The sequence below is a fragment of the Eurytemora carolleeae genome, unplaced genomic scaffold, assembly GCF_000591075.1.
Source record: "Eurytemora carolleeae unplaced genomic scaffold, Eaff_2.0 scaffold848, whole genome shotgun sequence".
Taxonomy (NCBI): domain Eukaryota; kingdom Metazoa; phylum Arthropoda; class Copepoda; order Calanoida; family Temoridae; genus Eurytemora; species Eurytemora carolleeae.
In genome coordinates this window covers 1-114,561 of record NW_019396738.1, presented here as the reverse complement: position 1 = coordinate 114,561, position 114,561 = coordinate 1, and the positions used below count along the sequence as shown (strand labels likewise).

At 32.5% G+C, this 114,561-nt stretch overlaps 9 protein-coding genes and 1 long non-coding RNA gene across 14 annotated transcripts in view; 7 read left to right on the top strand and 3 right to left on the bottom strand.

Annotated features, from left to right (window-relative positions):
• LOC111707970 (uncharacterized) overlaps positions 1-26,906 on the top strand; it is a 28,858-nt gene extending 1,952 nt beyond the window's left edge. The window contains exons 2-20 of the mRNA XM_023481168.1: positions 4,883-4,957; positions 5,816-5,867; positions 8,454-8,603; positions 9,542-9,623; positions 11,450-11,517; positions 12,102-12,135; positions 12,951-12,986; positions 13,993-14,014; positions 14,743-14,826; positions 15,739-15,764; positions 15,863-15,958; positions 16,460-16,535; positions 18,615-18,683; positions 21,466-21,530; positions 22,386-22,447; positions 23,799-23,847; positions 24,827-24,908; positions 26,288-26,376; positions 26,671-26,906. Of these exons, the coding sequence (XP_023336936.1) occupies positions 5,825-5,867; positions 8,454-8,603; positions 9,542-9,623; positions 11,450-11,517; positions 12,102-12,135; positions 12,951-12,986; positions 13,993-14,014; positions 14,743-14,826; positions 15,739-15,764; positions 15,863-15,958; positions 16,460-16,535; positions 18,615-18,683; positions 21,466-21,530; positions 22,386-22,447; positions 23,799-23,847; positions 24,827-24,908; positions 26,288-26,376; positions 26,671-26,797 (1,260 nt within the window). The 5' untranslated portion in view covers positions 4,883-4,957; positions 5,816-5,824 and the 3' untranslated portion in view covers positions 26,798-26,906. The remainder of the gene's footprint in view (positions 1-4,882; positions 4,958-5,815; positions 5,868-8,453; positions 8,604-9,541; positions 9,624-11,449; positions 11,518-12,101; positions 12,136-12,950; positions 12,987-13,992; positions 14,015-14,742; positions 14,827-15,738; positions 15,765-15,862; positions 15,959-16,459; positions 16,536-18,614; positions 18,684-21,465; positions 21,531-22,385; positions 22,448-23,798; positions 23,848-24,826; positions 24,909-26,287; positions 26,377-26,670) is intronic.
• Positions 26,907-30,284: 3,378 nt separating this feature from the next.
• Positions 30,285-39,451, top strand: LOC111707969 (protein crumbs). Of its 2 annotated transcripts, XM_023481167.1 has the most exons (10): positions 30,285-30,523; positions 31,225-31,301; positions 34,313-34,344; positions 34,535-34,595; positions 35,172-35,240; positions 35,682-35,765; positions 36,150-36,234; positions 36,294-36,340; positions 38,543-38,662; positions 38,704-39,451. In XM_023481167.1, exons 4-9 carry the CDS (start codon positions 34,541-34,543, stop codon positions 38,620-38,622), a joined length of 420 nt encoding a protein of 139 aa, XP_023336935.1. In that variant the 5' UTR covers positions 30,285-30,523; positions 31,225-31,301; positions 34,313-34,344; positions 34,535-34,540; the 3' UTR covers positions 38,623-38,662; positions 38,704-39,451. The 2 variants fall into 2 exon arrangements, with proteins under 2 accessions (XP_023336935.1, XP_023336933.1); XM_023481165.1 differs by having other exon boundaries at positions 30,287-30,523; positions 34,540-34,595; positions 38,543-39,451.
• A 5,011-nt stretch (positions 39,452-44,462) lies between these two features.
• LOC111707978 (probable WRKY transcription factor protein 1) lies at positions 44,463-57,025 on the top strand. The gene is made up of 17 exons (XM_023481177.1): positions 44,463-44,896; positions 44,990-45,196; positions 45,249-45,564; positions 45,946-46,014; positions 46,516-46,709; positions 47,091-47,373; positions 47,587-47,692; positions 47,799-48,438; positions 49,654-49,896; positions 50,094-51,579; positions 51,707-51,759; positions 51,815-51,868; positions 54,363-54,518; positions 54,597-54,664; positions 54,964-55,336; positions 55,426-55,474; positions 56,958-57,025. The coding sequence occupies exons 1-17, from the start codon at positions 44,857-44,859 to the stop codon at positions 57,016-57,018; spliced, it is 4,398 nt and encodes a 1,465-aa protein (XP_023336945.1). The 5' UTR covers positions 44,463-44,856; the 3' UTR covers positions 57,019-57,025.
• Positions 57,026-57,393: 368 nt separating this feature from the next.
• On the top strand, positions 57,394-60,309 carry LOC111707965 (uncharacterized). Its single transcript, XM_023481162.1, has 7 exons — positions 57,394-57,402; positions 57,507-57,560; positions 57,625-57,693; positions 59,533-59,603; positions 59,927-59,990; positions 60,077-60,111; positions 60,179-60,309. Exons 1-7 carry the CDS (start codon positions 57,394-57,396, stop codon positions 60,228-60,230), a joined length of 354 nt encoding a protein of 117 aa, XP_023336930.1. The 3' UTR covers positions 60,231-60,309.
• A 1,566-nt stretch (positions 60,310-61,875) lies between these two features.
• LOC111707977 (ruvB-like helicase 1) lies at positions 61,876-70,762 on the bottom strand (the record flags this gene model as incomplete). Its single annotated transcript, XM_023481176.1, has 16 exons — positions 70,672-70,762; positions 69,863-69,897; positions 69,167-69,235; positions 68,752-68,850; positions 68,582-68,687; positions 67,888-67,989; positions 67,400-67,479; positions 67,147-67,197; positions 66,770-66,835; positions 66,351-66,421; positions 64,622-64,718; positions 64,464-64,529; positions 63,588-63,704; positions 63,341-63,427; positions 62,670-62,780; positions 61,876-62,049 (listed from the first exon to the last, which is right to left on the bottom strand). Coding segments are annotated over exons 1-16 (1,413 nt in total), but the record flags the coding sequence as incomplete, so codon positions are not given.
• A 2,879-nt stretch (positions 70,763-73,641) lies between these two features.
• Positions 73,642-94,756, top strand: LOC111707975 (F-box/WD repeat-containing protein 7-like). Its single transcript, XM_023481175.1, is given in 29 exon segments — positions 73,642-73,712; positions 74,701-74,743; positions 74,852-74,931; positions 75,159-75,224; positions 76,009-76,071; positions 76,686-76,750; positions 76,955-77,009; positions 78,287-78,395; positions 78,949-79,051; positions 79,314-79,405; positions 79,694-79,746; positions 80,086-80,551; positions 81,362-81,461; positions 81,779-81,961; positions 82,136-82,175; positions 82,242-82,468; positions 82,982-83,063; positions 84,856-84,953; positions 85,343-85,447; positions 85,923-86,031; positions 86,322-86,411; positions 87,646-87,875; positions 88,130-88,247; positions 89,878-89,949; positions 90,767-90,878; positions 91,001-91,099; positions 92,927-93,031; positions 93,166-93,251; positions 94,366-94,756. Coding segments are annotated over 29 exon segments (3,180 nt in total). The 5' UTR covers positions 73,642-73,661; the 3' UTR covers positions 94,444-94,756.
• A 404-nt stretch (positions 94,757-95,160) lies between these two features.
• Positions 95,161-110,837, top strand: LOC111707973 (probable actin-related protein 2/3 complex subunit 2). 3 transcript variants are annotated; one of them, XM_023481172.1, is made up of 14 exons: positions 95,161-95,604; positions 96,087-96,290; positions 96,497-96,560; positions 97,670-97,742; positions 98,025-98,096; positions 98,685-98,740; positions 99,020-99,043; positions 100,432-100,506; positions 101,909-101,947; positions 102,579-102,617; positions 103,384-103,443; positions 103,848-103,939; positions 104,605-104,697; positions 110,517-110,837. In XM_023481172.1, exons 2-14 carry the CDS (start codon positions 96,160-96,162, stop codon positions 110,620-110,622), a joined length of 924 nt encoding a protein of 307 aa, XP_023336940.1. In that variant the 5' UTR covers positions 95,161-95,604; positions 96,087-96,159; the 3' UTR covers positions 110,623-110,837. The 3 variants fall into 3 exon arrangements, with proteins under 3 accessions (XP_023336940.1, XP_023336942.1, XP_023336941.1); XM_023481174.1 differs by lacking the exon at positions 99,020-99,043 and having other exon boundaries at positions 95,417-95,604; XM_023481173.1 differs by lacking the exon at positions 95,161-95,604 and having other exon boundaries at positions 96,059-96,290.
• Positions 104,307-104,653, bottom strand: LOC111707976 (uncharacterized). Its single transcript, XR_002766563.1, has 2 exons — positions 104,570-104,653; positions 104,307-104,380 (listed from the first exon to the last, which is right to left on the bottom strand). It is a non-coding gene; the product is annotated as an uncharacterized LOC111707976 (long non-coding RNA).
• On the bottom strand, positions 105,415-110,495 carry LOC111707972 (very-long-chain (3R)-3-hydroxyacyl-CoA dehydratase). 2 transcript variants are annotated; one of them, XM_023481170.1, is made up of 15 exons: positions 110,043-110,495; positions 109,210-109,269; positions 109,051-109,110; positions 108,262-108,366; positions 108,109-108,197; positions 107,283-107,396; positions 107,052-107,198; positions 106,911-106,964; positions 106,789-106,845; positions 106,637-106,726; positions 106,408-106,478; positions 106,265-106,303; positions 105,813-105,929; positions 105,649-105,750; positions 105,415-105,569 (listed from the first exon to the last, which is right to left on the bottom strand). In XM_023481170.1, exons 2-15 carry the CDS (start codon positions 109,250-109,252, stop codon positions 105,509-105,511), a joined length of 1,149 nt encoding a protein of 382 aa, XP_023336938.1. In that variant the 5' UTR covers positions 109,253-109,269; positions 110,043-110,495; the 3' UTR covers positions 105,415-105,508. The 2 variants fall into 2 exon arrangements, with proteins under 2 accessions (XP_023336938.1, XP_023336939.1); XM_023481171.1 differs by having other exon boundaries at positions 110,111-110,495.
• A 99-nt stretch (positions 110,838-110,936) lies between the features above and the next one.
• LOC111707971 (mothers against decapentaplegic homolog 4) lies at positions 110,937-114,193 on the top strand (the record flags this gene model as incomplete). Its single annotated transcript, XM_023481169.1, is given in 4 exon segments — positions 110,937-111,072; positions 112,290-112,353; positions 113,423-113,468; positions 114,135-114,193. Coding segments are annotated over 4 exon segments (237 nt in total), but the record flags the coding sequence as incomplete, so codon positions are not given.
• Between the last annotated feature and the right edge of the window lie 368 nt (positions 114,194-114,561).

The following is a 114,561-nucleotide window of genomic DNA, read 5'->3' as shown; positions in this document are numbered from 1 at the left end:
CCCCACCTTTCTTGACACCCATATCCTACCTATAAACATCCACACACCATATGCTATCCTATATACTCGTCTCTATCACATCTTCTTGGTTTTCTAACGTTATATTTGAATATATATTCATCATTTATATTTGTCTAACGCAAAATCATATTAAACAATAGAAAAGATAACAATTTTAATACTAATACTCTTTTCTTTTGATATCACATTTTATGATTGACAGGTTTTGTTTCAAATTCACTCTTGATGTAATCAAACGCATCACTAAGTTTACCAGTTATAGGAAATAGAAGTTTGCCAAGGAATATCTGCTCTTCTTAAAATATATTTGGAATTACAGTTTCACCAATAGTAAAGTTTATTCTGCTAGGTATACCTGATCTGATGGAAAATGATCTACATTTTGCTGGTTTTAATCTCATTCCCATACTTTCAATCTTGGTGTTGAATCAAACTTCAAACTAGAAATCCATTATCAAGCCTATATGCTATTCTATTCACTTCTCTATACCAATCTAGATCACATCTTGGGTGTCTTATTTTATATTTAAATCATACTTCAAACTAAAATCCATTATCAAGCCTATGTGCTATTCTATACACTTCTCTATACCATTCTAGATCACTTCCTGGGTGTCTTATTTCATATCTGAGTCAAACTTCAAACTAGAATCCATTATCAAGACTATATCCTATTCTATACACTTCTCTATACCATTCTAGATCACTTCCTGGGTGTCTTATTTCATATCTGAGTCATACTTCAAACTAGAATCCATTATCAAGAACGAGCGTACTTTGCTTTACTTTTTTTCTCTTAGAAAAAAAATAATGCAGTTTCATAAAAGCAAACTTTAAAAGAATACAGTTTTTAAATGTTTGAAGTTGTATTACAAGTTTTTAAAAACCGAACCAAAACGATGACGAACCCTACATGTAGGATTTCTTAAACTTTTTCGCGAAGTTTTGCATCTTGTCGCGAAAATTAATTTTGCTAAAATAGGAGAAAAAGATGCGAAATTTCGTAACAAAAAACATGCGACACTTTCGTGAAAATTTACTAAATTTTCTCAATACAAAAATAGGAAATTTTCCACACGAAAAAAAAACGAAATTTTTGCATTTCTTGTTTTTTTTCGCAAAAAATTTCGTGGAACAATTTTCCCATTTCGCTGGAAACTATATGTTAGTTTATTTCACTGCTCCCTTAATCTAACGTGTGCTATCTAATTGAGACCTAGAGCTCGTGAGATGAAGTATAAACAGAAGATGATTATCTATATCCTTGGGTTAGAGTTCTTCTAAACAGGATATGGAGATCATAGAGTTTATTTCAACTGTGGAGGGGAGTCCAGAAACACCCCCGCCCCCTCCCCCTCCCCATTCTCCTGATGCAAAATAATGGACTGTTCCAGTATTTCCATTTTATGTAATACTAGCTAAAGGGCCCGGCATTGCCCGTGGAAATTTTTTTTTTAATTTTGAAAAAAAATCGATTTTTTAGCCTATAACTCCACCGGCCACCCATGAGTGTCCACAAAATTCAGCTCAATCGGTCCAGCCGTTTTGCCGGCTATACGCAATCAAGTTATAGTATGTAGTGTAAAAACTTTCTGCAATAAATGATTTCACAATTTTTATTTGTATGTGAAAACGTTAGGTTTAAAACCATTTCAAACATAATTTTAAGAACAGAGGAAATTATCTTTTTCTTCTTTTATTAAGTTAACAATTTTCATCAACATATCTAAGAGCTAAAAATAATAAAATATAGTGACGAATTGAAATTAAAGATATAATTTGCTGTTTTATATAAAATTCGAATTTTAGAAAACTTAATATGCTTTATGTCGAGTTTTTACAGGCATTTGCATCCTTTTTGATGCTATTTTCATTGTACTGAAGATAATATTCGGCTATTTTTTCAAGTTTTTTTCTGTAATATACATTCATTCATTCATTTATGGTTTCTAGCCTTTCATTCAAAGCATTTACCACAAAGAAAATATTGAAAGTCAATTTGTTGTTATTATGCAAATACATAATATTTCTTTGATAGCTTGTAAAAAGAATGTTTTAAAGCAAACAAAATATCTATTTAAAATAAGATGAAGTATCATATGACGTTAAAAATCAGGTCTTAATGGGTCTGTAAACGAGAAATGAAATGAGGTATAGGTTGAAACCAAAGTATCTAGTATCTAGCTATACGCAACATATATATGAATGTCTTGTTTTATTATATAGATTTGTCTAAACATAGTTTAAACCTTTAAACCAAAGTAAAATATTAAAATGAAAATGTCAAGAAAAGGGTTCGTGACAATAATACAATCATAAGTATTTTCACATTTTTAGTTTATATTAATGGCTTCACGAGTTTAACAAACAACTAAATAGAAAAATAACTTATTATTTTCTACAGTGGGACTCATAATACTTCAGAATAGGAAGACATAAATAAAGCAAGCTTTTTGTATTTGGTGATAAATTAAACAACGAGTTTCATATTTAGTCTGAAAGTCAGCACTCAGTAGTCTGAAAGTCAACACTCAGTAGTCTGAAAATCAACACTCAGTAGTCTGAAAGTCAACACTCAGTAGTCTGAAAGTCAACAGTCAGAACTCTGAAAGTCAAAACTTACTAAATCGATGAACGAAAGTAATATCGTTTGTTATACATTTGTTTTTCTTCTAAAGATATGGCTGTGAAAAACAGAAAATATCACCACAGAAGGAAAATAATTATTAAATTAAGAATAAACGAGGGCCGGGGGGCGGGGAGCTAAAAAATATACACCTTTATTCATTCGTTCTACCGTCATACGAATGTAAGATTTAAATGTATGTTTTATGTGTTAAAATTTGATCGATTTTTTAACAACCCCTAGTGAGTGCGCGCTGTGTTCAAGATTGAATACATACACTATTATATCATATATGTATTGTTATAACTCTGCAATAGATAAGAATATATTTGAATGTTTACTTAGTTACTTAAACCTTCTATAGTTTACTTCAGTTGAAGTAGTGACATGTTGACTGTAACTGCAGTCTAAGAGATTGTTCGCCGGACAACATATTGTTCAATCTATAAAATAATAATTAAGCTATTATTAATTTAAAAGAAATTAAGGTTGAGAATAATGTGGTTATTTCTGTCAAATTGTTCGGGTTTTCTTGGAAATTTATTAATACTTTCCGTTTGTAATATTTAGTTAGAATAAAAATTATAACTTCTACATCCTATTCTTTTTTAATCATATGATACAGGGAATTATGCGAGAATTAATTAGGTTTTAAGTGTAATTCAAATTGGAACAATCTCTCTAAGAAATGTAAATTCTCGTGGTCCCTTAAAGGGAGTGACCGGCAATGTATGGTGTTGAACTGAGAATGTAGTATTGTGGAGAAATTTTTTAGGATTCAATTGAGACATATAAAACGTTTTAATGATGAATGATTACTGAGTTTGAACGTAAAGTCGACGTTCAAAATCATCCATTTGTTTGGTTACCGGGGGTATGATAGTTCTGTACCTGTGTGCTCAGTTAGCTGTACTGTATAACAATAACTAATAACTACAACTGTTTAACAATATTGATATAGTATAGGTTAGGCCAGAATCAACTTATAATAAACAAATATGCAGTACGCTATCGGTATAGTTTATAGCCTATAAAAGTAGTAAAGGATTAGCGTACATCATCACTCTTTACACTATAACCTCGTTGGTGGTTACGTTTTGAGAATCGATATTTTTAAATGATTAAATAACGACGACAAAAATGTAAAAAAAAATTCTACAGTAAACTAATTTCATATTTAATATTTTTTATTCAACTACAAAGCACGAGATAATACAAATAAAAAATCACAATTTACTATGTAGTTTGGACCCGCCTAACCAGAGTAGGTTGTTTTAATTGGTTCGCCCACTATAAACGAATGAGAATTGCAGATAAAAACAATGTACATTGTACATTTTAAACATAAGAGCGATGATAAATCAGGAAAATGGTAAGGAGGAGGTGAGGGAGTATAAGGGAAAGGGAGGATACTCTGCGTAAGGGTTGGAACAAAGGGTAACATAAGTTATTAAAATCATGTTTATGAAATACAGGGTGATGAAGATAGTAAAAACTAAGCTTATCCACATGATACACAGTTTGTTTTTTTACAGATATAATTTGCATAACTATCTAGATAGATCTTGGCGACTTTTCTTTTAAACGATTTTGCAGATTTAGTTTCTTTTAGCTCTAATTCAATCGAGTTCCATATTTTTGGAAATATAGCAGAGGGAAAACATTCTAGAGTTTTAAAGAGAACCCGTTCAAGTTTAATAAATTGTTTAGGAACAGGTTGAGAAAATAATGATTAATTCTTAGAATTTAAATTAAGTAATCTTATTCAGTTACTAGTTTCTGTAATCTCTTATTTTTCACAAACATTTTCTGTAGATTTTCTTGAATTTTTAATGAAAAGGCGACATTTGAAGAATTTGTAGAAATTTGCGAACAAATTCGTAAAGTATAAGAAATTCAATATATAATGATGAAAAAGAAAAAAATGATTCTAAAATTAATTAATTGACAAATTTCTATTGAGGAATATGTTCCTAAACATCTAATTAGTTTACTGTAGAATTGTTAATACATTTTTCATAGTCGTTGTTAAATATTTTTTTTAATCAATTCTCGAAACGTAACCACCCAAATGGCTGATTTTAAAAGTCGACTTTGATTTCAAAATCACTAGTTATACATCATTAAAACGTTTTATGTGTCTCAAATGAACCCTAAAAATGTCCCCACAAGACTACATTCTCAGTTCAACTACCAAACATTGCCGGTCACTCCCCTTAAAAAAAATAATTTTAGAAGAAAAGACGACATTACAATGGATGTATTCGTCTAATTTGTTTTATTGCAAATAAACAAGGAGCACAGTCTCAGGTATTGCAGTACAATTTCGAACAGTGCAGTACTATTGTTGTTAATCGTTTGATTTGAGAAAACTTACGACATTTCAAAACAGCGTTCATTTTTGCATTGTTTTTGGATTTTTTGGGGTCGTTTCTTCGCATTTAGTTTAAGAAAAGCAATTGTTTAAAATAAACTGAAAAACATTTTTTTCTTTTCTTACACTATGTTAAATTTTGACCATGAAAGGCAAAACATAACCCAGAAACGAACCAACTGAAAGCAAATCATGAAGTGCTGTAAAATACAGTGCAGATTCAGCAAACCAAGTTTTTAAAGATTTTAAGTGGTTGAAGTTTCTTTTAATTATGTTTTAAATCTATTTCAGAATGCTTCAAAACCTTTTAAATCTACAGTTGATAGATTGTCCCATAGTTTGTGTTTAAAATCCGAAAAAAATACTATATTGAAAGTATTATAAATCCTCCTCGTTTGAGGTAGAGAATTTCTCCAAACAATTTTTTTTCATTTTGCCTTGCCATAAACCCACAACATGGTTTATACTATTTTCTAAGTTTAAACTCTGTAAATCTGACTCTAGCTATGGTGAAAGAAACCCCGAAATTGGCAGCAATTTTGTATTCAACAAACGATATTTGCAAACAATATTTAATATTCCATGACGTTTTAATTTTTCTGGTCTCGTCCTTTTTATAGACCAATTTCACAGCGGGTGGAGTGGGGGGGGGGTGGGTAACGTTAAATAGAGATATTTAGCAAATATTTAGAAAATCAGATATTGGATACTTTTATAATCAGATTTTTAGTTTTATCTTTCAATCAAACATTTTGTGATTTCGTTCTTTTTATTCAAACAAATTGTAATTCTAGGATTTAAGGATGGTTTCAACAACAAGAGTTTTTAAAAACAAAAAATGTGCAGGTAATAAGATTATAGTAAAATCAGTGAAATTAAAAAAATTAAATAACAAAATTGATAATAATAATTTTAATAATAATAATACTAATAATAATAATTAAGGAGTAACTATAAACTATGTTCACCTTTTTTTTGGTTCTCGTATTAACATGACTAGACTGAGCAACATAAACCGAATTCAAACCATTATCCGCATCATCATCATCCCAAGCATAATCTATCTTATCATCCAAATCATCTTCTGTTTCTTGTTTTTCATCTATTTCGATCAAAAGATCGGAGATCGAATCATTTGATAATTCATCTTCTCCTCTGTGTATATTTCTCCCTTCTCTAATTTTATGAATGTTTAAATCAATATCATAAGCATCTGCCATTCTTTCGGCTTCCATTGAATCTTCTCTAATTTCCTCATTCAGAATATTGGTCTTCTGCTGATTCTCTGAGGTTCCTTTTTCTTCCAATGCCTTAAAAGTTAAAGAATTGTTCACTTTATTTCACATGACTCAGTGACCGGAAAAGTTAAGTTGCGAGAATGTTATTAATGGATTTAAGTTTTGCCTTGTTTCCTCAGACACCTTCTTGCTGGGCACTCCTTGTAGGAGTGCAATACCATTTTAGAATGTTTCTGAGACACTTTCCAAAGTAAAATGGGACAAATCTCGGCTGAGCTTTATAAATACAAAAATCTCTTTCTAGAAAACCACTGTTTTAAAAGTTAGGAACTTGGATCTACCGAAATGTCGACTAAAAAATTGAGTCTTTGCCACAAACTCTGATTTTCTAATTTCAGCGTTTTTGAAACTCGATGTCATAAACTGTTGATATTTCAAATTTTGAATTCTGTGGCATCAAATAATTTAAGTTTGAAATATCAAAGGTTTACACCATTAGGTTACAAAGATAAAGGAATGAGAAAATCAGAGTTTGTGGCAACAACTTAATTCTTTTGACAATCTCTTTGAAGAATTAATATAAATAAATATTAAATATTAGTTGAAGGGTAAATTCTTCAAAGATGCAGTGAAACACAGAAAACTGTTGAAAAGGAAGACGACTATTATGCACTCGTTTTGATTCTAACTAGTCCATGAAGATCATAAACACAACAATTGTTAAGTGTGATCTATAATTAATAATAATGAAAATAATAATTGTATATATATAGTTGTCCATGAAATCTGTATATATTGTTGTCCTTGAAATCTGTATATACAGTTGTCCATGAAATCTGTATATATGTTGTCCTTGAAATCTGTATATATATATAGTTGTCCTTGAAATCTGTATATATAGTTGTCCTTGAAATCTGTACATATAGTTGTCCATGAAATTTGTATATATGTTGTCCTTGAAATCTGTATATACAGTTGTCCATGAAATCTGTATTAATGTTGTCCTTGAAATCTGTATATACAGTTGTCCATAAAATCTGTATATTTAGTTGTCCATGAAATCTGTATATATAGTTGTCCTTGAAATCTGTATATATAGTTGTCCATGAAATCTGTATATATAGTTGTCCATGAAATCTGTATATATGTTGTCCATGAAATCTTGTATATATGTTGTCCATGAAATCTTGTATATAGTTGTCCATGAAATATGTATATATAGTTGTCCATGAAATCTGTATATATGTTGTCCATGAAATCTGTATATATAGTTGTCCATGAAATCTTGTATATAGTTCTCCATGAATTCGTATTTATTTTATCTGCCAAAAGAATTATAATATAAAGATAGTTATTTCCAAAGACTTTGCTAATTATAAAGAGGAGGTGTTGGAACTTTATCCGACTATTGTGTACACCTGTACAGCTGTATTTTGACGTCATTGGTTATTTTGGTTGTTTCAGAGTCTAACGATCGACATTAAAACCTTAGATATTTAACACAATTGTGAATGTTTTGTGCTAAAAGTTAACTAAAATTAACGATATTAATTTGTATTCTAAAATTTATTTAATCATTTGTTAGATATGAGACACAAGACGGATGAAAGGAAAGTTAATTGCAGTTGCGTGTATACTCTGCGTACATATTAAAAACCAGTTCTCTCTGGGCGGAATTTGTAAACAAGTATAGATGTATCAGTGTTCGTTTTGTATCCGAGGAGGTTAAAGCATTCAATTTTGAAAATTTTGATAATTCACATAATATTTTCCTATGACTAGAATATTTCATAAATTTTTTATTTGAAAGATGTATCCCATGTCAGGCTGTGACATCCGTCTTGTGTTTACATTACCGCCCAGAGACAGCTCGATGCAGTACAAAAGATGTGTAAACCTCTGAAATAACTTTCCTTGCATTATAACCTTGGATGTCACAGCCTGACATGGGATCCATTTTCGCATAAAAAATCAATGAAATTATCTGGTCATAGGAAACAATTACGTGAATTATCAAAATTATCAAAATTAAATGCTTTTATCCTCTTCGCAGATACTAGAAGAACACTGATGCATATATTCTTGTTTACAAACACCGCCCAGAGAGAACTGGTTTCAATATGTACGCAAAGAATGCGCAACAACAATTAACTTTCCCTGCCTTATTACCTTGTGAATTATGATATTTGTTTAGGTCTGTTGTTGTTTATTTTTGTTCTGTTAACGTCCAGCAGAATATGGTATTCTGTACTGCATGAGTCCAAAAATCCATGTACTGCGTGTACTGCACCGTGTACACTTGAATACATAAACTCAATAGAAGATCTGGAACAATATACACAAGGTAATTTCAACCCCTAATAATTAAGGCAGACGCTGAACTCCAACCTTCGTGTGTGCGAGGTGGGGAAGACTTCACTGCAGATTTTACTTTTGTACATGACCACTTTTTCAACAATTTTCAATTAAATTAGTATTTATTTAGGGTTAGGTTAGGTTAAGACAATTTCTGGGCCGAGCACTGCGGCTAGGACAAGCTAGGGGGCCCAGCGCTGCGGCCACGAATTAGGTTAAGTTATGACACTTTCTTTTATTTAGGGTTAGGTTAGGTTAAGACACTTTCTGGGCCGAGCGCTGCGGCCACGGGTTAGGTTAAGTTATGAAACTTTCTGGACCGAGCGCTGCGGCTAGGATTCATTCTCGATCTACAAATGGCATCCCCCCTTAACCATGCTTAATCATGCGGCAGTGAAGTCTTCCCCACCTCGCACACTCGAAGGTTGGAGTTCAGCGTCAGCCTAATAAGTATGCCAAGAACTTTAATAGCTCCGTTTACAAACTACTATCTATAATATTTTTATTTTGGTTCTCAGTGTCATAAAGTTTTCGAACATAACTATCTCTTTCTCTTTCTGATTTCTTTATATTTCAGAGTTAGATATTTGTGGATCAGAGGATTCGGTTCATCTTTTAATATTTCAGATTTAGATATTTGTGGATCAGAGGATTCGGTTCATCTTTTAATATTTCAGAACTAGATATTTGTGGATCAGAGGATTCGGTTCATCTTTTAATATTTCAGAGTTAGATATTTGTGGATCAGAGGATTCGGTTCATCTTTTAATATTTCAGAGTTAGATATTTGTGGATCAGAGGATTCGGTTCATCTTTTAATATTTCAGATTGAGATATTTGTGGATCAGAGGATTCGGTTCATCTTTTAATATTTCAGAGTTAGATATTTGTGGATCAGAGGATTCGGTTCATCTTTTAATATTTCAGAGTTAGATATTTGTGGATCAGAGGATTCGGTTAATCTTTTAAAAAGAATTTATAAAGTAAATGTTCTAGGCTCTCCAATCAGGTGATAAATATATAAATGCTTCTTTTACCCAGAACCGGTGCTACTTAAATACAGCTGTTCTTTTATCTATTGTTCCATGCATGTTTCTTTATACATGAATCATGTAATTAAGGTTACTTTATACAGGTTCCTTTATAGATAGTTCCTCTTTTATTGTTTATTTACCCATGGTTCCTTTATAGATAGTTCCTCTTTTATTGTTTATTTACCCATGGTTCCTTTATACAAGTTATTTTTTACATGGTTCATGGTTCATGGTTCATTACATGGTTCCTTTACTCACAGTTTATTAAGTTCCATGGTTCCCATATACATGTTTCTTTTTACTTGGTTTCTCTTTTTAAGTTCCTTTAAGAATGGTTTCTTTCTACAGGTTTCCATTATTCAATATTTTCTTTTATACACACGTTCCTTTATACAATATCACATTGTTTATTTTATCCATCGTTCCTGTTCTCAGTCTTGATTACGGGTTCTTCTAGCCATGGTTCCTTAATATAGGTTCCTTTATTCCTAGTTCCTTATTACAGGTTCCTTAATATGTGCTATACAGGTTCCTTTATTCATAGTTCCTTATTACAAGTTTCTTTATCCATGGTTCCTTTATCCATAGTTCCCTATTACAGGTTCATTTATCCATGGTTCCTTACTGTAGGTTCCTTTATCCATAGTTCCTTATTACAGATTCCTTTATCCATAGTTCCCTATTGTAGGTTCCTTTATCCATAGTTCCCTATTACATGTTTATTTATCCATAGTTCCTTATTGTAGGTTCCTTTATCCATAGTTCCTTATTTTAGGTTACTTTATCCATAGTTCCTTTTGCAGTATGCAGGTTCCTTTATCCATGGTTCCGTTATTCATGTCCCTTTTTGAATACATAGTTTGTTTATACAGGTTCCTTTAACCAGGGTTCCATGAATTATTCTCCCCTCTCTGTTCAATATTTTCAAATCTTATTATTCCATTCCATTTAACTCTAAAAATAAAGCTTTTAAACCTGGTCTATTCAATAAAGAAACTATAAGAGGAAATACTGAAAACTTTTACTGTTGTTCAATTATTGATAATATTATAAGCTCAAATTCCAACTAAAACGTAATTTCCCCGACCCTTTCTTCCTCCACCCCTGCAGGTAACTTAGTCCTTCTTTAACTTGTAGCATCATGTTTCTATTTGTTAGTTTTTTTTTCCTTAAAAAAAAATATACCAAAAATAAAATTCAGGGTATAGCATTAAAACCAGCTATGCTAGCTAATGTCAGATATCTATATATAAATTTGGCTTGTCTGTTTGTTTGTTTGTCTGTTTGTTTGTTTGTATCCAATAAACGTCAAAACGGCTGAACCGATCGGGCCCAAATTTTTTGTGGGACATCTAGGGAGCCCAGGGAAGGTTTATGAATCATCAAAATTTCAAATATTTGTCTCAATCAAAATTCGATCGTCATTAAATTTTTTTTAATTTTGAAAATCCGCGAAATTTTTTGTGAAAATCCGCGAATTATGTTTGTTTTGTTTTACGATGTACACAAAGAGAACATGTTCACAATTAATTTAGAAGATGGGCGCGAAGCGCCCTCTAAGGCTAGAAAGAAGGGCGCGAAGCGCCTTGAATTTCTAGTATTGTATATATGTATATGACGATTATTTAGCTAGCTACCTTTACCCATTCGACACTGGACACATATATGTACATACAAAAAATTTTTAGCAATGAATATATAAATTTAATTTAATTGAATTGATTGTTATTACTAGCTAGTAGTTATACTATTTTTGTTATTATTATTATTGTTTGTATTAATATTATTATTATTATTTTAGTATTCCTAAACCACTAAAAAACAAGTTGAATCAATGGTTACTAGGTGATATCAATCTCATTTCAAAGGGTCGTTTCTCTCCTTCTTTTATTTAATACAAAGTACAATTTATTATCTCTTTTTTTCATGGACAATTTTCAAAACCATGTCAGGTTGATATAGTGAAAACCTCTTTAAATGACATAATTTTAATAAGATATTAAAATATAGCTAAACACGAGGCCGAATTAATCCCAGAACAGTACAAGTATAGGGTCGGACCAGTACAAGGATAGGGTCAGACCAGTACAAGGATAGGGTCAGACCAGTACAAGGATAGGGTCGGACCAGTACAAGGATAGGGTCAGACCAGTACAAGGATAGGGTTAGACCAGTACAAGGATAGGGTCAGACCAGAACAAGGATAGGGTCGGACCAGTACAAGGATAGGGTCGGACCAGTACAAGGATAGGGTCGGACCAGTACAAGGATAGGGTCAGACCAGTACAAGGATAGGGTCGGACCAGTACAAGTATAGGGTCGGACCAGTACAAGTATAGGGTCGGACCAGAACAAGGATAGGGTCAGGCCAGTACGGATTTAGTTTTCACTTTCCCTGAAAATCTGAGATGGCAGTGAAAATATAAAAAAAGAGAAACGAATAAATGTGTAGGCTAACAGACAAAAAGTTGTACAAATTCGGAACAGGTCAGATTTAGTTCAAAAAATAACATTTTTAAATCCACATTTCGTTTGTTGAATCGAACTTAACGAAATGACACGAATATTTTGTTCAAAATTTCGATTATCCTGTTAACCTACAGGGTGTCCCACGGAATATGACAGTTGAAAAATAGTTTTGAATGTCGTCTTACATACACTGTATTACACTGGTATTAAAGGCTTTTTGTAGTTTATTTCGTTAGAAAAATCTTTTGCTCATATATATTTTACTTTGAAATCAATTTTACCATAACTAAGCTTTGAGGGCGCTTCGCGCCCATCTTTTATTTAAATTGTGAATATGTTCTTTTTGTTTACATTTTAAAACAAAGAAGAAAAGAATTTTGCGGATTTAAAAAAAAAATTTGCGGATTTTCAAAAATTTAATTTTTTTTACAAAATTAAAAACCTTAAAAACACATTTTTTTAAATTAAGACATTCTAACCTATTCACCAACTGTAATATTTCGTGGGACACCCTGTACGAAAATCCTATAGCATTCTGTTCCTAATTTAAACTCCAAAATCACGAATGTAATATAATGTAAATATTTTTTTAATATTGCAGAAAGTTTTTAAAAATCATATAATTGATTTCCAAATATTTATCAAAATTCCAAACACCGCAAAGCTCATATTTTTAGATTTAGTTTTTAAGTAGTAATTGGCAAAGTACTCATATATTTGTGGGTGAGAGCTTGCAGCTTTTGGATGTATAATAAGTCCGTCTCATACTCTGTGGGAAAAACTGTATAATTTTTTTATTTGGAATAATTTACCTTTTAAAGATTATTCTTCAGGTTTACAAAGGAGAGTTCTCATTACAATCCCATGAGGAACTTATTTTCAATATTTTAAAATCAAGAAAAACCCAGAAAATTAAAAACGTAGATTTTCTATTTAAAATATAGACAAAATGCATGCTCACTTGGTTTTCATTTGTCAAAAAATATTGACTTAAAATATTTTTATTACAATATGATGCCGATGCTAATCAGCTTAGTCGCAATTTATTAAACTACATGCGGGTAGAAAGTGACAGTTCTCTTCTCATAGCTGAGGAGAGATTTTGGAAATTTTGAAATTAAAAACTGGCGGACACAGGCTTCTAAAGTAAGACTAAAATAATCAACTATTTTTTATGCAAATGTCCAAGCAAATACATTCAATTCACAGACACAGAGATTCTTGCAGCTATGCATTTTGCATTAGTTTTTTAGCAATAGCAAAATTTTAATCTTCGGCTTTAGAATACCTTTTTTTATAGACTTAGAATAAAAAACTCTGATTATTCTTTCTTCTTTTTCTCCAGAACATAAGCTGCCCCAAGCCCTTAAGAGTTGTTTTTCCATTCTCCATTCCCGCTGCTTTTTGTTTGGTACAGGGTTTCCCACGAAACATTACACTTGGAAGACGACTTGAAGGTCGTCTTGATTTTTGATATAATTTGCTGCGTTTATATGCTAGCCTGATTTTATATGTAAAAGTTGTTAAATAATAATCACAAGATAGTCCTGGCATTTACAAAATGTGGTCTGCCTTTTTTTGTGCTTTCAAGCTGATTTCGACAATTTTGGTTTTATTTGATAAAATGGAGATCTGAACTTTATTTCTAATATCTCTGGTAAAACTGAAAGCAAAAAAAAGGCAGACCACATTATGCGAGGGCTAGGATGATAATGTGGTAATTGTTTCAAGAATCATACAAGTTAAAGGAGGTTGACGACTGAATGTCAAAAATAAATTCAAATTCTTGCAAATGTCATGTTTCGTGGGATACCCTTTATCTTAGCATTGATTCAAACAAACCATAATATTTGGATAAATTTGAAAATGAAAAAGAGCTATGCGGCCAAATGTCCAGGTTAGTAGACATATGCACTATGTAGTGTTGATGAATGATGTTAGGTACATTCCCAAAGGATTTTTCCCAAGTGGCAACTTCCCAATGGTATTTTCCCGAGTGGCAACTTACCAAATGTTAAATATCCCAAACAGCAACTTCCCAAGTCTGTCCTAGCCGCAGCGCTCGGCCCTCAACCTGTTTTAGTCGCGGCATTCGGCCCCCTAGCCCATACTAGCCGCAGCGCTCGGCACCATTGCAGCCTGAGGCGCCTCAGAGGGCCAAACCTAATCTTTGGGAAGTTGCCGCCTGGGAAATTGCACATTTGAAAAGTTGTCACTTGGGAAATTGTCACTTGGGAAGTCGCACTTGGGAAAATGCCTTTGGGAAATCAATAAAACTTTAGAGACGAGCGTTTGGACTATATGTAGTCCTTTTTATTACATTGATGGTTCCCTTAAGCTTTAAACCTTTTGCTTTTGTGTATAATACAGTGGTAGACGTTTATATCAATGCAAAGAAGACAACTTTCGTTTTCAATAGATTGAAATAAAGCTTTTAAACAGCATGGATACACATTAACATGAAAACAAAGAGAAGATGTCGATTGAAAAAGCTTCTCTTTGATTTCTTGTAAACTTTTAATTCGAAAAATATCTTGTTAACAATTAAAAAATCGTCTTCATTGAATTGATATAATAGCCTATTATCTGTAGTTTAGTGCACAAATTAACCTTATTATATTTCAGGGTTCTAATTCCTCTGAATATGTTAGAAATCTAATTATGAAAGCAGAAAAATCTTGTGATTTCTGCAAACCTTTACTCTTGACGGTAAGATATTTCGAGGCAAGAAGAATGTACCAATGATTGGAGGCACTATTATTGGTACACTGTTCTTGCCTTGTATATATATATGCGAGTAAATGTATGTATATATATACATAATAGCTGACCAAACGGTTAAACCAAATTGGTGGAAATTCTTCGTGGGACCCCGTGGCCGTTGGTAACCATAGAGAATAGAATATATAGAGAGGAATTTAATGTGAAAAAGTGTAAAACGGCCATTTTGTTGTACTGTTTCCATACTGCAGGTGTACTTCACATATTTATGCTATATAACCTGTTGGGCCCTGGAATAATATTATATAGAAAATCTAAAATTATTGTTAAAAGAAAACCAAATTATGAAATAGGCTGGTTTCATAATTGACCAATGATCATTTCACATAGACTCTATGCCTTCCACTTTACAAACGATGATTTTCCGTTATAACTATAAATCAAATGATGTTTTTATTCACCTAATTCATTATAAAGTTTATTTAACAGTTTAAAAAATTCGAAATTGAAATGGATAGTCTAGGGAACATACTGTATTAATGTACTCTACTGCATATAATTTGTGAACATTTACATGATTTGTACACTTTGAACTCCCTTTCAGGCTGAAAGGGACTGAAAAACTTCATACCGAGAGATTCTTTTAATTCCTCTCTATATATTCTATTCTCTATGTTGGTAACATAAACTAAACGAATTTTTGAAATTTCACGGGCAATGCCGGGCACTCTAGTCAGTATTAATTAAAAATACAATGACATTTGATTTCAAGAACGAACTGCAAAATTTTCAAAGCAATTAAAATTTTTGCAAAAAAGAAAATTTATATTAACAATTAAATATGTGTATGAAAAAAAATTGCGTTTCTACCGAATATAAAATATATTTTTGTTTATTTAGGCTGAGGAAACATGGGGAAGAATTAGGTGATTTTAAATATTTGCATTTTCTTCTTAAAAATCAGTAATTCGATAAAAAAATCTATTTAAAACTTCTTATAATTGATTATTTATTGAAAAATCAGAACGAAGACGTCATTATCTGGTGCTAATGTTTTCCGTTTGGTTGGGCCTAACAACGCTATCATACTTGCTGACAGACATAATGTTCTGGAATTAAGGTATTTTCAAACTATTATGGTTTTTAATTTTTCCAAATATTGTGTTCTANTAAAGTAAACATATTAAGGTGGCAGCATCACTCAGGACCAAAAATAAAGCTTATGTATGAAATGGCCACTTTTTCTTTTTCTTGTTTGATAATTTTTGTATACAATTTTTTTCATGCGTGCTGTGTATACTGTATATTGTATATTCTGGTAACAAATATTTAGAGAATATAGATTTTGGGAAAATTTGCTTTAATTCATAAAAAGTTTATATTGGTTGTTATTAAAATGCACTGATTTGTAGATATAAAGAATATATTATTTTTATTCCCACAAATACTCAATAAAAATTTAAGGCCGTAAAAAGATTTTTTTTAATTATTGGCTTTTTAGGCAATAAGCTGAGGTGTTTTTCGACTGATTTTAATTTTTGCACTTTGCACTTAATACTTGATACTTTACACTTTACGCTTTACACTTTACACTTTACACTTTACAGTTTACACTTTACAGTGCTGAGGAGCTGGCAGATATGTTTGACTGTGCTGAGCAATGGTTCAAGAAAGTCAATTCTCTAAACAAAGACCTGGTAAACTAATAACTATGCAGGCTGTCCCAAAAAAAATGGGATAAAAATGGGACACAGACATATATTCAAAATCGTGTTCAAAGAGTCCAAGTTTAAGCTTGGATTGACAATTGACAATACTAATTTATATTTTAATTTTTGCAAATTAAAAATGTTGGTAAATATTGTCTTGTTCAATATGTACGATCAACTTACATTATAATTAGTCATGTCTTGTTTTGATTTAATTGTGTTTCCTTCATATTCACATATAAAATGTAAGATTTTTATTGAAACCATTACATTTTTTGCATTCTCTAGCCTTTGTCAAAAGCTTCAGAAGGACAGAGATTTGTCATTTTTTAAATGGAAATCTGAAATTTGACAATTGTTAGATCAGAGCCGGCGATTTAAAAAATTCAAGAAAATACGACTCGGGTCTAAGTTTTTAAATCGCGGGCTCAGTAATTGAAAGGAGGCCTGCTTACGCTTATTTTGTTTTTTGTGATACACCCTGTATTTTATATCCTTTATATCCTTATATCCTTTATCTGATCAAAACTGTACGCATGCTCTTCAATTTACAGATAGAGGATCATATCCTTATATCTTTTATCTGATCAAAACTGTATGAATGCTCTTCAATTTACAGATAGAGGATCATATCCTTATATCATCTGATCAAAACTGTACGCATAGTCCTTAATTTACAGATAGAGGATCATATCCTTATATACTTCATCTGATCAAAACTGTACGCATAGTCCTTAATTTACAGATAGAGGATCATATCCTTATATACTTCATCTGATCAAAACTGTACGCATAGTCCTTAATTTACAGATAGAGGATCATATCCTTTTATCCTTTATCTGATCAAAACTGTACGCATGGTCCTTAATTTACAGATAGAGGATCATATCCTTTTATCCTTTATCTGATCAAACGTACGCATGCTCTTCAATTTACAGATAGAGGATCATATCCTTATATCCTTATCTGATCAAACTGTACGCATAGTCCTTAATTTACAGATAGAGGATCATATCCTTATATCCTTTATCTGATCAAAACTGTACGCATGCTCTTCAATTTACAGATAGAGGATCATATCCTTATATCCTTATCTGATCAAACTGTACGCATAGTCCTTAATTTACAGATAGAGGATCATATCCTTATATCCTTTATCTCATCAAAACTGTAGATAATATCGTCGTTTTGCTAGTTTGTTTATTTTTTTATAATTTCCCTCCAATGCTTATGTACAATCAATCCAAAAGTCACTTTTATAGAGAATCCATACTTGGAAATAATTAAAACAGGGATATTTCATTCCTTCTTAATAACTCAAAGCATTTACTCGAAATACTCTGACGGGTTCAGTAACATTATGCCAAGTTCGCAAATTTCCGCGTTCGTGAATGCCTAGTTCATAAATGCCTAGGTCATAAATGCCTAGACAACATTATGCCTTCATTTCTGGTTACCTAGCTAACAATATGCGTAGATTTCTGAATGCCTAGATAACATAATGCATAGAGAACACAATGCATAGATTCGTGAATGCCTAGATAACATCAGAGTGCATTGATCTATACCTATACAATATATTTTAACGAGATAGAAACATATTAAAGAGAGAAATAAAACATACAATCCGGGAAAATTTTTATATTTTTATTTTAGTTGTTGCATTTGACAGCATGCCAAGAGCTGATTATCTTTCAACTTTGGACCATGAGAGGCAAAAAATTGACTGTAATAAAATGTTTGCCAAAATAAAATATTTAATAAATCATTATTCATTTGCCTTCTAGTATCATTTCTTTCTTGCTTAACTATGTCTTATGTTATTGGGTCATTAGGCATTATGAAATATAGGCATAATGTTATCTAGGTATTCATGAATATAGGCATAGTGTTGTCTAGGCATTATGAACTAGGCATTATGTGATCTAGGCATAGTGGACTAGGCATTCACATACTAGGCATTCGCGAACTAGGCATAATGTTACTAAGCCGTCTGTAGCTGCTTTAAAGTTCATAATAATTTTGATAATATATCGATAAGTACAACGATTGATTTCTATTATTAAGATTTTCCCAATGCTGGTTTGGGACTTTTTCCCAAAAGCTGGAGCAAGTCAAATTCACCCTCACTTTCAGGTAAATATCTACCTACCTACCTACTTATCTTCCTATCTACCTACATACCTACCTACCTACTTATCTTCCTATCTACCTACCTATCTACCTACCTACTCATCTACCTATCTACCTACATACCTACCTACCCAACCACCTCCCTTTCTACCTCCCTACCTACCTACCTACCTACTTACCTGCCTATCAACCTACCTACCTACCTACCTACCTACCTACCTACCTACCTACCTACCTACCTACCTACCTACCTACCTACCTACCTACCTACCTACCTACCTACCTACCTACCTACCTACCTACCTACCTACCTACCTACCTACCTACGTACCTACCTACCTACCTACCTACCTACATACCTACCTACATACCTACCTACATACATCCTTACCTACCTACCTACCTATATACCTCCCTAGTCCCTACCTCCCTACCTACCTACCAATCTACATACCTAATTTCCAAACACACCTACTTTTTTGTCTACCTTACTAACTTCCATGCCTTCTTATCCTACAAAGTTTCTACTTACCTACTTTTCCCCGTACCTACCTTTTTGTCTACCCATCTACCTACCTACCTTCCTTCCTACCCACCTGACTGCCTACATTAACCTACCTTCCTTCCTTTCTACCTAACTAACCGTACCTAATCTTCCAGCAGACTATATTCGACAGTTTTCAAAAAATAGTAAAGCGGAGGAATCGGAGAATAGATCTTTTAGCTAAAAAGACAAAGACGCGACAATGGAGGGGAAGCTAGGGGGGGGGGGAGAGACGAAGGTTGCATTACGTTACATTCTCAAAGGAGGGGGAGGCGCGCGTACCATTCTAGAGATTGAAAAAAACACGCTTATTTAACGGGAAACTAATGTTAAAATTGACTTAATACTTATCACACATTTTACAAAGAAAAATTGATGTCGGTGCAATAATACAAATCTGCCCATTCTCAACAGTTTATACATGATTTTTACAGATGTGCCTGACCTCCCCCCCCCCTTAAAATACTACAATGACGCCTCTGATAGACTCTGATAGTATAGAGAAAGTTTATGAGGACTAAACTGTGACGTTGCAATTAAAAAAATTGTATTAACGACTTTTTAACGGTGGTGTATTTTTCGACCTACGCATATCCGCTATACTCCACTTCTGACTAGGGTTTCCATTCGCAAAACTTTTGCGCAATTTTTGCGGAACGAAACGCAATATTTTTCTTTCTTTGCGCATCAATTTTGCGCGAAAAAACAACAATTTGCGCAATCATTCGCAAAAGTCATTTCGCGCAAAATTGCCCTATTCCGCTTTTGCGAAACTCAAGTTTTGCGCAATTCCGCAACAAGAGTTTTGCGCAAATCCGCAATTCCGGTGACGGTGTGTGTTTCTTAGAATTCAATTCTGGAAAAATCTTGTTTTGGAATGTCTTCCTATTGGTCGCTTTTACATAATTGACCAATGACAGTTAAGAAGAGTTCAAATCTCACAATTTTCTCGACAATTTTAGTTTTGGACATGCATATTTTCTTAAAAGTGGATTCTTCAGGCATTGGCTACTTTCTTGCATTATTTTATATGAGATTAAAAAGATTTCAGAAATTTGATTTAAAAAAATTTAAGAATACAATTCATACTCATGATTAAACAAAGCTTTTAAGGCCGAGTCACTTGAAATTATTTAATAGGATTAAAATATTGCCAAGTTTAACACTCTCTAATTTCTATTTTATTAATTTTGGTTCCTTAATTTAAACTTTTTGTAACTGGAAGTAACCAATTGAGTGTAGTATAATCGTTATCATACTCATATGTTAATATTTTTTTTGTATATGGAATAAATCTTCAGTTGTTCAATTCTAAGCTTAGAATATCAATTTTTGACAATGTGCCTAAAAAGTTATATTTTGCGTAAAACTTGCGGTTTTGCGCAAATTGCGCAAAAAAATTTGCGCAAAACTAAAGTTTCGTTTCATGCGCAACTTTCGCAAATAATATTTCCGGTTTTGCGCAAATTGCGCAAAATAAATAGCGCAAAACCGCGCAAAACTCATTGCGTTTCATGCGCAAAAATAGCGCAAAAGTTCGCAAAAATAAAATTTGCGCGAAAATAGCGCAAATTTTGCGCAAAAGATTTAGCCATTTCGTGGAAACCCTACTTCTGACCTACTAGCACGTGGTTTTACAGCTGCTATATGGAATAGTGGCCGCAGCGCCTGGCCCCTTAGCCTGTCCTAGCCGCGGCGCTCGGCCCAGAAATTTTCTTAACCTAACCTAACCCTCAAATAATACAAAAATAAACAGCTAGCGTAGGTCTGATATTGCAGTCGTTCGGAAAGTTAGTAGGTCGGAAGTTCGGAAGGGGGGATGTTGCGTATAGACGATGTAACATTACCCTTTTAAACGTATAAGAAACCAATGCAACTAAAAAATTTAATTGACGTGAATAAACTTTGTTATTGACATAAAAAGAATAAATTACGAATTATACAAACATTCTAAAAAGTGGCAATATAACTGCGTACAATATTTCGGTCAATTGAAAAAATAGTACTTTATTGACAATTCTAATTCTTTGAATTTTACTATCTCCAAATGCAAGCCTATTTTCTTTCTATGTTTTTCATTTTAAAATAATCAATAAAGTAAAGTAAAATAAAGTAGATATGGGGGGGGGGTGTTATGCCCCCCCCTTACAAGTTTAGGGTTGGACATTGCACCCTTGCCAAAACCTTCTGTATGCGCCTTTGCCTACCCGTATTACCACTACCTGTCCCCATATACTGCAGGTTTGGTTAGATAAAGAATATTCCGGCCAATTTTTGACGCATTTTCAAGCTGCACAACTTTACAGGTTAGTTTATGTAAACAAGATTTACCATTCATTCAACTTTTTAAAATATTTTCTAACGTTAAAGGAATTGTTGATAGTTCAAATATTTAGAAACTTGGTGCCAGGAATCTTAAAGCATAAATTTTTTTCAGAGATTGGAACTTTTATGTGAATATTGTTAATATTAAACGTTAATTGATCTCAATATCCAATACGGGCACTTTTGATTAAATTTGAGGATAAATGCTGGATCCGCCAATTAAAGTTATTCTTGAAGGGTATGGGCCCTAAGGGATATTGACAAGGGATTGAATTATAATCCGTAAGTAATGTCAGATCAGCAAGAATTTCTTCTCTTTTAGTTTTTCTAGATATATTGTCTGTTCAGTTCCGAATACTAAATTTAATAAAACGCAATTGTGTAATTTATATTTTCACTAATTTCTAAAATAATTATTTATTCTCTAAAAGTTTCTTTATCATGTATTTGGATAAAATTACTATTTTCCATTATTTTTCCTTAGTCCGAATTTAATGTATTTAAGCCGCGGCTCAAATTATGTACATTCTGCCTTTGGTTCAGCAGAAGTTTTGTTTTAATTTTTAAAGAGGCTGTCGAAGTAACCCGATTCACAATGGTACCCTTTAAACCTTTATCTGAGCAACCATGGGATTGTTTGTTAGGTTCTGAGAATATCCTTATATCATTTCCTGCTTAAATCCGCAAATATATTTAACAGACAAACCAATTTTTAAATTAAAAACAAAGATAGATTTGACAAAGGTTTATAGGTTACCGTTAAATATCCGGTATTATTATCTCTTTTAAAATGGAGGGTTGCACTTCAAATTACATAAACACTCCCTTTAATAAAGGATTGAATATGGTGAAGATTACTGGACAGATCTAATCTCCCTCCACCTGAACCTTGGACTAGGAAACAGATAAAATAAGATTATTAAAAATACTGGGCAAAATTTTGTATTGATGCAAAATACACTGCAGTACAGTACAGAGGACAAAAAAGTGTAGTACAGTATAATTCAGTTCAATGCAGTATAGTACTGTTACCATAAAAAAATGGTATGAAATAATGAAAATCTAAAGCCTTAAAACTGATGTAAGTAAACCTACAGAGTATAGGAAAAAATATATTTACAAGTAAAAAATGAACAAATAAAATAATACTAATGAATCATGGAAAGCAGGAGCTCTCTGATGGACTCTCCGCCTTGCATTCGCCTCGTACGACAAGTTAATATTCCGTCTTCAAACTCTTCGTGAATACTGACTCTATTTCGGTTTTAGCCCAGACTGATCCTATTTTCTCCCTCTAAGCCATGGTTCACGCTCATTGGCTTGAATTAAACCAGGATCTGGGACAATGGTGGCTTCGGTTTTCCACGCATTCAAACATGCATTCAAAGAATGTTTTCTGGGTTGGCATTTTCTATCGACACATATTTCTCTACGTCGGTGACTTATCATTCGCCCACTTTCTGTCCAACCTAGAGCTATATACAAAAGAGCTAATACATTGTCTTGTTTATAGGCCAGACTACTTGCAATCTGAGCTAAGCTCCGTATCCGTAGAAGGACTGAAGGAGTTACATCAATAGAACTATCCAATCCAAGTTTAGCTCCGGGTTCATATGAGAACTGAGAGGGTTGCATCAATGAAACTATCCCTATTTCGAGCTATTGAGTTTACAAGGGTTACATACAGTACAATACAGCATGCTAATTACACTACACTATTGTACACAACACTACAGTGCAATACTATCATTTAATTAAATTCTGTATAAATAATCATTTATCATGAGTAAAACTCAAAACCTAATATTCTAGCTAGTTAGTTGTAAAATTCTACTTTAAGTTAATATTATCATCAAAACTTGTATCTTTTATCCAAATTTGAATTAAGGCCCTTTTTATATGGATAATGTTTTTGTAAAACATCCATTTTTTCCTTATTTATTTCCTTTTTTTAATTTCATCATAAACCATTATATTCAAAACAAATGTTTGAAATAGAATAAAAATGACTAGAATTTACAGAGTATACATTTTATACAATGTAGACACGTATCACATGTTTGAAAACGACAATTTTCAGAAATATTAAAACTACAATTCATGATTTGGAATTAATCTAAAAAACTTTAATCATTCCCTTTTTTAAATTTCATCATTTCTTGCCAATTTTCAGTTCTAATTGGCTTTTTTATGCTATCTAATATTTTTTAATGAAAGTTTTCATTTTTAACTTTTATCTGTTTTTGAAGGATTTAAATCAGGAGAAACGGTGGTTTTTACACCGCTAGACAGCCACAGGTCAATATTTGGCTTCAAAATGCATTTTTATGGAAATTTATCTTTCTGCAACACTAACTATTTATAACACTGTTATTTTGGTTATCAGTGCTATAAAGTTGTTGGACAGAAATTTTCTCTTTATCGAGAAGGTTCAAGCCTTTTTAATTTTAGGCGAGAACCTTCGAGATATAGAGAAAATTAAAGTCCAAAAACTTTAAAGCACGTCGTGCCGAATAATAGTGTTATAGGTAATTTTATTACTATTTCTAGATCAAATAAGCTTTGAAACAAAGGAAGTCAAAATGTAAAGTTGATTTCAATTTTATTTTCATTTCAATTGAAAAAAATATTTTGGAAATATCCTTAATATTTTGGAGAAAATCCGGGAACCAATCAAAAATTTAAATAGCACACGTGTTATAATGTACAGCTAATTTAAATTTATAGCACGATGATTATGAATAGTTTCATAAAAATATCTGTAAATTAAATCTAAAAGGGCATAAACCTTCTCGATAAAGAGAAAATTTCTGTCCAAAAACACTGCGAACCACACCTAAATGTATACAAAATAAACCAACCTAAAACAATGACTTTAACACACTTGTCCACTCTGTGTTTCTTTTCTGCCTTTACGTACATACGTGTTTCTGGAAAATATTTGAATTTCTTTCGATTGTCTATATATTTGCAACCTGGTAGTGTGAACCTTTGATATTTGATCTAGCAGAATTTACAGTTTGAAATATCAAAGTTCTACGACAAGGTTCAAGATATTGGGATTAGAAAATCTGAGTTTGTGGCAAAAACTCAATTCCTTTACGTATGATTAAATTACGTAGATTGTTTTAAGTTTTAAAACAAAAACATTCAATTTTTATTAAGCACAGCCATGCCACTCTTTCAACAGAGGGTCATTTAATACATTCTACCCTCCTACAGTCCCAGTAAGAAAATTATCAGTAATTATCCTGTCAATGTATAAATCTCCTATTAGAGATAGAGAGGTAATGGTTGTTGGAGATAGGGTTGATGCAACATTTATAAAATTATTCTACGCAGCTATAAAATTGCATCAGGTAAAAGTTTTTTTTGTGATGGAAAATTCTATTTTTATCTTGTATTACAGAGGTTTATTCTTAACATTAAATTTGCAATTCATTTAACCTGAAATGTACAAGGATGCCCAAGGATGAGATTTCAGAGACGATTCTTCTGAATTTAATTAAACTGTAAAGCTGTAAAAATCAAATATTCGTCTCTTTAAAGTCTAATACTTTGTGGGTAACCCTGTATAAAAGCAACGTAGCATGAAGTTTTAAATGATTATATATTATAAATGTCGTCTTCGTAAAAGTGAGAGTTTTCCCAGGGTTAAAAAACATGTTTGAAGGATAGATTCTTTAATTGAAATATATATATATTACGGTGGTAGGCGATTATATCAATATAATGAAGACGACTTTCGATTTCAATTTTGAATCATATCAAGCTTTTAAACAGCATGGATAAACATGGAAACAAAGAGAAGCTGTCAATTTAAAAAGCTTCTTTTATTTACTTGTAAACTTGTAATTCTAAAAAAGCTTGCTAACAATAAAAACTCAAATAAAAAGTCGTCTTCATTATAATGTAATCGACCAGCACCGTATTAAATTATAAAAAAATCATTCAAGAATCATGGTAACATTCTCCCTTTCAAAATGTTCGGTGTTCTCCTACAGGGTGTCCCAATAAACATGGGAATTCAGTGACGAATTCGATATCGTCTTTTTAAATAATTCTTTGATTTAGTATTGTGATACCTACTGAGAAAGCTGTAATCTGTAAGAGTTTCGTCTGCCATGTTCACATTTTGTTTGTTTATGTTTTGACTGCATACGGTTGTACTTAGTAAAACAAGAAAATTAAAGTATACAAACAGAGTAAACTTGTCCGTCTTCACTTTTCATCTTGCGGAGACATTATAGGATACATCTTAATATTATGGCTTTTGAAATAATGTATTACAATGCTAATTCATAACAAAGACGATATCCAATTCTTCTCTGAATTCCCATGTTTTTTGGGACACCCTGTATATTTATGATTTATGATTTAGGTCTATTATTTTATATTTGGGATGAAAAAAATGCTTCATACAGGGTTACCCACAAAGGATGAGACTTCATAGACGACTGTTCGAACTTTATACCGTCCATGGTTCCTTATATTCACGGATCTCTGACATTGTAAACTTGTTTTATTTCTTTGCTTAATTATTAAGTAAGCCATTAAAAGCCATTCATGACAGAATACTTAATTTAGCCTTAGGATTGTCAAATAAAATTGGTTTAAGGTCGTCTTTTTAGTCTCATCTTTTGTGGGTAAACCTGTATCTTATATGCTAAAGGTTACCCAGAAGGGTTAAAACTTTATAGGCATATTTTGTTATTATATTATTTTTCAACTTTCTCAGGCTCAAGGTAATTTTTGTCTGAGTGTTGGCATGTCCTGGCCATCTTTACTTGGTTCCTCCTACCCTGCAGTTGCTAGAATAGGATACAGGTAGAAAATGATGAAAATAATAAGTTAAGATAAGAAACTGCATAGCACACTTTTATGTATGAAAAGACTAGATCTAACATTCAATTCGGCATATCTAAAGGGTTTCAGGTCGTATTTAAATTTCATATTTTAGCTGATAAACCTGTATCTATGGAAAAGAAATGACATCCAATTTCTTCCTTATTATATATACACTGTGCAGGGTGTCCTACAAAATATGACAGTTCAGAGACGACTATTACAGAACTAAACTTATGTTTAGCGAGACAACCTGTACTTTATTTACTTGTTTAGGGGAGATTGTACAGTACAGTACAGTGATATGTCTAGTGTTGACGTGTATGCATTCTACTCCATCAACTCTAATCCAACACACTTCATACATCAGCTCAAGAACTTTACTATGTCTGCTCAATTATGATATTGATTTGTACAATGTTTACTTTACTTTATTCATCGTTAAATTTCATTTTATCTTTTCATTTTTTCGTGTCTGCATACGTTAAACCCAATATATTTAATACATTGAAGAATTTATCCAATGTTGTATGCTTCGCGTTCTGATAATGGAATGTTGCAGATATTTAGTTTTTTTATTAAATGATTATATGGAGCTCTTTAAAACTGTTCCCGCATATTCATGGGTATTTATTTATTTTCGCAAATACTGAGATTTCCGTAAAATAGTATAAAACCCATTGAAAATTTGTCAGGACGACGTTTCTTTCGATTTATTTAATATTTAGGGTTTAACTGTATAGGGTTCTCACTAATTACTTTATTAGAAAATGTCAAGAAAGGAGATTAAAAAGGTGAGACTGTTTAGAGATTGTTTACATTCTGGTGTGCAGTGTTGGTTTAGGACAGCTTTACGTAGAACTAGTTTACATTCTGGTGTGCAGTGCTGGTTTAGGTCAGCTCTACGTAGAACTAGTTTACATTCCGGTGTGCAGTGTTGGTTTAGGACAGCTTTACGTAGAACTAGTTTACATTCTGGTGTGCAGTGTTGGTTTAGGACAGCTTTACGTAGAACTAGTTTACATTCTGGTGTGCAGTGTTGGTTTAGGACAGCTCTACGTAGAACTAGTTTACATTCTGGTGTGCAGTGCTGGTTTAGGACAGCTCTACGTAGAACTAGTTTACATTCTGGTGTGCAGTGTTGGTTTAGGACAGCTCTACGTAGAACTAGTTTAATTGTGTCGTAAATAAACAACATAAATTCAATAAACAGTAATTGCTCAGGCGCCCTTAATAAAGCCTTTGTTAACAATCTTTATTTTCTGCAAAAACTCAGTGGTAGGCGATTATATCAATACAAAATGAAGAAGACTTATTTGTAAACTTGTAATTAGAAAAAAGCTTGTAAATAATCAAAACTTAAATAAAAAGTCGTCTTCGTTGGATTTATATAGTCCGAGTCGCTTACCACTGTATTTCCAGATCTATCTCAATACGTCACACTAATATGTAAACAAACTCATTCTCCTTAGGTCCGCAGAGTCCGCACTCATTTGCGAGAATCATTCTATTATCGATCATAATCTCACAACATTGATCTTGTTTCTGTTTTGTTTTGTTCATTTTTCATTGCATGTATAATTATAATCTGGTTTTTTTCTTCATTCAGAACATTAAGCAATGATTATTGTAAATACTTAGCCAAAATATCTGAAAAACAATGATTAGTAATTGAACCAACTTTAGAAAACGGTTGCAGCAATCATATCTTTATTGTCGTCTCTCAATTTTCATCTTTTCTTCAGAAACCGTTTAATGTTGAAATTCAGAATTCATATATGTTTGAAATATTAATGGTCTACGACTTCGGGTTGCAAAGACTGAAAAATCAGAGTGTATGGCAAGAATTCAGTTTCTTTTTATTTAACCGTGTAATATTTTTCGTCATTTTCTATAGTACTGATGAGGTTACAAAAATATATTGAAATTAATTTCCAAACAAGATTGTTTCTTTCTACTAGAGTGAAAACCTTTTTTTGGCAACAAGGACACCTTACAATTAATAATTCAATTACGTGTTAATAATGATAACTTTTTATTGTGTTTACGTCATATACAGGGTTACTCACAAAGGATGAGACTTCAGAGACGACTGTACGGAATTTATACTGTCAGTTTCCTTATATTCACTATTCCCTGCAACTGTAAACTTGGTTGTTTCTTTGCCATATCATTAAATAAGCCATTAGATTACCATATCTAAGGCAGAAGACTAAATTTAACCTTGGTATAGTCACATTTTAAGAGTTTCCGGTCGTCTTTACAGTCTCATCCTTTGTGGGTAACCCTGAATGATTTAAAACTTAAAACCACTAAAATAAATATTTTAAAAGACTTTTTTTTTACTTTTTCTTCGAGAAAGGACAATAATCTTTTTTTATGAATTGGTATAAATACTGGAAAGGTATACAGAAAGCCTATATTTTATTACCATGGAGGCCCATGCCCTGTCTATCCTTTTATCTATCTATCCATCTAGCTATCTATCTATCGCTCTTGTCTATTTCTAAAGCCATGAGAACCCTGAGTTTTGCAGGGGAAATCCTTTCTCAAGACTAGATATAACTTTACCTGAAACCAATTTTCCAGAACAATTTAATTTGAATATTTAAGTTTGACATTAGATTTTAGAGAATAGGGGTGGAGAGTGGGGGGTGGTACCGATGGGAACTTTAGAAAGGTGAAACAGAATGCAGTGTAGTTGACTGGTAACCTTAGAAGAGGAAACAACATTCTCATTTTCAATTCTTAATAATCAAGTTTCTTAATAGTCTAAAATTCATTTGTCATGGGATTTGAAATCAAGCACGTTTCAAATATAATGGTGAGCACGTTACAAGCATAATATTGAGCACGTTCTAAACATAAAAGTGAGCACGTTCTAAACATAGTAGTTAGCACGTTCTAAACTTAGTAGTTAAAACGTTCTAAATGTAGAAGTTAGCACGTTATAAACATAATATTTAGCATGTTCTAAACAAATTAGTGAGCACATTCTTAACATAATAGTCAGCACGTTCCAAATATAGTATTCAGGACTTTCTAAACATAGCAGTTAAAACGTTCTAAGCATGACAGTGAGCACCTTCTAGGAATAATAGTGAGCACTTTTTAAACATAGTATTTAACACGTTCTGAACAAAATAGTGAGCTAGTTCTAATTATAGTAGTTAGCATGTTCTAATAATAGTATTTAGAACGTTATAAACATAATAGTGAGTACGTTTTAAACATAGTATTTAGCACGTTCTAAGCATAAGAGTAAACATGTTCTAAACATATAGCACATTATCTTTTTGGTAACCAAGTTTGAAATATAATGGTTAGCATGTTCTTTTCAGTATTTTTCAACCAAATAAGTTAGAAGTCCTAAATATTAAGACCGTTTAGACATAATAGTTAGTTATTATTTAGGCATATTATTCAAATAAACAACGTTTGTAAGCTTTAAACATGAAAAACGCAATGTCAAACATTTAGTTAGGCCGTTCTAAAAGTAAAAATTAGAATGTTTTAAACATAAAAGTTAGCTCTTGTCAAATCAAACAGATTTAAGTAAATCAGTCAGTGCGTTTTAAACACATTATTTGCCACGTTTTTAAACATATTAGAAAGCAAGTTTTAATCACATTATTTTTTACGTTTTAACATATTAGATAGCAAGTTTTAATCACATTATTTTTTACACTTCAAACATATTAGACAGCAAGTTTTAATCACATTATTTTCTACACTTGAAACATATTAGATAGTAAGTTGTAATAACATTATTTTCTACACTTCAAACATATTAGATAGCAAGTTTTAATCACATTATTTCTACACTTCAAACATATTAGATAGCAAGTTTTAATCACATTATTTTCTACACTTCAAACATATTAGATAGCAAGTTTTAATAATATCAAACTTTATTAAAACAGTTAATAATTAAACTATTACGTTTATTAAAAATCTAAACATATATGTTTTTCCGTCATCAAGGTTTCCTAGAATGTGACGTGGCTAGCAAGTAGCATCAAGGTTTCCTAGAATGTGACGTGGCTAGCAAGTAGCATCAAGGTTTCCTAGAATGTGACGTGGCTAGCAAGTAGCATCAAGGTTTCCTAGAATGTGACGTGGCTAGCAAGTAGCATCAAGGTTTCCTAGAATGTGACGTGGCTAGCAGGTAGCATCAAATGTCGATTCTAAATAAGAACTCTTTATACTAATTAAACCTAAATATGATAAAAAATATCCATTAAAATTGTTTTCATAAAATATATTAAAAACAATTACTTTTAAGTTTCCATCCTCATCGGCTAAATCTAGACGTAATAAAAAGTAAATATTATGCGATATTTCTTGGACGACTTTGTGACTTCGTAGCTTCGCTTGTTTTGATCTGGCGCCATGCAAAGTGTGAAAAAGGCAATTTATTTGATTGCCAAATCAAACTTTTCAACTTTCCTTTTCAAAGACGCAGCAACGTTATGTTGTTAATTTTATAAATTGAATTCGCATTTTTTCCAGGATCAATTTTCTGGATTGACATGGACTAAAGGTTTATAACCAACATGATAGGACATAAATAATTTCCTATAAAACAGCATGGTTTAATGCACTGAACTTTTCTTTTTTGAAAGATAAACTTATGAAAGATAAACTTATGAAAGATAAACTTCTGAAGATAAACTTATGAAAGATAAACTTATGAAAGACAAAATCTTGAAAGTACAAACTCTTGTAAAAAAAAACTCCTGAAGTTTAATAAAACCCTGGGAAGGAATACAAAAACAAAACGATCGTTTTATGATAGCATAGAATTTAATTTTCCGTTCAATATTTCAGATACTTAGTTCTCACATGCTGCGTGCGAGACTGGTAAAAAATATGTTTGCTCTCAACTTTAATCTATAAAAAGTCAGGTAGATATACAAACAAAACTTTCAGATCAAATATTTTCTGACAAAGAGCCATGTTAAAATTATTTGTTGCAAAAACATTTAAACTTATTTCTAGACATTGCTACTCACAATGCACGCAGATTTTAAAATGGCACTTGCTAATAATTAAAGCTATGGCTGGGCATGTGCTCTGAATAAAGAAATGTTAATTTGCTGAGCAAATCATTGATAAAATACAATAAATTTTATTGGAAACCGATGGATGGAGAAGGAGAAAAGGAAAACAATACATTCAGCAGAATATATATAGAAAATAAGTGTGACGCATGATATTTAAAAATTTTAACAAAATTAAGACATCTCTGTTTTTGTTTAATTGATAAATAGTTTCTATCTATATAATAAAACAAGACATTCGTATATATATATGTTGCGGCTGGACCGATTGGGCTGAACCTTTTTGTGGACACTCAGAGGTTATTGGCTAAAAAATCAAATTTGTTTTTACATTTTTTTTCACGGGCAACGCCGGGCCCTTCAGCTAGTCTTATATAAATCAAATTATGTTTCATATATTATATAACTGAATCCTACTATTTTCTATATCCGTCTTTTTATATTGCATAGATGGAGGAGATAAAGAATGAAAAACTAAGATCTAATGGAAAGATCTTAATTAGAAAAGTTAAATTAACTTCAAATCTTTATAAATTAAGGAGATAGAAGTTAGGGGATGGAAGGGGGTGATTCTATTTCAAATCTTACAATACCTATAACGAAAATAAATGCAAAATCTACGTTAGAGCTTCCATAGTGTAATCAGATGTCAAAACTTTTGTGCAGTTGGGAATCTTGGGATCAACCTTTGATTGATCCATCTTTCCAGCAGACAAACAGATCAATTTCATTCCTCAACGTGGTCACGTGATGTTCATGCTCTTCAGGGATAGCTTTAGTTAAGAGATCAAGCATTGATTGATCAATCTTTTCCAGCAGACATGCAGATCAATTTCATTCCTAAACGATGTCAAGTGATGGTCATGCTCTGCAGGGATAGCTTTAGCTAAGGGATCAAGCATTGATCTTCAAATTTAAAAGTGTCCGCATTTGATATCGAGATCAAGTATTCAGAAGTTGGAAGTTTTGTGCTGTTAATCTCGGGATCAAGCATATGCAGATATACGAATTAATTCCCCTTCGATATCCTGTGGTGGTTAAACCCTCAAGGGATGTAATGAATTATGCTACCATGATTAGTACGATCTTTATTATCTATGTTTCGTTATCTATTTTATCTATGTTCATGTTGACCCTGACCGGCCATTCCGGTCAGTTCTCATTTTTTAAAAGAAATTTCCATTTTGAAAAAGTATATATCAGCGAAGAACTTTATTATAAAGATAAGAGATCTGAGCCGAAAACTTTAGAATTGTGGATATCGAGATCAAAGCTTGATCTCCTCTCTAAAAATCTTAAGATTAATTTAGTCTATAGATTGTATCCGGAAAGTGTATAAAATTCAACCAATCAGAGTGTTAATTGTAGAAGTCGAACAGCCAATTAGAAGAGCAAGTTTTTTTTAATTTTTGCTTGCGCAACTCTCATTGGTTGCAATTTAGCAGGAAAATCCTAAAAAGATGATTAAGCAAAAGATCAAAAGTGTCGAAAGTAATCACGATTAAGGGTATCCAATACAAGAGTTTTCAACTCTACTGGATTTAGATATCTTAGTGCTATAATTATTTTACGACCTATAAATATCTCAGCATAAATGTGACTTCTTTCAGGTTTGGTCACCCTGAAAAGTGTCGGTAGTAGTCTTGTCTTGAAGCTTTGCTTCAATTTTGCTTCTAAATCTAACGTTTGCGTGAACAGGAAGATTACTATTGAAAATTAGTTTATTGGGTTTATTTTATTTTTTGAATTCTTCTATTTACCGAATATTTAAGCGATAGAAAATCTGTTTTTTTTTGCTATTTTTCTGTTGAATATCATTTGTTTACATTACTACAAGAAACTGCAGTACCCTTTTTTCGTAATCAAAAACATTGGTTTCATGTTATAACTTATATGATAGAGAAAAGTTATTCTGCCAAAACTATATATTCTGTATATTTTCTATCCAACAAAAGCATATATTCTGTATATTTTCTATCCAACAAAATTATATATTCTGTATATTTTCTATCCAACAAAAGTATATATTCTGTATATTTTCTATCCAACAAAAATATATATTCTGTATATTTTCTATAATATGATAAGTTTTGAATAATAAAAGAAAATAATCTATATATTAATTTGGCTTGTCTGTTTGTCTGTTTGTCTGTTTGTATCCAATAAACGTCAAAACGGCTGAACCGATCGGGCCCAATTTTTTTGTGGGACATCTAGGGACTCCAGGGAAGGTTTATGAATCATCAAAATTTCAAATATTTGTCTCCATCAAAATTCGATCGTCATTAAATTTTTTGAAATTTTGAAAATCCGCGAATTTTTTTGTGAAAATCCGCGAATTATTTTTGTTTGGTTTTACGATGTACACAAAGAGAACATGTTCACAATTAATTTAGGAGATGGGCGCGAAGCGCCCTCTAAGGCTAGAAAGAAGGGCGCGAAGCGCCTTGAATTTCTAGTTTTTCTATATTTTGAAATGTTTGCATAGATGAGTTGTGAAAAAAAATTTTTTTGATGAATTTTATTTGCAAAAGAGATAGCTAAATGAAAAACATTATATAGCTGAAGGTATCTATATATAAAATATTATATAGCTGAAGGTATCTATATATAAAACATTATATAGCTGAAGGTATCTATATATAAAACATTATATAGCTGAAGGTATCTATATATAAAACATTATATAGCTGAAGGTATCTATATATAAAATAAAAAAAATTGTCTGAAAATAATTTGATTTCTTCTCTCTCATATCTGTTTCCGAGAATTGACAATTGACTAACTATTTATTTATTTACTGTTTACTGGCTGCAAAGAGAATAAAAGGGAAACTAATTTAACGTGTTTTTCAGCCAGAAGTTCTGCCAAGAGGTGAGCTAAAAAGGTGAGAAACATTAAATGTTTAAGTTTTAAACAAATATTTTATTTGATATTTGATACGCTTATTGTAGTATTTTTCCCGTTTTGTGAGGGCTTTTGGTAATATAGTGATTTTATCTCTATTTTTATTTCTAATTTTCAATTTTTATTACTTTATTTTTAATTTATTTTTCTAAAAATTTTATATTTTTCAGTTTAGGATGGGTCAGGAGCTTAGAACAATTTTCACTTTCATCTGTCTACTTACCATAATAAGTAAACCAATAATAATATATTTTTCAAATCTAGTTCAATTCAGAAATAAGTTTAACTTGACTTTGTTTGTCTCGGTTCAAAATTGTTAAGACTTTTTATCTACAAATGATCGGAATCATGTTTTAATCGCTATATTTTAGCAACCCAATGTCGTGGATCTTAGATATTTCAAACTCTGCTTTCTGTTAGATCAAATAATCTAATTTTGAAATATCAAAGATGTTCACCATTTTGATATCAATTGTCTTTCAACGACCTTTTTAAGTTTAATAAATTTAAATAATTTAATGAACAACGACCAAATTCTTTTTTATTTAAATTTTAAAGTTGATGAGTTTTAAAGATTCAATAGAGTCTCCTGTTTAATGAAACAAAAATCCAGTCTCAACCGGTTTAAAGCAAATTTATTTTTTGATTTGGTATTTGTCACGGTTAGGACTTCAGAAATTAAACTTTGCTTTCCCTTTTTATGACTGTAAACAGGTTGTTTTCAGTTGATGTTCAACAAATTTACTTGGTAAAAAATTATATTTTTTTTTTTTTTTGAGAAAAATGTTAAAATTCTACAATATTTAGATGATTTTAGCAATTGCTGCCAGGATTCAGTTAAATCCGAAGGATGCAGGATAGTAGCTGCTGGAACAGGTAAAAATTTACGATAAACTAATTAGAGCTAAGCATGTGCTGAGGAATGCTGAATAGTGATAGCTGCTGGAACAGGTAACAATTCACGCTAAACTAACTAGAGCTAAGTATGTCCCGAGGGGTGCTGGATAGTAGCTGGAGGAACATGTAACCATTCACTCTATACTAACTAGAGCTAAGTATCTCCCCAGGGGTGCTGGATAGTATAGCTGCAGGAAAAGGTAACAATTCACGCTAAGCTAACTAGAGCTAAGTATGTCCCAAGAAATGCTGGATAGTATAGCTGCAGGAACGCTAAACTTATCAGAGCTAAGTATTTCTCAAGGGATGCAGGATAGTATAGCTGCAGGAACGGGTATTCAATCACGTTAAACTAATTGTAGTTAAATATGCTCGCGAGTTATCAGGAATAGATTTTAAAGTAATATTGTAATGGTATAGGACAGCTTGAGTGCCTGTGTGGAATGGGTTGCAAGAAGGAATTTCCATTCCATTCGAAGCAAGAGTGTGAGAAACAGCTGACAGGTGAGGAGCTTAGGTTCAGGTCAAACTTAAAGTTAAGGTCAAGGTTTTACTTATTGTCATGGTTAGAGTTAAGGTCAAGTTCAGAGTTTAGGTCAAGTTCAGAGTTAAGGTCAAGTTCAGAGTTTAGGTCAAGTGCAGAGTTAAGGTCAAGTGCAGAGTTAAGGTCAAGTTCAGAGTTAAGGTCAAGTTCAGAGTTAAGGTCAAGTTCAGAGTTAAGGTCAAGTTCAGAGTTAAGGTCAAGTTCAAAGTTAAAGTCAAGTTCAGGGTTAAGGTCAAGGTTAGAGTTACGGCCAACACCATATTTTTTAATGCAAAGGTAGGGTTAAGGTTTTTGATCTTTTTATAATTTATAATTTATAATTTTGAAGTTCATTATTTGTTCAGCCGAGGCTGGAAGTGGAGATATGTGTTTGAGAAAGCCATGTAAAAACAATGGCGTCTGCGTTCAGCTGAAATATGGCGGATACAGGTGGTTTTTATTTTTAAACAATATTTTTAAAAACCCCTTTATAAATATATCTTTTTCAGGTGTGAGTGCACAGGAACTAAATTCTTTGGTAGAACATGTGAATTGGGTAAAAAGACAATTATTTATAGAAGGACCCTGTTAAAAATAGGAATATAACTTGGAACAAAATCAAACAAACACACAAACCACCATTTCACAAGGAACAGAAGTTCATTTTATTTCAGTCTAAAAACTTGCATTTTTCTGATTAAATAAAGCTGATGGGGTGGTTGCAAGGTTGCAAAGTCGTACCGCTGATTCCAAACAGAACTTGCTTCTTCATAACGTTGAAAATTAGAGTGAATTATATTGATCTATCATTGTCCCATTCATATTGAAAGAAGTGTATCTGCCAAGTTTTAAAGTAGTAGATAATTTTATAAATGAATAAAATAAAGATAATAACAAAAATTTAATGAAGAAAGCAGAATTAGATCTAAACTTCTATAATTGATGGATCCTTTGTAGTAAAAGCTCATTTTCAATCGCTTGGTGGGTGTAAGTGCTTTAAAAGCCTATGCACCATTTTTCGAGAAAAGAATTTTGGAAACTTTGATACTTATTACATTTTTCTAAATTGGAATTAGAATTAATAATTAGTTTATTTGGGAGACATTTTTAATTCAATTGGTGCATTAAGGTTTCTCTTGAATTTATCAAAAAAAAATTTTGAAAATTGAAAATTGAAAATTCAAATGTTCCCAGAAGAACCGAAAAAAGCAAAAATTAACCCGACATGGTAAAAAAGACATGATTAACTTTGCAAAAAAAATTGTTCTAAAAGGGACTGTACACGTTCTTTCAAGTGAACCTCCATTGATATAGTGTCATATTCGATTCACAACAGCACCAAGTCTAATAAAGTGTAAATTATATATCATGCATGTGTTTGTTATCAAAACTGTTTATTTTCATTTGATAAAATTATCAGAAACTATTGATATAATTATTTGAAACTATTGATATAATTATTTGAAACTATTAATATAATTTTCAGAAACACTAGATAAAATTATCAGAAACTATGATAAAATTATCAGAAACTCTGATAAAATTATCAGAAACTGTAGATAAAATTATCAGAAACTATAGATATAATTATCAGAAACTATGATAAAATTATCAGAAACTATAGATATAATTATCAGAAACTATGATAAAATTATCAGAAACTATTGATAAAATTATCAGAAACTATTGATATAATTATCAGAAACTATAGATAAAATTATCAGAAACTATAGATATAATTATCAGAAACTATGATAAAATTATCAGAAACTATTGATAAAATTATCAGAAACTATAGATATAATTATCAGAAACTATAGATAAAATTATCAGAAACTATGATAAAATTATCAGAAGTTATTGATATAATTATCAGAAACTATAGATAAAATTATCAGAAACTATTGATAGCATTTTCAGAATCTATTGATAAAATTATCAGAAACTGTAGATAAAATTATCAGAAACTATTGATAAAATTATCAGAAACTATAAATGATAAAATTATCAGAAACTACAGATAAAATTATCAGAAACTATAGATAAAATTATCAGAAACTATAAATGATAAAATTATCAGAAACTACAGATAAAATTATCAGAAACTATAGATAAAATTATCAGAAACTATAAATAAAATTATCAGAAACTATAAATGATAAATTATCAGAAACTATAAATAAAATTTTCAGAAACTATAAATGATAAATTATCAGAAACACTTTATCGACTTTATCTTCCTCAATATTGTTCCGACTAACGTGTACTGTTGTAAATCGTGCATGTCCCTCTTAAAATGGAGGGTCGATTAAGATAACGACGACTTCCCTTTAAAGAGCGTGTTGACAAAAATTAAATGGGGTAAAATTTTAAACCTAATGATAAAAGTTGGATTGTATGGGGAATCTGTAAAATAAGACGTTTTCCTTGTGACCAAAAAAACCTTAAATCAAATAAGATTAAATTAAAACTTGACCCATAAAACTGTTGAAAACGATTTTTGAAGGCTCAAATGTTGATTTTAAATACTCCAACAAGCATAAATCGAAACTATTGTGGATTTCTATAAGATTGCATAAATGTCGTCTTCCTATACCACAGTTTTATGGATCCGTAGTGTAATTATTTTATTAAGATAATGAACTATTTAAATATAGAGTGGTTCCGATCAAGGTTTCCAACAAAAATCCTCTTACTTTTTGTCAACTTTTCTTCTAGGATATTTTTTTCCCATAAATCTAATGTTTGTTTATTTCAGATTGTCCAGAAAGATTGGGTAAAAACGCCCTGATAGACTTGAAGGAAGAAAACTATCCATTGGAGTGTCTAATGATATAGATGGAGCCACACCTCCTGAGAAACTACCCCGCCCACATAAATATTTACCACACCTCCTGAGAAACTACCCCGCCCCCATAAATATTTACCACACCTCCTGAGAAACTACCCCCCCCCACATAAATATTTACAATTTATGCTTTGACCTCTGCAACCCAACGTATACCCTATAAACTGCACTGTTAGCCTTTCGTTGAATCTTAGTGCGCCTCCCTCAAACGATGCAGTTAAATTAAAAGTTGTTTTTATATTTAAATGTTAGAAGATTGTTCATAAAAAGTGGAATAAGATAATATTGAAAACGATTAGTCCCCTTGGGAAACGTTTCATATCAGCTTCTCTTCCAAAAATCAGAAAAAATAAAAAATAACTGATCGGTTGCGAATTTGATTTTTACTCATCCTGGGCTACCTGGACACTTTTAAACAAAAGTTGAAAGACTGTAAAAAAATATTTATTTGTAAAAAATATCGTCCGCGAAATAAAAATAAAGGAGAATGTAAAGGGACACGGTTCAGCCCTTGCATGAATGGGGGAGGGGGTCAGATCCAAGAAAAAGTAAAGAGGCATTGTGAGGTTTAAACCCACCAAAAAATTCACGAGAAATTACTAATTGATAAAAAAAAACTTTGCTCAACTTGAAATTTTTACTTTTAAATTGAAAAAATTCTGAGTTTGTAAATCCTTTTAGCTGCAATGTAAATCACTTTCTGGTCTATCAATTCAGTAAATAGATGTATAGTAATAAATAATAGATTCTTAAAAAATTGTTTTTTGTACTTTGTGTTTAGTGTTTTTACTTTTTAATAAATATGTTAATTACGTTAAATCTTTGATTTCATTTTTCAGAAATAAAGAATTCTTTTTATTGTTTTACAAGCTATTGGCCAAGGTGCCAGATATTTGCAACTGATTTTTGATTTAGTTTTGAAATACTAATAGTTTCTTGCTGAGTCCTTATCATCAAAACCCGATCACTTCTGTCCGAAATTTTAATATTCTATAAAATCTCCGAACTTCATGGGGAGACATAAAACAAGATTAAATTAAAAGAATTAAAAGATTTTTTTTAAAAAGTGTCTTGCCTATAACTGGATTATGAAAATGCTAGTAAAAGATAAAAATGTATTTTGACCTAAATTAAATTATGTGCCTAAATTCAATTCAATAATAATTTATCGGCAAAACTCCTTTTAAGTGATGGTCACTATTAGGCCCCCTCCCCAGCCTTCTTTTAACATCTCCCCCTGCACTCCCCACCCATCTCTTCACTACCGATCCTTGCGATCAGGGGCGTATACAGCGGGGGGGGGGTTCTCCTTCCTCCGGCCCCTTGTATTTGCCCCCCTGCTTGCCATTTAACATTTAAAAATGATTTCTATAAAATCGCCGAGGATAAAATTTCCTATGAACGCGCACAGTTGTAATATTAGTTGAGTGCTGTAAACACCGTTGCAACGTGCGTTTATCTATCTATCAATATGCTAACATCTGTTGTGTGCACGGAGGGGGTGAAATCAGAGAGAAAACGAAAATATTAGATATGACGAGAGGAATAATGAAAGTAAAAGTTCTAAGCATATCCGAATTTAGAAAACTCAGTGCCACCTCTGAAAAATACAAAAACATTAGATAAAACCTTAACATTTATAATTCCTTCTATTTCAGACGAACTTTATTTGTGAAGTAAAGATACTAGAATATAAACGAACCATAATAGTTACATACTTTTATTAGTGATTAGTGGCCACTGTAAGTGCACAGTATGTATATTTTTGGCGCATCTTAGCTCATTTAGTTTTTGGCAAATAGATTCTAGTACAATAGATGGCAACGTAGAATTTGTACACTCTCAGTACAGCTGTACTCTGACGTCACAAGTGTCAATTCAGTTTTTGTGTCCGACAAAATCATCAATAATAGTGTTAATTTTAGAATAAAGTGCTTTTCTTACAATAAAATAAGTGCAATTTTATGTGTTCTTTAGTTTCTGTTTTTACACTATTTTATTTAATCTTGGAAAACATGTCAACTAATGTGAGAAAATTTCGCTTTCCTTGTTATATTTGACACTTGTGACGTCGTGTATAATTGTTTAATTTCTCTGTTGCCACCTATTGTACTTGATAATCTATTTGGTTTTTGGGATATTTCATAGAAAGACTACCTACATTAGACATTAAACATGTCAAGTATATAGAACATTTCATAGTTGACAGGACGTTTCATAGTTGGCAAGCCATTTCATAGTTGACAGTACATTTCATAGTTGGCAGGACATTTCATAGTTGACAGGACATTTCATAGTTGACAGGATATTCCATAGTTGACAGGACATTTCATAGTTGACAGGACATTTCATAGTTGACAGGACATTTCATAGTTGACAGGACATTTCATAGTCGACAGGATATTTCATAAATGGGACATTTCAAAACAGGAAATTTCACAGATAGGAAATTTCATGGATGGGACTTTTCATAAATGTAGGACGTTCCATAGAAAGGACATTTAATAGAGATTGTTCTAAATATAAAGATTACTCTCTATGAAAGGCAAAAAAAATCTATTTTCCAATTTTGTGGTTCAATAGGACCAATAGAACCAATAGGGCCAATAGGACCAATAGGACCAATAGGACCAATATAACCAATAGGACCAATAGGACCAATAGGACGTTATTTCACATCAAGCTTTTTCATAAAATGTCGTTTACTAAGTTCTTCTTGGAATCATTTTGTTTGTTGTTTTATTTCCTTTTTCTCCAGAAAAACAAGGATTTAAACTTAAAATTCAGAGTGTCTATATTGAAATCTGGAAAAAGTTAAGAGTACAGAGCTGAAAACTTTAGAATGGTGGATATCGGGATTAAGGCTTAATCCACTCTTTTTCTTAATCTCGAGATTAAATATTGCTTGTTCTCCACTCATTTTTAATCTCCAGATTAATTATCCGATCAGGATTAAGGATATCCCATTCTAAAGTTTTCAGCTCTGTGTAAAGTACTTTATTTCTTTTTATTTGAATTTGAATAGTACACTTAGAATTCAGAGTGTCATTCATATCTGGAAAAAGATAACGAGTAAAGTGTCAAGTACTTTATTTCTTCTTCTTTGAATTTGAATAGTTCACTTAGAATTCAGAGTGTCTATATTGATATCTGGAACAAGATAAGAGTACAGTGTAAAGTACTTTATTTCTTTTTCTTTGAATTTGAATAGTACACATAGAATTCAGAGTGTGGAAAAAGTTAAGAGTAAAGTGTAAAGTACTTTATTTCTTTTTCTTTGAATTTGAATAGTTCACTTAGAATTCAGAGTGTCATTAATATCTGGAACAAGTTAAGAGTGTAAAGTTAAATTACCCAAAAAGAGACTATTGTACGGAATTTGTACTGCCTGTTTCACTGCAATTGTGAGCTTGTTTCTATGCCAAATAAAAAAAGCCAATAGATTACTAATTTTATAGGAGAATACTTAAATTAACCTTGGGATTATGATATTGTTTAAAATAACCGTAGACAGCTTCTTTTAGGATATTTATTTTAATCAAATCAATTCTTATTCTCAGTTCTGAAGAAAAAAATTAAAAATGAACAAAAAACCGGCTTTATGACATTAGACTGCTCCCGTTCTTAGATAAAAGATAAGAAACTATTAAACTGTGAAAAAGGCATCTTATCAAGTCATCAATGCTGCAAGAGCATCCCATTTCATATAAGATTGTCTCCAAGATTTAACGCCATAATAATCTAAACGTTATTAGCAAAAAAAGTTAAATTATGACAAATTTCATCCATATATATATTGTGTATTTTTCAGAATCTGTTAACACTATTATATTTTCTATTCAAATCTTTCATCTATATATTGTGTGTTTTTCAGAATCTGTTAACACTATTATATTTTCTATTCAAATATTTCATTCATATATTGTGTATTTTTCAGAATCTGTTAACACTATTATATTTTCTATTCAAATATTTCATTCATATATTGTATATTTTTCAGAATCTGTTAACACTATTATATTTTATATTCAAATATTTAATCCATATATTGTGTATTTTTCAGAATCTGTTAACACTATTATATTTTCTATTCAAATATTTCATCCATTTATTGTGTATTTTTCAGAATCTGTTAACAATTTTTATTTTCTATTCAAATATTTCATCCATATATTGTTTATTTTTCAGAATCTGTTAACACTATTATATTTTCTATTCAAATATTTCATCTATGAAGATTGAATTAAAATGAAAGCTGAAAATTGACGATTGACGGCAAAAGAAAGATGGAAGATGATTAAAGCATAATATAACTGAACCCATGACCAGGAGAGAGAAGTTTGGTACGATGAAGTGGTTTATTGTATCATTACTTGTTATCTACAGTTCACAAGCACAGAGGAAAACAGTCTTATAGATTTTATACCACGTCATTCTAGTTTTTTTTAGTTTTTTTTGTCAATCGAAACCCATAAAATATTTAAAGTTTTACAACCTTGTAGTGGGACCAGATTTAATAAATAGCGAAACATATTCGTACCACGCGACTTAGTTGAACCACTTATTTCGTTTACCGGGTCAAGCTGAAGAGAAGTGGATTAACTTAATCTGCGTGGTTTAAGAAAGTTTTCCTATGTTAATGTCAATGTTACCAATTGGGTTTCCTCAAAAAAGTTCAGCAAATTTGGTCCTACCGTATGATCAGCTATATGTAATAAAATTTCGCTTTCCTTGTTATATTTGACACTTGTGACGTCGTGTATAATTGTTTAATTTCTCTGTTGCCACCTATTGTACTTGATAATCTATTTTGCTTTTAGGGCGCTTCGCGCCCATCTTCTATTTCAATTGTGAACATTTTCTTTTGTATACATTGTAAAACAAAAACAAACAAAAATTTCGACAAAGTTATAAAAAGAATTTGTGAATTTTTTAAATTTTTAAAAGACGAATTTAGTTTCTAGCAAATTTTTAAAAATTCAATCACACATAAGCCTTTCCTGTGCTCACGTGAGGTCCCACAAAAAGTTTGGACCCGATCGGTTCAGCCGTTTTGACGTTTCTTGGATACAAACAACGGACAGACAGACAGACAGACAGACAAACCGACAAGCAAAATATATATATATATAGATGAGCATAGAGGTTCATTATATAAACTTGAGTCGAGTTTAAATCCCAATTTAAATTCGTATAAAAAGAATGTGAAAAAGCTGGAATGGAGGGATAAACAATATTATTATATGACTGTTCACGAAGAATACGAGGAGAACATCAATCACATTCTTCTTCTTCTTCTTCTTCTTCTCCTTCTTCTCCTTCTTCTCCTTCTTCTCCTTCTTCTCCTTCTTTTAGGAAAATTACAGCCATTTTTGTGAACAATTTAGAAACAATATACATTTAAGAATTAAAGAACAAGTAATTTAAGTTTAAATAGTTTTATGCAATGGAATATGGAGACGACATTTAAGCAATTTTTGTGTGCATTTGATTTTGTCCTATAAAGTAGCTAGATTTACCGGCTGATTGAAAATAAATTTATTAATTGAACAGAGTCTTTGTACAATCCAAAATTTATGTGCATTTGATTACCCAAAATCATTGTTTGTGTTTAACAGTCGTCTTCCTTTTTCACATTTTATAATGGGTCCCACTGCATGACTCCAACGATATTTGTAATTAAAGCTAGAAGCAGTTTGTTTGTGAAATAGTTACGTAATTTACTGTTTTATATAAATATCCCATTGTCTTCTTGTATTGAATAATAGGGGAACATATGGCGGTTTTTCAACTTGAAATAATACAAATTATGATTAAACTTAAACTCTAATCGGAAAGAAAAAAGTGCATGATTTTTTACTTATGTGAACACCACTTTTTTATAAAGGCTGTAATCTTTTAGAGCGGACAGTGATGAAAATTTTGAAAGAATAATTCTAAATCTTTTTGATGTGTTTAGACAGTCACAACATGTGGAGAATTTTGAAGATTTGAAAAAATGTTCCAAGCTTGCAAAGCAATACTTAAAAAAGGAAGTAAACAATGCAGTGGAGAAAAGTGAAAATTCGATCTCAAGAACAGAATTCTGGAAAGAAGCTCTAAAAGAGCTCTCCAGGTTTAAAAAGAAAACACTTGAGCCCGCAAAATCATGGAAAAACAAATTGGCTGTCAAGACAGGATTGAAAGCTAACGCTATTGTTAAACGAGATGATTATGGACACAAGATGGAGTGCCACAATACGTTTGCCATCTTTCCCTTCCTAGGTAAATAAAAACACAAACTAAAATTCAATGTATTTTTTTTAACCTTTTTAGCAAAAAAAAGTGCTTTAGTTTTTAATTAATTTAATATTTTAGTTTTTATTCAATCGTTTACAACTGTGGTTGTAACTGTTATCAATAATAACAACAACAACAACAATAATAATAATAACAACAACAATAATAACAACAACAACAATAACAACAACAACAACATGAACGGGCGGAGGAGGAAAAGGTCTACCGAGTTTGGATGGGAGGACGCACAATCCAACCCAAGAATAATGAGCGGCAAAAAACAAGGTTGGCATTTTTTATTTGACATTTTTAATATAATAACATTATTTAACTCTAGAAATTCTATCGACAGCCCCCGGTGCATATTCCTCGGCGATCAAATCTCCATATCAGCAGTCGCATTCCAGCCACGTGTCTGGTCAAAATTTCCCGCCAAAAACACAGACTCAAAAATTCTTTCAGCAGTATGTTGCACAAGGTTCACCACCGGTACATTCAACCAATAGGGGTCAGGACTTTCAAAGGTTTTTACATACTGGAGTTCCACGGACAGAAAGAATTGATATTGAGGATGAATTTAATCCGTCTGGGCACCTGGACTTTCAACCCCAGTTCCAGAGCATTCCATCCTTTTCCAAACCTATAGTATTCAGGTACAGCGAATTCAAATTAATCATGAATACATAGAATATTTCATTTTTTAAATAAAGATCTAAAACACCAACTTTTGGATTTCGAAATAAAACTCAACTTTAAAATAAACATATATAGAATAGAAATAAATAGAATTTTAGTAAGAAAAACTGGGAACTGAAAACTTAACCAAAAAAAATTATTTTCAAACTCTTATTTCAGTGCAACCTGATGTTGTAAAATTTTGAATTCTACAAGATAAAATAGTCAAATCTTGAAATATGAATGATATTGGGTTGCAAAACTATAATAAGGATTAGAAAAGAGTTTTGTTTCTTTCGTCTTCTCCGTTTTCATCCTTAATTCAATTAAGAGGTTCAAAATAAAACAAATTATCTCAGGGACAAATTAACAAACCCTCTTGAATATGAGGAGAGAAAAGAAGACTGGGTTGGGAAACTAAATGTTAGGTAAAAATTAAATTTTAAAGGGTTTTGTTAGTTCTCAATTGTTTATTGAACGAATTGTGAACTTTGAATAAATAAATATGGTTTATTCATTTTGTGCGAGTATACTACCTTTAGAAAAAAAATGTATTGAAAAGTGTTTTGCAACATTTTAATTTAAATTTTGTCAAAAATCAAGTTCTAGAAAATGCTAAAATACAAGAAAAAAAAACTTTTTTATCACAGATTTTTGTTAAAAAAACAAAACAGATTAATTTGTATTTTAAATTGTGATTTTCACAGTAAAAAGTTCACATTGCACGCACTACTCAAATATCAGGTTTTGGGGCAAATCAAAATGTACAAAATTTTTATTGATATTTATTTCTTAACATGACTTATTATGCAATGACAAAATCTTTGTACATTTTGATAGATCCCAAAAATCTAATCTTATCAATGCTGAACTCATTATAGTCACAGTGAACAAATTATTAAGAGTTTAAAGCTTACTTGAATATCAAGGTTTCCTGGGACAACAACAGCACAAGCTGACCCTTCCAGCCAGTCATTGACAGCTGACCTGTCCAAACCAAACCTCTGGCCCGGACTGACCTCTATAAACTCCAAACCTATTCTTCAACCTCTAGGTGCACATGGGAACCTGGTCCCTGCCCCCAGTCTTAATATTGAAGAAATAGAAAGCCCAGCAAATTCAGGAAATTTTGCATATTTAATTTATTAAAAAACTGATTTTTCGCAACCGCCGACTTTTGATATTTCACCCTGTGATTTTGCTAGATCATTTTTTTAAAGTTTGAAATATCAAGGATTCATCATCAGTTTGCAAAGATATGGGGCCTTGTTAACCTTTTCAATAATCAAACATTATAATACTAACAAACAGTACAGTAATGTCGTCTTTTTTCAAGATCAGAAGTGGTGTTAAGGATTTTGTATTTATAACTGTTATACATATTCTCAAAAATGTCCATGCCGATTACCAGAACTATATCAGTTATAATTAACATGTATTTAGCAGAAGTTCCACATCTCTGAAAAGTTTGTTTCTAAAGATATTTATGTAAGATAAAATTTAGATGTATCTTCACTGTATAAAAATAATCCAGACTGGTACATTTTCAAACCTGTCACTACTCCGACCAATGAGAAGACGAGTTTGCCTCCTGTACTAATTCCAACCAATCATGAGGCGGTTAAAATATTAGATAGAGAACCACTTCAACCAGAAGCTGATATTACTGAAACAGTAGAAACAGATACAACTGCTGCTGAAAGATTAGCAGAAGAAGCCGTTAACTCGGAAGGATTAGTCGAAAGTGTTAGAATAAATCTAGCAGAACTAGAGGAGTATGGTTTCAGGTCAGTTTTTTTCAATTTACATATTTTTATTTTATTGCCCAATTTGGTATAAAATAGATTACCTAGGTAGCTCGATAGCTTTGCATATTAGTACCTAATTAAATTCTAAGTAGCTGTATCCTAAGCTGAGATTTTAAAAGCTTTAACCCTTTTAAACCCTGGCTTTAGCGCCAAAATATAAACTTTTGATTACATTTATTCTTTAAACTTCAGAAGATCTACAGAGACAACAACAGATAACTCTGTTCCTACCACTACATCATTCTTTAGAGATATGGAAGAAGAAAGACTTATACTGTTCCAAGCCAAACTTGATTCGGGATTCAAACCAAATAATTTTACAAAAACTTTGTCTTTTCTTCAAAGCTGCACAATTCTTAAAATACATTATTTTCTTAAAAATTATTTTTGGTTTGATAAACTAGATGATTCAGAATGAAAAGAAAGCAGAAAATCTGTTTGAAAGAGTTCAGGAAGACAGGTTTGACAGTACAGATCTTTTTGGGACCAGTTTTGATAATGTGGATCGTAGAACTGAATATGGCTCTGAAAATATCTTTTATAATGTTGAAACAGATAATCTTACATCCGGAACAAGTGGAGATGTTCCTGATGATGGAAGTGTATATAATTCTAAAGCTGTTTCTGATAATTCAAGTGAAACGGATTCTGAAAGTATTCCTGAAGATTCAAGTGAAACTGATTCTAAAACTGTTGCTGATGAAGCAAGTGATGAAACTTTTCATGATCATATAAGTGATCTTGAGTCTGAAATTATTTTTAATGATGAAAGTGAGCATGAGTCTAAAACTACTTCTGATGATGAAAATGTTGATTCTGAAGTACAGGCTCATAATGCTGATTTTCCCTTTGGTGACTTAACTGTACAAGCAAATGGAGAAAATGATGTAGTACAAAGTTTAGATGATACTCCTGAAAGCAAGGACGACTCAATCAATGTGAACTTTGTTGATGATGGTGTTAATAAAGACGTAAATGAATTTGAAGAAGAACTTATGGATGATGATGTGATTGACAGCCTGTCTTATCAAATTTCTATAATAGGTAATATTCAGTTTCAACATCTCAATAAATCAAACAACCAATACATTAATCAAAAGCAGGACGGTTATCCCCTGTGATCAGGAAATTAATCAATCACTTTTTTATATTCTATTGCTTAAGCTCAACCAACTGTATAAACAAAACCAACAATTTAAATAAAAACATTTGAATAGTATGGTATGATTGTTTTAAAAACAGTTAAATGTAAAAAAAATTCCAAATAATATATTTTTGAATAAAAGTCCGATAAATATTGAAGGACGTCGTTTATCTCCGCAGCATTTATATATTTGTTCTAATTTAGTCTAATAACTCAGTTTCATATTGAAAATAACCATGAAATAACGTAAAGACCATAGACAACGAGTTTAGAAGTTGATAACATAAAAATATCTTTAAAAAATATTTGAATAACATTCAAAACATTGATGAAACCTAATTCAAGTTTCTCTTCTTTGTAAGAAGAAAAAAATGGCATGTCCGATAAAGAAAGGTACCATTTATCCCCAATCTGAGTAACAATGAGGAAGATATCATCGTTTTTCTCTCTTGTTTTATTCTCACAATTACCTTCATTGTCTCTGTAGCATAATGCCACCAGTTACTTTTAAAAACAACCCAAACCGGTAAATGATAAAGGAATTGAGTTTTTGCCACAAACTCAAATCTTCTAATCCCAATATCTTTGCAGCTGATGGTGCAAAGCTTTGATATTTCAAACTTTGATTATTTTATCTATAAGTATTAATAGTTTGAAATATCTAAGGTCTTCGACATTGGGTTACAAAGATATAGAGATTAGAAAATTGGAGTTTGTGGCAAAAATTCAATTCCTTTTCGGATTTAAAAATAAGGATAACTCATTTACCCTTTATCAGAAAAGTGTTTAATGGGTTTGAAATCACGAGCTTTTGAAATACACAATTTCTTTTATCTTTTTGATAATATGTAAATGATAAATGACAACAATTTGCAATTCAAAATTAGGGGATAATGATGGACCAAACCTCTATAGAGTAAATAAAGTAAATGTTAGTTCCACATTTTATTAAAAATATATTTCGGCCTGGTTTGACCCTCGTCAGTTCTAAAGATATGATAACCATCAAAATCGATAATGAAAATTTTTTTTTAAAAACCACAAGAATTGTTTGCAATTTGTTGTTAAAATTCTCTTGAAGGTTTAAAGTCTTAACTTAATTATTTATTTTTCAGACGAACCATCTCGCAAAATAATAATCTCTCCAAATCATATTTCAAATGATCACCGATCAGCTGATCATAAAATAGAGATTAATGATCGAAGCATTGATCTGATAGCTCCAGTTGAAAACAGTGAAGATGTAAACCATGATCAAGATTATTCTGAGATTAAAGAGATTGATGAAACTAGTCCTGAGATTAAAACTGGGATTGTAGAGACTATAGTTCCGATCCCGGAAGATGAGGAACTAAAAGGTTAAAATTAAAATATCTTAATATATTGGATTGTTGAGTTCTTTAAACAAAAATGAGAAAATCAGTAGAAGAACATGGATCTATTTTGATTTTTAAAATTTTAAATCTTTTATTTTTTTATTAGTTTGAAAGTTTCTGAAACAGCTTTAACTCTGGCTCACTTTCTTTTAAACTGATGAATCCCTTTCTTTGTTTAGAACTTGAATCATATTTCCTGCTTCTTAACTCTGCTGTTGACCAGCTTACTGAAGTTAAAAATCAAAATCCTGAATATTCAGAAATGGATCCTGATACTAGTTTTCACGAGGAAACAAATCCAAATGAAGGGGAACCTTCTGCCAATATTAGCGTTGAAATCTCCAAATCTGGTGATGTTTCACAATCCATTTTTCAAGATGAAACAAATCTTAGAAATTCACAAGTAAACAAAGATTTCTACGAGATATATAATGATGATATTACTGAGAATGATGAAGGTAAAGAAAATCAAAATACTTCTGAAGATCAAGGGAGTTTAGAAAGATTTCTATTAAATTACAGAGACAATAATAGTTTTGAAAATAATAAAAGTTTTGAAAAAGTAGAAAGTGATGTTGAAGGAAAGAATATTGATGAAGGGCTTGAAGAGGAGAAAAAAATTAATGAATTTGAACAGAAGGAATATCATAGCAAAGGAGTACTTGAACAGGAGAGAGCTGAAGGCACTGGTGGATTTGAACAGAAGGAATATCATAGCAAAGGAGTATTTGAACAGGAGAGAGCTGAAGGCACTGGTGGATTTGAACAGAAGGAATATAAAAGCAAAGGAGTATTTGAACAGGAGAAAGCTGAAGGCACTGGTGGATTTGAACAGAAGGAATATGTAAGCAAAGGAGTATTTGAACAGGAGAAAGCTGAAAGCAATGTAGGATTTGAACAGAAGGAATATAAAAGCAAAGAAGTATTTGAACAGGAGAAAGCTGAAGGCAATGGAGGATTTGAACAGAAGGAATATAAAAGCAAAGGAGTATTTGAACAGGAGAAAGCTGAAAGCAATGTAGGATTCGAACAGAAGGAATATCAAAGCAAAGAAGTATTTGAACAGGAGAAAGCTGAAGGCAATTTAGTATTTGAAAAGGAAAAAATAATTGAAAATTTTGAACAAGGGGAAAGAAATATAAGTTCTGAATATTTTGTTTCTAAACAAGAAGAAAATATTGAACAATTGGAGCAGGAGGAATTCATTAGTGATGATTTTGAACAGAGTTCTGAAAGTTTTCTAGAGAATTCAACAGATGCATTTGAAAATATCCTTCCAAGCTTAGAAATTCAAGAAAATTTTGTTAGTAATAGCTCTCTTCTAACAGAAAAACAAAATAGCTCATTTGATGCAGATAACCAAAGTGGCTCCCTGATGACAGATAAACAAAATGACTCCTTCTTAGTAAACAAACAAAATGGCTCACTTCTGACAGATAATCAAAATGGTTCCTTCCTGACAGAGAAACAAAATGGCTCCCTCATGGCAGAAAAACAAAATGGCTCCCTCCTGGCAGAAAAACAAAATGGCTCCCTCATGGCAGATGAAGAAATCAGCGGGTCCCATGATGAGGAAAGGTTAAAGAGAAAGGTCGACCTTTCAAATCATCTGCTTAATCTTCAATATTCAAATAAACACATTGAACCTTTGTTCAGAAATAGAAAGTAAGAAATTGTTATTATTATTATTATTATTATTGTTATTATTATTATTATTATTATTACTATTATTATTATTATTATTATTATTATTATTATTATTATTATTATTATTATTATTATTATTAACTAGAAGTTCAAGAGAACCTAAACAAGAGTCAGAACATGAGCCAGCCATGAATTCAGGTAGAAAATCTCTTGTTTATGTATTCAGTCAAAATATTAAGTTAGATTTTTTCAGATTTTAGTATTCAGGCTCTACCTCTACACTCCTCATCTACACTCCATACATTAGGTACAATTAACATTTTGGCAATTTGTTTGGTTCAGCCGTAGAAGACTTTATTGACAACTGACAAATCAAAAGCAGGATGATTTAAAATAGATAAACTTTTAAAGTTAAAAATACGTTTTCCAGAATCCATTTTAAATTTAAGATGATAAAATTTTTTTTATTAATCACATATTATATAGGTCTATAAAACCACAATGCTTGAAAGAAATGCATAACATTTTAAGAATTGTTTCTATAGCACCTGATCTTAATTTTATGTATAACAATATTCAATTAAAAACAGAAAAAAACATACTCTCATCTTTTTCAATAATTCTGAAATTCTTTTACTACCCACATATGTTCATTGTTTATTTTGTAATATATTAAAAGATTTGAAAAAAATCTTGTATTTGCAAGATAAAAATGTCTGAAAAAATTTATGAAAATCACATAAATTCAGCCTGCTTAGAAAAAGTCTCATCAATGTTTAAGACAGGATCGTCTTTGAAGTGTCGCAACGCCTTGGACTTTGATTTTACCGCTCTGACTCACTTATGCTTTTCTGTAGCCCTTTACATGTACACTCTAGTAATATAAGGCACTTGTTGTTCGCTTTGGTTTACAAGAAGTAATTGGCAAAATTATTTCTTAGTAAATTCTAATCCCTATATGCTTGCAGCTTAATTGTGAACACCCGTCATATTTTAAACTGATGTTACAATATCATCTACAGCTAAATTTATAGTTTAAAATATGAAAGGTCTACAACATCAGGTTGCAAAGATATAAAGATTAGAAAATAAGAGTTTGAGGCGAGAGTGTTAAATTTCATTGTATTAGTACATTATATATTATTTTATATTTTCATAGTATTAGGAACTCGTATTTGCTGGGATAAAGTTATTTGTATTGTGTCTGTAGATGCGGAATAATGATTCTCTCAAAATTAAATTAATGATAATATTTTTTTGTCTAAGAATAGTTTTGTTTAAACGTATATTGAACTAATCACTAAGAATATTCTGCGTAAAACATCATTACACAATTTTACATGTTTTATTTACGCAATTATTTGCAATTATGCACGGTGCTTGGACACAGTTAATGAGTGAATATACATTGCAACAATCCCACAGAACAGGTCTTATAGAACCAGCACCGACGCGGACCGCCCTGCTCCAAAGGGATTTAATAATCATACAGCTGCACATAGGTGTATATTTCTGAGTAATCAATCAATCGACCTGTATAAACTGGGGTCATTGTATATATGTTGTGCAAATTATTGTCTGCACAAAAACTGTCCACAGTGGGTCTGCACTCTGCAGTGGTTCCGGGGAGGGAGCTTGGTCGAACTTAGTCTTAGTAATTACAGAAGACAAATTTTTTCTTTCGCCCATTGTGCATTTTTGTGGCATTGATTCAGACGACACGTTCCGGCTTGACACTATGGTTTCAGTAGAAGTAAATATTTCCATAACTCTTATTGGATAATGAGATAGCTAGAAAGATATATGATACCGCAATACTATTTCTATTGGTTCAGAATAGACAACAAACACATGACTGAACCCTGATTGGATCAGGCGCTAATGAACTCGGCATACAGGAGTGTTGTCACAACACTGCTGTCAGACGGTACTTGTCAGTGATAATGGTTCTATATATACTACAAGTTATGTGCACATTCCTCGTGATTGTGCAAAAGTAATTTGCGCGTCTTCAAGGTTTATTAAAGGGACTGAAGACGTAGTTTCAAGAGATTTTTCATCTCTGGAATGATAATTCCGATTCACAACGGTACCCTGAAAGTTGTCTTTGATCAAGAGTATATGAGATATCAATTAACTTCTCTGTAAGACTCGATTATTTCAATTGTATAAACAGACTGCCCCTTTCTGCTTCAGAAACAATATAGAGAAAATAGCCAGAATAGACCACTATTTAGCCTGAAAAACGACGATATTCTCAATACATTTGATCAGATAAGGACAAAGGCATAAAGGGCGAAGGATGAAAACTCATTGTGTGTATACCTTGTTCTTCCATGGTTGTTTAAATTACCATACAACTGCAATGTGTGAACTCAACTCAGAATAAATATTATCCTATTTTTTTTTTAACAAACATCTCGCAAACAAAGTGTTTACCAATTACAAGCGTGTCTGTAGATAATTAAGACTCTTATCCCACGGACACCTCACTCTTCAATTGGACATTCACTTAAATTACGCATACAGTCCCTTTAAATGGATGGTTCTCTTTAAATAAGCGGTGAATTATCAAACCGTAATCTATATAATAAAACAAAGACATTCGTTTACATGTTCCCTAGAGCCGGCCAAACGGCTGGATCAAATGGGCTGAAATTTTTTGTGGACACTCATGGGTAGCCTGGGGGTGACTAGGCTGAAACTCGAATATTTTTTTCAAAATGTTTATTTAATTTAAATTTAATTTTCATTCCACGTGCAACGCCGGGCACTTGAGCTAGTTTATCATATTTGTTTAGGAAGGACTACTGAATATGGAGAGGGGTTCACTTCTCAGAATTATGATTCAGCCGAAGATAAAAATAAATTAGAAAATCCAAGAGATGATAACTTTGAAGTTATCAACATAGACGACAACGAAGGACTGTTTACTGAAATCACGAATAAATCTGAAGGTCTATTATTCATTAAAAGGCATATTTTTTAAATTTACAATTCTTAACAGTTTAGTGAATAGATTTTTTTTATTCCAGATTCTCCAGAACAGACCCAGATGGATTTAAGCACATTTTTTGAAGATCTTTCTAACAGTGAAAATAAGGTAAATTTCGGATAGAATTTAATAAAATAATAAGAGATAAACATGCAAGTAAAAAATGTGCATAATCATATTCGATTGATAATTTACTTAATACAAGCTAAAGTGTCCGTGGATTTTTTTTATTTTGAAATAAAAACAATTCGATTTAAAAAAAGAGATTTTGATTTTTGAAGAAAAAAAATCTTGACATTTTAGCCCATTCGGTCCATCCGTTTGGCCAGCTATAGCTAACATATATACAAACAAATATATATGAACAAAGAGAATTATTATATAGATTGAATTTTTAAATATTGCAGGAAGAGGTTTACCTTGGCTCCTTTACCTCAGAAGAAGAAAAAGAGGAAAATGTTAAAACCGGTTTTCCGACTTTCTCGGAATCATCGCAGATTTTATCTGATGAGGGTTCAACGGAATCTCCGGAAGTTTTATCCGAATCTACGTATTTTTCTACCGAGTTTCCTGAAGTGTTTACTGGGGTTCCGGATTTTTTTACAGAAGCCCCAGATTTTTGGGCTGAAACTACGGAAGTTTCAACGGAATCTCCAGAGATATCTACGGAATCTCTGGCAGAAATGATAACACAAATGATAAGCACGGAATCTCCCGAAGTAGTTATGGAGGATGAAAAAGTTGAGAACGGAGAAATTTTCACAACTATTTCTGATCTAGGTAAGTTAATATTCAGAAGATTAAAAAATTGGCATTTTGTATTAAAATTTCAAAATACAATTTTTTATATTTTAAATTTTCTTTTTTAGTTGAAGATACCACTGCATATACAATAGAAAATTTACCACAAAAACCAAGGTATTTTCTTCGGCCATCTGTATTTTTCTCTTTTTTATTTAGTTAATTTTTAAATTTTGGTTGAAGCACTTTTAACTATATCAACCACGAGAAAAGGCTTAAAAAGTATTCCACTTGCAAATATTTAATTTGATCCAGACAAATGTGCGTAGGATGTTTTTTAAATTCAATTTGTGCATTTCTGTTGATGAATTCTCGACATTTTCTATTCCTTTTGTTTTTAGAAAGAGTTTACAGTTTTATAATTGTAAAAATCTGAAACTGAAAAAAATTTCACAAAAATTCGCAAAAATAAAATGAAAATAATTCCACTCCTCCCCTCTTCCATGAGAGTTCTAATTTTACGAGGACCCCTGAGTAAAATATAACTTTGGAAAAAAATGATTTACCTCTTTAATTTTTCCTAAATTTAATTCGAGGAAACGACAATTTTTTGAGCATAGCATATTCCAAAACAACATCTACTTAAACTTGTTAGAATCTATTTTCTGACTCAGATAAAAGAAAATTCCAAGTTTAAATCATATCCATTTAAAAGTTTCACGGTGGAAATAGAGTTTCAACGCTTAAACAAAAGCTTAGCTCTTGGGATTTATAAAATGAATCCGGAATACAGATTTTAGCAAGGGAACCACTAACAGATTAAAACAAGGGCCAAGGAAGGAAAAAAGGATACAGATCCATACAAGGGTCAAGGGACCCGGATACAGAATTAAGGAAGGAAAAGGATTCAGATCAATACAAGGGTAAAGGGACCCGGATACAGGATTAAGGAAGGAAAAAAGATACAGATTAATACAAGGGTAAAGGGACCCGGATACAGATTTTAACTAGGGAACCACTTAGAGATTTAAACTAGGGTGAAGGAACCCTGATGCAGGATTAAGCATGGATATTGGATATAGATGATAGACCCATAAAAAACCAAGGGATCCGGATACATGATTAAGGAAGGAAAACAGATTCAGATCAATACAAGGGTAAAGGGACCCGGATACAAGATTAAGGAAGGAAAAAGGATATAGATCCATACAAGGTTCAAGGGACCCGGATACAAGATTAAGAAAGAGAAAAGGATACAGATTAATTCAAGGGTAAAGGGACCCGGATACAGATTGAAGGAAGGGAACTGGATACAGTTCAATACAAGGGCAAAGGGACCCGGATACCGAAATTAAGGAAAGGAAAAGGATACAGATCAATACAAGGGCAAAGGGACCCGGATGCAGGATTAAGGAAGGGAACTGGATACAGATTAATGCATGGGTAAAGGGACCCGGATACAGAATTAAGGAAAGGAAAAGGATACAGATCAATACAAGGGCAAAAAGACCCGGATGCAGAAGTAAGGAAGGGAACTGGATACAGTTCAATACAAGGGTAAAGGAACAGGATTAAGAAATACAGATTTATGCAAGGTTTAGTTTGAACCAGAGTAAAGATAAAACTATGAACCCGGATATAATAAATATTTATTTTTTAGATTACCTGGAAAATATCCCGGAAGTAAAAGTACAACAACAAAACCAACCAGGTTACTCTAAATTCTATATACCCCTTTATAATGCTTTTAGTTTGATCAAAATTTGAGAGGAGGGGGGGGGGAATATTTATAAATAATCAATCCCTTCCCCCCCCCCCCCACACACAGAAACTTATTAGGGGTGGTCGACGTCTGTAATTTCCAGGGCCCCTTCCCTTAAACAGAAACATCCCATTCACAACAGTGCCTCTCTTAATCATCAGTATGAGCAAATAGAGAAATTACTTCATTTTTGTCTAACTCATGGGTGGCGGGGAGGAGTGTTAAAGGCTTAATTAAGTTTGAATTTTTTTCTTCAAAATTTTAAAAAAAAGTTTTTTTTCCCGGGCAACGCCGGGTTTTTCAGGTAGTTTCCATATAAAAATTACAAATTTATATGCGTAGAGTGATTAAAGAACGAAATTGTTAAAAATTAAGACGTTTCCAAAAGAAAATAAGACGATATAGCTTCCTCATTGTTGCCCTGATAAAGTTATGAATAATATCTAGGTGCTACCAACCATACCACAGTCTAGACTGAAAAACCAACCCAGATTAGAGCAGGTTTAAAATATATGTTCCATATAATTATTCATATTGAAATTAGGTTGAAACTTTAACATTTTAGGTTGGAACTGGAGTTAAATTTCACCAAGAAGAGGTTTTTATATTTCACTCCACACTGACTGAACTACAGGTATAAAATCTAGCGTAATATGACTGCATGCTCCAAGCCTGAAAAGCCTACGCAGCAAATTTACACACAAAGGAATTGAGTCTTTGCCACAAACCCTGATTGTTTAATCCCAATATCTCTGCAACTCGTTGTCGCACACCTTAAATATTTCAAACTAAAAATATTTAATCCAAAAAATTATTAAGTTTGAAATATCTAAGGTTCACGATAATGGACAGGAAAGATATAGGGATTAGAAAATCAGATTTGTGGCAAAGACTCAATTCCTTCTGAGTATTTACTACCACCCTCTCTCAGCTTTATCTTTGAAACACTGTACATTTCATGGCATCCTTATTTTCCTTTTTAAATGTCATAACAATTTCTGTCTTTCCTTCCCTTCGACCTACCAATTACGTCTTTTCTTTCTTTCTTTCTTTCTTTCTGAAGATAAAGAATCCATCTTGCCTTGGTTAGTTCAATGTTCGAATTGCTCCTCTGATGCATTCTAATAATCAATCAAGTTCAAGTTAGTTGAAAATGGAAAATCCGCCATATTTATTTTTGAAACCCACAAACCGAAAATAACCTTTAGTTCTAAAAGTTACTATGAATCCCTAGCGTACATTTATACTTTAACAAACAATGTATATGTGAGGTCTATTCAAGAAATTCACTAACAGTAAAAACATTTTCATTACTTAAATTTGTCCACGTCAGAACTGACTGAATTCGAAATAACCGGCTAAGTTATTACAGAATAAGATTGAGCTTTGCCTATAGCATAGTTGATCATATCATCATTAAGGCGTACACATGCTCCAACAAAAGAAGAAAGAATCCTTCTTATATCCATGCTCTATACTATCCATCTCCTTCTTATAAGTTAAAATCCTTACTCTACTCTATCCTTCTCCTTCTTATATCCTAGCTCTACTCTAGCCTTCTTCTCCTTATATCCTAGCTCTACTCTATCCTTCTCCTTCTTATAATCCTTGATCTCCTCTATCCTTCGTCTTCTTATAATCCTTGATTTACTCTATCCTTCTCCTTCTCATATCCTAGCTCTACTCTATCCTTCTCCTTCTTATATCCTAGCTCTACTCTATCCTTCTCCTTCTTATAATCCTTGATCAACTCTATCCTTCTCCTTCTTATATCCTTGCTCTGCTCTATCCTTCGTCTTCTTATAATCCTTGATTTACTCTATCCTTCTCCTCCTTTTAAATCTTGCTTTATCCTATCCTTCTCCTTTTTTATAATCCTTGATCTACTCTTTTTTCTCCTTATAATCCTTGAACTATTCTATCCTTCTCCTGATAATCCTTGATCTACTCTATCCTTCTCCTTCTTATAATCCTTGAACTCCTTTATCCTTCTTTTTATAATCTTTGATCTACTCTGTCCTTCTCCTTCTTATAATCCTTGATCTACTCTATCCTTCTCCTTCTTAAAATCCTTGATCTACTCTATCCTTCTCCTTCTTATAATCCTTGATCTACTCAATCCTTCTCCTTCTGATAATCCTTGTTCTACTCTTTCCTTCTCCTTCTTATGATCCTTGATTTTCTCTTTCCTTCTCCTTATAATCCTTGATCTATCCTATCCTCCTTCTTATAATCCTTGCTCTATCCTATCTTTTCTTTCTCTACCTACACAGGAACGTACTCAGGAATTTGTTGGGTGGAGGTCGCTTATAGTTATAACCTCTCTAGGGGGGGGGGGGGGTTAGGTTAGGTTGGGGCCTTAAACACCCTGGAAATCCAAAGATTGTACTGCTCCAGGGGGAAGGCTGACCCCAAATCGCCCCCCCCTGAGTACGCCTCTGTACGATAATAATAAAAGTTTTCCTTGTTTTAGAATATTATCGACAAGTCAATAAGACGAGGTGGTTTACCCTCTGATCTTTTCACCTCTCTTCAAGCTGCCAGGAATTTAGTCAAAAAAGTATTATAAAAGTGGGTTTAGTTTTACAAAATTAATATGAGTTTTCTTTGGCTAAAAATATACATGCAGGTCCATATTTTTCAATCTAAATATAAAAACAGCGATTTCAACGACCATATATAGCTTTCCCCCCCCCCGATTTTTCGACAAACTTTTTTTTGTTTTGTTTAAAGTTAGAGATTTAATATCTTTAAATGAGCAGGCCTAGAAAAATTAGTTTATGACCTTTATAGGGATATAGGTTTTACCAGGAGAACCCCCTTTAAATAAACTTGAATCTCTGTGTTTGACTTAAAACCTTGTTTAGGGAGCATAATCTATCATTGGTAGAACTATTTTATAAATTAATACTTCAGGCTGAATACTCCCAGGTCAGATAAATCAATTAATTAATCAAAATATAAATAAATCCACAAAAATTATATTTTTACTTTTCATCAAAAAATTTCAATTTTAGGATAAATCTGTAGTCATTTCACCAGAAGACTCAAGGTACAGTTTAGTTTTTAAACAATAAAATTCTTTGAACATATTAATTGATTTCTTTCTTTTTCTTTAGATTATTTGCTCGACACTTCCACTTCCTACGAGCCATCTTTCCGTTCCTATAGTCGTAGAACATCGTTAATCATTATTCTTCCGTTATTTTGTTATATTAATAAGTATTAAAGACGACATCTAAGTATTGAATACGATATTTTAATATTGAAATTACGGTATACGGTAAAAGCTTTATTTTTGCCAACTAAATTTAATTCTACTAATGTTAATTTGAACCATATTTTCCATTTTTCACTTTTTAAGACGACATTAAGAAAAATATTAACTATTCCGACAAACTTAAGGTTTTTAAGTTAATTTTTTACTTTATCTATAAAATACTGAATTGTTGCGTTTTTGAATCTCATAAATTCTTTTTGGTCATAATATGCCCATTCCAAAGCCTAGTCTCATTCTTAAGTATATATGTAAATTGTAGCATTGTAAATAATAAATTTGTTAAACTTAATTTAAACATAGGTTTTGTCAACCAGTGTTTCTTGACATACAGGTTTGCCCACAAAGGATGAGACTTCCCGAGACGACTGAACTCGTTTCTTTCATTTATTAAGCTATTAGCAGATTATGATCTGTAGACTGAAATAAACCTTGGGTTCGTCATATTTTAATAATCTTTGGTCGTCTCAACAGTCTCATCCAAAAATGATCAAAAATATTACGCTCGGTAACGAATCGATCTTGTAAGAGAAAAAGGTGCAATAGTGGTGGGATCCATAAAACTTTAGGATAGAAAACTTCATTGTCCAATGAACATGAAAAACAGCAATGGCGCCTAAAATGCAGTGAACAGTGCACACAGACCGATTCATTAAATATATTTGAGTCGCTAGTCTATATGGTGAGAGATTAGAGAATCAATAAAAGCGGAAGGGGTGTGGGACTTTTACATTTACATGCAAGGGACAAATAGGATCACCCTCAAAGCATGAGACGCTAAAGACGACTGTATGAAATTTGAACTGTCTGTTTTCTTATATTTATGGTTCCCCAATATTTAAAAATTCCACGAAAAAGACTGTCTTAAGGCACAAGACTTACTTCTGCCTTGGAGTAGTCATATTAGGAGAGTTTAAGGTCGTGTTCTTAGTCTCATCCTTTCAGGATAACCTTGTAAAATTGATAAGTAAAGTAAACCGGAAGTGAAGGGAACCGGAAGTGACAAAAATCTTTCCCTCAAACATAAAATGACAAATCTCACTTAATATCATCTCTTAGTTTTTTGATAAAGTTTTTGTAAGTCTCTTTACCAAGAGTAATAGTAATCGTTCTTATTCCTTACAAGTTAATAATTCACAACATATTTTTGGAGAGGGCAGGTTTTCCCCTGTCGAAAGCCTAAAATTCTAAGAAAAAAAAAACGCTGGAAAAATTTCTAAAATTAGGTTTGCAAGAAATGAATGCCTCAGCAAGAAAATTAACTGATGGACAGGGTTACTAGGAAAGGATTAAAATTTAATGACTACCTAAAATGTCTTAAATATGTCCCTAACGATTTAAATTTAGTCTTTTAATGGTATACTTTTCGACTTAAAGGGAGTGACCGGCTATGTAAGGTAGTTTAACTGAGTATGCAATGTTGTGGAAAACTTCTTTCGGATTCATTTGAGACATATTAAAATTTAAAGATCTGTGAATCCTGAGTTTGAGCGCAAATTCGACGTTCAAAACTCCGACTTTGGGGGTGGATACGTTTTCAGAATTAGTTTTTCTTTTAATTATTCGTAAAATTTCGTAGAGTCGTCTCTGAAGTCTCCATTCTTGTGGAAAACCCTGTAGATAGTTTGTGGACTGTTTACAAACCTTGATATCTGACTTTTCTATCGTAGTTCTGCTCTGGATCTTAGCATTTACAGAAGCAGGAGTCAATAACTGAACAAATTATACAGTGATTCTTAAATATAATCATCATTTTGCAATTATGAATTATATCCTTTCTTCAAAATGTTTGACACAATTCATTGATTTATTCAATACTATGTTAAATAATTAAACACTTTTTTCGTTTTATTAATATTCATTTGACGGGTGTGTAAAAAGTTGAACTTCAATTTAATTTAAGTCATTAATAATTTCATACAATACTTTATTCGTAATATATTTTGGTAATTAAAATAATTTTAAAATATTGATGTTCATGGTTAATTAATATTTTGGATAAATTATACAATATCTACATGACTTACAGCTGCAAAATTTTTCGTCTGTTTTATCTATTACTCTTTTTTTTACATTTCAATCAACTTTATCTTATCTTACCATGATTATTGTACAGTTGTCGTCATGTGTATCAATACAATGAAGACGAATTTCGATTTTAATTTCTAACAAGGCTTCAAACAAAATGAATACATACAAACACGGAAACCAAGAAAAACTGTAAATAAACATCTTCTCTTTCTTTGGTTGTAAACTTGTAATATTAAAAAAACTTAAAATAGAAAAGACGATCTTCATTATATTGATATAAACGTCGATAAAATATATAGTACCTGAACAGCATATCTGAGTGTAGCTTTACTTCCGATTTGACCCAGAACAGCTAGAGCTGAATCCTCAACTGTTAAACCTTCAGTAGCTGCTCGGATACGGATAATTTGAACCTGGAGCAAACAATTATTTATAAATCCTCAGCGCTTAAAAAAAAACAAAGAACAAATTGAATAAAGAGGGAAGGTACAGAGCTAAATTGAACCACTTCGTTTGTACTTGAACCGGAACAAAGAGATGTGGTTCAACTTCGCTAAATTTAGTCACAGAAAACAAGTTTTCTTCCGCGCTATTTCTGAAACATCCATTAAAGTTCCATTAAGAAGAAATTAAAGACATTGAATCGTTTTCCAAAAAATTTCCAAGTTATTAATTTAAAAAGGGATTTTTTATATAAAATTTGTACTGGTTCATTTGTATCCAATAAACGTCAAGACTCCTGAACCGATCGGGCCCAAATTTCGTGTGGGACCTCACATAATTCAAAAGAAAGTTTATGGATGCTTAAAACAATGTGTCCAAAAGTTTTTGAATTTTGTAAAATTTTGAAAATGCGTGAAAAAATATTATTTAATCCGCGAACTTTTTTTTTATTGTTTTATATTTTACAAAGAGAAGATGCTCAATGTTAGAGCCAAAATTAAAAGTTGAAATAGAAGATGAGAATGATTACCATTTCTTCCTCTGTGTAGGGCAGTGTGCGTATGATGAGAAGTCTGTCCAGTAAATCAATAGGTATTCCATGCGGAGATACAATATCCTTAAAATCATTTTTTATTTTGAAAAATGTTCATGACATAAGTTCTACCTAGCCCCCCCCCCTCAAAAAAAGTATTACGGGGTCCCTCTTTAAAGGTTTATAAATTCATTGATATAAAAAATACTTAATAAATAATAATGCATCATTTTGGCCGCTGTACCTGTGTGCCCCTGATAACAGATTTTCCCCTGTTTGTGGCAAAGATAACAATGGGGGAAATGGTAGACTCCAGAGCTCTGTGCAGGTAGGTGAAACATTCAATATCCAGCATATGAACCTAAGATAAATAAAGATGAGCTGCCTTATTGATATATTTGATTAAAATAAAATTTATTTTTATGCGGATCCTGGATCCCTTCTGCAAAAAATCGATCCAAATCAAGCTTATAAATACTTCTTAGCAATTTTGCAAAATTTGTTATACATAAAATTCCAAAATTGTGCTCTGTTTCCGTTAATTTGTTGGTGGATTTAGAACCGAATATCTATTGGGATCCGAATCCTATGCACTACTTAAATACAGCTAGTTGCTTTTCATAGATAAAATGTTATTTTCTTTGTCGTAATTCAGCGTTCAGAATTGTTTGTCATGAACTAGGGGTCATCAACAATGCACATTTGAAAAAGTTCTAATATTTAATTTTTTATAAAAACTTAAGTCATTGTTATCCAGGTAGTATCATAATAATAACTCAATACTGTGTTCAGAATATGCCTTAATCATTTAAACTTAACATTATTTTTGACCAAAATTGGTGATTTCGTTGGATAAAACTAATTTTTCACGGACGTTCGAGAGCTTTTAGTAGATGCACCTATTGGTAATTTGACAGCAAATATTCGATTAAACTTTTTTTAAAGTTCAGATTTGAGTTTTGAAACAGGAGATAATTTTTTTCAGTTTTTGGATCCGGATCCGTGGATCCGCATATTTTTGTGGATCAGTATCCGGGAATCCAAAATGTTGCGAAGCCAACGGGCCCGGATCTTAAGAACGGACATTTAGTAAGAGACGTCTGTGCACGTATGAATTTACCTCGTCAATAAATAGAACACCAGGAACAAGTTCAGCAATACCTTCATCTATATATTTATTTACAACCTGAATATTTAGAAAAATCAATCAATCAATCTATCATTTTATCAATTAATAAGTTTTAGTAGAATCATGTTTTAAATACAGATTCTTTTTACCTTGTTAATCTCCCTTCTTAGTTTATCGGTTATTTCTGTTTTCTTTTGTTTGAGAAGTTGTCCCATCATCGACATTATATCCTGTCCACCCTGTGGCCTAAACAATAAATAGACATCATATCTTGTCCCCCTTGTGGCTTTAACAATAAATAGACATTATATCTTGTCCCCCATGTGGCCTTAACAATAAATAGACATTATAATGTCCCCCTTGTGGCTTTAACAATAAATAGACATTATATCTTGTCCCCCATGTGGCTTTAACAATAAATAGACATTATATCTTGTCCCCCATGTGGCTTTAACTATAAATAGACATTATATCTTGTCCCCCATGTGGCCTTAACAATAAATAGACATTATAATGTCCCCCATGTGGCTTTAACAATAAATAGACATTATATCTTGTCCCCCATGTGGCTTTAACAATAAATAGACATTATATCCTGTCCACCCTGTGGCCTTAAAAATAAATAGACTTTATATCCAGTCCACCCTGTTGCCTTAACAATAAATAAACATTATATTCTGTCCACCCTGTGGCCTTAAAAATAAATAGACTTTATATCCAGTCCACCCTGTTGCCTTAACAATAAATAGACATAATGTCCTCTCTACCCTGTAGTCAACATTAAAAAATTGGGTTTTTTAAGACTCTATATTCTGTGCAGTAGAGGAGGGAATCAATTGACTTTTTTGATGTTAAACATTGGAATAACCCAACCCCGGTTTTTGTGGGGTCCATAAAGTCCAAATATGAAAAAAAAATTGGGCCTGTAGTCTTCGGGTGGTAGCATTTCTCATTTAAAGTTAAAATTTCTAAAATTTTTTTTATATTTATAGATTGAACTTTAAATAAAATTTGCAAGCCCGAGACCCATCTCCAAAAATTTCAATTACACATTTAGGGCTTTGTTGATTTATAGATAGGTCAAATATTTCAGAAGATATAGGTAGTTTAAAAATAAAGTATTTGCCTTTTTTGGATCTTTTAGAACCTAAATTTTGGCATGATTAAAGCAGGTTTTAAATAATGATATTGATTTTCTAAATCTTAAATCCCTGACAGCAGATAATTTGACGAGGATTGATTACCATTTTATACATTTTTTTTGAGGGGCAAAATAAACAGATTTTAAAAATAATTGGAATAGAAAGTCAGCGAAAATGAAGACGACATTTTAAAAATTCGTCCAAAATTTCCATAGTCTGCAGACCAGAAGCTGGGAAGGGTTTAGATGTCCCCAAACCTTTTTCCCCTGCATTCGTAAATCGTGACCGAAAACCAGAACTATACAGGGGGGGTTGGCAGCGTGATGTTATATTCTGAAACAAATGTCGTCTTTGCACCGAATACGACGACATTCTTATCTTAATAAATGGAATTTAAGGCAACTTCAGCTTTTAAATGTTGAATTTAAATATTTTTTTCCATATCAATTAATTTTTGAAGTTATATCGCAACTTATTTTGCATACCGTCTTCAATTTTGTAAACAACGACCTTCTTTACTATGCATTGTGGCACCCTGTGATCAATCTAACAAAATTTAGAAATCAAACATTATTTTCTGTCCACCCTGCGATAAAATACATTAAACTCCACCCTTTATATACTTACACACAAAAGACTTTTAATAAACACGAGAAAAATTTAGTAAAAATCCCCCCTCCCTTTATTCTTACCACGAAACTGATTACATGAAATTACAGGGGTGGTGGGGTCCTACCTAGCATTTGCTACATCAAGATCATGAAGTGTTACATCCTGAATAACCTCCTTGCGCTTGTGTACATCTCCCTGCAGTGTAGATTATAATTCACATGATAAAACTATTTATGCATTTACAAATCAAAAAACACAGGGGTCTATATTTTTTAGAATTACCATGATTCTTCGAGATAATATACACCCCTGTCAGATTGATTGATGCGAACTGGACTTTGTTATTTATTTTGTTGCAAAAAAGTTAAACTTAAAACATTGCCAGATTTTCTTAATATTCGACATTTTCACTAGCTTTCTCTCCGGGAATTTCCAAGACATTTTTGTTTTACTATCTTATGTTATTAGAAGAATGCATCTTACTCATATTTATAGCAACTAATTATCTGGTAGTCTTATAGATTAATTAATAATTATAATTACCTTAGGAATTGGAACATATTCTTCAGCTTCAAGATCATATTCTGTAGCAAAACTATCGCTTCGACCCTGTTGAATTTAATGTTTAGTTGATTGATTTATTGGTTTGATTTTTATTTGCGCAGTTTACTTAATCAATTTATTATCTTATCAGTTTTCATTCATCCGTGACTTGATTACTGAATGATTACGTAATCAATCACCTTTCTGGAGATTTTTTGAGAGTTCATAGAAAGATGATTTCATGGATAAATGACACAAGGCTTAATCAAGTCTGAGTATTAGGTCAATTAATAATTATCTGATGGACTAGAACTATGAACATAAATAAAAATCGATTCATTAATGAATTAACCAATTTTACTGATTGATTGAGTCACCTGTCGCTTGACTGCTCCGCTGTTTGCTTCAATATAAATTACATCGCCAACCTGAAGTATCAAAAATTACATTAAATCTATAATTATAAATAAAACAAGGATTTACAGTGAACAAGAAAAGGTCCTTTAGGCAGGAAGAAAACATTGATTTCTTAAACTAATTTTTTAAATTTTAATAATTGAGAACTTTTGATAAGTTTCTTAATTGAGTGTAGACTGTACAGTCCCTTTCATTACTGTTAAGATAACAAACCTCTACTCTTTCTTTTTGTAGATTCTCGTAAATAGATGGATCAAGTTTGAGTTGCTTCGTTCCCTTAGCTGTCTTTAAACCTAAAGAAATATATTATATACTCGACTTCCAACCATCTTGATTTTCTCTGTTACTTTTTACGACAATTTCGCGTTTTAAATTATCTAACAGTGGCAAAAAATATCGCGAATTTATCGATAATTTGTGTGTGGATTTCGAACGATGGAAATTCGTTAATGGCAAACTTTTTAATTCTGAACATCCATAAACCCTCCCTAGAATCAAGTGAGGTCCCACAATATTTCACGGGATTTGTATTAGGAATCCGAAATAAAATCAATGAAAATAAAGAGGTCATGTCATAAATTTCAACTTGAATTATATGTATTATTCGAGATTTTATATGGTACATTGTATATCATCGTGATTTGGAAATTGGAATTTACTCTAAGTTCAATAATTGAAATGTCAACTTGAAAATGTCTTACCAAGAACAACATGGGACACGGTCTTAGAGAATCCTCCGGCCGGGTTCTCCGTTTCTACCGGAGATATCTCGGTAACTTCGCCTTCATAAACCTCCTTCGTTTCTAAAAATATGGAATTTATTGTAAAAAATGTAAATACATATAATACTAGGGCTCTTACAATAAAAATAGCTCTTAAATGTTTTTATGACAAATGTTATATATCAACTTAAAGGATTTTCCCGCTTTTGAGGTTGGATTTTCAAAATATTGCAAAGCTTATTAAACTTTGAATGCTCATAAACTTCCCTTGGTCACGTAATTTACAACAAAAAACTTGAGCCTGATTGATTTCCCTGTTTTCTATCATAAACATCGTAATCTTAACTAAAACTACGTTGGAGCCATTGCTTTCAGAATTTAACGAAGAAATATTAGTTTTGAACACGCGCAAATAATAACTATCGTAGTAAAGGTTGTGGTAGAAAAAGAAAAGAATAGTCAGAAGTAATCATTTTCTACGCTTAGTGCTATTCCTAGATCAAAACACATACTAAATAAACAAATTGCACAAAATCTGAATTTTAAGGTTTATATGCAATTTATATTTCCCGAAATAGCTATAAATCATTGATAAACCTAGATAGACATTTTACTACACATTTTACAATGAGTGTGGGGGGGGGGGGAATAGATGCGACCCTGTAACACCTACCCTTGATCCTGAGTCCAATAGCTCGACGGAAATGTTCCATAAGAACTTCAGTTTTCTTTATCTCAGAGGAGAACACCTCACTCCCGACCATGGGGCAGAACGGAACCTAAAATAAATTTTTTAATAACGAATTTTTGAATCAATTCTTCTTTGGTATACAATATGCATACCTTGTTTCCAAGTTCGTGCGCGATGGCGAGCGCAAGCGCAGTTTTCCCTGTGCCGGGGGGACCAGCCATTAGAATTGCTCTTCCAGCCATTCTCTTTGCCTGGATATAACACAAGATGTATTTAATGTAGAAGCACAAATAAAAAAGTAAATTTAAAGTTTGATCAGTGTTAGCAGAAGAAAAAGATCATGAAAGACCCCCAATGTGGGATCCCCTGACCGACATCCGAGAGAGGGTCTCAGTCAGGTGCTGATTCCCGACCAGTTCAATCTGGCACCCTAATCTCATTCCCCCTACTCTAAGGGAAATAGGTAAAATAATAAGTAGAACTAGAGATTTTTTTACTTTATTGATAGGTCAGAAAGGTTGAAGTGCTAAAAAATGTTTGTGATTGTTAAATTTAGAAGCTTGATACCTTGATTAAATCCGTGACAAGTCCTGCAGCTTCTCTAGCCTGCTCCTGACCAACCAGTCCAGAGGAAACCTTTAATTAAGATGAACTATTTTTTAGAAAAGAAACTCAAATTTTTAAAATCACTATATCTTTGCAACCTGCTGGTATAAACCTTTGATATTTCAAACTTAGATTATTTTATCCAACAGAATTGACATCTAAGGTCTAGTTCATTGAGTTTTAAAGATATATGGAGTTTAGGGAAGTCAAGGATGTTAACCTAGGGCTACAGAACACTACGGGTTCTGGTAACCCTGCACACGCTTACATCCAGGGTTCACCAATAGAACATGACTTAATCGGACTAAACAGCCGACCCAAAACATGATTGATATGTGTATAGGAAGGGGGAGTGCTGAGGGTGGGATTGCCTGGGGCCCGTATTCAGGAACAACCCCAGAAATTTTCTTTAAATAAATAAATATATAGGGTAACAAATTAGAGTTTGTGGCAAAGACTCAACAACTTAAAAAAACTTAAAACACCTCTTATCCAACTTTTCAAAACGGTCAGCAAGATGTACAGATTATTTTTGTTATAAACACCAAGTAAAACGCTCTAACAACTAGGCGAAACAAATGAAGCTAAAAAATCTCAGATCAAGAGAATACCCGATTTTATCTGAAGTCGGAATAAACAAATAATATCTTAGCATACCTTGATAGCAGTTCCATCCTCGTTCAATCCCAGACCTGTAATATATTTTAGGCATGAAGTAATCATATATTTGAAGACATGTGCGGGTTTAATTACAATATGATGACATAAAATGTTTGTCGATTTCTAAATGCACACCCAGGATTATACTAATTCTTAATCCTGATTCCCATTTTAGCATAGTTCCGTTTAATACAGGCTTGACTGCAAGGTGTCTCCGATTATAGTCCTACCCGGTCGTTCAAGTTGAATTTATAATTAATAAGGAAGCCATAATAGGCCGGTCCAAAAGGGTGCATTAGAATGGAATTAGAACATTAATAAAAATATGATTTGATACCTAACTTGACCCATTTTAGTAACTATAAATTTTGACCTCTAGAGGAGGTCATGAATAGTTAGGAGGTCAACTACTGCTAGGGTGTAATAACAATCTTTTACAAAATAGGATCCTTCAAATGAAATCAAATCAAGCACTAAACGTGACATTATACTTAGTCTTGACATATTTGAGAGCATAATGGAGAAGAGGTCAAACCAGAGGTCGGATATATGTGGCATATTTTTATATTTGTTTGCTTAAAGTATTAAAAATTGTCTGGCCATGCTGAAATTAATGAGATGGTGTGAACCAATTGGTATTTTCTGTAGAATCTTATTCTTTGGATCGTATAGAAGTCTCCCTTTCGAAATTCTACATTTCCCAATTGTCAAAGTTGGATGGAAGTCTGAAGTCATAATGAAGGTAGATAATCTAGCCTTAATCCTACCAACCAGGATTAGTTAAACAACTACATAAAGATATCTACCTTTTACATGAGTGTGGGCTGAAATCCTCTGGGTTTTAATTGTTGATTTGACTTCTTCGATCTTCATTTTTTTCTGAAACATTATAATCGTTATGAGTGTAATTAATAATGCAAAATCGAAAAAAATTAGTAGCTAAAGCCGTAATTCCTAAAGAACGATTTTTGCCCCCCCCCCCTCCTATAATTTTTTTACATGGTTAACAGATGTTAACACATGGATATCATTGGTAATGTGGCCAGAGGCACGGCCCCCTAGCCTGTCCTAGCTGCAGCGCACAGCCCCCTAGTGGAACCCCCACATCGCCTTCAAGGCACCAAACACCATCATGCAGATAGCGGCCTGGAGTCCAAACTGGATGGGAGCGCAAATTTTTAACGCCCGTGCCCTCTTGGTACATTCCAGTGGCTGGCTGTCAGAATGACAAACTGTGTTTTAACTATAATAATTATTTTTAATTAAATTTTACAATATTCTTAAATTTCTATATGATATCAAATGGAAACATTTAGTTTAGAGACTTTTATATTTCTTATTTTTCATTCTTTCTTCTTGATCATCCATTCCTTGTCCATCCTTCAATGATTCAATCATACTTTGGCTAATTTTGAAAATATAAAGAAATTAGTTTTTTGGATGTTTTCTTCAGCTGGTAAAATTGCAAGAGAAAGAACTATTTTCCTAACCCTGTATCTTGGACCTATTCTGAGAGGAGCAAGGCCAATTCCCTCTCCCCTTGCTTCAGTTTCATATTCTGCTTGAGTCAGATGTTCTACACATTTTCCAATTTTATTTCGAGTGGACAAAGGAGGGGGAGGGGGGGGGGAGGATGGGACGTCTGCGATTCTGAGTATTTGTCTTTGTTCACTATCGATGAAAAAAAATGGATAGTGTAAAGCTCTAATCCTCTTCTAATTTTCCTGGTCAAAGTTTTCTTCTCTCTTGTTTGGCATGTTTTTACACTGTTTTCAGTTTTTGCTTTCTAATCTGTTAAAGACATATTGCTTGCATCAGCTACTTTTCTACACACTTTCCGTGATATTTTCTTGGAGCAGGGAGGCGTGCTTTAATCACCACCCTGCAGAGTGCTGAAATGACAATTGTTAAACTGTACTCGTTCAAGAAGGGAGTATAGGACCCTGCCAAAAAAACCTATGTGGGGGGCAGGCAGGCATCCTTTGATTAAAGTACATAGATTGCCCTAAGTACTTGATCCTACCACCAAACCCTATGGAGTCCGGCTTGCGATACAGCAATTCTCGATCCATCGAGTCATGTGGGACGTCCACTACGAAACCATTCTGGACCTCACTATAAACTAGCCCTCTGACTCGCAGATTGGATCTATCCTGCCATGGAGTACCTTTATTAATTATTATTCAAATCTTTTTATTGATCAAAAGTACAAAAACAACAAGTAAACTTTATATATATATATCAAAGATAGGTACATTTTGATTTTAATATTTTACATGGAGCATCTGTTTATTTATGTGGAAATCTTAGAGATTAGGTAAATGACACAATTTTCATTTTTATTTTGAAGTTAAGCAAATTCAGTAATGACAGTAAAATGAGCTGACAACATTTAATGAGGGCTCGTAGGGATATGCTTTCACTTTTCAGTTCAAATAAAGACCAATTGTAACAAAGGCAGAATCTAAGATGGTGATCCGAAAGAATATAAAAATATAAAAACAACAACACGAGATGCGAATAACGTACATGAATAAAGAAAGAATAGGAACAATAAAAACAATAAGGCGATACACCATTAAGTAGCCAATGGGGTCTCGTTTTGGAGTGTTAACGAGAGGTGTTTTAAACATGAGCATTAATGATAGACCACTGTAGAACGATGAAAAAAAAATGCTTACAATGTACATTTTAAAGTTTTAGTCTAAAACAAAGTACAAGTAGAAAGATCATAAGCAGAAACTGTGACGGGGATCAGAAGGAATTGCCAAAAAATACAAAACTTGGAAAAATAAAATGATTAGATGATTCACCATTAAGTAACAGTATTATCTCGTTTTAAATTGTTGGCGAAATGTGTTTAAAACAAGGGGTCTGTCCTAGCATACGATTTTTTAATCATTGCAAAAAAGAGATTAAAAACATCAAATAATTGGTAATGTTATGCAACCTACATCAAAAAAAATATAATTATTCTTGAACTATTTCAGTTTCGATCACACATTTCTCCCCGTGTGTTGTGATTGCGCTGAATGCCGCTGAATAGTCTCAAATAATCACGAAACCTCATATTTTATATTTTAAAAGTAGCTTGTTTAAAGCTGTTTTATCGAAGAAAGAAGATATTTTCATTTTCAAATCTACATTTTATTATGAAAGGAAAAAATGTACATGTCTTGATTAAGATATTTATTATTTTTTCTGGATTTAAATAATTATTAAGTTAACGAAGACGACTAAAATAGTTTCTAAATATTTCACTAGATGTCTCTAGGAGTTGAACAACCCTTATAATTATCATCTGTGACGTCACTCCTGTATCCGCCATTGACATCCCTTGTGCGCGCGCTCAACGTAAGGAACGTATTTTTGAGTAAGGGGGGAGGGGGCCAATGTGCGTATTTATAATAATATTTCTTGGATTCTTTCAAGCTGTTTTTTCTCCAATAACTCTAATTTCGTGGTTTCGCTGAGAAATTATTTGTAAAGGTTAAAATCAGCTGATAATGTTTTGAGTGTAAGGTAATTTCCTAGAGAACGATTTTTGGTCCCCGCCCCCCTCCCTCTTACCATTTTTGTACATTGATCTCATATGTAACACATGGATTCAATTGGTCATGTGGCCGCAGCGCCCGGCCCCCTAGCATGTCTTAGCTGCAGTGCTCGGTCTCCCAGGTTGTCCTAGCCGCAGCGCTCGGCCCTAAAATTGTCTTAACCCAACCTAGCCCTGAACTAATAAAAGACGCATCCGAATATCATTTCTTCTTATATTTCAGAGCCTTAGTTCTCTAGTGTAATGGAAAAGGATGGTGTACAGGGCGACAGTGTAGATACTTGCACTAATAAGGTAATAATTTGATATTTACATCTGAAATCATGTGGTGTATCTTTCGACCTACGCCAATCCGCTACACTCCACTTCTGACCTACGCCAAATCTGCTATGCTACACATCCGACCTACTAGCACGTGGTTTTACAGCTGCTATATGGACTTGTGGCCGCAGCGCCCGGCCCCCTAGCCTGTCCTAGCCGCAGCGCTCGGCCCCTAGCCCATCCTAGCCGCAGCGCTCGGCCCAGAAAGTGTCTTAAATAACCTAACCCGTGGCCGCAGCGCTCGGCCCCCTAGCCCATCCTAGCCGCAGCGCTCGGCCCAGAAAGTATCTTAACCTAACCTAACCCTAAATAACAAAAGAAAGTGTCTTAACTAACCTAACCCGTGGCCGCAGCGCTCGGCCCAGAAAGTATCTTAACCTAACCTAACCCTAAATAACACAGAAATTGTTTTAAATAACCTAACCCGTGGCCGCAGCGCTCGGCCCCCTAGCCCATCCTAGCCGCAGCGCTCGGCCCAGAAAGTGTCTTAACTAACCTAACCCGTGGCCGCAGCGCTCGGCCCCCTAGCCCATCCTAGCCGCAGCGCTCGGCCCAGAAAGTATCTTAACCTAACCTAACCCTAAATAACAAAAAAATAAATAATAATAAATTTGCTGAAAAATAAATGGTCATGTACAAAATTGATAAAGGGGGGGGGTCAAAAAATCGTATACTAGGACAGACCCCGCGGCGCTCGGCCCCCTAGCCACTGTGTTCGGCCCAGAAAATTTCTTAACCTAACCTAACCTTCAAAGTTCAATTAATACAAAAATTAAAAGCTGACGTAGGTCCGACATTGCAGTAGGTCGGAAAGTTAGTAGGTCAGAAGCTCAGTAGGGTGGATGTTACGTATAGACAATATAACATTACCGAAATGAAGAAGATCTTTTTTAAAGAATTTTATAAAAAATTGTAATTTCGTTGATTTTTGGAAATATGATTTATATATGTTTTCGTTTAGGAGAGTGTTGAAGATCCAGCAAAACAGAATATTAAAAAACCAGGTAAGAACTATCATTGCCGTAAAAAGATTGGGNGGGGGGGGAGGGGTAAATCTTCTTGAGAAAGATAAGATCTTTTCTTATAAATTCAACTTAATTATTATGTTGAAGGACCTTCCAAAATAACAAAACTGTCTGAAGACGACCCTAAACCCGGGCCGAGCAACTCAGCCGCAGATTTTGATCTCGAGGTGAGCAATATTTGTTAAAGATACTTGGGAAATGGTTTTCAAAGTTTTTGAATTGGACTAAACAGACGTCAGCTAGCAAGTTGCCCGGTAATTTCCTATATAACGATTTTTACTACAAAGATGGCGACACTTCGGTTCTTAAATTCGGTAAAATCTAGAATTTATCAGATATCGCAGTGGAAGGACGTAGGTTTCACCAGCTTGTATAATCTTAAATATCCATTCAGGTTTTTGATTCTGGATCATCCTGTTCCAATGAAGAGTGCTGGGGCGTGGATAGAAAAATAGTAAAAGTAATAGTTTTGAACTAGTATTAATATTTTGTTGAAAATTACATATTACGCTTTAAATGTATATTTCCCCGTCTGGGTTCGAATTTGAGTACAGGCCAAGAGTGAAACTGTTCATAAAATTTAAAAAATCTCGCAATTAAATGTAAAAAAGTTTAACTATCTAACATAATAAATGTCTTGAATTGGATGTGAATTATGCAGTGGTATATGCTTTCTCGAAAAATTATTTTCCCCCCCCCCCCTTAAAAAATAGTTATCCCCTTACAGTCATATATGCTTAATAATGATATTCACTGAATTGAAGGGGGTCCATATAATTCCATCCAATACGGTCCCAAATAATTAATTGATATTAGGGGCAGAAATTAGCCATGTCGTTATTGTAAACATTTAGAAGTATGATGTCAAATTATAGAAAAAATTTCACACTGCAGAATGTTTACTGCAAGGGAGCGTTATTTTTCAGCGTATCATAATTTGTCTCTTTTATATATTACTGATATTTACATCCTTTAACACCCCAAATGCAATACACATTTCTGAACTGTAGTACACGTACACAATAAACTTGTCAACGTTCACAATGACCCCTGTTTAATTGGGAAAATAAATGATTTTTTGGTAAAAAGTATCTAAAAGAATGAAAAAAGTTGCCTCTTCATGTCAAATACCCTCCCCCCCCCCTCCTTCCCCTACTTTCCCAATTATTAAAAATCACTTTGGGGTGCGGGGTTTTTTTTCTGAAGAATATACACCCCCTGAAATTGTGTTTTAAATGATTTAGAAGTTGAATCCTGGTGTTGAAACCATCACTGGAAATAAACCTGTTAGTTCAGATAAAATTAAGGTAAAAACTCATTTTTTTGGAGCCTTTCTTCGACAAAGTTTGACGATCTAAAGGGACTGCCATCGTAATTTTAATAGACACTCCATTTAAAGTGGGGTATACCCATAAAACCTGAATCTGATCTAATATGTGAACAATGACGTAGTTCTTCATTGATTACGAAGTTACTTTCGAAGAGAAACGTAAGAATGAAAATTAACAGTGTTCGCAAAAAAATATCTTTTTCTTTTTAGATCTGACAAAGCTTTTAGTGTACTGTTGTAAATCGGACATTCCACTCATTTGACAGTCCCGTAAAGAAGGAATAATCAAGAAGCTAGTTTTGGAAATTTTTTCCTCTAAAAAATATAAATTTTTCGGAATAGTCCTGATTTATTAGGGAGGGGTTATGAATCATATGTTAAGGAAATATCAACCTTATAAAAAAAAATCTGGTTTTCAGATTGCAAAAATGTCAGATTTTTAGAGACATAGAAAACGTACTGTGAACTAATATTTAATCATTTCACTAAATGAAAATATTTTTTGTATCACGTTTTATTACCCTTGGTGCAAGCCAAAAAATTAAGTTAATTTTTTTATTAAAGTATGTATCCATAATGTTGAATTTTTAGATGGATGAGTACCCTTCAGACAGTGAGACAAAATCGACCACCGTTTTAACAAGAAAACACCATAGGAAAAACAAATATTATGTTAATCATTTAATGTAACATCATGAAAAGATTATGATTTTTAGCTGAATTTGGTAACAAAAGATATAAATTGGCCATAAACTGATTTTCGAAGAGTCGAGGGGGGTGACTTAGAAGAAATTATACACTCCTGTGACAGATTGAAGAATTTTGATTTATTATTGAAATAAATATGTTTGAAAATGTAGAGAAACTCAAACCAGCGCAGATCTGATAAACCCTTTGCCGTCCTCCTCAACACAGGTAACCCAGACCCCCCTCCCAGAAATATAGAGTTAATAATTTAATTTGTTCAAAACCTTCCCCCTGCCCCTTCTCTCATAGTTTTAAAAAAAATCCTACTAAATTTGGGAAATAAGTAAGTTTTAAAGGCAAATAAACTGAAGAAAATATCAAAAACATTGGAAAAACTTAGTGTAAAATTTTCTACCTTCCCCTTCCTCCCAGTCCCAAGGCAAAAGAAATTTTATACCCATATACTTCCCTACGACACTATAGATAATTCATATCAAGCTTGAAATTAATTTAGACATTCTTCATGTTTATATGTCCTCTTCTTACCTCTTCAGTCTTCATTCATAAATTACAAGAAAACAACCAACAAAATTATTTATTCATTTATTTTCTAGTAGTTTTCTTTTATAAACATTAAACAATGAACAATAAACATGCATTTCTTAAATAAACCTTTTTGGTGTTGTAAATATATACTTCACAAGCATTTTATGCACTCTCACTTTTTCCTCAAAGAAGATGCATGAATTAATTATGCAGTTAAAATTAAAATTTTGAGGGGAGAATGCAGCTAGACTTGGTAGTTGTGCTAAAAGTGTAGTATTGTAGAGAAAAAACTAAAGTATTCATTTTATTCCAATGAAACATTTTTACGGGATTATTAAATAAGAGCATAAAGTCTTCTGTAATATTTCACCAGTTGTTTCAGTCAGCAGAAGAAACGTTTTTCACAATTCTTAAATAACATGAAGAAAACATGTGAACAAATTATTTTATAGGCTAATTTGCTATTTAGGAACATATTTCTCCAAAGAAATTATCAATGAAAGCCATAGTAGAACCGTAGAATCGATTATATCGTTATCATCATAAGCCGTCTCTGTAACTTTATTTGCAGATTTCTACAAAATTTCATCTTAATGAAGAACCTCCGACAAGCGACCCTAGCTGAAACCTGCAAGATTTTTAAATGAAATTGAAAACTTATTTTCAATGATTTAAGTTCACTATTTTTCTCAACCTGTTTGTATACATGCAACTAGTTACATGTTTTTTTCTATGTTATTTAAGAATAGTAAAAAAGTTTCCTTTGCTGACTGAAACAACTGGTGAAATATTACAAATGACTTTAGGCTCTAATTTAAAAAATTGTACACCGTAAAAATGTCTCATTGGTATCGAATAAATTCTTAAGATTTTCTCTACAATACTGCACTTTCAGCTCAACTAACATATCTACTCGGTCTCTCCCTTTAAATGTGAAAATATTTCTAATTTGCTTGAAGTTGGATGTGCCTGAGGTCGAGGAGGACGAGATTGAACTCCCCAAGGAAACCCTTGACAGGAGGGAGAACGTGGAGATCTGGAAATCTAAGAATGTGACTGAAGCCATAGGTAATGTTATTGGACTCCTCGCAGCAGCTGCACGGTGTGGCGCTGTGCCCTGAAGGCAGTCTGGGGGTTCTACGTTGGGTTCCCTTTCAGATGTACACTTGATGTGATGTGATGTGATGTGATGTGATGTGATGTGATGTGATGTGATGTGATGTGATGTGATGTGATGTGATGTGATGTGATGTCATGATGTGATGTGATGTGATGTGATGTGATGTGATTGCTTAGTCAACCACCTCGGGGGGGGGGGGGGGGTGAAAATCACTGCTTATGCATCTCAGAAGGTTTGTGAAAATGAATCTAGATTCTGATTCAACATTTTCAGATCTCTGTCCTGATATTCCTGATATGTTTTAAAACTTTATAATTTTTCCGTCCGAATTCTCTCAATACAATACGCCTTCGATTATTCAACTTAAAATATTTTTTTTTATTAAGAATTTAACCTTAATGATACACAGTTTTGGTATTTATATAAAGGTTTTTTTTTAACTGAATTTATTTTCTGTCCAAAGCAGTCCATCAATTTGCTCTCTCATTCCTTCCCTTTTAGTCGAGGACCACGACGTATACGGGACTGACGAAAATGAGGATTCCATGGACTCTCTAGTACAGAACGATGACTCAATGGACTCCCTTGGTATTTCCTCACGAAGGTACGGCTCAACTAGAAACTAGAAATAATAAAGAAGAAGCAATCCAATATTAATATTTTGTTATATAAAAATTTATTATTTTGATTGCGGTTTTTTCTTCATTGAAGTGACTTGCAACCTAGGAGAGGAACGACAATATCATATTTCAAATCTGTTAAAGGGATAAAGGGTGCCGGTGTGATTCGCGCATGAACTTTTTAAATTCAGGGTCACGTTAAACCACGCCGACAGTCACTTTTATTCAAGATAATTTGTTATTTAGAACGTCTCTCTGTGATAATTGTGAAGTAGTTCTTGTAGAATCTACTTTATCTCGCTGCTGCTCAAGATCCAGTAATCCTGAGAGTACTGTAGGTAAAAACAAGATAAAAAACTTGGATTCCAGGGCGCTTCCTGTCCAGGGGTGTATTTTTTCATTATAAATTATTAACCGCCCCCTTTTGACAAGAATTGTTGCCCAATTTAATATATAAACCATATTATTTATAAAATATACATTCCTGGAATATGGAACCTTGCCCCTCTTCCTCTTAACGTCAGTTAACTCGAAACTATTTTTTCTTCGTACACGAAAAAAGAGAATTTAAGATTTTCCCGTTTTCTATTTATGAATTTCCAATTAAAATGTATCATTAATTCTAGAAACCCCGGACGCAGAGGATACTCATCTACCTATCTGTGATCTGTATACTCAGGTGAATATCAATCAATCAGAGGGTTTAGATCTCATTCCCACCCTAGTTTGTAAAACAAAGACCGCTAATGGGGAAAGGCACAAATAAGTCCTTGCCCTGTCGCACGATTGAAAAACACCCCTTCATACTAATTCATTCAAAATTCTTGACATCATTTATCCCTTTCTACGTCATTCAGTTTATCTTTCCATCCCGCCCAGATCATGGGGGGGNTTACTATAGTATCTATTTTATTTGTATATTTCGATTCAAGTTCATCGCTCTTTCCATGGATTAACCAATCGATTCATTTATCATTGATTATATTTATTCTGATTTTATTTATTTTCATTCTTTTAGACCTGTCGTTCCGGTTCTGGTCGGAGCTACGAGGTCAAAACCTCCCAAACTGAATCCGAATATTTCCAGCCTCATTCTTCTTTATCCTCGCTCGCTACCATCCTCTCATCCTCATCTTCTTCTAGCTCAACCCTCATCCCATCATCATCATCCTCCTCCTCCTTGCCCTCAACATGTTCATCATCTAAACCGATACCTAGTTCTCTGACATGTTCCTCAGCCTCCACAACTCCCCTCATCTCATCCTCCTCACCCTCCATTCTCCCTTCAACAACAGATCAATCAACCTCTACAGCAGACTCTTCCTACTTAAAATCCAAACCAGCCTCTGTTTCAAATTCAAAAGCCTCCATGTCAATCTCAACCTCATCAGACCGGGTCCAGCCTCTAAAACAAACTGCCAATTTTCAAACACAGACTGAAGCTGAAAACTTCCGACCTAAACGGAAATCCGGTAGTTTTTCAGGTTTGTATAGGAATTCATTCATTCCTCCGTTAAAACAGAAGGGTATATATTTTCTTATAAAATTATTGCCTCCATTTAGAAAAGAAAACTCCCCTCATGTACTCTGCGTTAAAAATTAATTTTTATCGCGAATTTGGCTAAACTTAATGATTTAAATGGAGCACAAATATACTTTTGGGAAAGAAGTTATAAAATGAGTAGCTAGTAAGTTTAAGTCAAATTTTTAGCTCCCCATATTAGTTCTTTAAAAAATACCTCTATTAGAATATTCATTCATTCTTTTATATCAGCCGACCCATCATTCATTAATTCTTATTTGATTGGATTAGAGTTATTTTAATATTTAACTCGACATTTTGTTAATATTTCTTAATTTGAATTCTCTCCAAATAATTTAAAAATAACTCCTTCAAACATTTTAAACATATTTAGTTCAAATGTTTAAAATAAATATCAAACATTTCTTGATTATTTGTTCATTTAATATCTTGATGTTTTGCTTCTCTAGCTAGACTTGTTTATACATCTTCACTTTCCTTTGCCGTGTCTATTTATCTGTATCTATCCATCATGTTTCTCCAATTCTAGAACTATCCCTATCCTGTGTTCCATCTTTCTATATATATTATCTCCAATTCTTGAATCATCCCTATTCTGTGTCTCATCTTTCTATATATATTATCTCCTATTCCAGAATTATCTCTGTCCTGTGTCCCGTCTTTCTATATTCTTATATATTATCTCCAATTCTTGAATTATCCCTATTCGTCCCGTCTATCTATATTATATATTTATTATCTCCTATTCTAGAATTATCTCTATCCTGTGTCCCGTCTAAGAAACAAAGAAAACCCCTAGAACTGATGTCGGGAGACTCTACTCCTAAACCCTTCACCTTCACCACTGTCAGGTACAAATAAATTATTCAATTTAAATCCATCCATCAATTTTTAGTAGAAAATCAAGTTAAAAATCGATTAATTTAAAATCTATCCCCAAATTTTTTATGCATAATTCGATTTTAGATTAATCGATGAATTTTGTAGAAATAAACCAATTTGAAATCAATTAATCAAATTAAAATCAATCAATCATTTAAATAAATCAATCAATTTGGAGTATAAAAATCAACTTTTAAACAAAAAATCAACTTGCAAATAAGTAATCAAGAAATTGGTTTTATCGAACTCCCTTCAATTTAAACATAATTTTTATTGAAAATGTTAGGGAGACAGATTCCGGAGAAGTTGATGTTGGAGGGGATACACCGGATCTAGGTTTATCATGTCACAGGGTCCGGGACACCATGGACCTGAATAGCACACCTTCAGGGACCTCTACGGACCTGGATATGACTCCTCTGGGATCTGGGACCATTCTTCATACTTCTCACACTTCTAGCAATACTAGGTTGGTGCATACATATCCAGAAGGGAAGGGGGGGGGGGGGGCATAGATCAGCTAAAAACTATTTTGTTACGAATATCGAAGAATCAGATATGTCCAAATATTTGGGCTAGCTAAAATTTGGATGGGTTGGCCTTGGTTTGGAATGATAGAGGTTAACTTTAAATTCTTGTTTAGGCGAACTTCAGACTGTTTTATGGACTCTCTTAATATAGAGGTAAAGCATCTTTAAAATTTTGTTATTTACAAGATCGCAACTTTACCTTCATTGTTATACTTACAGGAAGCTCCATATTTATCTATCTGTGATAACACTGCTCCTACCTCCCCTGCCTCTCCCGAAGCTGCTGATGTCGAAGATATGGAATTTGAAGGACCTCTGAATCCGCCTGTGAATCCTCTGAAACCCTCCCCCCGGGCCCTATTCTCCCCCGGGCTAGGCCGTAATATTATACCGGACAGAGAGAATCCTCCCCAGGAGATACTAGATTGGGTCTCCATCTTCTCCAGGTACAATCTAGAACACCTGGTTGTTGTCAAGAGGCCGAATTTAAGAAATTTGAGACGTGGCTCGAACATGGTTGGTTTTACTTGAAATTTTTTCAATGTTACGAGATTTGAGCCGGTGCGCAATTGGAACCGATTTTTGGTGGTTCAGCGATGCGGTTTAACTTTTTAAAATTCGGCCTAAATTCACTTTATCGTGAACTTGTGAAGGTCAAGGTCTAGGTCATCATACCGTGAAGGTCATGATCATTTTACGTGAAGGTCAAGATCATTTTCCCTTTAAGGTCAAGATCATTTTCCCGTGAAGGTCAAGATCATTTTCACACAAAGGTCAAAATCATCTTCACGTGAAGGTCAAGATAATTTTCCCGTGAAGGTCAAGATCATTTTTACGTTAAGGTCAAGATCATTTTCAGGGCAGGACGGTGCTTCCTGCACCTTGCGGCGGTCTGGGGTCAAACATTGGGACCTCTTACAGATTTCAATCTTTAAAAATCAAATATTTTTTATCCGTAGATGGAGCAATGCAGAGAGATTAGTCGCAATCAATCAACTAATCAATACATGCGAGCCTTCTCAAGTCAGGCATATGATGCAGGTAACCTCAATCATCCAATCAAATAATGTAACCAAAATGTAAAAAATTAATTGTTAAAAATTATTTTTAATTGACATAAGACAGTTTTAGAAGACGAAACAGTCTTAAACAAAGTTCAAACGAATGAAAATGTATCTTGATATGAAATAAGAAAATGCATTAATGTTGGATTAATTTGACAGAAGATCCTAAAGAACATGTATTATATCATATCTGTTTGGTTCCATAGTAGTAAAGCTATCGTATAAGAATTCCCATTATTACACGGTTCAGGAGGAACAATTTTAATATTGTTCGCTTACTAGCGTTTAAGAATGCTTATTCTTACTCTGTAGGTGTAGAATTTTCATTCTTTAACGCTCAGACCGTGTAAGAATGGAAATTATTACACGGTCAGAGCGTGAAATAATGTATATTCTTACAGGCTCCGAGCATTAAAGAATGGACATTCTTACACTAGTTGAAGAATATTCATTCTTACACGCTCCTTATATTGATCTTTTCAGTATAGATCAATATTGATATTAACTTAATTATTTTGTACTGAAAACATGGACAGGGCAAACTCACCTTTTTTCTTTTACATTAATACATACAAACTTGCCTTTTTTAACTTAAAAACAACATGGTCACTTACCTTTTTCTTTTATATTAAAACATGCAAACTTACCTCTTTTACTTTGTATAACATGCTCACTTACCTTTTCATGCTCACTTACCTTTTTTGTTTTTTGAAGTATTGATATATCTTAATTCAGAAATATCAATTTGAATCTCAACCCTAGTCCTGACAGAAGAGTGGAAATTAACATTTACTGACCTTTCCCAAAAATATGGTCGATGCTTTTAGCCTTACATTAGACTCTTTCATCAAACTGCCGAGTCTCAAAGCATACTGCCCACTGCCTACTTATTATTTTTTTTAGTTCATCTTTATTGCAAACCAAGTTTGGTGATCTCTGCGTACTTGAAATAGTATGGTCAGAGATTTTCAGTCTGAGTCACCATATCTCACATAGTTCGAGATGATGAAGTGAAACCACAATCAAAACCAAAAAAAATATAAAAACTTATCATTGAAATATTAGTGTCACAACTTTTAATGGAGTCTTAGCACTCCATAGCAATGAAAACAAACCAGTAAATCTTGCTTCATGAATAAAAGACAAAGATCTTCATCAGTTCATGTCGAACTGATTCTTACTAGATAACCTGCTTTATCTCCTCTTTTTGGAAGATTTAGGATCTAATATCCAGAAAATGATTTCTTCTATAAATGAAGACACTATACCTTCTCCCCATCTAAAAAACTCAGGGGACATTAAACATACTGTATCTAAATGTAGTATCAACTTGAAAAAACGAGCAAAATCATTAGAAATTGGTAAACAAAAAAACTAAACTAAGGAAACAATCACACCACATGCATTACTTTCAAATTAAGTACCAATTTAAAATTAGAAAAATAAAAAACAGTGATAGTCAGAACAAGAGCATAAAACTTATTGCAACCTTTCATAATGTGAACTGTTCCAACTTGAAATAGTTGTTTTTCACCAGAATTATTTTTTACTATAATTTCTTGGGTATGTGCCCATGGAACCTCACAAATATGATATAATCATAATCTTATGAGGATAAAAATGTAATAATGGAATTCTTAAACTCGATGAAATAATCTCTGCGGCCTTCGTTAAAGAATACATCAAGATTATTTCATCTCGTTTAAGAATTTCCATTATTACATTTTTTTCCTCATAAGATTATCATAATATCTCGGGATAATTTTTAGGTGATTGAGCCGCAGTTCCAGCGGGATTTTATCTCGTTACTCCCTAAGGAGTTGGCACTTTACGTTTTATCCTACCTCAATCCTAAAGATCTTCTCAGGTAACAGCGCCCCCTCCCCGTATAATATGCGCAGTGTGAGAATTAGTGGCCGGTTTGGGCTTCTCAAGAAGGATGGGGGGGGGGGGGCTAACGATTTGTAGCAGGGAAAAATAATTTTGGGATAATCATTTACTTGTGAAATAGTTATCAATTTAAATGGTCAACCCTCGGTACTTCCCATTACAATGCGGATATTAATCACGGCTTTGATTCTAACAAACAAAGATTAATGATTTTCTTCTTGTATTGGGTGGGGAGAATAAATATTTTAAAGGATAAATAAATTTTTTGGCATTCTCCTTTCAAATTTTAATTCATCCAATCCTGGGTTTATGCCTGAAAATTTATACACCTGAATCTGGAATCGCAATAATATTTTTTCTGTTCAGAGCGGCCCAGACGTGCCGGTACTGGAGAATACTAGCAGAGGATAACCTATTATGGCGGGAGAAATGCCGGGAAGCAGGGCTCCAGGACTGCAGGGAAAACTACAGGTATGGGGCCAGTTATCAAGAAAGCTGATAGTTTTGACAATTTCATTGCTTAAGTTCCGGATCGCGGCTCCCTGTATCCGGATCTGCAAAAATATGCAGAGCTAGGGGGTTAAAATATCTCATAATACAAACAACAAAGCAGCAAACTCTATAGTCTTTGAAAGTTGATTTATCAATCGGAGTTTTAGGCGCGTCCTACTACCCACAAATTAAGTAGCGCTCTGAAGGCAGTCTTTGTGTTCCTTATTTGTAAACTGCTCACATTGGGTTCCCTTTTAGATTTAATTTGATTTGAATGAGGGATTGGTTTCCCCCTACGATCTCGATGTTAAATTAAAAAAAAAAATTAGAAATCCCAAATCTGATAAGCTATTTAATACGCCGCTGGACTGGAGCCGGAACCGCGAAATAATGGACTGGATCTAAAGCACTGCAATTTTTTGCAAAAAAAATAATGAAATGCATCCGTATCTAGGAGAAGAAAGTACAGCTCTGGGTTTACCTATTCTCCCTGGAAAACTGGCTTTATGCGCCAGCATAATATAGAAATGAACTGGAGAATGAATCCAATCAAATCTCCGAAGGTATGAACAAAATTTTAGTTTATTGATATATTTCTTTTTACTCCATTCACACTGGGCTGTATATTTTCGTTAAAAATCCCCCCCCGCCCCTTCATCGAACAGAATAAAATACTTGCCTTTTCATGTCGTAACTTTTAATTTTTCTCCCAAAGCATAACAAATCATTCTTAAAAATATATTTTCTTCATTCACTTTATTTTATGTCTTGATATGTTTTTTTTTGTATATGTTTTGTTCCTGAAGTGTTATGCTATTCATATAATATTTCGTTTTAACAATCCCATATTTAGGTGCTAAAGGGTCATGATGATCACGTCATCACATGTTTGCAGTTTTCTGGTAGTAGAATAGTGTCTGGCTCAGATGATAATACGCTCAAGGTAAATAAAAGATATTTCTAGAGGAAAAAAATTTAAATAAATATAAGATCAAACTGAAGTTTTAAATGATGGTTTATCCTATTGATGTTCAATGGAAATGTATAAAATTATAATAATGTCCCTACATCAGTTCTTTCCCCCTGCGACATTGCATCCCCCCTGGGACATTTCCCTATTGATGGTTCGATGGAAATGTATAAAATTATAATAATGTCCTTACATTTCATCCCCCTGCATCTGTTCTTTTCCCTGAGGCCCTGCGACATTTGAATAAATGTTGGACTTAAAAATCAAAATTAAAACATTGAAAACTAAGAAATTTTAATCATTAAAATGCGCCTTTAATTCATAAATGTAACATGAGAAGTGGCAAATGTTGCCTTCTCACATTTTCAAATTTTTATTTTTCCGAACATTAATATTTTTAATGTGTTTTTTTCCTTCAAGATACGTAGATAAACTATAAACATGGCCGGGTGTGTAATATTGCGTTTAATGTCTAACGTTAATTTGAAATAATCGCAGAAGTGAATGAACTAATGCACGACAACAGTAAAATTACGTAAAATATGTTTTTGATCTGTAATCTGTTCCTCAAGATGATTTCCAGATTTTTTCTTTTAAATTTTTTTTTCAATAATTTATATATTTGAAAACATGTAACCATGTAAGAGATTATTTCAGTGGCATTAACATATTTTCATTATCTACGCTAACTTCAAACAGAAATTTTCCAAAGAACAAAAGACAGAAATTGCCATCATTAGAATTAAAGAATGACAAAATCTTAATAATCTTCAGTTTGAATTAGACTTTTACATCTCAACTGAACGTCGACAGTACGTATGCAATGTTTAAAAAGAATATTTTTATGTAAGCCTCCAATTAAGAGATCCATTCACAAAGATGTCTAACTCCAATTTAAGAGATCCATTCACAAAGATTTCCTTTAACTCCAATTTAAGAGATCCATTCACAAAGATGTCCTTTAACTCGTTTACGATTTATCACTAAACCTCAGTCGTTTCGTAATCTTTATGAATGGAAATTTTTAAGTCTGTTCAATGAAAAATAATTTGTATCATTTCATATCTATAGTAAGTCCTAAAAAGATAAAAATAAGAATTACAATTATAAGAATTACAATTATAAGACGGTCCAGGAGGAGAATTTTTATTGATATTTGCTCCTCAGCCTAAAAGCTGAAGAAAACACAGTACACACTATTGTCTAGGTTTGGTCTGCAGGAACAGGGAAGTGTTTACGTACACTTGTTGGTCATACAGGAGGGGTCTGGAGCAGTCAGATGCAAGGAAACATTATAGTTTCTGGTTCTACAGACAGGTAAATTAAAGTTTCTGGTTCTACAGACAGGTAAATTATAGTTTCTGGTTCTACAGACAGGTAAATTATAGTTTCTGGTTCTACAGACAGGTAAAATAAAGTTTCTGGTTCTACAGACAGGTAAATTATAGTTTTCCCTACATCAAATGTGCCAACTCCACCATCCCCTTTAAGAAAATTTGACGGAATTTCTTGATCCGGGAGCTAAGCATACGAAACTATCTCTTTCATGTTCAAATATTCTTTCGTCGACTAATAAAATCAGTGTTTAGTTGTACAAAAATATTTTTATTTAAATTAAACACAATGACCATGTTTAGAAAAGAAGAAAAAAATCCATTAATCTAGGAACCTTTAAAGTAGCACAAGATCAGAATCCTTTTATTTCTCGGGAAAACAAATTTGTTTTGTTTAGGTCACGTGGCTGCAGTACGGTGTGTACAGTATGACGGAAGACTGGTTGTCAGTGGCGCTTATGATTATATGGTCAAGGTATAGTTGTTTATGTAATATCCTTGTATGTTGAATGTTAATAATAATAAAGATAAAATGGTGAAAAAATCAAACTTCATAATTTCTTGATTTACCAAATATAATAATCGTCTAATTAGGTTTTTATATTTATTCCTCCCCGTCCATTCTTAACTATTCATCTTTTTATATTCCGATGCAACCACTTTAAAACTGTTAAAAATAAATCACAACTTCTTTAAAAATTTACTTTTTGTTTGAAGTATTCATCTGCTGAGTGCTGTGCTGATGGTGTTTTTATCTTTTATTCAAATTATAATCTATTATTTAATTGTTTCATCTTTTTTCATAAAATTCTTTATTTTAATTTTCATTTCGGAGAATTTTTTATTTTAAGGGACTGTACGCGTAATTTTAGGGGACCCTCATGCAAAGATGACAATGCCCGAGTCACAACCATACACCTAAAAGCTTTGTCTTATCAAGTATGAGTTAGATGTCAATGTTAAAATTTTTGAAAACTATTAATTTTCAATTGAGGTTTCTCCGCCAGAGTGATTTGCGCATTTCTTCTGCAGGAAAACATATATGTTTTTGTTTATGTTAGGATTATTTTCAGGACTCCTGGCGGAGTATATAAGAAAATTTCCGATTGTTGACATGATATTCATATGGTTGCATATATCACATTNTTACATTTGAGATTAATTAACTCTTTAGTTACAGTTTACATTTGAGATTAGTGAACTCTTTAGTTACAGTTTACATTTTAGATTAGTGAACTCTTTAGTTACAGTTTACATTTTAGATTAAATAACTCTTTAGTTACAGTTTACATTTTCTGTAAATGGTCGACAATTTTATCCCGTAAGATGGACTCCATGGTTTTACAGACAAGGGAAGTTAATGAGATCGGACGATAGTTTTCAGGTTTACATTTAACACCTTTCTTAAAAATTGGGGTCACATTGGCTAGTCTCCAGTCCTCAGGGACATAGCCTTCATTCAAGGATTTGTTAAAAACTATGGCTAAAGGTTTACAAATACTGTTTTTTAATTCCTTGAGTATTGTAGAAGTGATACCGTCAGTTCCAGGAGAAGTTGTAGGTTTCATCTTGTCAATCTTCTCAATAATATCAGACTCATCGAAAAAAGTAGTCGACAGAGTTTCTTCACTTGGCAGCCTCGACAGGGTTGGGATGGGACCGTCCCCCTCTGCTGAAAAAACACTACTGAAATATGTATTAAGAATTTCAGTCATTACAATGTCGTCACTAGTTATTTCTCCGTCTTGCTTCAGATTCTGCACGTAAGAATAAAATGATTTGTTATGACGGCGAGATTTCTTTGCAAGCTGTTTTTCAAAGTTTTTTTTTAGCATTTCTCACTGCATTTTTCACTGATTTTTCAATTTCTTTATATTCAAGAAAAGATTCGTGTTTCTTTGTGGTTTTATAATGGTTATATGAATTGTCCCATGTACATTTGTTGAGGCTAGGAAAACGACGATATCTTCAACATCATTCATCAGAAAAAAGGCTTCAAGGGTACCGTTATGAATTGACATCTGTGCAGTGTGCATGGAGGGTCACTTGAAATTACACTTACAGTCCCTTTAATTGTTAACTATTTTTACATTTTTCCTCCTAAGGTTTGGAATCCTGAGAGAGAAGAATGTATTCATACCTTATCTGGGCACACTAACAGAGTGTATTCCTTACAGGTATATACCACTACTAGCTTGGGAACCCAGCATTGCCTAGGGTAGTCATAGTTAGTCGCACCTTATCGTAAGTTACGATTTTAGCTTTTTTCCGTTAAAATCTGATACTCAAGCTAAGAACATTCCCGTACTTCTCCCAAGTTCCCCAATCAAAATTTGTGGCAAATTGGTCTAGGGGTTCCTGAGTTATGATCTGACAAACAAATAACAGAGAAATTACAACATATGGTTTGGAGAAAAATTGAAACTGAATTATCTTCCCTTTTTTTCTTTTCCAGAATACTTAATGGAGAATCCTGTAGGAAACTAAAGTTTTAAAAAAGTAAATAGCTTTTTTGTTGTTTCTCGTTATTTATCGCTTAATACGTGAAAGTGATATTTTGAACAGAATTTTTAAAGCTTTCTTGCCCCCTAGCTTAGTTGAAGTCTTATCCACTGTGTTTTTAAATTTTATCTACAGAAAAAGAAGTTATAGTTACTTTATTTGGTGAATTGTTCGTAAATCAATAATTGTTTAAATTGTGGTTTGTATGGCTCTCTTATCAATGCACTGGAATTCTATCTATCTATCCTAAACAACTTTTGATCAGTTAACACTGAAGTTAGACTATTGTTGACTAGTTATTTAATTGATCCAACATTTTGAAATTTGTTGTCTTTGTTCACTAATTTTAATAGTTCATGGAATAACACATAAGGTTCAGTTGATCATAAAAAGTTAAGATTTCGAAATTATTTTGTCTAATATCGGCCATACAACTGACCATAATAATCGAATGTTCTAATTTGATTTTATAGATATTTAAACTATTTCTAGTTTGATGGAACCCACGTGGTTTCCGGAAGTTTGGACACGAGTATCCGAGTCTGGGACGTAGAAACCGGAAGTTGCAAACACGCTCTTATGGGTCATCAGTCTCTTACGTCAGGTATACAAAATCATCTCTAAATAATGTTGTTCAATGTTAGTTTATCAGCTGATCTCAGGTCGCCATAATGGAAAAAATAGCTGATTAAATGTAATATTTTATTTTTACTTATTTATCTCTAGGTATGGAGTTGAAGGATAATATCCTTGTATCTGGGAATGCGGATTCTACTGTTAAGATCTGGGATATAATTACAGGACAATGTCTTCAAACCTTGTCAGGTAAACAGCGGACTGATTGTCGTCTTCTTTCCTTCTTTGAATAATAGTAAATATTTCGAAATTTGTAAATTGTTATAACTGATAACTATTAAACAAACCACGGCCCGTGTTATTATCATATTCTGCATATAACAAACTCTTCAGCTTTATTTCATATCAAATAATAATTATTATTATTATTCAAATCTTTTTATTGATCAAAAGTACAAAAATAACAAGTAAATTATATATATATATATCAAATATAGGTACATTTTGATTTTAATATTTTACACGGAAAAAATGTTTATTTATGTGGGAATCTTGAAGATTTGGTAAATGACACAATTTTCATTTTTATTTTGAAGTTAAGTAAATTCAGTAATGACAGTAAAATGAGCTGACAGCCTTTAATGATTAATGATTAATGAAGGCTCGTAGGGATATGATTCCGATGGTTGAAGAAAAAATAGGAATAATAAAATACAATAAGAACAATAAGGCGATACACCATTAATTAGCAAATAGAGTCTCGTTTTGGAGTGTAACGAGAGGTGTTTTAGACATTAGCATTAATGATAGACCAATGTAGAACGAAAAAAATGCTTACAATGTACATTTTAAGGTTTTAGTGTAAAGTAAAGTATAAGTGGAAAAGATCATAAGCAGAAACTGTGACGGGGATCAGAAGGAATTGACAAAGAATACAAAAAATACAAAAATTGGAAAAATAAAACGATAAGGCGATTCACCGTCAAGTACCAGTATTATCTCTTTATGAATTGTTGGCGAAATGTGTTTAAAACAGGGTAGATTAATTATATGAGGACTAGTTGCATGAGATCCATGGATTTACATAATCTACGATTAGTATTTTACAGAAACATAAGATAGTCCATTATTAAGGACTAGTGAGAGGATATTTACTAGTTGTAGTGTATAAATGTCTCAAATCTAAGATCTTACAGTTCAATTGTTGTATTCAATTGATGGAATCAAGTATTCGAAGCATAAATATTTAAAACTCTAAAGCTGATATCTCTTCTTCGATCCTTGCCAGTTGTTGAGGATGCTGGAGGTCACAAGTACTGGATGCCTTACTCCGGTCTTATGAGAATGAGGAGTAGTTTTGCAAGTAGTGCAGTTGTATTCCGCCCATCTCAGGGGGGCAGAGTACATTCTTATAAACTTGGAAGAATTATGTCTGTGACGGATTATTTTATCTCCAGGTACCATGAAAGATGGATATTCTGAGCATATACTGCAGTAGTACTCGTCCTGTCTGTGCTTGACCCTGAGATTTATGTGGTTAGGTTTCTTGGATTGAATGAATGAACTTAGCTCATTAGATTTACGGTTCCTCGATATTTCTTCCATTTCCATTGCATTCAAATAATAATGACGGACATTTTTAAACTGACACGTAGTTGAATTAGACACGACAAGATCAAATATTTCTAATGATGTAAGATGTAAGATGGTTCAGCAATCTCATAGTTTTTTATTTCCAAGGGGAGAGAGGGGGGGGGTAATTCTTAAAAATATATATCCCATCATGAATATAAGGAGGACTATAGATTCCGTACATTCGTGTCTGTGGTCTCAATCTCATCCTTAGTACGCACCATAGATAAATAAATAAATATAGATAGCTTATGTACGCAAAATCAGCAAGAATTGTACAGTCCGCGAACTCATACTTCTAGGGGTCAAAGTGTACTTCAATGATAAGCGGGGTGGTTTGGTGTTTTAATGGATTTCATAGAATAGAGTGTAAAATAACTCCGGTACAAACGTAATCCAATACAGATTATATTATTATATATTATTTATTTATCTTGTTCCAAGGTCCTAATAAACATCAGAGTGCTGTGACATGTTTACATTTTAACAAGAACTTTGTTGTCACAAGTTCAGATGATGGAACGGTTAAACTCTGGGATGTTAAATCAGGTATGTATCTTATTTTATGGAAAAAAAAATCGACAAATTTCAGTGTAAAAATTGTTAATATCATTAATTGAAATTTTAATTATCAATAATTATTATTATTATTATTATTAATGATCATGATCTCCTACTCCTAGGGGATTATATCCGTGACCTCGTATCCCTGGAGTCTGGAGGATCTGGAGGAGTTGTTTGGAGGATTAGATCCTCTCCAACTAGGCTGGTCAGTACACGCACGCGTCTACTTAAAAGGATTGTTGACATAATTTCAAGTGACCCTCCATAAAGTGGCATGTCCGATTCACGACAACACTCTTTAAAGCTTTGTTTGATCAATAATAAATAAGATATCCATGTTTTTAACTTTGAAAAATTACTGTTTTTCATTTGTGGGTTTAATATAAGAGTGACTTGTACAAGGTTAAAATCAAGGAGCATGGAATAGATGGGAGATTCAACTGACGCGGCCCGCCCTCCCATATGATTATACATGCTTTGCATACGGTACTCCATTTGTATAAGAAATATTTGTCTGATGTAAAATTACCGCGTATACAATAATCTTTTCTCAGTTCTGAATATGTCTTATAAAAATGGAATATCGTCTGCAAAGCATACATAATCATATGGTAGGGCGAGTCCCGTCAGTTGTATCTCCCTTCTACTATTCCTTACTCCCTGGTTAAAATTAAGCACTTATAAAGTTGGGAAAACTAAGATATCTTGAACATTATTTATCAGATGAAGAATAAACTTTTCCTATTTGAAATAAGGCATGCCGGGCCCCGTTTAAAATTGGTGGATTACTTGAAACTACACACAGAGTCGTTTTAACATGGTTATTTAATTGTTAATGCTTGCACGGTAGACGTTTAAAGTGATTAATATAATAATATAATGCCATGCATTGCGGTCAGGGGACTCATGTCGGGGTCCTTTATAGATTCCTTTTTTGATACTTAATGCTGCATTGCATTGCATTGCAGTGCAGTGCAGTGCAGTGCAGTGCAGTGCTGCGGAGCGCTTTTAGACCTATCTATTTCTAGCTTATTCTTAAGCGATACCAACATCATGATTTTCAAAATGATCAATATATGCGCGCGCTTTGATTGCTTCTTTTGTTTTATTATATATTTCATTCATTCATTCCTTCATTCATTCATTCATTCATCCATTCATTCATTCATTCATTCACTCATTCATCCTTTCATTCATTCATTCATTCATTCGTATTTTTATTCAACTACAAAACACGAGATAATACAAATAAAATTTCTACTCTGAAAATATTCATGTTATTTATTTATGTATATTGTTAACAGTATTGTATGATGTAGGTGTGTGCGGTTGGTTCCCGGAATGGTACTGAGGAAACAAAGCTGTTAGTTCTAGACTTCGACTCGGAAGTTAAATAGCTGCCTCTACTGTACAGTGTACTGTACTGTACCTTTACCATGTACATCTTAGAACATCGTGCTTTTTGTACGAAATGAACACGTGGCGAAAAACGTGTTACCTTATTTCTTATCAGGTTTTGCGGCCTGCTAAGAAATCAGGGCGCAGTTATTTACTGCGCACTGTTCTTAAGTACAGATGACAGTACAGTAGCTCTCGAAACTGTGGGATCCTACAATTCCTCTGCATATTTACATTGATACATTCAGAGTTAAAGAAATGAGTTGATTTGATACGGTACACAATGTTGTCAGGGAATAATTAAAGGGACTGTCAACGTAATTTTTAGTGATTCTTTATTTAAAGGATTACACGCCAGATTTACAATATTAGCCTTTAGCTCTTTGATACCTAACTCTGCAAATCGCTTAATTGAGAACTGCAATTGAAGATAATCAATTTCTAAATCAGAAAAACGGGGAAAATGCATATTTTTTGCTGGAAAAAATGTTAAAAGGTTTCTATTGTAAATGTAGGGTCACTAGGAATTACGTAAACAACCCCTTTAAAACAAGATTGAACAAAACAAAAACCAATATCTCTCAAAATTCTAAACTTTTAGATCTTATTTTTATCATTTTATAATTTCCCTGTAAATTGTAATTTTTATAATTTCTGTTTAATTTTGATTTAGAAAATACTAAGAAATAAATATTTTTTTTTTGGGGGGGGGGGGTTCTTGCTGTTTTATTGTTTTACTTTAACTTCAGCACTATTTTACAAAACTGCCGTTTAAAATAAACAAAATTTAATGAATTGATTTTTCATTCTTTTTTTTCGGTAAATTTTTATGTTTTGGAATTTTAATCTTTTAGTCCAACCTGGAAAATAAGTAAATTTGATTTGATATTCTTACTCAAACGTATCTTCAATTATAAGTTATGTAATATCGCCTGTGTACACTTTACAGTGATGGATTTAGAATATTTATTTCATGTACTTGTCAGATTTTAGTTTATTCAATTGTGTACAATAGTTGTACATTGTACACACTGTCCTACATTATACTTTTATTAGTTTATTTACATTTTGCAGTACCCAACTGTACAAATGTTTCCTCATGTTCGTTTATCTATGATATTAATGTAATTGAGTTTATCATGCTCTACTGTCTTTCTTCAGTGTGTCCCAAAGAAATTAAGTTTTTAAAACAGTTTATTACTCCATGTTGTGTAATTTTTGTCTTATTTTTTATAATGGGCATCTTGGCATCTTATTTTTTCGAATGCAGACTGTAGTCAAGTCATTAAAAAATTTTATATTTGAACCGTTTAGGCGTTATTCAACTTCAGCTGAAAAAGTCATTGTGACCGCGGCATTTGCGATTTTTGAAGTACTAACGCGCTTTTGTCGTGTTCAGAATGATTTTTATGCAATCAAATTGTTTTTAATATCATCGAATTACGAGTACAACCAAATAAGTAATTTTGGATTTATGTCCACCATAAGTTCAAATCTGAAAATCTACAATATTCAAAGGCATTAATTTACTTTTACTATTATTATCTTTAAATAATATTCTCAGATAGTTAAAAATATAAATATAAATTGTACAAATTCTTTTTTTGGGACACACACCATGTTTTAAAAAACCTTCTTTCAGCCCCCTATTAATTATTTGCTAGATTTCGAACACACTCGACCGATCAAAATCGATAAAACTCGAATGTTTCAGAATGATTCTCCTTGAGTCTAACAATCGAATAATCGAGGAGACCCTGTCCTTGAAGATAAAGAATGTGTTGGGGAACCTCAAGCAGGAGGGGATCAGTATTACGGTGGCAGACTTCGACGGTGCCCTTTACAGGTATTTTCTAGAATTTTTTTATTTTTAGAGATCTGAGCTCATTCTACAAATTTAAATAGATGTAATGCAAATAGTGATGTTCGTTTTTGATCCGTTCAAATTTTTTCTCAGAAATTTTTTTAAAAAATTTTTATTGAAAAAAGTTAAATTGAACAGTAGAATAAAATATAAATTAAAATCACGTTTCTACGGTTTCTTGTATTCAGGATCAGTAACCCTGACAATGACAAAACCAAACTTAATGTATCAATCTCTCTCAAATTCTACAAGGTAATATTTGAACTTACTTGGCGGGCTTTTTAACATTTGATATGATTTACCAGTTATTTTGTCAACTTGAATTTTTAAAACCGAACACGAATTTGACGCAAAAATATCTGAAATAAGTTACAGATAATCTCGGCAAAATTAGATCAATGAGAACAAACATTCATCTGTAACATATGTACGTTTGGTTACCAACGAGTTTATAACCCCATAATTCTTTTCCCATCTTCTGATATTTCAAATTGATAATTTAATCTAACGATACATATATGATTGAAATATCAAAGGTTCAAGAACTCAGCTTACTTATTTTTCTGAAATGATTTTCATGTTGAATCTGATAAAAACCAGCTGAAATGATTTCCATGTTGAATCTGATAAAAACCAGCTGAAATGATTTCCATGTTGAATCTGATAAAAACCAGCTGAAATGATTTTCATGTTGAATCTGATAAAAACAAGCTGAAATGATTTCCATGCTGAAGCTGATAAAAACCAGCTGAAATGATTTTGAGGTTGATTCTGATAAAAACCAGCTGAAAGATTTCCATGCTGAAGCTGATAAAAACCAGCTGAAGTGATTTCCATGTTGAATCTGATAAAAACCAGCTGAAATGATTTCCATGTTGAATCTGATAAAAACCAGCTGAAATAATTTTCATGTTGAATCTGATAAAAACCAGCTGAAATGATTTTCCAAATATATGGTGTCAAGTTTGCACATGCGTTTTCCTGACTTTATTGGATTTAAATTCATAAATTTTAAAATTGATCAATTATGCAGTTTGCATAATTTAGGAATTGACCAAACATCGGTTGATCAGACTAAAATATATAAATTGATGTATTGTAATTACTCATTATTTAAAATCTCCTATATCAGATAGTATATACTGTAAGTGTAACTATACACGTATAAATAATACTAGATTTTGATTTTAAAATATAATTTAAGATAGTTGTTTTTAGCTTAGCTTGCAATTATTAAAATGAACTTCCTACATGAATGTTTGAAGAAGTATTGATTAAACAAGATATTTTCTTGTTTATATAATTGTAATGAAATTCAATACAGCCATGGGATTATTTTTAAGAGAGAAATTTAATTCTAGGAACTTGAGAAACATGGCTCCGACATGGTTCTGAGTAGAGAGTACGGAGATATGCTGATACAACCTGAAGAAGGTAGAATTTATATAGGGATATTTAATTTTGATTTTGAGGATCTGGGGTTCAATGAAAAGTTGCAAATCCAAAGTCAAGTTTTTTGGTCCTTTTTTATACGAATTACATATTACCCAAAATTCACATATTTTTCAAGTAAAGCGAATAAACCCGGCCCTTAAACCATATCTAACGTCTGCACTGGGTAAAAGAAATGGTTTTCTAAAAGGAGGGAATAATTTTGCAATATGGTTTGCTGGTGATTGTTGGTTAGGGTTTAATATTTAAATTCTATTTATTAAGGTTTTGATGTCACGATCCAAGTGGATCTATCTAATATTCCAGAAAACTGGGAAATTGTCGTCAAGAAAATAGGTGAATCATGTTTTATGATCTAATAATGCTATAACCTCATCTAACATCTTATCAATTAAAGATTCACGACTTGAATATCAAATCAAATTAATAAAGATGCATCTTATGCATCACCTCTGACAAAAAGGCATTAATTAGTTTCTTAACTGTGTGTGTTCTTAATGCACCCTGAGCTGAAAACTTTAGAATGAGATATTCTTAATCCCGGTTACTTAACCTGAGTATCCAATGGACACACTTTTGATTTTCTTCTTAAACCGTTCATTCTTGGATATAGTAGAGACAAATCAAAAACCTGTTTTTTTAATTGGAGAGTCCCTCCCGTTTCTAAATATAATCTTAAATGGCGCGCAAAATTTAAAATTTATCGGCTTCATATACGCGACGCTGATTAGTTGAATTTTATACACTTTTCAGGATACAAGTACAAGATTAGGTTAATCTGGATATTATGAAAAAAAGAGGATCAAGCACTAATCTCGATATCCACCATTCTAAAGTTTTCAGCTCTTACAAACTTTTTACTTGTGAGAAGTGTAGTGAGTGCAAACTCGGGAGAATTTTAGTTATTTATTTTTCTTATTTCAGGTCTTCTCAAGAGAAATTGTTTTGCAGCAGTTTTCGAGAAGTATTTCGACTTTCAGGTAGAAACATTTCTTCATTCCATTCATTATTTTAAAATCAGTATTTGCCATCAACCAATCATAATGTAATTATGTTATAGAAATTTAAATTTATGAGGTGAAATTTTATTATTTTTTAAATTTCCATTTAAAAAGTTCTTATCCAAAAAAAGTCGTGGCAAAGCATAGAGATTTATTTATTAAAAGGCAGTCTTTTAAAATTTAGTTAATAAACAAAATTCTCTCAAAATACTTTTATAGTAATGAACCAAATTTATACTAAAAGCTTGAATTTTTAAGGAAGAATTTGAAAAACTGTACGAAGTAAGATAAGATTTAAATTTAATAGATTGGTTTTCCCTTTGAAGTTTTTCCTTAGTGTAGATTAAAATGCTTATATTCATTTAAGACCTGAATATATAATTGTAGGAACTGTTAAAAATGAAAATAATAGTTTGTGTGAAAGTTTTAAAACTAATTGAATAACCTCAAAAAACATAAGGACTGGTACCTTTGTACTTGATGACCTCTGAGTGTATTGTCATTTGCTTCTCAGAACTGTATATTGTACTTAATAACCTCTGAGCGTACTGTCTGCTGCTTCTCAAAAATGCACGTTGTACTCTATAATTTTTGAGTGTACTGTTTCAATACTTCTTAAAACTGTACGTTGTACTTGATAACCTCTGAATTTACTGTCTCCTACGTCTCGTAACTGTACGCTGTACTTTATAACCTCTAAGTGTACTAGCTTCTGCTTCTCAAAACTGTAAGTTGTTCTTTAGAATTTCTGAGTGTCCTGTGTCTCCTCACTGCTTCTTAAAACTGTTATTCTCCTTCGTCTCAAAAATGTACTTTTTGTACATCTGATTCAGAAAACTGTACTATGTTTTGTCTCCTCCTTCTCAACCATGTACTTTGTACTCGATAACACCTTGTAATACTGTTATATTGTAATAACTCTCTAACTCTAATCCCCCGTTTCTTCTCGTATTTTGATATTATATAGTCATCACCAAGATAAGGTTTGAATAAAAGTCGTATTTGTTTAATCTGAAATGTAGCAAAAGGTACTGTAATTTGTCACGGTTAAGAGTGACATACAGGGTTACCCACTATGGATAAGACTGTAAAGACGACCTGAAACTCTTTAAATCTGACGATTCCAAGGTTTAATTAAGTTTTAAGGTTTAAGGTTTAAATAACTTATACATTGATTAGACAAAGAAAGAAACAAGTTTAGTATTGCAGAGAATAATGCATATAAGGAAACAGACAGTACGAATTCTGTAAAGTTGTCTCTAAAGTCTCATACTTTGTGAGTAATCCTGTATATAGAGGAAAAGATTTCCGACAGTTTTACATTTTCAAATCTGCTGGTGATGCTCATTGCTCATGACAGTGTGAATTTGTCAAAATACTCTCAAGAAAGAGATACAATACTGTTACTAACTATTTATTTGTGTGTTTATGAGAACTGTTCGTGAAAATAAAATGGGGTATGTGACAAATCATAATTGAAAAATGAAACGTGTGGTATTTTTATATTTAGATACCGTGTGTTTTTATTGATAATTCTATCTAACCAGTCCGCCACGGACCCTACAAATTCTGCGGAAACTCGGTCCTCGGGCAACATATTATTGCATTATTGCCCTGTACTGCTTTAAAATACAAGAGCAGTCCTGAAAATAATTAAGTGTCTTGTACAGGAAGCAGGAGAAGAAGGACAACAGCAGGCAGTTGTACACTATAGAGATGATGAAACTATGTATGTAGAAGCAAAGGAAACAAGATTTTCAATAATATATAACTAGCTGAAGTGTCTGGTGGAATTTTAGAAAAAAAATTTAAATCTCTAATTTTGAAAAAAAAAATTTGGAGAGAGAAAAAATTTTAGCACCTGTTAACCCCGGGATTCCCATAGATTTCCTCAAAATATTTCAGCCAATTTGGTCCAGCCGTTTGGCTAGCCAAATTGCCTGAAATTTAATACACCCTAGCTGCCAACATGTTTATAAGAAAAGGACGATTAAATAGGCTTTTTATTATTTACAGTTGTATTTCAAGTTTTAAATGGATTTTATTTTTTAACGTTTCTTTTAGAGAGTTAAAAATTATCATCGTATGTTGGTAGATGAAAAACGTGCAAATTGCCACAACATGATTTTAAATCTAGAAAGATGTAGAAGTGTCCACGTTTCATATTCTATTGAACTAACATATATTTGATATTTCAAGTCGGTTTGAGCTTAAAGAATATTTTCAACTCGGGGGACATAAGTTGTTGGATTTGGTCCAATTATAATGCCCAGTTTTAGAAATAGACTTTAGACCTGTTTTTGAATTGCTTTTTCTCCATTAGAGTGACTTTCTACAGAAAAAAAATTGAGACAATTTTATAAATTTAACTCCTTTCTGCCTTAACATTTCACATTCTATTCAAAATACATTATGGGATACTTCGATTGTTGATAAAATTGTCAAAATCTTTAAAATTGCCGTTTTGTAGAGCTGTGCATGGGTTCAATTGTCTTAACTGTACCTCCACAAATTCGATAAAATTCACCCAATTGGTTTTAATTTGTACATCAGATTTTGCACAGCTTGGTTGAATGATAATGAAGAGCTTCTGAAAATTAAATTAGTTAAGATCTTATTAATTTACAGGGTCTGTTTTCAGGTTTCAAGCCTAAACATGGACTATTTAGTATTAAATATATGTTATAATATTACAGTTGTTTAATATCAACGATATTACTGTTCTTGCATTACAGGACAAATACGAGAATTTGTTGAAAACTCAATTATCCTATTTCTCGGGCAAGGCACTCACTCAGAACAATTAAGCCTGGGTGGGCTGTGTGTGCAAAGAAAGGCTTTGAACGATTTAGGGAAAATCGTGCCATGATAACAATTTGGATTAATCTTCCAAAGCCATGAACATTCACTTAAAAAAGTTTCTGCTTGAGACAAGCTAAGGTATGTTTAAAATGAATGTCTGAAGTGTGGGTGAAAATTGAAAAATTTGTTATTAAATTTCTGCTTGAGACAAGCTTAGCTGTGTTCAAAATTAATATCTGAATTGTGCGTGAAAATTGAGAAATTTATGTTCAAAATTAATGTCTGAAGTGTAACGGGAAAATTGAAAAATTGGTTAATTAATTTTTGAAAATATTGTTCGTACAGTCAGACAGAGTTACTGTAATATTCAGCACAATTTTCAAGGTAAATTGTTTTTATATCTCTACTTTTTTATACTTTAAGAGAGATGAGTTCTCAAAACCTAAACTTTCATTTAATAATTTGTAAGTTTTCTAGCTTGCCAGCTTATTTAAAGTGTAGTACAGAAACTTACAAGATAGAAAAGTAAAGTTTTTTCATTCTTCGTAAATCAAAGATGAATTATGTATTAGTAAATTTTCGTATAGGATTTACTTATACACTAAATTTGAGAAAAATGGCGTTGTATTTAACAATCGGTATATTTTAAATCTGACGTATAACTCAACCGCATATTATGATATAAAGATGTGTTAAAACTAGGCTTTTATTGCGTTTCACACTTCCTTCTATAACCAATTTCTGCATTCTAATATTGCTTTTCAAGTCGACATATTTTCTTCTTAAATGTTAAACTAAAATTTTCACGGATTTTTTTTTAACATGAAAGGATTTCTTTAAGTTCAAACAATAGGCCTTTTTAAGGCAGACATTTTTATTTCGACCAAAAAAATTGGGCCCAATCGGTTTAGCTGTTTCGATGTTTTTTGGATACAAGCTAGCAGACAGACAACTTAGGGAAAAACTTTAGAAAGAAAAGAAAATAGATTTGATAAGTGAATATTTATTTGTTTAGGATGCTGATGATATTATATTGGGGAAAGTGTTCATGCAGGTTTGTTATTTTTTTCTAACATTTATTTAAGCTGAACACACCCCAACCAGGGAATAGGAATAAAGGGAAAGGAAATGGCGCTGGTCTGGCATGAGAAAGCCAGTCGCACTGCTTTGCAGACAAGTTCGGTAAACCTTACACACACTCATTTGTTACAGACACACAACATGACTACAGTCAAAGAAATTGCAGAACAATGTTGTCAATTATAATGAGCTTGAATAACGACTAGTTTATTGTAAACTTTAATCAAATTATATTCTTTGCATGAAAATTTGGCTTATAGCGTTGATTTAAATATATACTACATGTATGTTAAACTTATTTTTAAGTAAACAATTAACAATAAACAAATGAACTCTCCTAGACTGTACAAATACAGAGATTCGTATGTACTGTATATACCTACAGTACACGCCTCCGATTCGCTAATCTTTACACACACTCTTTTGGTACAGACACACACACATGACGTTTCCGCACCCTGACCCCAACTGACTTAATCTGAATCGTATCCAACTCACTTTTTCCGAATTGAACTCAATCCACAATCAAAACCGAATCCAACTCACTTTTTCCGAACCGAACTCAAAGAAAATCTAAACCGAACCAACTGATTTAACCTGAACCGAACTCCAACTTATAACTGCATAAAAAACTGAATTAATCTGAATTGATCCGACCCCAGCTGACATAATACGACCTTTTCTCGGACCGCATTCAACTGACAATCTAAACCGAATGTCATTAAATGTCAATTGTTCAGGAGTTCAAAGAGGGTCGGAAAGCCAGTGCCACTGCTCCTACTGTACTGTTTTCAAACAAGGTCAGATATTAGTTTGTTTATTTACAAAAAAACTTTCAGTAATGAACACGCAAATCTGAATTTTAAAAATATATTTAACATTCTTTAATGGGAATTGTAGACACAATTTCAAATAGAGTGGCATATTTGACTTCATTTGAGTAACATTGAGGAAGATATCGTTTTTTTTTGTGGTTTCTGCAGCACAAATACGCAACTCATTTTGTGTGAATTTAAACCATTAGTCAAAATCAATTAATTTTTTTATTACAAAAACATTAGTATTTATTCTCGAGCAGATTGTTTTGAATGTTACCTTTGTGAATCGACATTCCATTCTATAAAAAGGGTATGTTGAAATAAATTTTGTCTCCTGTTAAAGGATGTAAAGATGATGAAAGTTGCATTCTAATTAAATGTTGCAGGAGCCTCCAATGGGTCTGAAAGACACTAAGGCTAGAACAGGAGAAGGGGTTGGTTATATCACATTTGTTCTGTTTCCCAGGCACACTAACAGGTTGGACAAAGATTACAAAATACTTCTGTGAATCTGTTAATCTGCTTTCTAAGTGGTTTTTTTTGCCTTTAGAGATTTTTAGAAAAAAAATGTTTTTGAAATTTGAAAATATGCCTTGAAATAGTTTTCTGTTTTGAATCTATATGTGGATAACAATAATTTCATATTTTGTTCTTTAAACAAATTTTAAACATTTTTATTAAAGAATTCAAAGCATTATTTACCAATTTAAATGTTTGTTTGGTTGACAATAGTTTAATATTTGGTTCTTTATTTTAAACATTATTTTGAAGTAGTTTTTAGGGACACGTCTGATTTACCATTTAGTAAAATACTAAAAACATGTTCGTTTTCAGTATTTTAATTGTTTTTTTTTGTGCACAAATGTAACATCCGGTGCTAAGGATCCATTTAATTTTGATCCGGATCCAGGATTCCGCACTAGGAAAAAAATGGGTTTATTATTGTTTACAGTGACATAGGACTGTTAATAAAATAGTTAATTATAATTAACAACAATTATCAAACCCTGATTTCACAAGCCCGGCGTTCTACAATTTCCACCTTGTGTTCTTGTGTTTTGGTGAAGACGTATCTTAATATTCCATGTAATAACTCTAAATCCCTAACCTTATTTTTATTGACGTCGGTAACTTCTATTTTAGAGAAACCAGGGACAATACAATAGACCTTATCCATATGTTCCGTGACTACCTTCACTATCACCTCAAGTGTAGCAAAGCTTACATTCATTCAAGGTAGGGATTCAAGCAAGGAGTATTGAATATCAGGGAGAAGGAATTAACACGGCCCACCCTACCATATGATTATACATGCTTTGTTTCATTTGAATAAGAAATATTTGTCTGATGTACAAATACCGCATACATGTATACAGAATAGGTTATTGTTAAAATTGAAATAGGGGGAAAATTAGGCTGAATATTGAAGAACGCCAACAAATAAAGTTTTTGGGATGCAAAAACATTGGCAATACATATTACATAAGTATTTTTTTAATATAAAAATCGGTTTTATTTAATATCGTTAAGTGAAAAACCACGTTTAAAAAAATTAAAAGACTACCTTTAAAAAACTATTTTTTAAATGAAGACTGTCTGCAAAGCATGAATAATCCTATCCTTTGGTAGGGGGAGCTGGGTCGATTCCTGCTCCCTTAAATTCCATACTCCTTGGATTCGATACTTTTTTAAGCTAGAGCTCTGGGGTTGAAATATTTTACTATAAGAGAAGAATTTTGAACATTTCAATAAAGATAATTCCTAAACCTAGGGTTAAAAAACTTATTATCAGACGATACAATTTTTTTAAGCAATTTGTTCAAAATACATATGTTTTTTTTTGATTTTTTGCTTAACTTTTAAATTAAACACATTTTTCTTCTCAAAAACTCTTTTAATTAATTTTTGGATGCTGGATTTAGTCTTCTGTTCTTAATAAAATCTAAAATTTCATTATTTTAAGCATGTCTGTATTTATTAAAAAAAATTACAAAACAAAATAGTGTTGTTAACAATATAACACGAAAATGGGTAAATGATATTATTGCTAATCATCCTTTTCAATGATCTTGTTGGATTTATGCTGTTTTATTCCCAACCGCTTGCATCTGGAAAGAAAAAAATATATCAACCTATTTTTGATGACATTTTAAATTTAATTCTTTAAAAATGGTTGAAAATTTATACCTAAGTTGGTACATGTGCCACATTTGAGTATAGAGCAAAGGGAAGAATCCAAATAGAAGGTAAAACCGGATTAGGTTCGGGAAGTAGAATGCAAAGTTCCATCTAAATAATAAATAAGATTAGATCGTTTTTACAGAATTTTAAAAAAGTCCTTTAAACATTACCTGTTTGGAAGTAGCACTGAGAACTGTTCTGTTTCTTCAAAGTATGGAATGTTTCTTAGAGCAATCACTCCCTCGCAAATAAATCCAATAGGGTAGAGAGGAATCCATATGGTGTACCTGAAAAGGGACCATTTAGGTGATTTAAACGAACCTTCATTGGTACCCTTTAAACATGTTCTTTCATCTGAGTAACAATGAGGAAGATATCGTCGTTTTCTAATACAAGTTCTGTTGATTTCTTTTGTTTCTGCAGCATAAGTAGCAAACCACTTTTGAAAGAAAAGCCCTACTAGTAAAATATAGATATCTTCCATTTCTGTTCAAACAGAGTGTTGTGTTGGACATGTAAATCTTGAAATAACAGGGTCGCATGAAATTGCGTCAACAGTCTCTTTATGTCATAAAGTATTAAGGTTTGACATAATTTTATTCTACTTTGTAATGAAACATACCTGAGCCAAGTAATAAGTCCAATATCCATATCATACACTCTGATTAAAAAAGAAAACTTGAAAAAAGTAAAAAAGACAAATTCATAATAATAATTTAAAACTATTTTAGAGTTATTAGAATTATTTTTTTTCATGTTTTCTTCCTGAAGAGATAGTAAGGGTATCTGACAATTTCCACACTTGAGTAGGTCATCAGTAGATAAAACACAACTGGCTACAAACAAAAATTTAATTTATGGGTTTGAAGATTAGAGGTGCAACTTTGGTATTTTGTTTGAGTGGTCTGAAAAGGCTTTCCACGGCTAAAATATTTTGAAAAAAGAAATCATATATTGATAAAGACATGTCATTTTCTTCTATTTTAATCCCCACCTTGTCCTGCATCCGGGGCTCTGAGTCTATCAGTAGGAAGAGGAAGATAAGCCTACCTCCAACTTGAATGGTTGCTTCATACACAGATCCCTGACAAAATTATGTTTTTCAATCAACCCTTTTCATGTGGCTTATTGAATTTTAAATTTTACCTTAGTGTAGCCAAACAGAGGATTTAAAATCTCCAAAATCATCAACAATTGAAGAAACTAAATAAGACATGGTTTTAAATACATTTTTTTAATTTTGTCAATTCAATGTTTTTGTTTTTTACCTTAAATATTCCTCCCACTGTTTCAAATGCTTTTGGCACAAACTCATCTGGGTTCTGAATTAAATGGTTAGATTAAACAGTTTTTAATTTTTACACAAACTGTAATAGAAAACAAGGATAAAGAAATAAGTTAAGTGTCACCTTTGAATAGTTGAGAGTAAGCACAAGGAAAGCGTAGAGAAACCCACAGAACATGAAAATATTATAGCAGAACAAATATATCCTTCGTTTGCTTTCACTTACAAATCCAAACTCCTCTTTTTGCAGTTTTTCATAAGCCTCAGGGTACTGAAAATTGAGTTTATCAGCCATGAGTTCTCTTAAATATTTGTAATGGTTAAAAATGATCATAATAGGACTGTAATAGGTCACCTTAGTTCTAAGAATATCTTGATAAGACAGATCTCTCTTGAGCTCATCCTTCTCCTCCTCTGTATCAGACTCATTCTTTATCCGGTCAAAATCTACTTTCAACCAGGGCAGTTTCTTACATACAAATATTTAGATTAAAATGAGTTTATCTGAGCCGGGAATTTAAATTAAATTTATCTGAGCCAGAAATGAAATATTAAGATTAAATGAAGTTTTTAAGTCAGAAAAAAATTTATTATATAAAGGGAGACTAAGCGTAATTTCAAGTGACCCTCCATGCAAAGAGGGCAATGGTCGATTTACAACAGTACCCTTCATTGAGTAGAAAGATCTCTCTGTTTAAACATATGGGAACCCGCTTGAATCCCGCCTGTATGCTGTGTACAGAGTAACCTCAATGCAGCTGATCTGTTACTAACCCAACTCAAAGTATTGACTGTTTTACGTAAAAATGCTGTTTTCAAAAATTCAAAAGTAAATTTTCATTTTCTGCCACAAACATTACTATTGATAATTCTTAAATATAGAACAGCTTGCAAACTTTGTGTTTAACAAATAAAAGCGTTTTATTAGATTAACATAGATATGTCCGACATCCTTCCTCAGTCAAAGGTTTAAAGGGTACATTGTGAGTCGAGGATGCTCCTTTTTAGTTTAATCACTTGAAATAAGGTTTACAGTCCCTTTAAGATTTAATTAAATTCATCTGAGCCAGACGTTTTTCCCTCAATCTCTCTTTGGTTGTATTTCAAAATTTCAGTGATAACAGGTTTATACTTTTTTCTAAAAATTGTATGATATAATCATAAATTATGAGAAATCCTACCTGGTGTGCATAAACAAGTCTAGGCCACCAATCGGACTCTTTTTTCTTTAATTTAATCCTCACTTCTCTATCATTCACTTCCAGGCTTCCTTTTATATCAGAATTATGTCAAAACTGAAGGGAAAAACACTTGATAATTATAAAATTTTAAACCTGAGTCTTTTTGAACTGGAAGGAAGAATTCCAGAACAAAATGATAATTTACTCCTTCTCCCTGACTTCCGGTCCCTACAGCTGCAAACTCGATCTCTTCCTCCTCTAAAATAAGTTCTTATTGAGAATTTTTATTTTTACGTTAAAAATTACTTAATTTTTATCAAATATTTTTGTATTTAACTAGGCTTTTAGGGAGTTTCGCGCCCCATTTCACTATAACAATTTTAGCTGTTAACTTTTTTTTCAGCTGTCATTTTGCTATTTAAGTCATATTTTGCTGATCTTTCTGTTGAAATTTGCACATTTTCTAAAATAAAAAATGTTAATATTTTTTCGGACAATTTTTTTTTTTTTATATATTCAATGATCGTCGTTGGGGTCGTGTAAGTTGCCACACAAAATGTAAGCCCGATCAGTTTAGCCCAATTGACGATTATTGGACACAACCAGACAAGCAAAGTATATATATAGACTTAATCTTATTTCTAATGAAACTTAAATTCTCAAGAAGAGAATCTGAAAAATTTGACCAAAATTAAAATTTCTAATTTAGATATTTGGACGAATTTGCAAATAACTTTTAGATTTTGATTAAATTCAATTTCTGAACAATTACGAGTTTCTTTAAAATTTTGATGGGAGTAAAGAAATCCCTATAATGAAAACCACTTCTTTTATAAATTACTGAATCCTCTCTTTATCATAAATTATAAAGATTATAAAAACAAAATCTTCAGTTTCACAAAAAAGAGGTTAGTCTTTTTTATATTAGGACGTGAAACATACCTATATTTATATTGGGATCCACTGTATTTTTAAGATCTACTCGGAGGAGAATTTCTTCCTCTATATTCAAAACTTCGAAACCAAAAAGTATTTTTTTGCCATAGATTTTTTTCCCTCAAATTTTCTATTTAAAAAATAATTAAATTTTCGAAGTTTTCCCTGACTGTGCCCAGTAAACAAACGGAGAAAATGTTTTCCCCATTTTCTTATCAGTAACTTCTGAAGTACAAAAGTAGGTTTTTGGTAACTAAGTATATACAAACTTATTAAAGGTGAAAAGATATGACATGATAGATGATTTTCACAAACAAATTTAAAATATTTAATAATTTTATTTCGTTTTCCTTATTTCAAAGTTAAAAATAATTTTATATTAACATTAAATTTGAGATATATTATTAGTAATATATATTATTATTATTACTATTAAGAAGAAATTGTGCAAACAAAGATTTTTGATTTTGAAAAAAGTTATTACTTATAAGAAATATATTTTGAATCATTGACAAAACAATATTAATATTTCTGCTTAGTTTTAAGTTTCAGACTTTACACAGCTGACTAGAGTGAGACTGTATACTGGTCGATACTGATAGGGCAGGGTAGAAGTGGGGGGGGGGGTGACGGTGTCCTAAAGAATTATTATTCAAAAAAAATTTAATATTTTTATTTTTTTTTCAATTCGGTCTGTTTACTCAAAATACTTAGTGTAACAAAAGTAGTTCAAAACTTTTAATTTTTAAACTTTAGTCCCCAAAAATCCCCCTTTTTGTGTTTCCAGGCTTTCTTTATGCCGGCTTGGAAAGGGAATTTACGGAGGTGAAAAAGAAGGGGAGGTGCAATACAGGGTTTCAGGGATTTATATTTTTCCGGATTCCGAAAGATAATATTTCATGCATGTCCTTGTCAATAATGTAGTTAGTTGATTCTCACAAAAAAAAGACAATTTAAAATTTTTTATTTCAAATCTCGGTATAATTATAAATTATTACAATTATTTTTTTTGTGTTATATTTTTATTCGGCTATTTTTCTTCTCTTCCGGCTATGATTTTACGTACAACTTGGTTGGCTGGTTGGTTCATATTAGATTTAAATGCATTATTTAACTATGGTTGGGGGATAGATGCATTTATATCGACGCCATCTTTCTTCTTAGTTTCAGTCTGTCTGTATAGTGTACACTTTACGCAGTAGTATTCCCGCATTTGAAGAATTTAATTTAGGAGATTTAATGATCTCGCAAAGAAACATCAACTGATCGTTTACAAAACATAGTGACAAATTTTTCTTAACGGATATCATGGACATGGAGATTGGAGAATGGAGATCAAGTTTATACACGGGGATGTTTATTTCTCCAAATTTTTAGGGGGAGGGGGGGTACGTAACCCCAATAACCCCCCTTATTTACGCTACTGTATAATTTTATTAATATTTAATAAGTATTCACGTTTTACTATTTAGAATGCGTGCAAAGACGAGCGATTTTCTGAAGGTGTTAAACCGAGCCAAGATCGAAGAAGAAGGAAGAAAGAAGCAATCCTACGCTGGGAAAACGCAGTTTATATAATTAAGAAAATAACAAATAATCTTCCAAAAGTTATTCTTCTTGTTGCAACCCACCAGACGCGGGGAATTTATTAACCTTGTTTTTTGTTATTAATTAGTGAACAGCTCATTTAATTTGTTTTCTTCTTCTAGGCTTGCATTCAGTCAATTGTGAATATTTTATCCAATTTTTATCAAAGCTTCTGTTTTTATTTTTATTTACTAACTGTTCTTGATTTTTAAACTCGGAAATTTTAAGATTTAAAAGAACTCCTTCCCTGTATCCCTGTATTTACACATCTGTGATTTTATTTAATATTTGAAAAATTCATTACCAGATAAAATGGTGAGAAAGAGACGATTCTAGAACTGTTGTCAGAAGAATATAACCAACCAAAATAAGGATGACTACGCCGGCGCCAACCTCGGCGGACGCATGTCTTTCTATTGTTCATAGTCTAATGTGCCATAGGTGAGATTGTGCCTAAATCGTATTGTAAATTTTTGAGTAATATAGGTGAGATTCTGCGTAAACCATATTGTAAACTTTCGAATAACATATTTGTAATTGTGCGTAAACCGTATTGTAAATTGTTGAGTAATATAGGTGAGATTCTGCGTAAACCATATTGTAAACTTTCGAATAACATAGTTGTAATTGTGCGTAAACCGTATTGTAAACTGTCGAGTAACATAGTTGTCATTCTGCGTAAACCGTATTGTAAACTATTGAGTATAACATAGCTGAGATTCTGCGTAAACCGTATTGTAAACTGTCGAGTAACATAGCTGAGATTCTGCGTAAACCGTATTGTAAACTGTCGAGTAATATAGGTGAGATTTTGCGTAAATCGTATTGTAAACTCTTGAGTAACATAGGTGAGATTTTGCGTAATACGTAATGTAGACGTTTTTGATTGTTGGTACAGGTGGATTTTGGGGAGCCCCTGTTAAAATTAGGAGCGCAAGAATAGAGAGGAGGCACCTTCCAGCCATTAGAATAGATCCGAAAAATTTTCTCTGCGGCGCCACTTTTACATTCAACATTAAATTATAAAAATCCGAAACTTGCGAACACATTTTCCACCTTTCAACCCAAGCTGGTCATAGTTTTGACATAAAATTTCTCTTGGTGTTTAAGTATCACCCTCCCCTATCCTCTAAACTATCTAGAAGCGTAAAACTCCTAAAAGCGAAAGCACTGATTTATTAACAAGCTAATTGTCTGGCACGCAATGAACTTTTTTATTTTCTATTTCAAGACGGATACATTTCAATTATGATGTGACTGCTCATTGTTAAACTATGATGGTGCTTGTTGTTTCTTTGTTTATATTTATAAAGGATTTGGGGGACATTTTTATTTGAAAAGGTCAAAAATTATCCTTGCTTCCAACAGCCCCCAAAACAACAAACAAAAAATATTTGTTTTGAGAACTATTTCAGAGTATAATTCGTGAATAGGGTTAAGGAACTGCAAGCGTATTACGTGTAACCTTCCATGCAAAATAGCAATGCCCGAGACCTTAATCTGATCAATAATGTGGAAGATGTTGTTTTTTCGGACTCAAGGTGTTAAAATGTGATAATTTCTCAATTGTTTCTTATAAACAAGAAATGGGGAATTAAATTCAGTTTTGCAGAGAAAATTGTTACAGATGCGGCCCTGAATCATATCTGTATTTCCAGGCAAGGAGGGGAAAGTGAAGCTTTCAGTAAACGTGCAATTGAGTCCCTTGTCAAAAAATTAAAGGTAACGTTTTCCTTGAATTTGAAATAATAATGTAGACTAAATCTGGGCAGAAACTTTATCAATTAAACTTTGTGTCCTGCAAATTTAAATCAGTCCGATTATATTCATGTTTAATTTTGTATTGAGAATTATAGAGTGGCCTAGTTTTTAAATAAACAAATATTTAGATGTAGTTAATCTTGGTTCACATGAAACCTAAGTAAAGTATAAATAGTGTTTCCCACAAAGGATGATACTTCAGAATCGAAACAAATTCACGATTTTCCTCAACTGTGAACTCATTTCCTTCTTTGACACATCATAAGGGAATATTTCAGTTAACCTTGATATTGTCATTTTTTTTTGATTGCAGGTCGTCTAGCTTCATAGTCTTATCCGGATAAACCGGTACCTTTCCTCACGCCACCTTAATGAGGGGAGGAAGGCCAGCTACAGCAGTGTCTAGTCCGTAGCTGAAAACTTTAGAATGGACGTCATCCACTTAATGGCTTAAACCACTCTTTTTCTTAATATCCAGTTTAAATATTGCTTGTTCTCCACATGAGCTCGTGCCACATTGTCCTAATTTTCTCTTCCGAGCCACCTTGTCCTTTTAATATTATTATTTTGAAGTGTTTAATCCCCAAAGATAAAACTATCTTTTAAGCATCGGGCCACGTTGGGGCATAAATGAATATTTGTAAATAGTAAAAAAATAGTTTCAATTGAATTTAAGTTTTCGAGTTCAATGTCCTTGACATTTTTACCAAATATTTTGGTTTTTATTTTTGACATCATTCCCATGGCTTTAGAGATTCCAACATGATGTAACCATTGCAATAGGCAGTCTGGGTTGCCCAAGATGGGGCTTCTTGCAGATCTCATCTCACATAATCACATAATCACACACTTAAGTCTATCCATATTGTATGCCCCAACATGGCCAGATTTAAAATTCAAGAATTAGAAACTTTAAAACACATAATAATCGAAGGACTAGGATTTCGAGGTGGCTCGGTAGAGAAATTGTTGTGGCTTGCCTTTCTCCCCTCCCTTATTTCCGCGGTCTTCTTATTCTCGAACTTTTCAGGAGAAGCGTGACGAGCTTGATTCCTTGATCACAGCAATCACTACAGGTAAATAATCTCCTTTTATTTTTAATTAAAAGCAATCGTAGAAAGTTACAAACTTCAAACCCGGGTTTTGTAATTCTGTTCAAAACTCCTGTTTTCAGAAGTAAATTCCCAACTTTTGTAAACTAGAGATGTTTTTTCTAGATTTATTATTAGGAGGGTCTTGTCTTTATCCTATTAAAGGAATATTGAATATTTTTAATGCAACATTTTAACTACTAGGCTTTTAGGGGGCTTCGCGTCCATCTTCCATTTCAATTGTAAACACGTTTTCTTTTTGTACAATGTAAAACAAAAACTTAACAAAATTTTGCGGATTTTTGATGGTGGCATATTTTTTAAACTTAGATCAACCATAAACATTCCTTGGAGTCACGTGAGGTCCCACAAAAGAAATAGGCCCGATCGGTTCAACCGTTTTGACGTTTATTTAATACAAACATAAAGACAAACAAATAGACAGACAAGCAAAGTATATAGATTGATTTTGGTTAAATTGCGAGGGAGATAATATCTTCTTTTGATTCTCAAAAATTATCTTAATTTTTCGTTATTTTTGAAACCTTTACCATTGAGTATATCTCTAAAATTGAATCCGTCGAAATTTTCTTTTATGATGAAAAGGTCCAAAATAAGATTTTCACAGAAATTCTGATATTAATATTTCAGGTGGGGTCCAACCAACTAAATGTGTAACTATACCCCGAACTTTGGACGGCAGATTACAGGTAGCAAATAATAAACACTTAATTTTTGGAATCATCAGTATCAAAATCAGAATCATCGATACTTTTTTTTCAGCATTATCCATCGGTTTTCTTGTTAATTTCATGGATTTTATGATTATTTCCATACATTGGAATACTTACTATTGAGTCTACAAATATGATGAATTTAAAGTGCTATAGTTTTAATTTTGATCAATGTTTGCCAGTGATTTTGATTTTTTCATTTTGATCTGACCGGGGGGGGGGGGGGGTGGATTCATACTCAGATCTGGATTCAGCACAAGAACATTCTATATTAACAGAAATTAATGTTTTGTAAAAAAAAATAAACGAATAGGGTTAAGGAACTGCAAGCGTATTACGTGTAA

What these genes read in the sequence shown, in the direction of transcription:
- LOC111707969 (XM_023481167.1), top strand. Translation starts at nt 34,541, where the DNA reads ATGGGTCAGGAGCTTAGAACAATTTTCACTTTCATCTGTCTACTTACC. An exon ending in GATAGTAGCTGCTGGAACAG is followed by an intron (nt 35,241 to 35,681) that starts GTAAAAATTTAC and finishes GTAATGGTATAG; the next exon opens with GACAGCTTGAGTGCCTGTGT. An exon ending in CTGAAATATGGCGGATACAG is followed by an intron (nt 36,235 to 36,293) that starts GTGGTTTTTATT and finishes TATCTTTTTCAG; the next exon opens with GTGTGAGTGCACAGGAACTA.
- LOC111707973 (XM_023481172.1), top strand. Translation starts at nt 96,160, where the DNA reads ATGATTCTCCTTGAGTCTAACAATCGAATAATCGAGGAGACCCTGTCC. An exon ending in TTCGACGGTGCCCTTTACAG is followed by an intron (nt 96,291 to 96,496) that starts GTATTTTCTAGA and finishes TCTTGTATTCAG; the next exon opens with GATCAGTAACCCTGACAATG. An exon ending in AATTTGAAAAACTGTACGAA is followed by an intron (nt 99,044 to 100,431) that starts GTAAGATAAGAT and finishes TGTCTTGTACAG; the next exon opens with GAAGCAGGAGAAGAAGGACA.
- LOC111707965 (XM_023481162.1), top strand. An exon ending in ACCAACCCAGATTAGAGCAG is followed by an intron (nt 57,561 to 57,624) that starts GTTTAAAATATA and finishes TTAACATTTTAG; the next exon opens with GTTGGAACTGGAGTTAAATT. An exon ending in ACCTCTCTTCAAGCTGCCAG is followed by an intron (nt 59,604 to 59,926) that starts GAATTTAGTCAA and finishes AACCTTGTTTAG; the next exon opens with GGAGCATAATCTATCATTGG.
- LOC111707978 (XM_023481177.1), top strand. Translation starts at nt 44,857, where the DNA reads ATGGAGTGCCACAATACGTTTGCCATCTTTCCCTTCCTAG. An exon ending in TTTCTAACAGTGAAAATAAG is followed by an intron (nt 54,665 to 54,963) that starts GTAAATTTCGGA and finishes TAAATATTGCAG; the next exon opens with GAAGAGGTTTACCTTGGCTC. An exon ending in CACAACTATTTCTGATCTAG is followed by an intron (nt 55,337 to 55,425) that starts GTAAGTTAATAT and finishes TTTCTTTTTTAG; the next exon opens with TTGAAGATACCACTGCATAT.
- LOC111707972 (XM_023481170.1), bottom strand. Translation starts at nt 109,252, where the DNA reads ATGGGGAAAACATTTTCTCCGTTTGTTTACTGGGCACAGTCAG. An exon ending in CTCTGTTTGGCTACACTAAG is followed by an intron (nt 106,727 to 106,788) that starts GTAAAATTTAAA and finishes TAATTTTGTCAG; the next exon opens with GGATCTGTGTATGAAGCAAC. An exon ending in TGGCACATGTACCAACTTAG is followed by an intron (nt 105,570 to 105,648) that starts GTATAAATTTTC and finishes TTTTCTTTCCAG; the next exon opens with ATGCAAGCGGTTGGGAATAA.